Raw genomic sequence first — 121,896 nt, 5'->3', positions numbered from 1 at the left:
ACACATGCTCCACTGTGTTCATAACAGCCTTATTTATAATAGCCAGAAGTTGGAAAGAACCCAGATATCCCTCAATGGAGGAATGGATACAGAAAATTTGGTATATAAACACAATGGAGTACTATTCAGCAATTAAAAACAATGAATTCATGAATTTTTTAAGCAAATGGTTGGAACTGGAAAATATCCTAAGCAAGGTAACGCAATCACAAAAGAATACACATGGAATGCAATCATTGATAAGTGGATATTAATTAGCCCTGAAGCTCTGAATACTGAAGATACAATTAGCATATCAAATGATTCCCATGAAGAAGGAAGAAGAGGGCCCTAATCCTGGAAAGGCTTGATCCAGCATTGTAGGGGAGTACCAGGACAGAGAAAAGGGAGGGGGAAAGATAGGAGAATGGATGGAGAGAAGAGGACTTAAGGGACATATTGGGGTGGAGGGGGGAACTGGGAAAGGGGAAAGCTTTTGGAATGTAAACAAAGAATATAGAAAATAAAAAGGCAGAAGGAGGCTGGTCTCTGAGAGGCCAACTTGTTCAAAGAGTGAATTGTAGGACAGCCCAAGACTACTTAGAAAAAATGTGACACAGAGACACCAGGTGGCGCTAGCTACATGACTGGGTTTTCTAGTTGGTTGGTTTAGTTTTAAGACCGGTAAGCCCAGCATACAGATGGCTCTCACCTCCCATTTTCCTACCACCCCTGCCTACTCCCTTCACAAATCTAATTCATTTCTTGTTTAGAGACCCACCATGTATGTCTCCATGGGTGTAAAGCTGCCTTTTGGAGCCTATTCTGCTCTATACAACTTGTACAACTAAAGACATTCAACTAAAGTGATTCTCACTCCTAGAGTCTGCATCAGCAATAGCTCTGAGGTGAAAGGAAGGTCCTATGAGCCCCACCCACCTCCCTGGCTGTTTGTTCACAGGCTGGTCTCTTGTGGCCAGCACAGATAACCACAGTTGTTCCGAGCTGTGATGTTGCCGTGTGAAATCCATATCGCTCATTCTGTGCATGCTGTGAGGGGAGGCTTCTCTGCCTACAGGTATAAGCGTGGGTGTTTAGAAGGCAGTCTATTGCTGTGTCCGTTTAGTTAACCATCAGAAATTGGATCCCTGCATGGGCCTACTATCTCCCCAGCCCGAGATTTTTCAGCCAAGCTTAGAGTACCAAGCATTGGTCCCTTGTCCACTAAAAAGTGGACCTTGAATCCATTCAGAGGTTACAGTAGCTAGAAAATGGAGACAGCCTACATGCCCAACAGCTGGTGGGTGGGTAACAAAGATGTAGTGCATATACATCCTTGTACTTTGGCTGGACAGAATTGGGAACAGTTATTCAAAGTGAGGTAAGGATGTAGCTCAGTGGCAGAGAGTTTGTATGGCATAACCAAAGCCCTGGATTTAATCCTCAATACCACCAATAAAGAGTGAAGTAACCCAGGCCCAAAGACAAATAGCACATAGCTTTAAGTTTTCAATATGCTCTATCAAAAATGGAGTACCACAGTGAGCCAGAAGATGAGGGCAGGGAACTTAGGAGAGGAGGGATAGCAGAATGTAAAATACTGTAGGTGGATGGGGTGAACCAACACAAAGAGTGTAAAGAAAGCAGCTGAAGAGAGATGTGAGGTGAGTGTGGGAGCACATGCTTTTAGCTCCAGCACTCGAAAGAAAGGCAGAAGTAGGTGCATCTCAATCTGAGGCCAGCCTGGACAACACAGAGAAACCCTGTTTTGGAAAAAGAAATATGCCCACCTGTGTAATAGCATGTCTGCTCTGTGAGTAGTGTCCAGCCAATGCAACCTGGCGGGAGGGGGGTGCAGAAGATGCTCTGGAGTTACAAGCAACTGAGAGTAGCCCAGTGTGCATGCTGGCAACCGAGCCCGTCCTCTGCAAGAGCAGTGATCACCTTTTGTTTTGTTTGGTTGGTTGGTTTGGGTTTTTTGTATTTTGTTTTTTTCAAGACAGGATTTCTCTGTATAGCCCTGGCTGTCCTGGAACTCAGTCTGTAGACCAGGCTGACCTCAAACTCAGAAATCTGCCTGCCTCTGCCTCCCAGAGTGCTGGGATTACAGGCATGCGCCACCACTGCCTGGCTTGTTTTGTTTTAAAATAAGGTCTCACTATATATCCCTGGCTAGCCTAGAACTCACTATGTAGACCAGGCTGAACAAGAAATAATGGAGATGGACCTGCCTCTGCCTCCTTAAAGGTGTATGCCACCACAATCAGCAATAATCCCGTAACCACTAAACTAGCTCTCTCTCATTTCAAACTAGATTAATGTGTCTTCTTTATGGCTTGTGCTTCTATGTAAGCATTTTCCTAGTCCTCATTCATGGCCACCTTTCATATATGATACTCAGAGCCCATGTGTGTAGTGTGGTGCAAAGTATATCTGCAGCTCACATTGGCTCTCACGTTTACTAAAAAGCCACTTTCTTCCCACCACACATCAATTATCTTTGCTGTTAAGTCAAGAATCAAAATGACTATGTACATTTATCGTTGGGGCTCTAAGTCTGCTGTGACTGTCTGGATCTTTCTTTACTCTCAGAACCACTCTGCCTCCACATACTGTGGCTGTGTTGTGTGGAATCCCCATGTGGCTGGAGAAGGCCTGCCTCTCACCCTACACTAATGCACAGGACCAGACTGGGGTCCATCCATATTACAGTCTTCCCATGCATAACTCTGTATTCCTTTATTTTTCTTTTTATTGGTTCTTTTTCTTCCTCTTTCTTTGTTCCAAATAGGCCAGCCTTGGGTTTATCACCCTTGTGCATCAGCTCCCCACCCCACAAATGGAAGACAATGTCTTTTTTTCTGTGTCTAGTTCATGGCCTTATTCTTCATGCGAAGGTTTTAATTTTATTTTTAAGTGTGTGGATGCTTTTGCCTGTAGGAATATCTGTGCACTAATGTGTGTCTGATGCCTTTAGATGCCAGAAACAGGCACTGGGTCCTTTACAGACAGTTGTAAGCCACCTTGAGAGTGCTGGAATTGAACCCAAGTTCTCTTCAAAAGTAACAAGTATTCTTAACTTCTGAATCATTTCTCCAACCTTCATGTAGACGTTGTGTAAGAGTTTGTTCCATGCCTTCACTTTGAAAAGTAGCTTATGTTTTCAGTGTTTAATTACTTAGTCTTGACAAATAGAAAACGAAATGGATCTTAAATATTGATATAGCATCTGACAGCCTTGCTCTTCTAACAATACTCGTTTAGACATGTGTCTACCTTCTTGTTATATCTACTTTGTGGTATATATAGTATAATGCTTAGAAATGATAGGGCCAGGCAGGCATGGTGGTATATGCCTTTAATCCGAGAACTCCAGAGATGAAGCTACCAGAACTCCAGGCCAACCAGGCCAGAAGGAAAGAAAAGGAGGAAAGGAGAGGGGGAGGAAAATCAATACAAAATCTACATTTGCCAAAGGGGTGTGTGTGTGTGTGTCTGTGTATGCACATGTATGTATATGTTTTATGTATATATACACATGCACATATATACATATTTTTTCCTCAGGAAGGCCCTTCTGTTTGCAGCTTTTTTAAGATTTTATTTTATGTATATGAGTACACTGCTACTGTCCTCAGACACCAGAAGAGGGCATCGGATACCATCACAGATGGTTGTGAGTCACCATGTGGTTGGGGAATTTGAACTCAGGACCTTGGGAAGGGCAGTCAGTGCTCTTAGCCATCCCTCCAGCCCTGCAGCTTTCTTTCTACACTGGCTTTCTGTACTAGTTGCTGAGCTGTCAGTGCTTTCCCTTTGTCTATTGAGATAACTGGATTTCTCCTGTGGTCTGTTGTAATACCTAGATAATACTACTCTAACAAATCAGCACAAAGTGTGGTGGCATAGGCTACATTGCTACACTTCTCTGTGGGTCTGAAATCCAGAGACCGGAGCTGTGTGTGTCTGCTGCTCTGTGGCTGAGGCCTTAACTGAAGACCACATAGCTGGAGACTCCAGACATCCCCAGGGTAGAGTGCTGCAAGTCTGCAGCTGTTTCTAGGCACAGGCCTCACCCCTGACCCAGCTGGGCTGTCACGCTTTCCCTGTCACGGAGGCCCAGTTTCAGGGACAGAAACCTGAAGGTGAGCCTGGCAAGCTGTATGGCTACAGGTTGGCTACAGCTGGGGTTGCAAGCTTGCCAGATCCTGTGGGACAAACTTCCATGGTTCCTAGTGTTGGGCTGGTGGCTATGCTGTGCCAGAATCACCCGCTTCTGACCATCTAGAAGTGGAAGTGAAGCAGGAGAAACTTGATATAATAAAGTTGACGTGCTGAAGCAATGGTTCTCAACGTCCCTAACACCGCAACTCTTTAATTCAGTTTCTTGTATTGTGACACCTAACCATAAAATTATTTCATTGCAATTTCATAACTAATTTAGCTACTCTAATGAATCATAAGTATCAGATATGCAGGACATTTGATATGTGACACACACCCCCCCAATGGGAGGTTTACTCTTAAGAAACAAATACCTAGCCTAGTGTGGCGGCACACGCCTTTAATCCCAGCACTTGGGAGGCAGAGGTGGGTGGATCTCTGAGTTCTAGGCCAGCCTGTTTTACATACTGAGTTCCAGGACGACCAAGGCTATATAGAGAAACTCTGCCTTGAAAAATAAAAATAAAAATAAAAATAAAACTTGCTTTGGAAATAAATAGTAAGTTACACAAAGTAGAACTTAGTGTGCTATTAGGATCTCTAAGTCACCACACAAACCACTTAGACATTGATCTCAGTCAAATAAGAATAGTTTATTGAATGCCACACCCCAAGACTGATCAGGGCCACATGTCAGACTTTGGAACTGACTGATGTGTCAAGATCCTATAGGGCTTTTTAAAACATCTGTGCTAAGTTATTCACCAGTCAGGATTTAGGGGTAGGGATTTCCTTAGGAACATGTCTTTTTTGGACACTTAGCCTGCTCCCATTGGTTGGGGTATTCAACTATGGCAGGGGACTTGTCTTGTCATTCATGTCTTAATGTCTCAACCAGGATGGGACTTGTCTAACATTTATGTCTTAATTTGTCAACCAGGATGTCAGTTACCCACAAACATGTCTTTCTCTGCCAAGTACCATACCAGTTCCTAGAAAATCTTAGAAATTTAAACTTTACTTGATCCCTACTCAAAATGGAAGTCTTACTCCAAATAGTTCCTTATATTGGTGCAGGTGTCTCTTTTATGTTGGGGTCCATCCCAGGGGCAGCTTATAAAAAGCAAATACCATAAAAAAAAACTCATACATGGGTATAGGAGGTGCTGCTGGGTGGTTGGTTCAGGTTCAAGCTTATTGTGGCTAATTATACAAAGCAGTTCTGACTTCTGTTATGATTGGTTTCCAAGAACAGCAAAGCACAGAACATCCTAGTAACTGCATATGAGAAAATTTCCTTATGACATAACACAAAATGGCAGGCTAGCCAGGTAACAGTTACCTAGGCCTTAACTCTAACCATGCTTTTTAGAAACTATAGAAAATTTGTACCACAACTGAGGTTTGGGGTTGCTGAGGAAGTTTCAGTTCATGTTTGTTCACTAAAATTGACTTCCAGTTGGGCTTCATTCCCACAACAGGGGCAACCCTGACTTACAGCCACCCATTAGGCCCATCCCCACAGCAAATAACATGGCTGTAAGGGGCAGTGCTATGTCACAACAGTCATTAAATCTTGACCTGGCATTTTGCCCCTGTGCTATTATCAGGAAAAGCATAATTCTCCCTGGTGGGGAGATGAACTTGAGTAACAACTATTCAACAAGAACAGCACTGGTGTACTTAAAATAATTCTGGCAATAGCTTTGCTGAATAGACCTCCATCTGTCCAAGTGTCCAATTTGTAGCCTCCAGTCTCTGTTTATATTCAAAGTGGGGCTGAAAGGAGGAGAGCAGATGTGGAGTGAATAAACCTGAAGACTACACAGCTGGCAAACACTTCTGTTCAAAGCCGGTCCCACTTTGTATCTTAGCTAGAATCCACTGTGTACTATTGTCAAAGAGATTCCCTTTCATTAACCTGAGTGTGTGGAGTGTTCGTCACTGGGAAGACGGTTTATTTCTATAGCATGTGAAGGCCCCAGCAAGATGTCCCTACACCCTGGATCCTAGTGCTGCTGGAAACAATGTTCAGCTGCATGGAAAAGAGGATCCCCAGGAAGTTGAAAACTGACAGACTCTCCAGGATACTGATCACTACTCCAGATTCTTTCAGAGATAAGGAAAAACTCAAAAGGGAAGTTGTAGGATAAGGTAAGGTGGTGAGACTGGATCCCAGGTCTCGACCCTACAGGGTCTAAGAGGGCCCTGATTAAGCCCTAAGGAAGCTTTCTAGTGAAGCTAACAGATGGGGTAGGGATGTGTGTCTCCAGAGATCCTTCCTAAGAGGGCTGACAGTCAAGTTTCCCATAGGAATGTCGCAAGTTTTGAGTGAATGTGTGAGTGAATATTCTGCCTGTATGCATGTTGCAGGGACCCCTTTTTCCAGGGTGATTAGGAAGAACTTTCTCTGAGGAAATTAGCCACCTGTTCAGTTGGATTAAGCTGGATAAGCTAGAGGCAAGCTCATGTTCACCCCTAAAGTCTGTTCCACATGTTCCCTGGAGCTGAGCTGCTGTCCTATAGGGTTTTTTTGTTTGCTTGTTTTGTTTTTGTTTTGTTTTGTTTTTGACACAAAAAGACCAACTGAAACAAGGGACTTGTTCCACAGGAGGAAGGAGTTTTGGATCCTTCTCAGAACATGAAACTGGCTCTGGTATCACTAACAGCAAAGGGCTCCTCTATCTGGTTATGAACAGACATTATAGTCTCCACCACTGAGCTCTGCAAACTTGGCTGGGGCAGAATGGCCTGAACTACTGTGTTGGCAGGAGTGGAACGGCCCCTCCCCTCCCCCACCTCTGCCAAGACCCCAAGCATTCTGGAAGCCATTCCTGCCAAGTGGATCCTGGGCCCTACCTCAGAGCAACCCCTGGGGTACATGGCCAGTTTTGCTATGGGAAGTCCTTTAGCTGTGCACTCTGGGGAGAAAGACTTGGGGTAGATGTTTACTGTATCCTAGTGCCTGCTGTTTAGACTGGGTCTCCAAGCCAGTTCCTCTGAGACAATATGTCCTTACTGTTACTGGGACTCTCTACCTTTGTCTCTGCCCTTCCACACCTGGAAATACTTCATTTTATTTTTACTTTTCATAGACAGTCTAAGGAAGGGAAAAAAAAAAAAAAAACAACCTGATGCCACAGCTTTTAAGACCCTTAGATATAAGTTTTTTATGGCTGCTTAGTAGCACCAGGGTTACAGATACTTTTAAGTTTGAAAAGAACAAAAAGAAAAAAATGTTAGCTGTTTGACAGGCAAAGTTATTATGCTTAGTATAATAATTATATTATCCTGCAACTCGATGACTTCATAAGAAAGTGAATACTTAGTAAGCTTTTCTTGTTGTCTGCCTCCATCTGCAGAGTAGTCATGGGTATTTAGATCGCTGGGTTCATTCCTATAGAGGAAACATGTCTTTTGGATATGGATCATGTTAATTTGTCACGTGCTCTATGTTAGATCTCGTTAGTCTCACCAGAACCCAGGCAGTGAGCAGCGAGCAGAACAATGTCCCCCAGCCTCTCTCCCCTCCCAGCTTTGTTCAGCAGCCCCGCCCTTCTGCTACTGGTAAGGGGGCGATGCTGTAATCTCCTGAAATCGGAGCTATGTTATCAGGTCCCAGGAAAGCTAGAAAGTTCAAGGTTACAGAACCTCTAAAGCTACTGCTGAGATGTGAACTCTTTTAGGACCAAATGAGCCCATAGGAATGTTATAAATGATATAAATCTGAAATCTTATCTCTAATAAAGGGGTTAAATTATTCTAGATAGGATAAAATTATATAAGCAAACCATCAAAACTTGAAGCCAAGTCACAAAAGGTCTGAATGTTACACAGGACTGGAGGAGAAGGAGCCTTAAAGACAATATATTTAATGGTTAAAGTTGGTCCCCAGTGCTCCAGCCCAGTCTAAGAAGGCTGATGAAGGTTCCACCAGAGGCCTGATGGGGAAGCAGCACTGGGAGCTCAGCTTCCTCTCAGCTCTTCCGGCCCACCCTGGCAGCCTGAATCTAAAACTGCTTGTGAGCTTCTCCGAATACATCCCCAGCTGTGGTGCTTTCAGATGAAGCAGGCCCCTGGGGTGGCCCATGGAGCTTGGGAGGAGTCCCAGACAAGCCCCCGCAGCCAGCAGGGGCTGGCTTTGTCTTTCCTGGCAAGTCCTGAGCATGTGTGTGAAAGGGAGAGGGGTTATGGGCACCCTCCTCTTAGGCTTCTTCTTGTCAGGTGTTTGGTCACAGCAACAAGGTAGGTAACTAAGGTGATGATAAGATGATAGACAGCAGAGCCTGGTGGCCTGGCTGCAAGCTAGCAACCTAATGAGACCCTGGGTCACAATGAACATCAGAAAGGAGCCTCTGACAGCCCAGTGGCAGAGCAGGCACCTCCTTCTGCAAGGTCCTGGGTTCAATCTCTAATGCAGGGGGGAGGGACGGGGAATTAAAGTTTTTCTCAGCTCCTTAACATGATGGAACTCCAGGGCTGAAGTTGACAAGCTCCTTTGAAGGCAAAGGTCAATGACTATGAATTTTTGCAGTCAGTGTCTGTCTATCCAGTGCTCACCAGCAGTTTCAGCTCCCGTCCCTGGGTCTGGTGAGTGGCTAGAAACAGGATGCCGGGAAGGAGTGCCAGGAGGCAGGTGTATTTGCTGTGAGCAAACTGAAGAAGGGGAGGTTCAGCCGCCACTGGAGCCGCCTGTGTTGGTGCCCATGGTCTCACCTGTCAGTCTTTCTTGGGTGTTCATTAGGACTGGGGTGGGAGGAAATGTAAACACTGTAGTAAAGTACAATGACATAAAAATTACCTTCTTTTTTTTTTTTTTTTTGGTTTTGTTTTTTTGGATTTGATTTTTTTCGAGACAGGGTTTCTCTGTGTAGCCCTGGCTGACCTGGAACTCACTCTATAGATAGACCAGGCTGGCCTCGAACTCAGAAATCTGCCTGCCTCTGCCTCCCAGAGTGAAAAATTACCTTCTTAATTAAGTATGCTTGTGTGCATTTCGGTGGCATTAGAAGCTCTGACTTTTCTAACTAATCTCCATATTTCCGTATCTCAGAACTAAATCCGCGAACACTCCTTTCCCATCTCTGAGCCCCAGGCGACCACAATTTTGTTCCTTCAGCTGTTCCTTTTGACTATTTGACGATTTACTTGTCCAGTCCTTCAGGTTGAGCAAAAGTTAGCAACTATGGGCTCTTGTGGCGGTTTGAATGAGAACGGCTCCTACAGTTTATCTTTTCAAATGCTTAATCATCAGGTAGTGGCACTATTTGAAAAGGATTATCTTGTTGGAGGAAGTGTGGGATGGGCCCTCACTAGGCCTAGTTCTCTCTCTCTCTCCCTCTCCCTCCCTCCCTCCCTCCAGATCAGGATGTAAAACTCTGTTACTATGCCTGCTGTGTGTGCAGCCATGATAATGGGCTAGTAAGACTGAACTGTAAACAAGCTGGTAAATGCTTTCTAAGAGCTACCTTAGTCATGGCGTCTCCTCTCAGCAATTGAACACTAAGGGCACATCCGTCCTTGAGGCTAATTTCACTGCATGTTCATGCTGCCTTTCCCACTCAGCTACTGCAGAACACATGGGCCACATCTGCTTCAGCAGGAAGGAATGACACTATGCACACAGAGTGTCCACACCCTTTCTCGACCACACTCCAAATCTTTTGGCTACATACCAAGGAGTGAGACTGGTGGACTATATACTGTGTTTAAATTGGTGGGGAAGAGTCAACTTGTATTTTTGTTTTAAGAATAGCCCTAGCCGGGTGGTGGTGACACACACCTTTAATTCCAGCACTCTGGGAGGCAGAGGCAGGCAGATTTCTGAGTTCGAGGCTAGCCTGGTCTACAGAATGAATTCCAGGACAGCCAGGGCTATACAGAGAAACCCTTTCTCGAAAAAAACCAAATCCAAAAAAAAAAAAAAAATAGTCCTGAATTTCCAGTTCTCCTTCCTCAACCTCCTTTTCTGGGATTTCAAGTGAGTTGCCATGTCTAGTTTATACTATTTTTAAGATGTATTTTTAATTAGGTGTATTTGCATGTGTGAGCAGATACCTGCAGAGGCCAGAAGGCAGAACATAAATTTAACTTTTATTTACCTAATATAATTGTCTGCAAACCTAGACTAAGTCTTGGAAGCTTCTAGCCTCCATACAATCTAATCTAGGCTTAGAATGTTTTCAGTTTGAGACTTCCTGCTGAATAAGCTCATCCTTTCTCGTTCTGAGCTCTGGCTGTCCTGGTTCAAACTCCTCTCCCATGACTGATTCAATCCAGCTTCTCTCAGCTTCTCCTGAGTTGCTCTGCTTGGCCTCAAACTATGGCAATATGTTCTAATCTTCTGGCTCCTTATCATTTTCTAGCTTGTTCTGTCTTCATCTATGGCTAGCTTTTTCTTTCTCTGCAACCTGTCTCTATACAACCGTCACAATAAAATTGTGTGATGGTTTGTATATGCTAGGCCCAGGGAGTGGCACTACTTGGAGGTGTGGCCTTGGAGTAGGTGTGGCACTGTGGGCATGGGCTTTAAGACTCTCATCCTAGCTGTCTGTAAGTCTCCCACTAGCAACCTTTAGATGAAGATGTTGAACCCTCAGCTCTGCCTGCACCATGCCCGCCTGGATGCTGCCATGCTCCCACCTTGATGATACTGGGCTGACCCTCTGAACACAATTAAATGTTGTCTTTATAAGAGTTGCATTTACCAAGGTATCTGTTCACAGCAGTAAAACACTAAGACAAACTGCTTCCTCTTTTTTCTGTGCTGTAGTTCTCTCTTAGGTAGCTTCCCTCTCTCTTCTCATGCGAGTTGGGCGTTGCCTATTCTGTCAAGCCTTTCTCTGATTTGTTACTTTGCCTGCTACTCAGACATCACTTTCAAACATGGGCATTTCCTTCTACAAACTAACTTTACCTTTACTGTTTGGAATTAAAGGTGTGTGCTAAGGGCTGAGCACACAACTAAAAAGAGGATTTTTGTGATCAAATATCCTGCAACAGTGATCACACAAAGGGTCCTGTGACCCACTGTACATGAGTGCTGAGTCATTTACAAGAGCGTGAGTGCTCATGACCACCAAGGGTTCTGTTCAGCACTGCTGTACTTTTTAGTGTGATGATCTTTCACCACTACCTTGAGTGGGATTCCCCACTACCCAGTTTGTTTTAAACTACTGTGAATCGGACACTTCCTATTTTTCTTGATATATAGAAAAGTAACTGACCTTTATATCAAATCTGTTTTCAAAAGTAGTCTTAATTGTAAGATCTGATCTTTTGCAAATAGAGGTAATTTTACTTATTTCCTATTTGTAATCCTTTCCCTAATGACCAAAGAGTAGACCCTTTGATACAGGCTGTATATAGACCAGGATGACCTTGAACTCACAAGAGATCCTCCTGCCTCTGCCTTCTGGGTGCTATTTAAAGGTGTGGACCACCATATCCAGCTTTATCATATTTTTACCCACCTAACATTTATCTAATTTTGCTCACAAATATTTCACTTGTGGGCAATCTTTATTCCTTTTTTGAGATTGTGTGTCAGAGGACATTCTGTAGGAGTTGATTCTCCATGTCTACTATCTAGATCCCTGGGTTCACTCAGGCCATTGGCTTCATTCACCCTCTGAGCCATTCTGTCACTAAAAAGAACTTCATTTTAAGTCATCTTCCTCTCAGTGCCTTTGGACATACAGGGCAAGCTATCAAAGCCTATTGGCAAATCTTCTGGCTTGTCTGTTTATACGATTCCATGTGGCAGTTCTAAATCCAACTGACCCACCCTTGGCTCCTGCCTCTCTGGGGCTCTTGTGAGTGAAGTAATGCAAACTGATCTTTATTCTTCTATATCAGAGGTTAAAGTGATACCATAGGCCCGTGCTTTGTGTCCGAGTATTTGGCCAGCTTGCTAGGTGACACCAGATTGGCTGTCACCCTTCCTGAAGCCATGAAGTCAAGCATCCCATAGGGAGTAATCAGCTGAATGTGATTCCATTCCGACAGGATACTTTAAAGACAATGTATTGGAAACACGTCTAGGCCAAGGTGGCAGAGGTGCCGGTGGTCAAGCCTGGCGCCTGAGCTCCATCCTGAGTCCAGGTAATGGTTATCCTCCAACTTCTACCCACATGTTCTGGTTGGCAATAAGCAACAAACTGTCATTCTCAGAAGCTGAGGCAGGAAGATCTGCTGGTGTAGGAGTTTGGTGAGGCCAATCTGGTCTGTACAGTAGGTTCCAGCAAGATCCTAAAGCAGGGAGGGCAAGGGAAGGGAGAAAGGATGACAATTCCAGAATTTTAACTCTCTTTTGGAACAGTCTTTTCTCTAAGACAGGGTTTCTCTATGTAGCCCTCCCTGGCTGTCCTGGAACTCACTCTGAATACAGGCTGGCCTCAAACTCAGAAATCCACCTGCCTCTGCATCCCGAGTGCCGAGATTAAAGGTGTACACCACCAAACCCAGCATGACACATGAATACACAATCCTCCTGCTGTAACCTCTCAGACTGTAGGCCTGTACCACTTCTCCCAGTTTACATTTAAAAATACTTTTAAACAAGAGTGATGAATTGTCTGCACCCATGGGCTAGAGAATGCTAGAAGATTCTCTACGTAAATTCTGGTGAGTGAAATTTTATTAAAAGAGAAGAAAAATCCAAACAAAGACTAAAAGAAAACATTTATTGAATCAAAATCAATACTTTCTTTTTTTTAATATCTACAAGCCAACAGTGAGCTCACTTTATTCAAGAATGAACACAATGTACAAAAAAAGTATGCTTAGATTATAAAAATACGTCCATCTTGTCTTCTGGTGCTGAGCACCAGTCACTGAGCAGATCAGGCAGCTGCTCTACACCAACAGCTCCATTTAATGACAAAGGGAAGCTAATGGACAAACTCTCCAGGCCCACTGGAGAAGCTGCGCCCAGCACACTGCTGCAATCTGCTGTTTCTCTTGCTTACTAGTTGTTACCATGTATTTCAGAGAAGTATTAACAATATAATAAATTCTGGGTACAAAATCCTATTAGCTCCAATTTAAAAATGAGATGTGTGACTAGGGGGAACAAATGAGTCCCCAAGGTTTACAATCCCATGTAGGGAGGTGGGAAGTGTCTCCCTGCACCTTTGCCGGAATCCCCAGGCCTCCATAAACATCCTGTACCAGGCAGGTTACTCTGGCCATTCTCTTGACCTTACTGGAACCCTCCAGGGCACCGGGCGGTGCACTGTGTACAGTGTCTCACTGTGCTGAGAGGTCAGAGGCTGCCAGGACCATCAGTGGCTTCAGGAGCCTTTGGCTTATTAATAACTGGCCTTGGAGCAGCAAACAGTGATGGGGAGGGGACAGTGGCTCCCTGTGCTGTCCCATCCATCAGTGCCGATGATGCCAAGAAATCCCTGTCTGTTATACAGAAAGAGTCTGCACACAGCAGTGCCCTAGCAGGAACCTCACCCTGGCTGAGCAGAATGACAGACTCTAGAGTGCAGTGTCCATACGGTGAATGAAAGACAACAATGAAGAAAATGTTTCTCCTCGACAGAAATTCTCTGTGCTCAGGACTGACAGCTAAGAACGGTTAGAATTGCAAAATCAAAGAATCAGGTCATCCAGTGTTCCACCCTACTGCTAAGTTATGTTCAGAAGAAATACAGGAGAAATGCTTTCAGCTTTGCCTGCATCAACCTAGTGGCTCTTTAGTCAGCATTCTCGGGACAGGCGAAGGCAGAAAAGATCACAGCTTCTCTAGACAAGGACCTATGTGCCTTCAACGCTCTGATCTCAGTTAAGACCCATCTTCTGCACAAATGCTTATCAATCAAAGGCAGTTAGATAGTAAGTAATGTGGATTGCAGGGCCCAGCTACCGACACTTAGCAGGGAAGAGGAACAGAACAGGACCAAGCAAGGGCCTCTGACTGTCACTGTGAGGGCTGATCACTGGGAACCAGCCAGGCAGCGGGTTGCTGTTGGAAGCTGCCACAGCCTCCACAGTAAGTGGAACCCTGGAAGGCCAAGGACTCTGAAGTCACAGCTGGTAGCAGAGGCCAGAATTTCAACACACAGCTAGTGGACACAATCTGACACCAAAAGACTACAAAGAAAACAGCGACAGGTACACAAAGAGCTAACAGGACAAAGATGCTGAGAACGTGAATGGGCTTCACAACACTCAGATACAGACTGTATCTGCTCACAATCACAGGTCCTTACTCTCAAATAAATACACTGAACATTTACAGCCAAGCAACTGCCTCTGGACGCAGGCTTCCCTGTCACTGCTCTAGTGGGACCAGAACCCACTGGGAATATCTGTAAAGCGCCTCCACTGAGAGAGGCGCATCCTCAGGCTGCAGCAGCTCAGGATGGGTGTCTGCACCCCATGGGGTCCCCTCTGAGCAGCACCATGGAGTGTGCAGACGTGCTCCGCTCAAGTTTCCAACAGATGAAAGGACTATTGTGCTTGTGGGTCTACCTTCAACATATACATAAATGGTGGCAGTAATTACAGGTCTTTGTTTACCAGTTAAATCATAAGGCAGAGGGGCTGGAGGTGCAATGAAAAGGTGTAAAATGGAAAAATTACAATACAGTGCTAGCAGTCACAAAAAAGACCATGCTAAGATCCGATCCATGTCAATTAAACATTGAAAATTCAGCTACAATCCAAAGAACTCTGTCAGAGTCCCAGGCATGCATGCCGCCGGCGGCAAGGCAGGTCGGCCTGACGCTGCCGTCCGTGGAGCAGGAACGTCTTTGCTGGAGATCACAGGGGTGAACAGATTGCCGCCACTTTTTTTTTATAATTAAAATAAAAGAAATCCAATCACAAGACAAAAATTTATAGAACTGTGGACAGAGAAAATACAGGAATTCACAATGACCTACAAAACCAAAAGAAGAATTCAAATTATTATTTTTTTTAGGGTTTTTTTTTTTTTTTTTTTTTTTGCTTTATTTTATAAACAAGCTCTGTTTACACAAGTCCTGGCTGTCCTGGAACTCTCTATACAGACCAGGCTGGCCTTGAGCTCACAGAGATCTGCCTGCCTCTGCCTCCCAAATGCTGGGCTTAAAGGCATGTGTCGCCACACCCAGCCAAAAAATTTCAAGTTATTTTTACACTCTTAGGTAAATCTTTCCTTTTAAGTAGTCATTTTATTTTTCATTTGATAATCTTATAATGAAATATTTATAAATTACCTCACTACTCAGTATACAGTACTGTCCCTCTTGGTAAGAGGACAAAGTAGCATTTTGTCACTAGAATCACAGGCCAAAGCCTTTTCCCTAAAGTCTTATGAGGAGACAACCTGACATTTAAATCTAAAATCAAGAATATGCCAAGACCAAAGAAAGATAATTTGACTAACTTTTTTAACCTCAAGACTAAGACTCTTGGCTAACCGAGGGCCCCCCTCCCAGCTCTGAGGTACTCACGGCGAGGCGACCAGGGCTATCCTGCCTTTGTGTCCACCAGCTGCATCTGCACATTGGCAGGCATCCCGCCTCCATAGCCTCCCTTGGACTGCATTTGATTCTGAATGGAGCTGACCTAAAACAAACAGAAACAGAGCACATGCACAGCAGGAACATTTCCCCTCCATCTTCAGGACACAGGAAATCTGGAGATGATGCCCAGTGACAGTCAGCCACAGTCTACGGGGAGGCCAGGGGATGCCACGTTCATTTACTGAGTACCACTGAGCATTTACTGGGACACATTCATTTTTAAAACACTTTAATTTTTCCTGGTTATAGTGCAAATGGTAAGGTCAGTACTGAATGATCTGTGTTTTGGTTTGGTTTCCCCCACCCCCAGCAAGTGTATCCCAGGGTGGCCTTGAACTTGTAGTCAGACTACCTAAGCCCTCTGAAATTGCCACTTCCTTCTGCAATGCAGTCAACAGGCTGATGAAGTGAAGGTGTCCACACCTGTCACCGAGTGAATGCAGCCTCAGCCTGACAGGCTCTGCTCTGTGGTAAGACCAGAGAATGTGGTGATGGACTGCAAGGCGCTGGAGCGAATACACACACCTTCGTTCAGGTTATCACCATCACCCCAACCCAGGTCCTGTGAATCAGAGACATTCAGGAAGCAGAGTAAGCCAGGCCACACTGCTAGGAGGAGGAGCCCATGCAGGAAGTCTGCAGTCTGGGAAGCCAGAGCTGAGACCTGAGGGGAAGACAGGGTGCTGAAACCATGCTCATCAACCTGTTTACTGAGTGCTACTGAGCATTTACTGGGACTCACAGATCTGTCCACCATGGCTTCTCTTCCTCGCCCTCTCTCCCTTTTCTAGTCTCCTCTTCCTCTCTACCTGCGTCCCACTCTTGAATCTCCAGACCCACCTTTTCCCTCCACTGCCCAGGCACAGAGGCTTGCTTAAGTTATTTTGGGAATAACAGGTTTAAATTCGTTAGAAGAGAACATATGGGTGCCAAGTTTATTCAGCTCTAAACAGCTTAAGGACTCTGCCTTACAGGATCCACTGCCCTTACTCAGAGACACTGACTCTCAAAGCTCTGACCCCAACGGCATTGCACACACTAAAACTAAACACCTGTCTCAGGGCTGACGGCTGCTTCAGGTAAGTCTTTAAGCCCTGGGGCAAGACCACATCCACATTCCTTTGTAATGCAATGTGACTTTAGCTCAGATATCAGTCTTTATCAGTCTATACCCAACACACACACACACACACACACACACACACACACACACACACACACACACAGCCTCTGCAGATGTTCCAGGACCACTTGGTCAAGACCTTTGGACTCATAAAGCCACACAAGTCATAAGTTGAAGAAAAAGGTGTTTCCTCAAAAAAAAAAAAAAAAATCTGCAATGTCAAACTGAAGGGTCAGGCAGTGACCTATCCATCTGAGAGCAGGCACATGACTGGGTGTGCAGTGAAAACTACTAAAGGCTCCCAGAGTTCCTGCTGGCAAGAAGCTAGCATTAAAAAGTAAGCTCGCAGGTGTGGCAGTCTACACCTGTAAACAGCACCAACAGTGGCATCCAGCCCCTCGAAAATCAGTCCATGGACGCCTTGTGTTCAGAGGTGTCTATGATGTGGTGCAGGCCAGGCGGGCGCCTTCACATGTGAGCCTGTTCCTAAAGATAGTTGCTCCTGTCTCAGGACGGAGATGGGTGGGGCACCTCCTTGGACAAATAGCATTTCCATTCATGGTTTTGTCTTGTCACTGTTCTTACACAGGAAAACACAATTTCTCTCACAGTCATGTTATGCAAATGAAAACTATCAATTTCCACAACGTCCCTGACTGACCTCACTGTCCGCAAGAACTCAGCACTGAGGGGGGAATGCTGCAGAGAGTAGGCTCATGCAATGAAATCACTACCCAAGAGGACATACTGGTTCTGCAGAATAGATGTCAGTCCCAGAGAAGATGCCCGTGGCCTGAAGGAGCCTCCGCCTCAGCTATAGTAGGCAGCAGATCTCCTGAAGCTTACTAACTCATGGTAAGATGAAAGCACAAATTTTAAAGAAATTTCTGAACTGTGCACAACAAGACAAGAGTGTTTCCAAGCACCATGAGCTAGATTTAATCTTAGCAGGTAATGTCCCAGCATCCATCAGCGTGACGCAGCAGCTCAGCCTCCATCGTTAGATTAAATCTGGCCTCCGCACACGTGAGACATGTACAGCAACACATAAATAAAAACTAAACCTTAAAGTATGTGAAAAGCAGTTCACAACAAGAGGATAAGTATTAATTCATATTTATTTATTTGTTTGGGTTTTTTTAAGGCAAAGTCTCTAGCCTTGGCTGTCTTAGAATTCACTATGTAAACCAGGCTGGCCTCGAACTCAGAGATCTTCCTCCTGTCTTGACCTTCTGAGTGCTGGAATTAAAAGCACACACCACCATGCCTGATAAAAATATTAAAAGCCGGCCTTTGTGTCCCCATGGTGGCAGCATAAGAATCAATCATAACTAACATGTTTCAATTCCAAGTCTAAAAGAAAAATGGTCTCAAGTGTGACTGTTCCTGCATGAAGTGGTCTGCCTTTTACATCACATCACATCTTCCCATGAAGATTAAGTCTTCTGTGTTGTATACAGCAGTATATTTAACAGAGTGTCAGTAATGTACAGATAACTGCTAGATAATATTGCTCAGGGACTGGCAAATGGGAAAATTGTATGAAGACACAAAATTTCTTTTCAAATTATTTTCAACCCATGACTGGCACAGTCTAGTTGCAGAACTCATTTGACATGATGTTATTAAAAGGGACCCATACAACAAGTCAAGGCAATCATTTTGAAGGTGTGATTCTGTCATGCAGGTCCCACTGGGCCTTGTCCCACAGTCTCAAGTGCCTGTCCCACAATCAAACTTACTGAGTTCATCCCACTAAATAGGTCTCCGGATCCTACATGAGCTGTGTGCACGAAGTTGGTTGGCTCTCCAATCATACTTCGATCGATCCGTCGTCGCCGCTTCTAAAATATGAGAAATAGTGTGTTGAGAAACAGCCGTATCCTTCCACGGTGGTCTGGAAGCCCAATTCTCATGCTTTTCATGTCTCTTTGAAACAATGAGACATCGGAACTCTAGAACGTGAGCAGTCAAGACCACTAGGCTGGTAGGAAAGGCTACCATGCACATCCCAAAACCCAGCTTCTGTCCATGGAATCCTAAAGGTCGCCCTTACACACACACACACACACACACACACACACCCATGATGTTGTGGAGAGTGCAGCCACACAATCAGAGGGGCATCTGGAAGTTTTTAGCATAAACATTAAGTAGTAAGCTAGCTGGTGACACACACACCTGTATCTCCAGCACTGGGCCTGGTTTGAAGCCAGCCAGGCTACATTATGAATACCTTCTCAAAACATGAAACAAAGAAACAGTACTTAAAAAAAAAAAAAAAAAAAGACAGAATCTCATGTGGCCTAGGTGGGCCTTGAACCTCTGACTATCTTGCTTCTATTTCCCCAATGTTGAAAACAGAGCACTCACTGCCATGCCTAGGTAAAATAATAAATGTCTAAGGAACTCGTTAATCTGACTAAAACATTATACATAAAAACACTGAACTTTATATAATGCCAGTGATACATACTTTTATGTCAAAAATAAGACAAGTGTAAAATTACCTCATCATTAGCCAAGAATATGAGGAATTTGACCTCAGTGCTCTTGATTTTAAGCACAACTTTCTAGCTCTTGATAACAAGTTGATTATATTCTGATGTCATTTACTTGGGCTGTCTCCAACTGCCCTCTCCACATTGGAATGACTCTGTCATGCAGGTGGCCTGGGGGAGGGGCAAGACTTAGCACTGGTCTGTTCACTGCACTGACTGATGCCGTCAACCCAGCAAGGCTGGGGCTTGCTTCCTAATTTTTGACAGCTGCGTTTTAGTTTTATGATAGGATAGCATCACTGTAGCTCAGGCTCACCTAGAACTCACCCTCCTGCCTCAGCTCCTGAGTGCTGAGATTACAGGTGTGGTCACCTACCCAGCTGGAACGCCAGCCAGTTTCCCAGTGAGCAGCCAAGCTGGCATGCTGGCTTCCCACCAGTACACCCACCTCCTGCCTCTCGACTTCGCTTCCCTGCTCATCTGAGGTTTGCACAGATCCCTCAGATATGACTCAAGAACAGCCACCTGTGTAGCTGAGTCACTGTCCTCACAGCAGGCTTCCCTTGTGACAGTACACAGCTCCCAAGTTTGCAGGGAACTATGAACTGTAGTAAAGGAAGATCAGCACACAACACCCCGGGTCCATAAAACTGCAATGCTGCTGCCTCTAGTACGTCCTAAACCTGACAGTGCTCATGTCAGAACATGGCTTTCTATAAACACAGACAAGTGGGGAGAGAGTTCACATGTACAAGGCAGAAGCTAACTTACAGTTTGTGTTTTTTTTAATTGTCAAAACCCAAAACAGCTGGATTCTTTTCTTTAGAAATACTCGATTTCCCTGGCCCAGCAATGGCATGTGCCTTCTGGGAGTTGCATGGGGTTCATTCCTGGTAACTCTGCATGGAACACAGTGCCTCTTAACCATGTGTTCTTGCTCACTGTGTGTGTGTGTGTGTGTGTGTGTGTGTGTGTGTGTGTGTGTGTGTGAGAGAGAGAGAGAGAGAGAGAGAGAGAGAGAGAGAGACAGAGACAGAGACAGAGACAGAGACAGAGACAGAGGGGGGGAGGCTCAGTTTGTTTTCATCCATTATTTAAAATGTCTCTTCATAACGTGTTATAGGAAAATAACTTGCTTTCTTCAGGAGTTGACAAAGGCTAGAGTGTAAAGTCTTCAAGTCACAGTCCAGTCAGCTCGGACTCACCTCTGTAGCGGGGTGAAACACAAGGACAATAAAGCAAACCTCGCCCGGCCAGGTATGTTGTCAGCCCAGCCCATGTGAGGCCAGTGGTCCCACTGTCGTCCTTACTTTTTAAAAAGTTTCTTTAAACTTTTGTTTGTTCTTGTTTCTTCTTTGAGAATCTCATATGTTGTAGAGTTTGACCCCACTCCCTCTCATCACCCACTTGGATCCTCCTCCATTGCCCCTGGACCCCTTTCCTCCAACAGCCCGACCCTCACACTTGCTTTCATGACCTTTTGAATTTCTTCCCAGCACCACATCTTATTGGTGGGCATGGTAGCTCTTCCATCTTCAGGGCCAGGATGATAGAAACTAAGGATGCCTGGAAGCTGTGACTCCCTAACCCTAACCCTAACCAACCCTAACCCTAACCCTAACCCTAACCCTAACCAACCCTAACCCTAACCCTAACCCTAACCAACCCTAACCCTAACCCTAACCCTAACCAACCCTAACCCTAACCCTAACCATTAACGCGGCCTTCGGAAGCCAGTCGTCCTAGTTCACCTACCTGTACATACTCTAAATCATGATCAGTTTCCAGCATCTCACGTGAGACAGCTTTGTAGACCTTCTGCCCTTTATAGTACCAACAGGGGGTAGAGACGGACACTTCACCATGAGGAGAAAAGGACAGCAGCTGTACACCCTGGGCAGAGATCTGCAGGGCGGGGCCATCTCCCAAGGTCTCCCGGAACCTGATTTGTAGGAACGCCTTCCAGGCATCCCTAGTGTCTATCATCCTGGCCCTGAGGACTGAAGAGTTACCACGCCCACCAATAAGATGTGATGCTGGGAAGAAATTACACACGGCCCACACCCCTACACCAAGTGACTCATTTCAACTCCTGGGTGAGGCTCAGAGAACAGCTACCACAGTGAGCTCAGTACACCCTGCATACTGAGTCCTGAGGGACAGTGTGCAAACACATTCCAAGGGGCACTCTCACACATAAGGGCAAAGGTGAGAAGCCTCCAGCTCACCCCATGTTTGTCAACATGTCTTGAGATGGTGGAGGAAGGAAGAGATGAAACAGAAAGGAAGGGGTGGTGATCAAACACATTAGCCCACAGTCAACACAGTGAGCACACCCATCCCGTCTCCACAGAGGTGCTTGCTGATCTACTGTCCACATGTCTGTCAGCACAGACCCTACTGCTGTGCGGTCCTTCGCTGGGGCAGTTACTCTGAGGGTGGTCGCTGCTGCTCCAGGAGTCACTCCTTGTTAATCACAGAACTCTGAGACAGGTTAAACACAACAAACCCAAATCATCTCTTCTCAGTCAGCTGGGTTTCCCTGGGACCATAAACACACTATGACAGCACACAGAGCAAGCACATGAAGGCACAGCTCACAAGATGGCAAGATCTGCTGTGCCAACTCCCAATCACTGGGTAATGCCACTCCATCTGATGTAGTGATGCAGAAATTCCATAGAAAGAAACTTTTGCCAAACCACATCTCTCTAGCACAACTGTTCACATTTGTGCCCCTGATCCTGACCTTATACAGAATGAAAAGCATTTTAAGTATGACCTGGATTATTTGCATGGCCAGCAGCTAAGCAAGTGTCCTTTAAGAGTGAAGTGTTCCAGGAAACACAGTGACTCTACCCAAGTCCACACAGCAGGGCTGTGAGCGCCCTCTCAAGCTTCCTGTTTTGCTTTGCTGAGGCCCAACTGTGGAATTCCCCTAGCTGCTGACAACTGCATCTGTGTTTGTCTTGAAATTTTAATGCCATGTACTTGAAAAAGTATGCTGTTCAAAAAAAAAAAAAAGGCACCTTATGCTTGAAAAATACTGTGTGTTTAGTGGTTGATTGGGGGCAGTGAAATCATGCTGTGTAGCCATGGCTGGCCTGGAATTTGCAATCCCCCTGCCTCAGCCTCCTCCAGACACCTGCCTTGGTAGTTAGGACATTTACACTTAGCCCTGGGTGCTGTGGGCTCCCCCCTCCCTCACATCTCTAGAGCTGTATAGCACAGCATATCTCCCCCCTGTCAGGATGTCCCTGATCACTTTAATTAGATCCTTTCTGACTGAAGCTGAGCATGATGGAGTCTCCTCTCCTAAGTACTGAAACAGCCAGTCTGTCCTTTCTCCTGTGAAGAAGAGAGCTGTGGAGTCCTATCATAAATATTTAGTTAACTATGCAAACTAGTAACTATACAAACCAGGCTGGCCTTGAACCTGGACCCCTTCCTACTCCTACCTTACCTACTAGGAGCAGGAGAATGTTCTTATTTTGTGTTAACATTACACACTGTGAATGCATGTATGTACAAATGCATATGCACAGAAACAGAGGAGAGAGGATTCAAGACCCCTTGGAACTGAGGGGTCTTAGCCACTCTTAGCCAAATCAATGTGTTATTAATTCTGGATAATTAATCCCTAACATATCCTTAGCTACAGAAAATGTGTACCATAAGCATCTCATTCTGAACTTTTATATCAGTCTATTACTGGTTTAAAAGGAACAAAGTGGAAGTTTCTGAGGTACTTGTGTATCAGTAGTGTGAGAGACAGAGCCCGACCACAATAACCTCAAGCAAAGGCCTCATTCTCCATTCTTGCGGGTTCATAAAAATAAGCCCATGCTACTGGTGTCAGAGAAGCAACTTCACCATGGCCCTTTAAGAATTCATGACCAAGAAAGGCATAGACTTTTGGGCTACCACACAACAGGACCTGAAACTGCACACTGTATTTTCTAAATAAATATAACAATCTCCCAGATGTGGTCAGATGACTTACAACAATAGTGTCTTTTAGGCAGTATTTTAGAACTCATAAAAGCTGCCAGTTAATGGGAACTCTTCATATGGCCCACACACAGAAGACTACGTGATCCCGTGTGAAGATACTGGGGTAACTACAGGAAAAGAAAGCTAGTTTTTTGGGTTTTTTTTGTTTGTTTGTTTGTTTTTTGTTTTTTCGAGTCAGGGTTTCTCTGTATATCCCTGATTGTCCTGGAACTCACTCGGTAGACCAGGCTGGCCTTGAACTCAGAAATCCGCCTGCCTCTGCCTCCCAAGTGCTGGGATTAAAGGCGTGTGCCACTACCGCCTGGCTAGAAATTTTTTTAAAGTTATTTGAAAACAACAGTTGTCTTTCTTCTCATCATCAAAAGGCGTTTCTGACTTTCTTTCCGAGGATTTTGTTTGTGGCAATAGACAGTACAGTGAAGGAGCACACGGCTGTAATAGCAGTGCTTGCTAAAGCAGGAAGGTTCCAGGATAGTCTAAGCTGTGCTTTAGCCAGCCCTGACTTGCTCCTGAGCTGCGCACCCAAGTCTACAGCACCCAAGTCTACAGCATAAAACACACCTGTGTGGGACTAAAATGTCTCTGATGAGACATGGGAGGAAAACACAACTACTGTTTTTATTTTTCATTATTTCATTATTAAGATTTCAGTCCTACAAATACTTACTATATAGGGTGCTATGAGGCTACAGAGTGTATTGTTTCTACACGTTATTAAAAACAATAAACAGAAAGTACTGAGTTATATTAATACTTAACCACACTTGAATGTAAATCTACCAATGAAAGATGCACAGCAGAGCTTCACAGGATATATTCCTCCTACAGACATGTGCCTTTCAAAATGCTAGTGACTGAGTGTGGTGATCTGGAGAGAATGGCACCAGCAGACTCACCTCAGAACACTCAGCCATCAGGGAGTGGCAGTATGTAAGAAGGATGTGAGGTTGTGTGAGGCCTATGGGAGGGAAGTGTACCATGGAGGAGCCACTGAGAGTCTGAGATTCCAAAAGCCCAAGCTAAACCTGTTCTCCTGCCCCTTGCCCCTCATCTCTAGGAGGTTCTCTTGGCCTACAGATCAGGATGTGGCTCTCAGCTACTGCTGCAGTGCCATGCTCCCTGCAGGGATGAGAATGGACCAAGTCTGAGGGGTAAGCCAGCCCCGCCCAGTTAAATGCTGATCTTTATAAAAGTATCCTAGCTCATGCTGTCTCTTCACAGCAACACATCAGTGACAGAGACACTGATACCCATGGGTGGAAGAACCGAATTGGGGGATTTTATTTCAAGAAACTTCTAATTTGTGTATCACCCTGATTCATAACCAAATACTCAAATGAACCAGTATTATGCACACTAAAATCAGATAGCACAAGATTAAAATTCAACCTAAGATGCTAATTTTGATTCAGTAAGAGCCTGAGTCTCTTGTGAACACTCATCTGAGTGGCTAAGTTAAAAGACACTTACGTAGCATGTATGCCACAGCACACTATAACAGATCTCATACCAGGGACAAAGGACATTGGGTAAAAAGTAGTAAATAAGAGTGGTAGGGCAAAGTCACCACATGGAGGAATAAGCACAATTAGATTCTCTCTTCTAAAGCCAATTCCAAGGCCAGCATGGTGGTGCATACCTCAAACCTCTACACCCAGAAGGCTGGGACAAGAGAAACTTAAGTTCAAGTTCAGCCCAGGCCACACAAGCAAGATAAACAACACACATTAATTCACTTCAGGCTTTTATTATATATGGCAACTGATTCTACTTTTACAAGACAGTCTAGGTAAGTGTTTTTATAATTCAAGAGTAAGAAATTTTTGTTAAACAAGACACAAAACCCTAACCCAAGACAACTATTTATTAATTTTCTGTCTTTCTGTTTGCATTACTGGAGACTGAACCTGTATCCTCGTGCATACTACACGAGCTCTACATTTGAGCTTCCACCGCAGCTATTAACTCTGTACACTATTACGAGGGGGATGCATTCATGTACTTGCCGTGCAAGCAGGAGGACCAGAGGTCAGATCCCTAGCACGCAACATAAAAACCTGTGCCTCTAACCCTATAGTTGGGGAAGCAAAGACAGGAGCAGTCTGGTGCTCTTTAGCCAGCTAGTGTTGCTGAGTCAGAGAGCTAAGTTAACTGAGGAGGAGAGAAGGGCATGGGGAGGCACCTGTCATTAGTCTCTGGCTTTCTTGAGCATGTACACATTCCCATGTGGATACACAGTATCCACAATAGTTGTCAAAGAGCCTTAAGTGCCGGTGTGGTGGCGCACACCTGTAATCCCAGAACTTGGGAGGCAGAGGCAGGCGGATTTCTGAGTTCGAGGCCAGCCTGGTCTACAGAGTGAGTTCCAGGACAGCCAGGGCTACACAGAGAAACCCTGTCTCGAAAAAAACCAAATCCAAAAAACCAAAAAACCAAAAAACCAAAAAAAAAAAAAAAAAAAAGAGCCTAAAGCCAGCCAAGCAAGTGCAGAGTGACAGGACAGCTGTGAAGCCGTGAAGCTGGGAGCAGGGAGACCCTGGGGAGGGAGACCAGAGAGGGGAAACAGCCAATGGTTTGTATTCAGATATTAAGAATACGCCTATGGATATGAAATACAGAAAATCACGCTGATCAGTAAGCACCAAGAGACGCTAAGCTTTGCTGCATATGCAGCTCAGCTGGCAGAGCGCTTGCTAGCATGCACAAATTATCAAGTGTGTTTGAGACCCATAATCCAAGAATTTGGAAAGTGGAGAAAAGACAATCAAGAACACAAGGTCAGTGCTAGGCCTGGTAATGCACACCTTTAATCCCAGCACTCCAGAGGCAGTAGGATCTCTGTGAGTTCTAGGACAGCCAGAGCTCTGTAGAGAGACCTTGTCTCAAAACAAACAAACAAAAAACCCACAAGGTCTGTGGATATATGGTAACTCTGAAGCTAGCCTGGGATACATGAGACCACATTTCAAAAATAAAGAGGTTAGCTAGATAGCTCAATAGGTAAAGACACTTGCTGCCAAATCTAAGGATTTGTGTTCAATTCCTTAGGATCCATACACTAGAGTAAGAGAGCTGATTGCCACGGTTGTCCTCTGACCTCCACCCGTGTGTTGTGGCACACATGTGTCTCCCTAAATAATGAAATAATATTTTTAAAAATTAAGAAAGAAAAAAAGGAAGGGTGAAAGTGTGTGGGGGAGGGCTGTGGTGGTTTGTACATGCTCAGTCCAGGAAGTGGCACTATTAGGTTTGGCCCTGTTGGAGTAGGTGTGTCACTGTGGGTGTAGGCTTTAAGACTCTCACCCTAGCTGCCTGGAAGCCAGTATTCTGCCAGCCACCTTCAGATGAAGATGTGGAACTCTCAGCTCCTCCTGCACCATTTCTGCCTGGATGCTGCCATGTTCCTGCCTTGATGATAATGGACTGAACCTCTGAACCTATAAGCCAGCCCCGATTAAATGTTGCCCTTTATAAGACTTGCTTTGCCTTGGTTATGGTGTCTGTTCACAGCAGTAAAACCCTAACTAAGAGAGGGGCTTAACCTCATTAATAGTCATGAGGAACCAAAAGGAGAAAACAGAAAAATCAGAGAATTTCACTTTACCCATTAGACTATTAAAAACTAAGATAAAAACATCATTAATGAAGATCCTATGACAGCCAAAGCAGCCAACATTGCCACAGGAACCATGGGCACAAGTGTCAGTTGTCACTGTCTTTTGAGACTGACTGACTTTTCATGACCCACAGCTCAAGTTCCCAATGTACTGAAGAACAAGGACAGCAGACAGGACGGGAGTCAGGTCCAACCAAGGGACAGTGTAAGGCACTCTGTCCTCAAACAAGACACCCATCCCCACTGGTCATCCTGGCACCGGTGAGCATCACTGTGATGATGACTCTGGCATAAATTGTGAATTCTACAGATTCACAAATCAAAGAGGATTTTATTTTGCCTTTAAATACTAATGCACTGGCTTGTTGTTTAGCTGTAATCTTGAGGTGCCTATAAATTACAACTGCAAGCTGTTCAATAGCTAGGTATAAGGATACAGGAGAGGGGATGATGGAGGGATGGAGAGAGGGAGGGAGGGATGGAGGAAGGGAAGAGGGAGTAGAGAGAGGGAGGAAGGGAGAGGGGGAAGAAGGAGAGATCCCCAATCTACACTGAATCAAGATCAATTCAAGAAAAGTACTAAAAGATGGCATAGTAGCTTTTATTTATAAGCCAAATAAATATTCAGAAAATGGAAGCCAGGGTCTATTTAAGTTCCAGGTGAGTCACACAACACTGCAGGCTAGCTACGTCCACACTGAGGGGTTATCTTTTTTTGGTTTTTTGAGACAGGGTTTCTCTGTGTAGTCCTGGCTGTCCTGGAACTCACTCTGTAGACCAGGCTGGCCTCGAACTCAGAAATCCGCCTGCCTCTGCCTCCCAAGTGCTGGGATTATAGGCGTGCGCCACCACACCAAGCGAGGGGTTATCTTTTAAATAAATAAAAAGCTTTCCACTGTCTCTGACTCAACTCCCATCTTGTAACCAAGCTCTCCAACAGCTCCTAACTGGTCAGGAACATAAATAGCAGAGCTGGATCATCAAAGCCTTCCTAATTTCTCAAGGACCTCTAAATGAAGACGATGTCATACTTTGTATTTACAATTATAGTACTTGAACAAGAAAGACAACATACAGGAAACATATGTGTTAGACAGCTCTCTGTTTCTATCACAAAATACCCAGATCATAGGCTTATAAAGAGGAAATGTCTGCTGTGGCTCTGCCTTGGCGGCTTTGGGGCATGGCTAGCTGCCCCATCACATCTAGACAATATGTCACAGGAGGAGCACAAAGCACAGAAGCTGTGCACTCACGAGGAACAGACTGATGGCAGGCATCGTGCAGACACCGAATGCAGCCCCAGTGAAGTGAGACCTCTTACTGGCCCTACCGCCACCAGAGCTGAGCACAGCCCTGACAGCAGATCCAGTCTCGCTGATGTCACATCACAGCTACTCAGGAGGCCTAATAGTCTTGGGAATTTGGGGGCTCAACCACACAATTACATTTCAATCAGTCCCCTTCAATGACCTTCCAAAAGACAGGGTCATTTTCCCCCCTCTTAATTGATAAGGATGATTTTTTTTCTTAAATTCATGTACTTAAATGTCTTGAGACAATTATAATTATGATTTTGTAGAGATTAAATGAATTAAGAATAGGCACTTCTATTTTCAGAAAGATCAGTATGGCGCCTGAGCACCTAAGCAGCCACTCTCCTGCTTCACACTGACTGAAATCACAGGGGGCGAGCGAGGACTGCCGGCTCCAGCTCTCCTACTTCACTGAAGACGGATTTTCTACAATACCCAAGCAGTTCATCAAACCCATCTCCTCAACAACTTCCCTTGAAGATCCGCCAACTCTCCTGCTCTGATGCCGTGTGGCAGGGCTAGTAGTTATAGGCAGCCTCCCTCCCACTTTGCATTACGGATTAAAACTGTATACACATCAGAGCAACACACAGCAGAAAAAGCCAACACACTACAAACTCAGCTCCTGAAGCTGGGGAGATGCTGCTCTGTGAGAGCATGCCTGTCACTAGTTTCTTGGCTCAAACATCAAGAGTTGTTTAAGTTGTTTGTTTGTTTGTTTTCACAAAGAATAAAATCAAAGTGTTCTGTGACCTGAAAAGGCTAAAGGCTCTGGTCCCTCTCTGGTCTCCCTCCCCAGGGTCTCCCTGCTCCCAGCTTCACGGCTGCCCTGCCACTCTGCACTTACTTGCCTGGCTTTAGGCTCTTTGACAAAAATCCTCCTCCCTCATGAGAATGAGTACTTACTCCTCTCCCCTAAGTTCTTGCTTCTTGCCTGCTTCAAGGCATTCTCTGGACTCATGCACACATCCCTGTCAGTCCTACATCCCTGTCGTCATTACCAGCACTCCTTCCCCACAAAGCGGTTACCACCATAAATGTCTGTTCAATATTTGGCTCATTCAGAAATTCCAAGGTACTGTTGAAGACTCAAACACATGGAAACTCACAAACCTCATCCCTGTCATGTGGGGATATGAAAAGAAGCCATGCACTTTAAACAGAAATGAGATCCCCTAGAACCAGTGTACACTCTTTGTAATAACATGAAGCTGCCAGTATTCTACAGCACAGCAACTGAAAACAGTTGATAAAACTTCTTAAAATTCAGTTACAGGACATATGAGCTCAATTTAAAAACCTACAGCCTTAGTGCTACTTAACAGCAGCAATGACATTTTTGTACCATGGAAACACTGGGGCTCTATTATACTATGTATTGTACTGTGTTAACATGAAGGAAGACTAGAAAGAGATTCTTAGCCACTGTACAGAACTGCTTCCTATTTTCTCTCCTGCATGAGGCTCTTCCCTTTGCACCCATGGACTGTGTAAAGGCAGGATCATAACGAAGTGGGAGAGCTAGCATGTGCATTTTGTCCTAGCAAATACTTCAGAAAACTCTTAAGGGGTAACCAAGCAACTTTCAGAGAAGGCTATCTTGACACTGGCTGCAAGAACAGCAAACATCAGTTCTGTGGAACATAAATGACATATGGTTGTACGTGTGCTCTTTAAGTGTGTACTTGAGGACAATAGCAAAGCCAACTCTTCAACTATGGTAAGCACATAATCTGCTCATACTTTTTCTCAGAAAGAAGGCTAATAGCTGTATATGAATATGTGCTTCTTTATTATATGACTGACAAGCCCAATGTTACATGTTAGAGTCTTTCTAGAAAGAAAGACTCCATCTCTACTGTCCGTCTCTCATAACTCCAAGACCTAGGCTCCAGCTGCTTAAAGTCCTTGCCAGGTGTGAGTGTGCACAGCTGGAATACTCACTGCACTACACACACTCTTCCCAAACATGGCAACACGGACTGAGAGACGCTCAGCACTAAAGGGGACAACTGTATCAATGCACACCCTCCATGTGCACTCCCAAGGCTCAGAGAACATCCTAGAAAGAAGGAACAGAGAGAAGGTGAGAGCTGGTGGCTGAGGTGACGCTGCCTTCTGTAGATGAACTGCCCTCACACCATCAATTCCCTGGGTTGTTGGCCTGAGAGAAGGCTGACAGCATCAGTCAACATTCCAGAAAGCAGTACTAAGTGGGTCCCCCACAACAGAGAGGGGGAACGGAGACATGGAGTAGATGAAGGAAGTGAGAGGTCGATTAAAGATACACTGTCTACACGTACAGAACTGTCGAAGAAAGACAGAAGACTTCCTGTTTAAAATCAATTCCAAAAAGAAAATAATTAAATATCAGAAAATAAATCAGTCTGTATGTAGAAGCTGACTGGCTTAGTGGGTAGAGGGATCTGTCACCAAAGGTGAGGAGGTGAGTTTGGTCCCTGGAACCCACAAGACGGAAAGAGAGCACTGACTTCACAAGTTGTTTTCTGACCCCACTGGAGCACTATGGAATGCCACCCCTCTCACCACACAAAACAAAAGTTTTAAAAAGAAAGTACTATTCAGAGAGATTTAGTACATAAAAATGTTTCAACTAAATCACTATTAAGCTTATTACAGTGTTTCAGAAGATGCAGCTGTATTACAAAGTTAACATATACAATTGTTAGGGTCTTATAAAAAACCATTAGGAAATGTAACAGGAAAACAGTACACAAGTTTGTACAATATCTAGAGCAAATTGAACAGTAAATATACAAACATAGGTAAACAAATCCGCTTTTCAACACAATTACTCTAAAGATGCCAATCCTCACCTAACTGGAGTCTAAACTAAAGGCAATCTTAAAACACCTATGGGCTTCCTCGGCGCTGCCTACGAGGTGGCTACCATCTGCTTTGTGGCATCATGGCTGCCCTCCAGCCTCTGGTGAAGCCCAAGATCATCAAAAAGAGGACCAAGAAGTTCATTAGGCACCAGTCAGACTGATACGTGAAACTGGTGGAAACCGAGAGGCATTGACAACAGGGTGTAAAGAAGGTTCAAGGGCCAGATCCTGATGCCCAACATTGGTTACCAAAGCAACAGGAAACTCAAGCACATGCTGCCCAGTGGCTTCCGGAAGTTTCTGGTCCACAATGTCAAGGAGCTGATGTGTAACTAACAAATCTTACTGTGCTGAGATCGCTCCCAACGTGTCCTCTAAGAACCAAAAAGCCATCGTAGAAAGAGCAGCACAGCCGGCCATCAGAGTCACCAATCCCAACGCCAGGCTACACAGCGAAGAAAATGAATAGATGGCTTGTGTGCATGTTTTGTGTTTTAATAAAATCACAACAACAAAAAACTATGGAACTGAGAATGTGCACTGTGCAGTATCTTATATAAAACTATAAATAGGGCTGGGATGTAGTTTAGCATTAGAATGCTTTCACTTGGACTATGAGCAAAGCCCTGAATTTATTGCCTAGTGCAAATGAAAAGGGGGAAAAGTGTGTTTGTGTATGTGGGTGTGTACATGTAAATATATAATATATATAACATAAGGAAACATGGAACCACAATCTACCTTGAAAACCAATATTATTGACAAAGAAGAGCTATGAAAAGATTTTCCCCTTGAGACAGGGAAGTTCAGCAACTCCAGCTGTAGCAGGCACCGACCTAGGACTCGAGCCTGGGCTTGATCTCAGCCCCAGCACCAAAACAGCGAAGCAGCAGAAGCCACTGTGCCAAAATGACAGAACACTGAACCTCTCACAACTGGACTCAGGAATTTGAAAATAACAGGTGACATTTCAAATCGCTAATGAAAAGACCGACTGTTTAATGACGTCTCTTAGATAGCTAATTAGCAGGGAAAAGCACACCTAACCTGATGCCACATCAATAAAGTCACTAAGTGGGAAAGAAGACGACAGTGGGTAGCTGGTGACAGCACAAAGACCACCTTCCACAAAGCCTGAAATTATGTTTAAGAGATGACACCTGTAATCTGAAAAGCATGTCTGAAGCAGCAAAGTAGCCCAAAGACTATTAATAGGTAACTTAATGAAAAAAGAAATATAAATTTAGATATGAATACGTAAATGAAAAGATATTTGACCCTTCTAGGAACCAAGTTAAGTATACATTTACGGTATATGTACAAATATATTTTAAATTTTAATCCTCATCATCCTTTTTACAGTTATACAGTTGAATAAAATACAAATGCATTTGTCCAGCCAACCAACTAGCATGTATACACACATTCCCCAAGACAGTACTGGGTCCTGAAGACACACAGTAACATGGTCCAGCCTCTATGGAGTTCAGAAGAGGATAAGAGCACCCTATATAACTCAGCCTCCTGAGAATTGCAGGTTCTCGACCACAACCCTGGGCCACTGAACTGTATCCCCAGCCTCCCAGAGACTACTTGATGCAGGCCTCTGCAAAGATGGGCAAGTAAGTTTCCTAACTGTTAATATAGCAACTCAGGGTAAGAACTCAAGCAGGCAGGAACTGAAGCATCCAGCATCCAGGACCACCAGCTCAGGGATGGTACAGCTGTGAGGAAATGAGCAGGTGAGTGGAGAAGAGCTCATAGGGACCTGGCTGTCACACCCTCCCAGCGCCAGTCTAAGGCTGCTGTGGCCCTTGGCACATAGCCTCCTTTCTCCTGTTCCTGCATCTGTCGGTGCTATGAACCGCTGCCCCCAGCGATGCACAGTGGGGCCTACAACAGTGGGGCCCCCAGGATTACCATCTTACCATGCACCTCTAGCTGCTCTGGGGCTGGCTTCAAACTCTAAGATCTGCCTGCCTCTGCCTCCCAAGTGCTGGGATTAAGGGTGTCCACCGTACTAGGTCCTAGCACAATTCTTGACACCCAGCTTATCTTTGAAATACACTATCCTTTGTTTTGCTTTTGTTTTTTGAGACAAGATCTTGCCATATAGCACTGGCTATCCCTAAACTTTCTCTGTAGACTAGGCTGGCCTCAAACTCAAACCCCAGCTTTTGCTGCCCACGTGCTGGATTACAGGTATGTGCCACCAAGCCCAGTGTTTGGTTTTGTTTCTGTTTTTTTGTTATTGTTTTGGGTTTTTTTGATAGATGCTCAGAGTCCTAGAACTGCAGTTGTTGCCAGGGTCCCTATGTTCAGTTTGAGAGCCAATGTCCCACAGATACTTACAGGCTGAGGCTGCTCTGCAATACAGCAGTTGAAACACAACCAGAATTCACTCATGCTCTCAGTCCAAGGCCTGAGTAAGCACCACCGAAGGCTCCAAATCTTCAGACAGGAATCTCCACAACGTGCACCCTCAAAGTGAGGAATGGCTGTCAAAATAACTTTATTTCACTGTGCCTCTGTCCCTGGAGTCAAATGTCTCAAGTTGATTGAAAGGGGAGTCTGATTGTTTCTTTTCTCTGCTTCAGGTTCTACAGAGACTGCTTCCAGGTCAGTGGGAAGGAAAGAAGAGCTTTGGTCCAGAGCCGGCAGCAAGTCTAGGAAGAGGAGGAGAAAAGAGTGAGGCACTGCAGTGTCCCTGGAGTCACTCAGCCTTTGAAATCTGAAAGAAGAGTGATGTTACCTACAGGCAAATACTGCAAGTCAAAATTTCATAAATTCAATGACTTAGCAAATTATTTTTTAAGTTATGACTTGACCATGAGGGGTCAAGTTTTAATAGTGAAAAAGATCCTTGCTTTCATGGAATATTCTAAAACTATAAACTATGAATTAGTTTAAAAGCACTTTACTTCAAATCAATTAAAACATTATGTTGCCATACTCAAGTTCCACAGACATGCTGATCTTCATCGAGTCCTTTGTTTTCAGACAACCCACAGTAACGAACAGATCAATGAACTCTAAGGTAATGAGATATAAAACACCAGAAACCTTAAAACAATCACCCATCCAAGAAACAGAACCCTACACAAAAGCTAGCTTTCCTTCTGTGGATCCAGCCATTAGGACCCCTCCTTCAGCCAAAGAGCCAGCACCGAGTGGAGACACCTATCATCCCACCACAGCAAGCCAAGGTGAGTCCAGAAGTCCTTGTCAAGGTGGCAGAGAAGCAAAGGAAGGAGAGACAGGAAGTCAGTCATTCCTAAGACCAGTGTCACCTGTATACAAGTTTGCTTTGGTGAAGCCTAAAGTTACATTACACAGGCTCATACTCCTGGCAGTCTGCCATACACAGTAACTGAAGATCCCCAATACTGGAAATGTAAGCTGCAAGCCAAAGAAACCGTAGCCGTCAGCCAACCATGACTGAGCCAATGGTGAGAATCTTAGAGAAGCAGCAGCATGACTAAAAAAGATGGCTCAACAGTGGGAGGTGTCAGAGCACTACAGTCAGGTGACAGGAGCAGTTTACCAGGAGGATCCGCTAAACAGACAAGAGAGAAGAGGAACTACTCAATGCTACCAAGAGAGGATGAACAGACCACAGAAGGGAGGGGCAAGCAGTGGAGCCAACAAGTGAAGGCAACAAATGCAAGAAAAACAGAAAGCTTAAAAAGATAATGTGGTAGAGAGTGAAGAAAAAGCTGCCCTTGAAATGAAAAGATCAAACGCTAAAGGTGACTTCATTTGGTGACACAAAAAGATGGGAACATTTCTGACCCAAGTGGTAAAATACAAGTTAAGTATTTGTAAACCTCTCAAAGAAGACTTATAACTGATGACTTATAAACTTATAAACTCTGCCATCTATAAATGATTATCTCATCAGCTCATAGAACTCTGGAGACTAATCAAATTAAAACCCTACCCTTCTAAAATTATATTATGTAAAGGTAACACAAAATTCTCCTTTATTCTCACCAGTGTGACTACTTTAAAAAGTGTTATTTTATATCATAGGTTAAGTATTCTTTACGCTAACCAGATACATTTTTGAAAATTCTTCCCATTTACCTCCTCAATGCTAGGAAGACTCTATCCCTGCTGAGATGGCACTACCGTCTTCTGAAAAGACAAGGTCGCTGTGGAGATGACTGCTCAAGTCACAACCTGATTAGCTGCAGAGCAAACAATCCTAGACCTCACAGTCATGCAGGAGGCAAACAGTCAAGACTAAAGGAAGAGAAATTCAGTTTTGGTATAATTTAAATACAGACCTTGAAACAAACACTCCTTATTTTACCCAAGAAACCCTTGTCACACTGACAGAGAAACAAAGGAAGGGCAGCCTTCCAGTCATTCCCGACCAGTGATGTAAGACCAAGAAATAGAGATGTCAAAACTGAGAAATATTTTGAGATTTAATTAGATCAAAGGAATCCTTTTACTTATTTCTTCTGCCCAATCTTGGTATAAGGAATATACTAGAAAATGAGTTAAATTCACAGTATCCAATGGACAGTTTTATAAATATTAAAAACTGAATTAAAAGACCACAAATAAGGCTGACAAGACAGTGGGTAAAGGCACTGGTTACCAAACCTAAAGGCTTGACCTGGATCAAGACAGGTAGGAGACTTTATTCCTGAAACTTACCCTCTAACTTCCCCACATGAGAGCCAAAATGTCTAAGTACACACACACACACACACACAAGGTGGAGACAGAACACATACAGTCTAAGTATAAAAAACAAAGCCTAATTTATTTTACGTGTATGCACAGGTAACCCCCAACCCCAAATGCTATGAGATATATATATATATATGATATGCACTCTGTAAAGTCAAAAATACATCTATCTTCTTAAACACTGATTCTTTGTGGTAACTATTCTGAGACTTCTCTTCTAGCTTTCTGGAATGGACAGAGTATCGTTTCACTACAGTCACGTTTACTGGAACACAGTACCTGTGAGCAGGCCTAACTGCCCTTGGGTCCAAGGCGGCAGCCGGTGCCTTTGCGGAAACGCCCTCGCTGCTCACCATACTGCAGCCACAGACACGAAGCGCCTCTAGTCCTTTCACATCTGGCATTTGGATAGTCCATGCATGTCCCATGTTCTGGTTTATATATAAATAGCTAGAACCCACCTTCAAATGTCAACTTCTCGTTTCTAGCAGGTGCATTTTGCCCCTTTACTCACCTGTCTTAAATGACTACACTGCCTAAATTAACATGGAGCCAGCTATAATAACTGCCTACCAACCCACATTTCCCCAAATTCCCATTTTCTTCACATATCCAGTGGACACACTTTTAATCCCAGCACTAGGGAAGCAGAGGCAGGAGAGTCACTGTAAGTTTGAGAGTTCCAGGACAGTCAAAACTAAACAGAGAAAAACCAAAAACCAAAAACTAAAACAACAAAAAGATGTTTCTTAAGATGCCCTGGGAAATGTCAATGTGCTTGCCCTCCTCAAACTACATTTTTAGAATAATTTCAGGTGTATAAACCTAAAATATTTATATATAAACATCTTCAAAGAATACTGAATCTGTTGCTAAAAAATTCAACATTGTTATTATGTTAACAGTTACCTTTACTTCTTGAGCTGAAAGTTGCTTAAAATACTCCCATTTTCAAAACGATATACTTTTAAAGCTAAGTACTGTTACAGAAGATAAAAAGGATCAGGAGTTCAAGATCACCTTCATCTATACAGCAAGTCTGAGGCCAGCCTGGGCTACATGAGAGTTCTCAACAAAATACAAACTAAAGCAAAATCCCTACACTAAAAAAAAAAAAAAAAAAAAAAAAGACAAACTATGCACAGGGGAGTAGCATTCCAACAGCTACACAGCTCAGCACATTCCACACATAAGTCAACATCAGACTGGTCTATAGCAGCAGAGCTTTCTCCTAAAACCTAATCTTAGGAGAGGGAAGAGCTGGACACAGTTCAGAAACTGGGCACCCTCAGTCTGTACAGCACTCTACCAAAGTTCAGAATTTAGACTTTGAAATAAAGACATGTGGCCAAGTTTAGATGCTGTTACTGAGAGCGGCATTCCTCTAGCTATCCAAAGACTTTCAGAAGCTTAAGTATTCCAAATCATTTACAAGTGCTAGCTAGCATGGAGAAGCGACAAGCCCTAGAACCCATCATTTTTCTACGAAACAGTACGCCATGTTTCCATTTTCAGATCTAAAATGAAGGCTACATTAGATGCTACATGCACATACACTGCATACTGCATGTTCTTATTTGTTATCAAAAATTAAAATGGCAAACATAAAAACAAAGTAACATAACAGGTTTTTTGGTGGTGGTGGTGGTTTGGTTTTGTTTTCCCGAGATAAGATGGCACTATGTTGCCCAGATTAGTTCTGACTTCCGAGCCTCAAGGATTCCCAGGCCTCAGCCTACAAGCACACACTACCATGTCTTACTGTAATCTAAGAAACAGCTTAGAAATCTATCAAAAAGACAAATTTTAAAAAAGATTTATTTTCTGTTTTGTGGGGCATATGCACATGCATACAAGTATACGTGGAGGCCAGAAGATGGTGTCGGGCCCCCTGGTCTGCTGTTACAGGGGCAGGTGAGGTGTGTGTGGAGGGGGAGGGTGGGGGTGGGTGAGAGAGAGAGAGAGAGAGAGAGAGAGAGAGAGAGGAGCCACCCAATATGGGTGCTGGGAACAGAACTAAGGTCCTCTGCTACAACTATGCTCCCTTAACTACTGGGCCATCTCTTTAGCCCCAAGGGGGAATTTTTTTAAAAATGAAAATGGCATATTCATACAAAATAACAATGAATACCAGCTTTACAAAGCATGATTCTTGAAAAGCATTATATAAAACAACATACAGAGAACCACTGCCATTTCAAAAGCAGTTTAAACTATTTTTGTCTAGAGATACAAAAATAGGTCAAAGTAAAGTTGTAAACAGCCGGGAGAGCACTCAAGGGCAGGCGTGAGGACTCCTGGAGCACTGACAAGGTCCTGCCCTCCCCCACCCCCCACTCCCTGCTGGGCTCAAATGAAAGCCAGGCAAGCAGTCCACCAGGGGCTTTGACCCCAGCCCTGATCTCTCTCTCTAAAATCTGGGTGGTAGCTATAAAAGTATTTGTTAACCAGAACATTTTTTTGTACACCACACAAGTGTCTATATACGTATGTTTAAAATTTTATCTTTTAATTTAAAAACATCATTATATGTATTGGTTTGTTGCCTGCATGTGTGTATATGCACCAAGTCCATGGCCTGGTAGCCACAAAGTCCAGAAAAAGAAATCAACTTGGAACTAGAGTTACACATGGTTGTGAGCTGCCATGTAGGTGCTAGGAACTGAACCTGGGCCCTCTAGAAGAGCGGTGAATATTCTTAACCACTGAACCATCTCTATAATCCCTCTTCCTCTCTACTTCCTCTGTGTGTGATGTGCACAGTGCTTACAGAGGCCAGAAGAAAGTGCCAGATTCCTTGGAGTTAAAGTTACAAATGGGTGTAAGCTATTAGATAGACCCGGTGCCGGGTAGCAAACTCTCTAAGAACATCAAGCATTCCTAACACCGAGCTACCACTCCAGTCCTACGTAATTATTTTAAGTGCCCGAATGTTTAAATAAGATATAAGTAACAACAGGAAATGTAATGAACAGTTGGTCAAATGAACTGATGAGGATCAGAAATGAAAATGCAAAGAATCAAGCAAAGATGAAAACCCATAGTAGTAACATTGAAGGGTTGGGTAAAAATTAGGAGGAAAGGGCACCTAACTTACACCAAACGCCAAAGTTGTTTCCTACAGAAGTGCAAAGGTATCAGTGACAGGAATGACTTATCAATACAGCTCATTCGCAGCCAACATGAGCACAAACTAACTCTAGCTTCAAATGGTTGTGTTTTCAGGTTCTTTCTGCTGTTGTTTTTAATGTTTCACCACATATGTGTGTGGATGCTTGGCTGTGGGGATGTGCATGTAAAGGTCAGAGGTCAAGCTCAGGGGTCATTCCTCAGGAGCTATCTTCTGTGTTTGGAGGGTGTGGTGAGTGACAAGATCTCAAACTGGCCTGTCTGGACAGTAAACACCAGTACGTGGGTGCCACCGTGCCCATGGTTCTATTTTTAAGGTTTAATTCTTTCATGTACAAGTATTTTGCTTACATGTGTGTATGTGCACTGGGCATGCCTACCTGGTACCTACAGAGGCCAGGAAAAGGCACTAGATCCCCGTGGGTTGGAATCACAGGTGGCTGTGAGCTTCCATGTGGGTGCTAAGAACTGAGCTTGGGGTTCTCTAGAAAAGTAGCAAATGCTCTTAACCCAAGCCCTCTCCAGTCCCATATTTTTAATGTGGGTTCTGGAGAATCAAACTTCGGTCCTTGCCTTACCAATTAATCTATCTCCCTAGACTCCTGTTTTCCACATTACAGGAAAGGCCAAGTTACATCAGGTGTCTTCAGTCATACACCATCATATTTTTTTAAGGAACATCTTTTACAGAACCTGGAGCTTATGAACTCAACTAGATTGGTTGCCAGGGGAGCCCAAAGAATAGGATCCTTACCTCTGAGATTATAGGCAGGCACTGCTGTACCCTGTGGCTTTTACAGAAGGCTGGGGACTAAACTTGGTCTCTCATGCTTGCACAGCAAACACTTTGCTATTGGAGCCATCTCTCAAGCCCCCTGTTTTCCGCCTTTTGAGATAGGGTCTTATGTGGCCCAAGTGACCCTGAACTCTTATGATGTATTTATTTATGAGTACACTGTTGCTGTCTTCAGATACACCAGAGGAGGGCATCAGATCCCATCACAGATGGTTGTGAGCCACCATGTGGTTGCTGGGAATTGAACTTAGGACCTCTAGGAGAGCAGTCAGTGCTCTTAACTGCTGAGCCATCTCTCCAGCCCTCTGGTCCACTTCCTACATGCTAAATCTATAGGAATGGCAACCACGCCCAGCTTGAAATTGTTCTTTGAACTTGATTTGTAACATCTCTTAGAGTTTCCAACTGTACATATTAACAGGTCCACTTCTGTGTGGTTAACCAAAGACCAAAGAAGCCACTGTTACTGAACTAGTCTCAAAGAGTAGAGAGGAGTGCATGCAATTATGGAAATGGTATTTTCCTCACGCTTGAAATGACGAGGTACACACTAGTCTTCCCACTGATTCATGTAAATGGATAACAGGCTATGCTCAGTATTTAAGGGGGCTGGAGAGAGGACTCTGTGGTTAAAAATGGCTTGCAGAGTTCAACTCTCAGTACTATGTTGGGCAGTGCCTGTGCCTCCAGCTCCAGGGGACCCAACACCCCTTTCTGGCCTCTGTGGGCACTATCTACACTAAGCAAATGAATGCATGAATGGACAGACAGACAGATGAGTGTAAATTTTTAAGTTTTAAATCATGTACATATATATGCTGACAAGTGTCTGTAAAGAGTTTTTATTTTGGGGGGAAACAGAGGAGTGGAAATCCTACATCAAACTTCAAGCACAGTATGAATTTTACTTTCTAAGAAACTGTCCGCCACTTTTGCAAACTGGTTTTATCACTTACCCTTCCTACAGCCATGTGTGAGAGTCCCACTGTTTCACATCCTGCCATTCTCTATGCTCTGGTCAGCACCCCTCTTACTCATTATGGTGTCCAGTAGTGTCCCTCTGGTCTAATTTACCCTTTCCTAGTAACCAAGAATACGAATTTATTTCTTTCTTTCTTTCTTTCTTTCTTTCTTTCTTTCTTTCTTTCTTTCTTTCTTTCTGTCTGTCTGTCTGTCTGTCTTTTTTTTAAGATTTATTTATTTATTATATGTGAATACACTGTAACTGGGGCTGGAGAGATGGCTCAGCGGGTAAGAGCACTGACTTTTTTTCTTTTTTAAAGATTTACTGATTTCTTTTATGCACAGGAGTACACCACCATTGCTCTTTTCAGACACACCAGAAGAGGGCACCAGACCCCATTACAGATGATTGTGAGCCACCATGTGGTTGCTGGAAATTGAACTCAGGACCTCTGCAAGAGCAGTCTGTGCTCTTAACCACTGAGCCATCTCTCTAGCCCCTATATTTTCTTTCTTAAAAAAATCGTATTATCTTTGTATGCATCCATGTGAATAAAAAATGCTGTGTGTGTCTAAGTACCTGCAGATCCCTTGAATCTAGAGTCACAGGTGGTTACGTGCCACCAGGAACTGGACAGAAGAGAAGCAAGCACTCTTGGCTGTTAAGCCACCCTTCTAGCCCCATTAAATAGTTTCATGTTTGTTGACATTCACACACCTTGCTTGGGTCTGTATTTTCAGATCTTCTGCACATTTTAAAAGATATATTTTTGTTATTTCTAACTATGTGTATATATGTGTCCCCATGTGAGTATGTGCGTGCAGGTGCTCTGAACTGCAGGGTCCAGAAGCTCTGAGCTTCAGAAGGTTGTGAACTGCACAGAAGTGAGGACCAAATCTGAGCCACCTCTTCAGATCCCAAATGCCCATTTCTTAAATTTTAATTATGTTCTATTACTGTAATCTTAATTTCACTTTAATTAGACCAAATTCTTTATATACTCTAGAATAAGTCCCCTGCCCACTACATACATGAGTATTTTTTTCCTGATCTTTTTCTTTCATACAAATGTCTTTTGGAGAATCTAGCTTGCATGAACTCTGATGCATCAACTCTATCTTTTATTATTTGCGTTCTGCCTAAGAAAAGTCACATAGATTGTCTATTTACTCTAGAATTCCTAGGTTTCGCTTTGTGTCTGTAATCCAAGTTGTAGTCCAATCTGTGCCCCCTGAACCTCCAGCTCCACTGAGGTGAGACCTGCGGTTGGGAACAGAAGTGCCTGCTTTTACTGCTGGTTTTCAAATCCCATCCATTTCTGGGCTCCTCCTATTTCCACATACACTTTAGAATCAGTCTATCACTGCAAAGTTTGACTTTTAACTTTTTTGTGAATTAATCATGACCGGAGGCTTGTTTTTCCTGTGTGAGCCCAGGGCTCTGTAAAGAGCAATTTGCATTTACTATTGTTTAGATAACCACAAGTAAAATGCCTAAATTCAAGTATGAATGTTAACTTAATTCCTTGGCTTAGAATTAGTGTACCACATGGACAGGATACATCTATTCACACTGAGCTCTGGTATGCAGAGAAAAGGTTAGAAAGGAACATGTAATGGTGGTTTAGAATTATAACAGCTGGCCAGTGCTAGTGTTAGTGGTGGCCAGCCTGTGCTACATATCAATATGTCACAAACAAATTGGCTTACAGCTGCAGAATATTTGATCTTTGAATACTTATTTTGCTGTTCTATGAAATGGTTTCCTATCTCTTTGGTACACATAAGGATTCAGTAAGTAAATACAGACTGCCTAGAAATGTGGTTGGGACGTTACAGAGCGGTGTGGTTTAACACCTTTCCTATGTAACTGGTTTTCATTACTGTTGCTATGTTACTATTGTTGCCCTCGTTACCATTTTCCCTTTGGCCTTCTCAGTGCTACCCTGAGTAGAATGTGGTCACAGCCTTTTCTGGTCAGGCTCCCTCTCTTAGATTGAGCAACATATATTAAAAAGTGTCTATTTACATTTATTTTTAAAAGAGAAAATAAAACAAAACTGGTATCAAGGTAGGGGAAAAAATAAACCAGTTAAGTTAATACTTCTTTTCTAAAGCAATTTCCTAATATCTTCCAAAGTATTTTAAATGTATACACAATTTATATGCCACAGCATATATTAAGTGTACAACAGAAAACTCTCAGTAGATAGTTGAACTACTAAATCTAACTTGGTTACTTTATCAATTAATAAGTCTCACTAAAACAACTCTGTACTAAATTGATTTGTCACATTTTCTAATCTAAAAACAGAAGGCTCCGGATGTCTGAGGCATGAAGGTTTAGAAAGGAATGACATTCAATGTCGAGCTACTCCTAGCACATCTACCGAGCAAGAGGACATAATGGAGCAGGCCTCATAACCGAGCTGTGTGTGTAGCCCAGCCTCTTGGCCAGGCACAGAAGTCCCTATCAGTCCCTTGGGATAGGAAAGCCAGTTCAACACCAACTGCAGTGGCTTATCTGGGGTAAACAAGGCGAGGTGGAGGGCAGCTTTAACCTGCTTCAGATTACTCCCGAGAGACACAAGATCATTTGGGCCTATACCTCATTCCCATGTGCTTGGTGCCAAGTCCCTCAGACTTGTCAACTTGATATTTTCCTCCAATAAATAAGGCATTTTCAGCTGTCAAATGAGTTTTTAGATGGAAACTTTTAAAAAATAAAATAAAATAATCTGTGACAACGGAATTATACCACCCTCTGTAAAGAATTCTCTTACTTTAAACATTTTTCAAATTAAAGTGTTTTTCTATTTACTGTTTTATGTATATGAGTGTTTTGCCTAAGAGATCAGAAAAGGGCACTGGATTCTCAGGAACTGGAATGATGCAGAGTTGTAAGCTACCACATGGGTGCTAGGAATAGAACGGAGGTCCTGTGTAACCACCCAGCCCTCCTCTCCCCAGCCCCTTCACTCGGACACCATCCTCTTCCTAGTGCTACCCGTCTCCTCGTCCCTCCTTCGTTCTTTATCGTGAGGCTTCAGCTGTCTTACCTAGACTGGCCTGGACTCCTGGCCTTGAGCTATATTCCCACCTTAGTCTCCATGGTAGCAACTGTATACACACACACACACACACCACCACCACCACCACCACCACCACCACCACCACCACCACCAGGCTTAAGTTATATGTTTTTAACAAAAATCTGCATCCAATTATATTACCAAAATTAACTGCATAGTTGAAACAGGTAACTGATAGGCAGCGTCTACAGAGTGCCTACCATCTTGGCTTGTGCGATCTCTAACTCGTTTCTTAAAGAGAAGGGAAAGGACAAACAGGGAGAGGAATAGGCACTGATCTCTGAGGAAGTGTGACAGCTTATGCCTACAGTCAGAAGGGAGTGATGGCACTCCAGAGGCTAAGGCAAGCTGTGAACTTGTGAGACCCTGTCCCCCCAAAGAAAATCACTTTTAGGGGACGGGGGGGGGGGGGGGGGGCAGTTCAGAGGATAAGCGTATATGCCGTGCAAGCATGAGGACCTAAGGCAATCCCCTACGCCCATGGAAAAGGCCCACACACCTGTGACCTGTGCACTGAGCGGAGTGAAGACAAGCAAACTGATGGGGTTTGCTGACCAGCTAACCTACAAAATCAGCAAGTTCAGTGAAAGACTGCCTCAGGGGAATAAGGGGGAAATAGAGAACATTGAGCCTGATGATCCTCCTATGGCCTACGCACGCACGCACGCACGCACGCACGCACGCACGCACGCACGTACGTGACCAGACCCGTCAGGAGCCTGCAACCCCATCACGCCTGCTTTGTTCAGGCTAGTTACACTGTACGTAAAGACTAAATGGGAAACTTTTGACTTTTGAGAGATTCTTGAGGGTACTAGCCAAAAATAAAACTCATGGATTTTCAGGAGAGAAATTAAAAAGGATCAAATATAAAACCCACAGGGGAAGATGACAAATTTAAAATGTTCACTGCTTCTAATTAAAGAAATGTTTGGACACTATCTAGGGACGCCCATGGAAGGTATACTACTGTATTTCTTCACATGTCTCTCTTGATCTTTCTTAATGCTGTGCTCAAATATACATTAAAACTATTTTTTACCAGGTGATGTTGGCGTGCACCTATAATCTCACGAGTTCCAGGCCAGCCTGGTCTACCGACTGAGTTCTAGGATAGCCAGGTCCACACAGAGAAACCCTGTCTTAAAAACCAAAAACCAATCTACAACCTGCTCAAAAAAAACAAAACAAACAAACAAAAACAAAAAACAAACAAAAAAAACCCTAAAGTCCAAATGGCAACTACTGTTTCATATGTATTCTACTTTAAACAATAATTTGGGAAGGGAGCAGGGAAAATGTCTGAGGTGGCTGAGAACAGCCCCACAGGCTCACAGGCTCATGTTTGAATACTTGTCCCCCAGATGATGGATCTGTTTGGAAAGGATTAAGAGGTGTAACCTTGCTCAAGGAGGTGTCACTAGGGACAGACTTTAAGGTTTCAAAAGACTAGTGCCACTCCTAGTTTGCTCTCTGCCTCCTGTTGGGGTTCAAGTTGTGTGTCAGCTGCTGCTCCAGTCACCTGCTCCTTTCCATTCACTACCCAGTCTTAAACTCTAACCTTCTGAAGCCATGCACCCCAAACAAATGCCTCTGAAAGTTGCTTTGATGGTGGGGTCTCTTCACAGCAATAGAAAAGTAACTAAGGCACTGGCAACCACATATATGTGAATTTCAGTCCTTTTATGAAAGCAACCTGAATTTTGTAATCTATAAAGAACTCAAAAGAAAGCAAAAAAAACAAACCCACATGCATAAAAATTCTTCACTGAAATACTTCTTAAAACAGGATAACAAACAAAAACCCAAGTACAAACTAATGTCAAGTAGCCAAGTAGTTATCCTATTATGGCTTAATGACAGCTTTTACAACCATGTCAGTGTTAAAAGAACACGTTTAACAAATTGTATTACCTAAAAGCATCCTAGAAGTGCAACAATCACAGGAAATTTATATGAAAATAATCTGGCTATTTAAAACCTAACATTATTAAAAATAAACCTAAAATCTTGCTTGCGCTTTTTAAAGATATTTATTTTTATTTTATGTGTATGAATGTTTTACCTGCATATATGTCTGTGCACTATGTGTGCCTGGTATCCACAAAAACCAGAAGAAAGCATCTGATCCCTTGAAAGTTGAATTACAGAATGTTGTGTGCTGCCATGAACCAAGATCTAGTGCTCTTAAGTATTAAGCAGTTTCTTCAGCAGCAAATCTTATCTTTAAAACATCTGGTAAATCTGGTTCCATGTTTTGAAAACATCTGGACTTCACCAAAAATGGGCAGCAACAATTATGTTTTAGACATAATTCACAGAAATATTAACTTAAAGGATAGACTTTTTTATACTAAGACTATAACACTCTTGAATAAATAGCTTATGACAGCTTTTGTAGCTTTTAAATATTAAAATATATGTGGTAGCTTTTAAATATTAAAATATATGTGGAAGATTCCAATGTCTTCTATATAACACAAAGTACTAGGCTTATTCCTATGAATGCTTTATGTTTTCAACTGTTTCATTAGCACAGCTCCACAGGAGACCACTGAGGCCTGTTTCTGGAAATTTGCCCCAATTCTTCTCACCCAGGTCCTGTTGCCAGGGCTGCAGCTGCACAACCAATTCTTATTAAAATGGGGTCTTTGAAATGCTGGTCTTTGGAAAAGGATATAAAGGATTTCATTATCTCTTCTCAAAACTCACAGTGAGGATTATGCTCCACCCTTCCCTTCCCAGGGCACACAACACTCACATCCCTTTCTGCCAACTTAAACACCAAGACAAAGGCAGACGCTCAGCCTTGTGAAGTGTAAGAAGTCATGACAGAGAACATTGCTCAGCAATGAACCTTAACCTAGCAGATTATTTTTCAAATGAGTATAAAATCAGGGATGTGGCCATGAGCGACAGTCACTCTCCTGCTTGGATTTGTCATGAGAAACAGTATTCTAAAGAGTAAGCACTTGGGGGAAAAGACTCAGTGCTAACAACCAAGAGTAATTTCACAAACAGACACGGGAAACTGAAAGGATCCTCTCGCTTTGCTATGCTACTAAGGGCCCTGACAGCTGCTGGGAGGAGAATTTTATGGATGGGTTTAGTCTCCATTTTCATTAGGATTGCATGCCCTGTGCCTCTCTCAATAAAATTCTTAACAACTGCTGGCCTGGCTTATGAGATGCAATTTATGACTGAGTTTCCAAGAAACATTAATGTAAATGTATGAAGATTAGTTATTTTCAACTGAATATAAACAGATAAATACTCAACAGCAAAGTAAAAACCAAGACCAGACTTTTATTAAGCAATAGTTTCAGTTTTATTATGCAGTTGGTAAGGCACTAGAATTTTTGTAGCATGAAGAACCTTAGAATACCAATGGTTTTAAAGGCAGGAATTTAGGCTGGGAACATTCCTGGGACTCTACTGTAGTCTGTTCCCCGGCAATGCACTTACAGTATGAGAAGGCAGGAAAGGAGAGTGGGGGACGCTCTCCCCAGAGGACCTGACTACACACACGCTTCAGGTCAGAGAAAGGCTCAGTGAGACCCAGATCTAAACACACAATTACTGGCATTTTATCTGCTGTAATCAAAGCGGAACCAGTGACTCTGGTGTCTTTAACACGGTCAGATTCATGTTAAACAACTGCTTGCCCTCCGCTTTTCGATTCTTACAGCTGTCCAGCTCTTGCAAAAGAACTTTAAAATACTTGCATTTTTTTCCTTATAATCAGTATTGCCCTTAGTACATTCTATTTTTAAAAGGTTGATATAGTTGCCAGATTTAAGTTCCCCTTTATTTTAAAGAAACAGTATTTCTATTTAAAGTGCTTAGCCAAAAAAACTCTCTAAAACTCACAAGTTCCTGTTACTGCGGTGTTGACTGTATGGTGGGAAACACCCTTCCTCCCAGAGGGGGTCTGTGCTCTCTAACCTGAGCCTGTGCTGGAAGGGTCTCTTATCTCACACCTGGCCTCAGCCGTCCTCACTCTGTTATGCTCTGGATCACACAGTAGAGAGAATAACATGCTTCTATGCAGAGGAAATTTTCCAGGTCTTTTCTTCCCTTCCCCTTCCCCTTCCCCCTTTCCCTTTCCTTCCCTCCCTCCGTTCCTCCCCTTCTTTCTTGAGAAAGGGTCTCTATGTAGTCCTGGCTATCCTGGAACTCACTATATAGACAAGGCAGCCTGTGCCTCCCAAGTGCTACAATTAAAGGCATACTCCACCATACCTAGCTTCTGGTAGATATTTAATAATTAAGATCAGGCTATTAAAATGGCTTGAAGAATAGACAACTACCACTGGCTGATTAAACTGATGAAATGTGTTATGTATTGTGACTAACGAGAAGACGACCACGAGATGATAAACAACCATCGCTGAGAGTGAAGAGAAAACCACAGGCCATGGAAGGCTCCGCTTAACCTGAGGAGCAACGCCACACTCTAAATCCGCACACTAACACTGCAGGGGAGAACGCCAAGATGAACTGACTGCTGGTGAGTGCTAAGAACACAAAGTAGACTGGCTCTATGGGCATCATTTCGGTATCTAGCCATCGGTGGACAGACTTACCACTCATCAATGGGGCCACTCACTCAGCTCTCTGAATGGAGACTGCTGAAAGACACACACGGGCAACTCTGCAGACTCATTAGCAGAAGTTGTTCCTTGAAGACTTCTTCTCTTTTGGTTTTGGCGTTTCACTCAGCACTGGCCCTATCTGAAAACAAAAGCATGCAGTTAGGAGGCAAAGCTGCAGGGAGCCATTCTCCCTCTATGTAGAATTAGCTGATACAGATGAAAACTGAACTCAAACGCTAGCGCACACCTAAGCACCATGTTTAAACAAACAGCCTACTTATTAATGCCTGTAATGTGCTTATTACAGAGTCACCACCCTTTTCTCATCAAATAAACTGATTGTTGCTTCCATCCTATGCAAGGTATAACTCAGACCAATGGTTGCCCACTGCACAGAATGCAGGTGACGAGTCTTCCATGGATACACACTCCACCTTCCTACATCGACAAATCTGAAGACTTCACAAAAAAAGTCAGATTTCTAATCTCTCTTGAAAAATGAAATCAAACAACCTAAGGTCTGTTCCTACACAGAGCACTATCAGACTGACTTAACAGCCACCATTGGGCGTGGTGGTGGCTCTCCACAGATACCTCCTGCCACTCTCTCCACTGTAACTTAGTTCACAGTTACCTGTCTGGACCTGATAAGCATCTGAACTTTCAAACTCTGCTATGTATTTTTAATAGATCACAGAGAACGCTGTATTACTGTCAACGTCAAATGTGTTCTCCTTATTACATGAACCCTGAGTCAGAAAGCTGCAGATTTGAGTTCTAATTCTGAAAATAAGCAGCTGTGTGACCAAGCCTATATTAAAGCTAAGCAATTTCTTCATACACAAACATCCATATAAACACATATCGAACTAAGCAACAATGGGCCTCAGATCTAGCATGCACAAGCTCAACTTGTGACCTACCTACCCACTGCTTCCTCACTCTTGCTAGCCAGGAACACCATTAACTCACGCCATCACTATCCACCCAATGTCTTCACCCCTAAAAGCACTGCCACAAGAAGTCATTCTCTTCCAATTCCAGTCATTCAAACAGACAATTCCTCCCTAGACTCAACAGCTTTGTTGAAACAGTCTGTATGTTCAACTGTGGTAGGCGGGGGCTTGCCTTGTATGCACAAGGGCCTGGATTTAACTTTAGTACCAAAAACTACAGCAAAAGTAAAAACAGCACATTTTGCCTTCCAAATGCTGCTGGTTACAAGCTTGAAATGCATAACTAGTCTTTTTTTAATTTTGTAGTTCCTTTAAAAATATACACACAAACAGTCATACAATGCAGCCATTGCATTCCTACATATTTATCTAAAAAAGCAAAAGTGTACATCTGTAAAACTATTTACAGCAATTTATTTGTAACATGATAAAATGAATAAGAAAAAAAAAGTCAATCCTCTGAGGATTGACTATACTCTTAGTTCCTATACTACAAAATACATTAGATTGTATACAGCTTGGGTCTGGCTAATTTTGGTGAGTAATGTTTTTATTTGCAAAGTTTTTTAACAAATAAAAGTTTATAAATTTTTAAAATATTAAGGAAATGCACATAACTCACTATGTAAATGAACAGAAAACCTAACTGACTGGCAGAACAAGCAGTTCAGTCTCACCCAATAGCAAGCAGCCGGACTCCAGCCACACACAGGCTGCCAGCAGATGAGACTACACCCAATAAGGACAGAGTAGGAGATGGAACCCTACTGTACTTTCCTATTTTGTCTTAAAATACTCAATCCTCAGTCAGACAAAACTCTAGATCTTTTATGATTATAAGTATTACCTAATTCAGAAAAATCACTCTTAGCCAGATGGTGGAGGCGCACGCCTTTAATCCCAGCACTTGGGAGGCAGAGGCAGGTGGATTTCTGAGTTCAAGGCCAGTCTGGTCTACAGAGTGAGTTCCAAGACAGCCAGGGCTACACAGAGAAACCCTGTCTCAAAAAAGAAAAAAAAAGGAAAAAACACTCTTTATTTAAAGTCTCTTCCCCCGCCCCCAAACAGCAAAACCCAGGAAACAACCCCAATTGCCTGTAGATAGGTAAATGGATAAACAGGAATATACCTTCATTCAGGCATTTGCAACCATGTACCACATAAGCCTTAGGATAGCTATGAATGCAACCCAATACAGAATTGCAAAGTGACTTAACACAGTATAAGATTGTGTGTGTGTGTGTGTGTGCGTGTGCGTGTGTGTGTGTGTGTGTGTGTGTGTGTGTGTGTGTGTGTGTGTGAGCGAGCTACCAGGTTCTCAATGATGAACTTTGCAGAGGACAACAACAACAAAAAAAAAGTAGGTTGAACATGCCTGGTTGTAACAATGAATGAAGTGCTATAGGGTTATGGAGATGCTTACAGCAGGTAAAGAAAAGGGCTGCCGTACAAGAATGGAGGCCTGAGTATGGACGGCCAGCACACACAGGCTGGATGCAGCGACACACATCTCTAACCCCAGGAGTGGGGGTGCCACGACATGTGGATTCGGGGGGCTTGCCAGCCAGTCAGGATAGCCAAATGCCAAGCTCCAGGTTCTCTGAGAAACTGCCTCAAAATATACAACAAAGGGGTAGTGAGATGGCTCACTGGGTAAGGCCACTTGCTGTCACATCTAAGTTCAACCTCAGACATCCTCATAGTGAAAGGGAACCAATTCCTTCGAATTGTCCTCTGATCTCCACACATATGCATATATATACCATACGCCCATACACACACACACACACACACACAATAAATTAGTAAATGTAATTTTTAAAGATAGAGTGACAAAGAAAAATAACATACCTTTGGCCTTTATATATTAACATATGAATCACACACACACACACACAGAGAGAGAGAGAGAGAGAGAGAGAGAGAGAGAGAGAGAGAGAGAGAGAGAGAGAATGCTATAAAATCCATTTATATAAATACTAGAAAACAAAAACTAATTTCTGGTAACAAAGAGCAGATGTATCAGCATCAGCTGTCTGGCAATAGGTGTAGGGAGGCAATGAAGAAGATCACAAAGACTGAAACCATACTTTTGTACTTTTGGGGTGACAGATATTCTCATTATAGTGTGTTTTGTGGTGCTAGGGTCACACCACAGCCTTGGGCACCCAGGCAAGCTCTGGCCCACTGTTCCCAGCCTCAGATTTTCAGTAACTGAAATGAGGTATCAATTCATGGCCATATATATGGCAAAGTTTATCAAACTGAACACTTTTTAAATGTGCAATTTTTCTATTTAAAACTAATTACTCGCTGCAGATTGATAATTAGTATCAAGATTGACTTCCATGGAAAGCTGGGCCATTTCAATGCTTGACACATGATCACAATCTTTTCAGAAAAGATTTTCAGAAATGTGTATAATGCTAAGTACCAAAACCACTAATTGTTGATCACAAAAACAGCATGTGCTAAAACAGCACTGGATCCTAGTGTAATGGGGCACTCTGGAAAGAAAACTCAATAGTCTTATTTATTCAATTCTAGTCAGTATAGTTACTTACTCCATTATATTTTGTAAGAATCAAATATTTTTAATCATTTCCCTGTCAGTTAAAACTACATTTTAATGTACTCACCCAAAGAACATTCATGAACCCATTACTGGCATGCACTAGATTTTCCTTAGAACCCCTGAGGAGCCATGGTGTAAGCACCATCACACACAGCAGACACACAAGACACACAGCATATCAAAACCACACAGTCAGGCTGGAGAGATGGCTCAGCGGTTAAAAGCACTGACTGTTCTTCCAGAGGTCATGAGTTCAAAGCCTAGCAACCACATGGTGGCTCATAATCATCTGTAATAATATCTGATGCCCTCTTCTGGTGTGTCTGAAGACAGCTACAGTGTACTTATCTATAATAAACAAACAAACAAATATTTTTTAAAAAACCATACACAGTCATGAAACGGTTCCATGAAGCATGGGAGGGCATGAAGAAGAACACACTAAAATGAGCTTTTAGTTCCCTGTTAAAGCACTGTTAGAGAAATGTTTAAACTGAGTAATGATAACAACCTAGGACACGAGGCTGGAGAGACGGCTCAGCAGTTAACAGCACGTGTTCTTCCTGAGCACTCAAATTCAACTTCCAACCTCCTTGTGGTGCTCCACACCTATCTTAACTCCAGTTCCAGACGATCTGATGCAAAATCCTCATAAACATAAAATAAAACGAATCTTAGAAGCAAATACCCAATCTAGTCTGGGTAAGACTTGCTCATTCCTAGTGCACGATCTTATTTTTTTTTTTATTTGGTTTTTCGAGACAGGGTTTCTCTGTGTAGCCCTGGCTGTCCAGGAACTCACTCTGTAGACCAGGCTGGCCTCGAACTCAGAAATCTGTCTGCCTCTGCCTCCCAAGTGCTAGGATTAAAGGTGTGTGCCACCACCGCCCGGCACGATCTTATTTTTGAGACAGGATTTCTCTGTGTAGCCTTGGCTGTTCTGGAACTTGATCTGTAGACCAGACTGGCCTCACACTGAGAGATCCATCTGCCTCTGCCTCAGAGTACTGACATTAAAGGTTATGTGCCACCACCACATATAGCCTGTTGCACATTATTTTTTACATTTTTAAAATTAATTAATTTATTTATTCACTTTACATCCCAATATCAGCCCCCCTCTCCTCCAAATACCCTCTCACACAGATCCTCACCCTCCCCTTCTCCTCTGAGGAGAGCCTCCTCCCAAGTATTACTCCCCCTCACACACACACACATACACAGTATTTTTAAAAATTACTACAACTTCATTTCAGCAAGATAATAAGGATAAACTAAATTTAAAAAAAAAACATAGCAAGTAATGATGGTTGAGCAAAAAAGGCTTTGCACAAGCACGAGGAGCTGAGTTTGAATTCCTAGTACCCAAGAAAAGCCAGGAAAGGTAATATATCTCTGATCCTGTGTTCCTACAGAAATAGGAGAATCCCAAGAAAACTCACCAGCCAACCAGCCTATGAACAAAAGGCCCTGCCTCCTCTCATTCATGCTGTGACACATGCATACCCACAGACACACACAGACAGACAGACACAGACACACACACACACACACAATCCAACAGTAAGAGAAAAAAATAAAGATTATACAGTTCCATCCCTAGGCATCCTTCCACCATTCACTACAAACAGAAAACACACTATAAAAGGTTTTTACAAACACTAGCTTACTTGCAACTGAAAAACATTAGGCCTGAAATTTTTTTTATATAAACAACAAAATTAATGGTTCATATTTAGTATAACATTTCAGAACATATGCTGAAATGTTTTGAATCTTACCACCTTCAAAATACACTACATGCAAAGCCTTGTAACCAAAGCAGAAGGATACTCATGCTCCCCTAGAATACATTCCTTCCTGTACTTCAAGGGGAAAAAAAAAAAAAGGTAACAACCACCAAAAAAAATCCCCTACATTTTCCAGACTTTCCTCTTGTACTTAATTTATCTAGGATGTAAACAGAGCTGAATACGCTGCTCCTGAGAGTGGGCAGCAGAAGTTAGGCTCACATGCTTCACTGCTGAACTAAGTGGTGAGTCGGTGAGTGGGAGAATCCGCCTTCAGAAGTTACTGCCAGTAGCAGCAGTTGTGGCCCCGGATTCAGAATTCAAATAGCTATCTACCAGTTTCAACTTCCTGGCCTCTAGGACATAACTATGGGCCTATCTTCTTGAAGATATCAATTCAAAACTACTTCAATTCTAACAGACCACCCATTCCCTTTTGGGGGGAAGAGGGTATGCTGATACAGAGACCTACATGGTCCAGGAATTCCTAATCCCCCACACACATGTGATGTACCTTGAGAATGACCCTGAATCCTGATCCTTCTTATGTAGTAATTCTATCACCACCAACTGTCCTCTCTGAAACCAAGTGTTTGCTCCATAGAATGGACTCTATAAAGCTATAGTAGGTATCTTGTGTTTAAAATATGCATTGCTTTTATTTATTTATCCCTTCACCCCATTTTAGAAGTCTAATAAGGTCTCTAAGAAGAATTTGTAAGGTCTATAAGAAGAATTAAAGTTTCTCTTATACTTGGCCCAGTGACAAATACCTGAAATTTCAACATTCAAAAAACAAGACAAAAAATGTAATTTGTAATGTATAATGTAATTTTATGTATAATATATGGCAATTAGTGGATCGATATAAAATACAAACACTCCTGTGATGAATAAAAATGACTCCCACAGGTCCATAGGGAGTGGCACTACTAAGAGGTATGACCCTGAGTGGGTGTGACTATATTGGAGGAGGTGTGTGTCTTCGAGATCTCAGAAGTTCACTTCCTGCTGCCTGTGATCAAGGTGTACAATTCTCATCTCCTTCTAGCACCATGTGTACCACCTTGCTTTTCATGATGATAGGATGGACTAAACCTCTGAAACTGCAAGCCAACCCCAGTTAAATATTTTCCTTTATAAGAGTTGCCATGGTCTGCTGGGCGGTGGTAGCACACACCTGTAATCCCAGCATTCTGGGAGGCAGAAGCAGGCGGATTTCTGAGTTCGAGGCCAGCCTGGTCTACAGGGTGAGCTCCAGGACAGCCAGGACTATACAGAGAAACCCTGTCTCGAAGAAAAAAAAAAAAAACCAAATAAAATTAAAAAAAAAAAAAAAAAAAAAAAAAAGAATTGCCATGGTCATGGTATCCCTTCACAGCAATAGAAATCCTAACTAAGGCACCTCCTAAGACTGCACGATCCTGTTTTTCTAAGTTGAATACATTTCTGTTAACATAAAGATGCAACTGGTGTTGTTTTAAAAGTTTCCTTGCCAGCTTGGTGATATAACCATCTGTAAGCCCAGCATCCAGCAGACTAAAGCAGAACAATCAGGAGTTTAAAGCCAGTTTAGTGTATACTGCTGAGACCCAGTATCAGAAACCAAAAAAACAAGCCAAACGTCCTATATAAATAAAATGTTCCTTTTCCTCTCGAAAGTATAGAACTGTTTAAAAACTCAATAACTTTTTCCAGGCTACTCATTGGACAGCTGCACATGCACAATCTTAAATCATGTTACTGCATTCTGACAATCATTCTCCCTTGAATTCTCTATGAATCTAAATTACCAGTGCAATGCTGGAGATGACAAGCACATGCTTATATATTGGCGTTTTGTCTCCATGTATTTCTACATAGCAAATGAGGGCATTGGATCCCACAGGACTACAGTTATAGATGGTTGCGAGCCGTCATTTGAGTGCTTGGAACTGAATCCAGGACTTCTAGGAGAGGAACCAGTACTCTTAACAGCTGAGCCAACTCTCCAGTTCCTGGAAGGACTTTTTAAAATATAAATACTAGACCTGCAATCCCACTTCTTGCAAGAGCCTGCTTACCTGGGTAAGTGTAGTGACCACTCCTCATCAAAGAAGTCTCTCTACAGCAAGTAGAGACCATTACAGAAAACCACAAATGAATACAATCCAGAAACTATGGGTAGTCCTGCCCCAGTGAAAACATACTCATTACAGCTCCTGGATCTATGACTCAGGGAACATCATGGAAGAGGGAGTAAAAAACTGTAAGAGCCAGAATACAAGAACGGCTGCTGTGAAACAAATCTCTCTTAGAAATGGCTGCATAAACAAAATGGGAACAATGGCAATATCAATGAACATTTTAACATGAGAGGGGAAAATCTTGAAGTATTGGTTAGTCTTGAAGCCATATACATTCAAACAGCAAAACACTGTCACTACAAGAGAGAGGGAAAGAGAGTTGATAATAGCATCAACTTGACAGGAGGAGGGGATACGAGAGAGGTTTGTGGAAAGGTAGCTAGGAGGGGCTGGAGGAAGGAGAAAGAAAGAGTGATATAATTCTATTTCAATTAAAATTTTTAAAACTAGGGCTAGAGAGATGGCTTAGTGGTTAAGAATACTGACTGCTCTGCCAGAGGTCCTGAGTTCAATTCCCAGCAACCACATGATAGCTCACAACCACCTGTAATGGGATCCAATGCCCTCTTCTCATGTCTGAAGACAGTAACTGTGTAATCACACATATTAAATAAATAAATCTTGAAAAAAATAAACATTTAAAACCAGGCCAAGTATATGGGCATTTGCCTTTAATCCCAGCACTCAAGAGGCACACACACACACACACACACACACACACACACACACACACACACACACAAAAATCTCTCTGAGCTTAAGGCCAGTCTGGTATGCAGAGAAAGTTCCAGGAAAACCAGAGAAACTCTGTCAGGGAGAGGGATGTTTTACACACACACACACACACACACACACACACACACACACCCCCCAATGAAATGGCTAAATAAGTAAAGGTATTTGCTACTAGGCCTGATGACCTGACCCAAGTTCCATTCCAGGAATCTGCATGGTGAAAGTAGAACTAACTTCTTCAAGTGTACTCTGACCTCCATGTGTACAAGTGCATGCACATACACCATAAATAAATGTGTGTTTTTAAAATATACCAGGTTATTTTTGTTGTTCGGTGAGACAAGGTCTCACTGTGCAGCCCAGGTTGATATCAGCAATCTGCCCACCTTTGCTGCCAAGTACCAGGATTACAGGAAGGTGCACACAGTCTGCAGTCTCCCTCTGCAAGGTTTTCAGGAGCAACCACATGCATGCCTGCCAGTTCCTATGACAATAACGCCTTCCAGAACATTGGCTGAGGACCTGCCCGCGGCTGTTTACACACTATATGTTTTATATATGAGTAGAAAAAATATTCTAATGATGAAAACTACATATTTATATTTATATAAATATATAGTTTATGTTAGCAAGTGTTATATACCTTATATTACTGTGTATTCTGTACCTCTCTATGACCAGCAGCACAGTAATATTATACAACATCTCCACAATCAGGTGATAGAGCAGATACCATAACAAGAATCTCCATCACGATCTTATGGGACCACTTCTGTCTCATGAGCTGTTTGCCTCCATTACTCAATCACCACACTATGGTTAAATGTTCATATTCTTAACTGCATTATTCATAATGGCTGAAATGTGAAGAAAAAACTCACAATGTTCACAAACAGATAACAGAAAAATAAAATGCTGTGCATGTACACCATGGAATACTCAGCTGTAAGAGGCAGTGACAGGGGCTATGTTACTGACAAACCCTGATGAGAGGTCATAAATACAGGACTTCTTTCCAACCAAAGAGGCAAATCCCAGGGACAAACACTTCATTCTTGTGTCAGAGTGCAGAGCTGGAAGAATGTTGGTTTTCTCTGGTGATAAAATTACTATTTAGACAAAGAAGGCTGTCAACAGCACTGACTTACACATTTCAACAGACTGGATCTACTATTATGAAAATTTTCCCCATAAGCCTATTGGGGGAGGGGTCATCCCCTCCCAAAAAGAGCAGAAAAGTGCTTTTTACCCCCAAGTACATTCTTTAGTGAAAATCCTAGAATTGACAGTTTGGCCAGGCTGGAAGGGTGTTTGGTGACTAAATCCACCAGCACTCCCCGCATTGATGCACTTAGAACCACACTGTATTCAGAACCAAAACACCATTGTTTCTCAAATCTGGTAAAAGAAACTTGTAATTATTATTGAAGTTAAAAGTTGTCTCCTCCGTATTTTAGATATATTTTTTTCCCAAAAGAGTCAATTTAAGCAGGGCAGGTGCATGCCTTTAATCCCAGCACTTGGGAGGCAGAGGCAGGTGGATTTCTGAGTTCAAGGACAGCCTGGTGTACAGAGTGAGTTCCAGAACATTCAGGGCTACACAGAGAAACCCTGTCTCAAAACCAAAAAAAGAAAAAAAAAAGAGTCAATTTATTAAAATACACATCATTTTGAATAAATGTTAAGAAATATAAATGTTTCCATTTCTAAGGAAATACAGAAATAGTTACTTTCTCAGCCTTTTAGTCAGCCATAATTAACTCATCTCAAGCTAGTTTGGCTCAGCTCAACTCAGAACAGTTTAATCTCAGTTTTTTGTTTGTTTTGCTTTTTAAAGGCTTAGTCTCAAGAGTGTGAGACTGTCCCAGAACTCACTATCAGTCCAGGCTCACCCTGTACCACAGATATCCATTTGCCTGTCTCAAGTGCTAGAAGTCAAATTCAAAGACCCACCTACCCCCGTTTCCTGAGTGATGGAATTAAAGGCAACATGCAGCAATACCACCTGGCCATTCATAAAACTTTTAAAAGGCACAAAAACCACTCTCATTCTCGAACAAAGAGAGTAAACAATCACCACAAATACATATGAGTCCACCTGAATCTCACATATTTCTAGTTTCCGGACCCCAATTAACTTTCAAGAGCTACCAAGACATCTTAACACAATAGGTACAGCAGAAAGGAAATGAAACATTATTAACATCTTCCACGAGCCAAGTCATCGCCAAAATACCTTATACCCTTTCTCAACCGAGAAAACAATCGAAAACATTTACAAGGGCTTGCCATGCTACCTCCCAGCACCTCCCAAACTCATTTATGTGTGTCTAACTATAAGCCTCTCTCGCTATACCACTGGTTCTCAACCTGTGGGTCGGGACCCCTCTAGGGGTAACCCACCCTTTTAAGGGTTGTATATCAGATATTTATATTACAATTCATAACAGTAGCAAAATTACAGTTATGAAACAGTAACGAATAATGTTGTGGCTAGGGTCACCACAACATGAGGAACTGTATTAAAGGGTCATAGTATTAGGAATGTTGAGAACCACTGCCCAATACATAAAACAGGGTTTCACCAAAACAAGATTAATTCATAAAATAAATGTAAAAAAAGGACAGTGATTTCCTAAGAGCACCACACACACACACACACACACACACACACACACACACACTCACACACCTTGACCCTACTAGTTGAAAGCTCATGGAGCATGGAAGGAGGGCAGAGAGAATGTAAGGGCTGGAGGAGGGAGAAGTGCTGTGAATGTCTTCAGGACAGGATATGATGATGCTTCAGTCATGAGCTCGCTGCAGCTGTGGTTACCTCACCAGGTCAAGCTGACAAGATCAGCGAGCAACCAATGGGCAACGCTAACTGGACTCAGTGGGTTGTTAGCACAAAAGTAGAGGAAATTATAAAAGATAGGTGACATCTGGGGGTTACCTGGGAGTAGTGGAGGATAGGAATTGAGGGAACATATTATGTATTGTTCATATGTACAAATTTGTCAAAATATAAGAGATACTCTAAAAACTAACAGGCCAAATTTCATTCTGAATTTAAACTTTATAAAAAAGTATGGAATAATTCTCAACATTTTTCTTAAATAGGCAAGTTGCTTATCTGTTCACAAATACGCTGTGTTTTTAGGGACATTCTGAAGGGACGATGAGTTGACTGACAACAAATGTACTATTTCTCAGTAGAGAATAGCCACATCAACAATATTGCTTTTTATTCTTCTTACCACATTAAGAAGCAGTTTGAGCAACATCTGTATAACCAAGGAAGTGGCACTAAGATAAGAAAATGGCTATAAAGAGACAAACTTCAAGCCGGGCGGTGGTGGCGCACGCCTGTAATCCCAGCACTCTGGGAGGCAGAGGCAGGTGGATTTCTGAGTTCGAGGCCAGCCTGGTCTACAGAGTGAGTTCCAGGACAGCCAGGGCTATACAGAGAAACCCTGTCTCAAAAAAAAAAAAAAAAAAAAGAGAGAGAGAAAGACAAACTTCAGGAGCCTGTGAACATGCTGTAATGCCACACAGAAAAAGACAGCATTGGGGAGAAGAAAGCCAAAGCAAGTAGCTTTCCATTCTGGCAAAAGACTGGTCACTTACTATAACAACCTAAGGGCTCTTGGATAGCTGTGGCCACTACTTCTTGAAGGTGCAAACATCTTCAAGATGTTGATGAGATTGGGACAGTGGTTTTCTGAGAGTACACCACACACGCGCGCACGCGCACACACATACACACACACACAAAAAAAATGCTCCCATAAGTACTTTTACATGTATGAAATAAAAATCAAATCAAACTCTAATATAACAATTCTTACATGCTAAAATTTTTCCCAAGAACTCCTGACACAGAGCACAGCAATAGCTGATGGAACTGCCATCTGCAGATGACAGTTTTTATACAGACTTAGTGTAGGCCTTCAACTAAACATATCCTTGAGGCTGAAAATGGTAGAGTCCATGCCTGGCATGCACAATGGACTCTGCCAGAGTCTGATCCTAGGGGTTGGAGGTCGGTTCTTCTAAAATTACTTTTCTCACATTTATTTACTTATTTATGTATGCCACAGTGAAATGCAGAAGTTGGAGGTGATTCTCTCTGTCCACTATGTGAATCCCAGGGATCAAGCTCAGGTTTAGCAACAAGTACCTTTGCCTACTAAGCCATCTCATAGGCTCACTATATTTATTTTAACATTAAAGCAATACCAGACAAGGCAGAGAAAAACATGTGAATCTATCCTCTAGCCTTTATTTTATCCTAGGACCACGAGTAAAGTAATTCTACTGTATATGGAACTACATTTTTTGTTAGTCAATATAAAATAATCAAGTGTGACAGTAAGAATGTTAAGGAGAAAACAAAACAAAACAGTACTTAGCCAGCATGGTGGGACAGGACTGCTGTCCTAGCACTTGGTAGGTAGAGGCAGGAGAATCAGGAGTTCAAGACCAGCCACCATATAGGGAGTTCAAAGCCAGCCTCTGCCTCAAAAATAAATCAATAAAATAAAATAAGTGACCTGCCACATTCCACTGCCCATAAACACAAAAGAGGGAAGAGGAGAAAGAACATGAGACCAGTGAGACAGGGCCTCACCATGTAGCCCACACCGCGCCATACTCTTTAAAGTTCTCTTTCATTTTTACTCAGCATTACATAACATTCACATGCTACATAATGTGCTGCATAGTCTTCTAGCAGGAACCATAGCTGAGGGGTTTATCATGAGTCAGGAAAATGCTTTCTTAATGTTCTCCAAGTCCCTGGACACATAATAGAGACTGACTTGAGGGACATTCTTTTTCCCACATCTTCACAACTGAACCTATAGATACACACAGTGGCCACTCTAGGGATGACCAAGTACAAGCCCATTAATGGTGAGGCCGGGGAGACTCTTGACCCACATCTCCACACCATGAGATGCACTCTGAGCCTTCTCCAGCTCTTCACAGTGCCCTGGCTTCACCTTCTCTCCCATGCTCTGCTCCTCCCGCCTCAGACGCCTGAGTGCTAAGGTTCCAGGTGTGCACCCCACATGCAGCCCACCAATACTTCTCTTTACAACTTTACTTGCAGCTTTACCTCTGTCCAAAGTTAAATTCTCCTCTCCAACAAATCCTCTCTCACTGAATAAAAAGCAATGTTTTTACATTGGTAACATTTGCTGGAGTGAGATGAAATAGAATCTTTTGAGGATAAATCCACTGACTTCTGCAAAGACATTCATCAAAATTAACCCCCTATACTGTTGGGATAGAGATTCAAGCATTTTCCACTGGTTTACGTTTTCTGATGTTCTTTATGAAACAGTTACTTTATTTGGTGCTGTGCATTAGAGAACAATTTGAGCTAAGGGATAATAAATTAAGTAAAGTGAATGTGGCTGACCAATGCCAGCAACCCTCTCAGTCAACCAAGTTCAAGTGCTGAACAATAAATTCTCTATGACAGGACAAGCGTCTCTAGAACTAGGGTGTTGAAAACAGAAGCTGTGAACACCTGAGGGCTGACAGGAGATTGTCTACTGACTTGATAACACTGACTGGGAGACATAGGGAGTAGCAGAAAATGCCAGGAGCATTTAGATATGCTGACAGGCAAACTCCACCCAAAAAGCTGAACTAGAGTGTTTATATATACATCACAGAAGGGAGGAGGCAGGGAGCTGGGACACAGCACACTGGCTCAGCTGGACTTCTTTCACTACAGACAATCTGAATAGACTGATCAAGGAAGGATAAGTCACAAAACCAACAAACTCTCAGAGGCATCGTAAGATCTTTAGCATCTGCACTGAGATGAAGGAGCAATTAGAAATACAGTTAAAAAATTAATAATCAGGTCCACTCTGATCTCCACAGGAGTGTCAGAGCATGTGTGTACATGTATGCACACACAACGTAAATTAAAATGTGGGGGGAAAATGCATGAGTTCATGAATAAGGATCTTAATCCTAGGGCAGTATTTCACATACAAACTCAACTAGATAAATGCTGGATTCTAATAAAGATAACCTGGTCCATAAAATAAATGGATTTAAAAACTTTAACCAAAGCATTCTAGTATGCCATTCAAAATTATTTGACATGTAAAATACATATTAAAAATGTAACAGTGGAGCCAGGCGGTGGTGACGCACGCCTTTTAGTCCCAGCACTTGGGAGGCAGAGGCAGACGGATTTCTGAGTTCAAGGCCAGCCTGGTCTACAGAGTAAGTTCTAGGACAGCCAAGGCTACACAGAGAAACCCTGTCTTGAAAAAAACAAACAAACAAAAAAAGTAACAGTGGGCTGGAGAGATGGCTCAGGGGTTAAAAGCACATATTGCTCTTGTAAGCAAAGACAGGATGCCAGCACCCACGACAGGTAGCTCACACTACCTGTAGCATCAGGTCTAGGGGATCTGACACCCTCTTTGGGGCCCCGTGGGCAACTGCATTCATGCTCACACACAAACAAGCATGCTCATATGTGTGTGCACACACAATTTTAAAATAACAAATATATATTTTGTTTTGTTGAGATAAGACTCTCACACTAGGTAGTTCTGGATGTCCTGGAACTCACTATGCAGAGCCCACTGGTCTCAAACTCACTGAGTTCTACTTGTCTCTGCCTCCTAAGTGCTGGGATTAAAGGCATATGCCACCATTCTAACTTAAAAAAACATTTTTTTTTAATTATGAAAGAGAGCCAGGCCGGGGGTGGGGGGTGGGGGCGCACACCTTTAATCCTAACACTTGGGAAGCAGAGGCAGGCGGATTTCTGAGTTCAAGGCCAGACTGGTCTATAAAGTGAGTTCCAGGACAGTCAGGGCTACACAGAGAAACCCTGTCTCAAAAAAAAAAAAAAAAAAAGAGTCAGTGTGGTGTTATATACTTTATAATCTCAACACTTGGGGCTGAGGCAGGAAGATGACAAATTTGAGGCCAGACCAAGCTAAACATCAAGACCCTCTCAAACATCACAACACCACACATATAAATACATATGTAAGTCATGTTTCTTTTAATGTGAAATAAAAATTCAAAATCTGATTTTTATGGTTATTACTACTTAGGAGTTAAGATTACTAGAGGAAAGATTAAACTATGTGTACATGTTTATACAAAAGCACACACAAACCTACCTCAAGTGACCATAAAAATCAAGTTCAGATTATGTCCACACACTAGTACCACAAAACAAATCTATGAAAAGATAGATTATTACATATTAAATAAAAATGTTCAATAGAAAATAATTTTTATTTACACCATTATTCATTCAGGAATTTTTTGTTTTGTTTTGTTTTGCTTTTTGGATTAGTTTTTTTTCCGAGACAGGGTTTCTCTGTATAGCCCTGGCTATCCTGGAACTCACTCCGTAGACCAGGCTGGCCTCAAACTCAGAAATCCACCTGGCTCTGCCTCCCAGAGTGCTGGGATTACAGGCATGCGCCACCATTGCCCGGCCATTCAGGAATTTCTAAACCACCTATTTCAAAGTTTTGCCTCAAAGACTTATTAGCAGGATATGGTCCCTATAGCTCAGGGGTGGAAGGTTAAGTAAGAACTCTTCCTCACAGAACACTGAATACTTGCATGTAATTAACTTCACCGGCATTCTCCTTTCTCACTGAACTTGAGTTGCAGTTTAAAAACGGTCTTCAGAGTCGGGCTGAGGCTCAGTAGCTTGGCTGCCATTCACATGTAGGGCCACTGCTTCAACCTTCAGCAGTTACAAAAATGAAAGTACTCCTGTACAGCCCAGCATTTTCATTTAAGAACACAAATATGTACATCCATACATTAAATACTATTCAAAATAGTAATATACATTACTGTAGCTAGCTACAGTAATCAAGGAAATGCGGGGTATTTGTGAGACACACCACCACTCTGCCCTCGTGTCCCCAGCTCTGCTTTTGAGAGAGGAGTAAACAGGAAGTACAGTTAGTCTGACAGGACACGGTAGTTAGCAACTTTTGTGCCCTGAAATTCTCCCCTAAAACTGAGAACTGTTTGAGCTTTTGACAAGAAATGGCAACAATAATACAAGAAGGGACTGGTGAGGCAGTTCAGTAAAATGTTCAATATCAGAACCTGAGATCAATCCCCGGCCTCATAAAATCCATGCAGTAACAGACCCCCATAATCCCAGCACGGAGATGGTGGAAACAGGACCTCTCAGGTCTCACTGGCCAGCCAAGTTGAATCTGCAAGGCCCCAAGTCCCAGTAAGACTGTTTCAAAAAATCAGGGAGTGGGGAGAAGATCAAGGAACATCTTGAAGTTAACTCTGAGATACGTACATATATATACAAAATAATAATGCCGGGCTATATAAGTGACAGGAATTGCTTTTCTTTAAAAGTTTAACAAAAGAACGTTTTGGCTTCCAATCTCATTTCAGTGAACAGCTCTAGTAAAAAGCAAAGTATATCATAGTCAGAGCTGTGCAAGGCCATGTAAGTCACCAACACTCAGCCTTCAAGAATTGTTATCTTAAAGAGAAATATGAAGTAAAGCACCCTCAAAAAGTTCTAATGAGCCAGCTAGGCATAGTGGCTCATTTCATAGCACTTGGGAAGCAGAGGCAGGAGGATCTCTTTGTGTTTAAGGCCATCCTGGTCCACACAGTGAGTTCCAGGACATCTACAGCTGCAGAGTGTGAGACCATGTTTCAAAAAAATAAAACTCACACAAAACAAAACAAACCTAAGTGCTGCCACCTCCTCCAGACCACACTCCATCTCAACTTCCCCCTGCCCCACTTCTCATTTCTTCTTCTGCCCCTTGCCACTTCAGTGTCTCTACTTTCCATACCAAAACCAACTAATTCCAAACTTACTTCTTCCTCTTGCATTGTTTATTTCCACTAATTCTTCCACTCTAAATTTTTTTAGCTAAAAATACACATGTATTCCACCAACTCCACACACTCATTTAGCACCTTCCACAACTATCCATTGTCCAGATACTGAGACACAGTCCAGAGACTGAGGCAAGTTGTATCTGTAGGGGCAGACAACATAACTGTATATACTAGAGCAAAGGACCTTCAGAGGAAGCCTCGGACTAGCGTCCACCAAGGGAAAACTAGTACTTGAACGCAGGATGACACAAACAGCAGAGGGTCTCATATGCTCTGCAGTAACTCTCGTTTCATTTTCTATAACAGAAGCCACCTGTTGCAGTTTGCTGTTCTATAACGAAACACTGTCCAAGAGCAATTCTCTGGCTCTGACTTCCCTCAATGATGTACACATGGCCTGGAACTATAAGCCAAATAAATCCTTTCCTCCTCCCAAGTTACCTCTGATTCAAATGTTATCATACCAACAGAAAAGAGAAGGAAAAAAAGCCTAGAACACCACAGAAGGCAGAAGGCTCTGGAACCTAGAAGTGAAATAACTAAACTTCCATTTTAAAGACATGACCTGGTTGTTCTGTTGAAAACAGAACAGAGGAGGAGCAGCAAGACAACGGTTGCCTAGAGAGTGGCTGGACTTGAAGATGGCAAACTGGGTCAATTTATTTCTCAGTGCCTATGGGCCTGTTTTCTGGCATCAAACACTGAGCCTTGCACATGCTCAGCGAGCACAGCTACCAAGCTGGATATCCCTAGAGGCCCCGCCCTTATTCTTAACACAGCTTTTTAAGGTAGATGAAAACATATGTTTTCATGACACCTTATTTAAATTCAATGTGGAGTACCAAGAAGTGGAGTCTGGTGGGTTTTCAGCCACAGATGCTGACGAAGTTGACATTTAACAATATGAGGAAGACTGGAATGGGAATAATGACCAGAGGAGGAGAAGCGGGAGAATGAGTTTAGATGTGATTTTTGTTAAACAACATGAGCCTATTTGATGTCTAATTTAAAATGTTGAATAGGCAGATGATCTCAAGACTGGAGGTTAGAAAAAGATGCAGACTAAAGATAAAATTCTCAGCTTTTCTCACCAGATAGGATGAGATCACGAGAGACTAACTATAAATACATCAGAGATCTAAACATAGAACCTGGGAACACTGCCTCCTTTTTTAAAAGCTGGGGCAACAAAAAAGGAACCAGTAGAAGAAACTGAAAACACACAGTATTATCCAGAAAGCAAAAGAAAGAAAGGTTTCAAAGATGTGATTATCAATCAAGCCAAATACTGCTATCTCAACTGAAATTACTTTGGAGAACTGACTGGGGAGTCTACCCTACAACTTTTTTAGAGCAGTAACTAAGGTAAGAGATGAACACATTGAGGCTTTTTTGAAGATGGGATATTTTTTAGCATTATCTTTGTATGATTAAAGTAATCCAGGAGAAATAGGACAAAGGTATACATGCTGAATGAGATCAAGACTGAAGCAATTAATATCCTTGACCAGAGAAAAGGAACAAAGCCAAGAGCAAGGGCAGAAACAGAAGATGTGAGCAGAGATGTAGGATGGCCAGGAAATGTTTCTAGATTGCTTTCATTGTGAGTATACAAGAAACTAGTTCATCAGCTGGAAACAAAAAGGGGGGAAGGGTGTGGTACAGGAGATGCCGGACAAGGTGCAAGACAGAACTGCACCAGGGAAAAGCACTGGGATAATAGACTAAGACACGCAAAGCTCTCAAGGCCAGTGGGCACTTGAGGAGCTGGGCATGGTCCAGGTAAAAACTGCTATACAGGTTATGTATGGGTGACAGGGTGGTCAGAGGAGTGCAATGGCAAAAGGATGGAGTGTAAAGAGGCAAGAACAGTGGCCTTAGGTTCAAACATGACAAAAAAATATTTAAGATTATTTATAATATATTCAATATTATGGAGAAGGGAGCCTTAAAAGCAAATGATGCTACGAGCAGTGAGTCACACACACTCACACACACACACACACACACACACACACACGCGCGCGCGCGCACAGAAGTACCCTGAAAGTGCATTACTAAACAGGAGTTGGGAAGGATTTTGAGGCCCCAGGTAAATGCTAAAAGCTATGCTGTATGAAGTCACTTTAATGTACTATGCTTACTTCTACTAACATGCTACTCAGTAGAGTGTGGTTCCCCAGACATGGAATACCCAAGAATATCACAGTATTCCTAGGACCAGATTCATCTAATGACCTACTTGACAAAAATGGCAGATAGCATTTGGATAACCACTCAAAACCTCATCCCTCCTGCCCCCCCAATTTCTAAACAGGGAAGGATACCCTTACTGAAGAATTAGCAATACTATTTATAAAACAGAGAAACAAATGAACAGGAAAGAAAACCACCAGGTGTGACAGCACACCTGGTCTTTATAATCACACCACTCAGGAAGCAGAAGCAAGCAGATCTCTGTAAGTTCAAGGTCAGCCTGACACATATAGCAAGTTCCTTCAAAGCCAGCCAGAGAGCTACATAGTGATAACCTGTTTCAAAAGAAAAAACAAAGGGGGGGGGGGGGGAAATAACTAAAATAAGGCCAGTGTTGACAGACACCAGAAGACTTCATTATTTAAGTGACTAGAAAAGCTACAAGAGCTTTGTAAGACCTAGAGAATAACTCTCGGGGAAGGCTTGACAGCACAGTGAGAACCTTTCTTCTGCTTCAACCATATCAAGACCCATCACTGAGCAGAAGAGCTTCACAAAGACCTGCAGTTCCCCACAGCAGAGCGGGGTGACACACAGTGTTGGAGAGTCTAGGTTCATTCTGCTTTCCTATGCAAAAGGTCACAGTAGAAGATTGATGTACAGTTAGTTCAACAGTAAGCAGTTGCTTACACCTGGGGCACCCTAGGGTCCACCCCCAGCACTGAAAAGAAAAATAAAGTCAAAGTAGATGACTTGATAAACCAAGTAAAACAAACATAATGTTGTGCTTTAATATAATACACTTTCAAAAACTCTACCATGAAGATGCCATAAGAAATCATAGCATGAATTTCTGGATCAGTAAACAAAACTGGTCAGGATTCTCACAATCCCTGTAAAAAATCATGAGATTTAATGTGAATTCATGTACCATTTTCTAGGAAACAGAGTTTCTTGTTTTGTTTTGTTTTACCATAATCCATCTTTAGTTATATACATTTATAAACATTATATAAGTTTCAGATAAATTACTTATTACTGAAACTGGACATTTCAGTTCAGAAATCCCCTTTGTATGGGATAACAGACCTCTGATAGAAGGATCAGAAATTCAATGTCATCCTCAGCTACACACACAACTGTGAGCCAGCCTTAGTTCCATGAGACCTGTGTCCAAAAATAAGTGACTCAATCAATCCACAAGGAATCAAAAATACACATTTTCAATTGTTTTTAAAATCCTCCAAGAGAGCTGACCAAATGATCAGCAGTTTAGAGCACAAGTTGCTCTCTTGGTTCAATTCCCAACACCCACATGAAGATTCACAACCATCAAAAACAGCAGTTCCCGTAGATGCAGTGCCCTCTTCCAGCCTCCACAAGCACTAGACACACATGTGGTACACTTAAATTCATGGAGGCAACGCTCATACATATAAAGTAAAATAAATCTAAAAAAAAATTTTTTTTAACTCTTATAAAACCTTAAGGAGGCTGGAGAGATGGTTAAGGAGTTAAGAGCACTAGTTGCCTCTTCCAGAAGACTTGTTTTCAATTCCCAGGACCCACATTACAACTCACAACTCCAGTTACGGGGCTTCTGACATCCCCATATAGACATATATGCAGGCAAAATACCAATAAACATGAAATACAAAAAAATATTTCTAAAAATTAATAAAATATCATAGGCTCATCCTTAAGCAAATAATTAAATATTTTTATAATTAAAAAAGTCTGATACCGGGGCTGGAGAGATGGCTCAGCGGTTAAGAGCACTGACTGCTCTACTGGAGGTCCTGAGTTCAAATCCCAGCAACCACATGGTGGCTCACAGCCATCCGTAACGAGATCTGATGCCCTCTTCTGGTGTGTACTTACATATAATACAGTGTACTTACATATAATAAATAAATAAATCTTTTAAAAAAATCTGATACCTAAAAACATAAAAGCAGGTCATCCTAGAGAATGTGAAAATAAAATACCCGAGAAATGCTTGTGCTAATACTATTGTAATAAACTTTCACAATCTATACAGACAGCATACGCATAGACTCCAATATGCCATGCATTGTTCTTAATCATTTTAGGGTTTTCAACTGAGAAAAGAAATGTGTTCTAAGTCTAAAACTCATTCATACGAAAAAGGAACTGCACAACCCTTGAAAGCCTTGAAAACAGTTGTATAAAGGTTTAAAAGAGATCAACAAAACAAGAAGGGTTAAACTGAAGGGGTAAGGAGATAAGAGAGAAAATGGAGAGTGATAAATAACCTTTCCAAAAAGTGATATGGAAGCCTACCTATTACTCTGCAAGCTTACACACACACACACACACACACAGAGAGAGAGAGAGAGAGAGAGAGAGAGAGAGAGAGAGAGAGAGACTGTGTGTTAAAACAACATTATCCTAAAACAGAACAATACTCCTACTAGAAACCACAAGCTAACAAATAAAGAGCCCAGTGCTAGGAATGAACTCCTCTTTTGGAGATGTTGGCAAGTAAGGTCCCATAAGCCCCTAAACACTACAGGCTACTGCCAATGCTATTTATTGGTTACCCTCCAGAACTTGATATTAAGACCCCCTACTGCCAATGCTATGCACTTGAGTCACAGAACATGGAGATGATAAGCTGGTACTGGCTTGGAAGTTTCATCACTACTGCTAGCTTTCATAATTCCAGAGGTGCTATGTATGCTACTGAAGACATCAATCTCAGTGGCTGTGAGCCTTGCAAATACAATACCAACAGTTCTGACAAGACATGTCCACTGGTACAATAGAGACATAAACATCATGGGACTAACTAACCATTTTCTAATTGGCTGAAAATCCCACTCCATAAGATGAAACCCATACCTGGCACCATTTTGGGGCTAAGAACCTGTGGCTCACACAGGTCTTAAGGGAGAACCTATCCTTTTTTTTTCCTGCTAAACAGACAAAGTATTAAACTGACTCCTAATGACATATTGTTATACATTATACCTATACATTAATGCATCTCTCAACTCTCATCAGAGAAGCTTCTATTTGCAGTAGATGGTGATTAACACAGAAACCCACAAGTGACTAAGGTTCAGAGAATAAGAGCCTGCAAAATGCTCAGCCCTAAGTGAAGCATCTATACTTCTATACTAGAGCTCTCTGCTCCCAAGGCTCAGGGGTCACTTCAGAAGAGAGAGTAAAAAGGCTAAGAGCAAGAGGTTGTGAGTGAACACAAGGAACAGTTTCCCCCAGACAAGAGCAGGCAGCTGCACCCATGAACACACAGCAGTTATCACAGCATACATTAACCAGTGCAAACTCAAGCTAATCCCAATCCCAGCATGAAGAGGGGAGGTGAACACCAAGTCCCACCCATAGCAGAGGCACTATTGGCAAGTGACAGCTTCTGAGAAAGGGGAATCAATTTCCCCCAAGAGTGTTGTCACTGGTCAGATGACCACACTCCAGCAGGTCATACACCCAAACATACTGGCAAGCCAAATTAGACCTGATGGGTGGGAGGGAGAGAAAAAGGAGGATACAAAGTTGGGTTAACTGGGAAGGGTGGTGGCCATGGGAGTTGAGGGAAGAAGTGAATGAGGTTAAAACTCAATTCTCAAAGAACCAATTATTTATAGAAAAAAACCTCCGCCAACATTTCAGTATGTCAAATATTCCAACAGTTATAAATAAGATCATCCTGGGCTTTACTTAGTCTCATATAGTATTTTAAATATACCAAAAGTTATGAATCTTCATTTTCTTAGCAAAGTTATTTTACCATGTCTTGATACTGTTGTCAATAAGTCTTACTGTTGTCAATAAGTACTTGCAAACATTTCTACCACTTTAATTATTCACTGAGGTAAACTACATAGAAAGCATCTTAACCATTTTCAGTGCACTGGGAATTATGTCACGCAATCACACTGTGAACGTTTCACCTGCAGAACAGAAACTCTCCACTATTAAGTAACTCTCCATGAGCCACATGTATTTTTGTTTTGTTTTGTTTTGGGGGTTTTTTGTTTGGTTGGTTGGTTTTGGTTTTTTTCGAGACAGGGTTTCTCTGTATAGCCCTGGCTGTCCTGGAACTCACTCTGTTGACCAGGCTGGCCTCGAACTCAGAAATCCGCCTGCCTCTGCCTCCCAGGGGGCTGGAATGACAGGTGTGCGCTACCACCGCCCAGCTGCCACATGTATTTATAAACTTTTTTTCAGACTTACTTGCTTTTATTTTTTCCTATAAGGGCATTTTGCCCGCATGTATGTCTGTGTACTGTGTGTGTATACACTCGTGCTTGCAGTGCCTTCATAGAGAAAAAGGGGTGGAGCATCTGATCCCCTGGAACTGAAGTTACAGACAGTTGTCAGCTGCCATGTGGGCTCTGAAAATCAAACCAGGGTCCTCTGGAAGAGCAGCCAGTGCTGCTCAACTCTCTTCTCTCCAGCATCAGACACATCTGTATTTTATAACTACTTCTGCCAAGGATTCTACCTTCTGCTAATCCATTATCTTCTCCACCTCCTGTCCTTCCTCCCTGTTCTCGCACATGTACATGCACGCACCCACACGCATACACATACACAGTCACGTTCAGACAGCACAGTTCATCCTCTGACCTCATGACCCTCACTTTTTCTCTCTAACCACTGCTCACATTTACAGAAAAAATGCAAATAGCGTAAGTCATAAAGACACCTCCCATCCACAGACTGCTGTTCCAGACACAGTCATCTATCAGCTCCCGTGACTGTCCACCTGGAACTCTCAGACTGGAAGAAGCCTCAGGCTCAGAAGCATCAAGAAGATTATCTGTTGAGTAACAATCACTGGATTCAGATCTCCATAAGGGATTATTCTATAATCAAAAGAGTCTTCCTTCCATTGGCCATGGGGAACTACAGAAGGCCACACTCTAGTGGCTCTCAAGCTGGCCAAGGATGAGCAGCCATCCTTGAACAAGAAGCAGGTTGTATCAGACATCATCATCAGTTTGTCTTCAATGTTCTTTACTGGCTCTGTAATCATTTTCCCTAAGGTTTTTCATAATACTAGGCTGTCATGGTATGCTATCAAATAACTTCCTACAAGAAATAAACATTCTAAAACTATCACAACTCTCTACCACTAAAATCGGAAGATTTTTTTTTTAATATTTATTTATTTTTATGTATGTGAGTACACTGTCTTCAGACACACCAGAAGAGGGCATCAGATCACATTGCAGATGGTTGTGAGCCACCATGTGGCTGCTGGGAATTGAACTCAGGACCTCTGGAAGAGCAGTTAGTATTCTTAACTGCTGAGCCATCTCTCCAGCCCAGGGTTACTTTTTTTAAATGGTTCTAAGAACAACTACAAAACACCCAGTAAATTTAAAATCAGAAAAGTTCCTGTTTTCTGGTACTCATGACTTTCTTTGTTACTCCTAAGAATAGCCAAAAAGAAAAGGGTGGTGGTGGCGCACGACCTGTAATCCCAGCACTCTGGGAGGCAGAGGCAGGCGGATTTCTGAGTGTGAGGCCAGCCTGGTCTACAGAGAGAGTTCCAGGACAGCAAGGGCTATACAGAGAAACCCTGTCTCGAAAAAAAAAACCAAATCCAAAAAACCAAAAAAAAAAAAAAAAAAAAAAAAAAACCAAACAAACAACAACAACAACAACAAAAATAGCCATAAAAAAACAGCCAAAAAATGGTGGTACATGCTTTTAATCCCAGCACTCGGGAGGCAGACACAGGTGAGATCAGGCTGGCCTCAAACTCTATGAGTTGAGGCCAGCCTGATCTACAAAGCAAATTCTAGGACAGCCAGGGCTGATATACAGAAAAAACCTGTCTTGAAAAAAACAAAAAAAGAAAGACTAACAATGTCTAAACTTGGAAAGTCTTATTTGAATTGTCACAGTCTGCACAATGACAAACTATTTCAAGCACTGGTAAATCGCAAAGGCCAACTAAATTCAAAAGCTAACTGTAAAAACTGTGGTGATTCTTCATTACCTTGTAATGAAGCATATGGACTTTGCAGAACATTAATTTTGACTTCTGAAGCAGTCAAACTTCAATGATGGAGACATTCTGCAAAATGTATCATTAGGTGATCTACTCACCATAAGACTATTATAGAGTATACGCAAACCCAGACACTACTACATTTTACAGACTGAGACTATGTGGTGTATATTCTCATATAATCCTCCTACAAGAAATACAGCATTTAAGGAGCCGTCAGAGCTGGAGAGATGCCTCAGCAGTTGAGAGCACATACTACTTTTACAGAGGAACCAAGTTTGGTTCCTAGTACCCACATCTGGTGGCTTAAACTGCCTGTAGCTCCAAGGGATTCCAATCTCTCTTCTGGATTCTACAGACCCTTAACTGATATGTAGATACCCACACCTGGACACATAAATACACATAATTAAAAATAAAAAAAACATGCCGGGCGGTGGTGGCGCACGCCTGTAATCCCAGCACTCTGGGAGACAGAGGCAGGCGGATTTCTGAGTTCGAGGCCAGCCTGGTCTACAGAGTGAGTTCCAGGACAGCCAGGGCTATACAGAGAAACCCTGTGTTTGAAAAAACCAAATTCAAAACAATAAATAAATAAATAAATAAATAAATAAATAAATAAATAAATAAATCACAAATCCTAATGTTTTGTTTTAAGAAAAGAGAAACTGTGGACTGAGGAAATGGCTCAGTTGCTTAAAACACCAGTGGTTCTTGTGGAGAATCTGAATAAAATTCCCAGCACCTACATGATGGCTTGGCTCAAACTCCAGTTCCAGGGAATCTGACACCCACTCTGACCACCATGGGTAGGCACACAAACATGGTATACATACATACATACATACATACATACATACATACATACTTGAAGGCAGGCAAAACATTCTACCTAAAATAAAATCAAAATTAAAAAAAAAAATGTTTTAAAGAAAGTAAGAGGCTGGAGAGATGGCTCAGCAGTTAAGATCACTGACTGCTCTTCCCGAGGACCTGAGTTCAATTTCCAGCAACCACATAGTAGCTCGGAACAATCTAAAATGGGATCCAATGCCTCTGGCATACAAGAGTATATGCAAATAGAGCACACACATACATAAAAAAATTTTCAAACTTTTAAAAAGAAAAACTATCATGATTCTCTATCAATAACATGTGTGGGTGTTACTTTTATTAATTCCTAGGAAAAAACACTGAATATGGACTCTTTACACATCTAAAATCAGAACATTCTATCAAATGTACTCTTCTCTTACTACTGCTACGAACAGCCATAAAAAGTCAATGCTGTTGACTAGAAAATCATAATGTGGCATATAATTTCACTATTTGTAAGTCATAGATAAAAATATAAAAATAAAATGAAAGTGGGTTAGGGCTGCAACTGACTGAGGAGAAACACATGAGGTCCTGGCTCCATCTCACCCCAAAACAACAACAACAAAGACAACAGAAACTTCACGTTCACAGTAAATACAATACTGCTCTCCATCTCAATCCCAATCCTCCTGAGGCAAAGCTACAGTGCACCACCACGCCAGGGCATCATGCATGCTGGGAAAACACTCTGATCAACCAGGCTATCCAAGTCTCACTGTTTGGTTTGGTTTTGCTTGTTTGGGAGGTGGTAATTTTTGGGTTTTGAGGGGGCTGTTTTGTTGGTTGGTTTTGTTTTCAAACAGGGTCTCATGTAGCTCAGGCTGGACTGGAACTTGTTAAGCAACCAAGAATAATCCTTAACTTCTGATCCTCCTGCCTCTACCTCTCCAGTGCTAGGATTATAGGAAGGTACCCCAAATTTTGTGCGGTGCTGAGGCTCAAACTCAAGGCCTCATGCATGCTAAACAAATTAACAACTAAGGTATATCCTCGGCCTACATCTTTTTTTCCCCCTGCTGAGACAGGGTCTCATTCTATGGCTCTAGCTGGCTTGGAACTAGGTATGCATACCACCAGGCTGGCCTTAAACTTAGAGATCCACCTGCTCCTGCCTCCCAAATGCTGTGATTAAAGGTGCATTCCACAATGCCTAGCCCACACCCTCACTTTAATAGTTTTATCATAGTTGTACTTCCAGAAGGGAAGTCCAAACAGAACCAGATATTATTACTAATAATTCTTCTCTTGTCAACACTATTTAGTCAATATTGCAATTTTTTTATGGTAAACAAGGAGGCAAAACAAAACTGCTGGAAAGGTGATTTAAGATATTTCTTTTTTCCTACCCACCAACTCCATTCATTCTGTGGTACTGAAGATGAAACACAGAGCCTGGTATACACATGCTAGGGAGGTGTACTGCCATAGGCCACATCCCCAGCTCTGTTAAAAATGAAATTTAAAAAAAAAAATGGCTAAAATATCAAAGACAAAAGAAAGCTACTAATTTATTTTGTTGTCTTTTGGTCTCATGTAGTTCAGACTGGCCTCACGTTTGTAATATATAGGCCAAAGATGGCCTTAAACTCATGACCCTTCTGCCTCCGCCATCACAGCTGTTGGTAGTAAGGCTCCAACTATCATATCGTTTGTGGTACTGGTGATTGAACGAGGGAGTTCATATCAATTGACCCACATTCTCTGCCCATCTTTGGGGATATCTCTCTCTCTCTCTCTCTCTCTCTCTCTCTCTCTCTCTCTCTCTCTCTCTCTCTCTCTCTCTGTTTTGTAATTATGTCTGTGTGTGTGTCACCTATATTCAGGTGCTCCACGAAGACCAGAAGAGGGCATCATATCCCCATTACAGACAGTTGTGAGCCATCAGGTGTGGGTGTCAGGAACTTAACTCCAATCCTCTAGATGAGCAGCAAGTGCTGATTTAACTACAGAGCAGGGATTTTTAATATAGAAAATGTTATTACAAAGATTACCGAAAACAGATCTGGAATCACACTATCGATAAAAACAATGCATCAAAATCTAGTTCAGGGGAGAATAAAAACACCATCGTGTTGAAACCATTCTTCCTGTCCCTTCAAAACCTACACGGATTTTTTATTAAGCTGACAAATGAAACCATAACCCAATAATCTTAGCCTTAAAGAGTTACTCATTAACTTTTAAGTAGGATGCTATGAATGAACACTTCCTGAAGTTCACCAGCCATTTTTTCCAAGTGAAGTGGCCCTAGGGGTTTGAGGAGGTCCTTAGTTGCTACATGAATACCACAGAATGAACTTCATGCTCAGGCTTAAGACAGAAAATAATTCGGGGCTTTGTTCCCTTCCACAAACAGCATTCAAAAATTTCTTCACTTAATATGTGTCTAATGAGTATGCTGGTTAAACGGTGATGTTTAGCCACCAAGGCGACATTTGGTCCCCTCCCCTAAAGTTCAGAGCTCTCCCTGGCTCATAGAGATCCAAGACCATGCCACAGTCCCTCAAAGCACATACACTTCTTTACTCCTACTAAATAGAAAGCTAGGCCTCAAAATACACCCCAAACATCTTTCTCAATTATTTTCAAAGAAGAGGAGAAATCAGGCCTGCTAAGAAACAGAAATCTGGAAACCAACTTCTCTCAAAAAAATCCACACCTCAAAGGTACTGTCTGCAATGCTGGCAATAATGACTAATTATCAATAGTTTACATGGGGATGGGGGCAGAAACTTGCTAGGGATTCTTTCCAATAGTCCTTTATCTGAGTCAAGAAGCTATGTGCCTCATCTTACTAGGAGGAACAGTTTTGTATGGTGTTCTGAGATTCATTCATTATATCAGGATTTTACTGAGTAGGTCCTCTAATAGAGCATTTAATTTTCTTCTTCTTTTTGGTGGCGGGTGGGAGTACTGGAGAATTGAACTACTCTGGGCCTCCTACGTGCACGGCAAGTTCCCTACCACTGAGCTGTACTCCCAGGCCCAGAACGTTTCAGTTCTGAGCTCTGCACATCACCACCAAACTCCTCCAGGAAAGCTCAGCAGCAGCAACCACTGCTGCTAAAGCGGAATTCCCAGGGTTGCCTGAAACCAGCCGGCATGGAGCTGCTCCTCAGCTCGAAACGCGACGTCAGCGAGCCGCTACTCACCACACCCGTTAGTAATGCTCTCCACCGTGGCTCCCGGTGCAACAACCTGTAAGAGTCGCCGCAGCGACTGCGAGGCAGTGGCCCGGATTCCTCTCCCAGGGTCCCAGGCAGGCCGGGCGGGAGTCGGGGTTCGGGAGCCCAGCCGCTCCGCGCCGGTCCAGACTGGCGGGGCTGAGGACTGGGGGAGGGGTCCGTAGCGCCTCCCCCATCAGGAAGGTGCAGGCTACGGTGGAAGCTGGCCTCACGGAGAATGAAGAGAACCATACGCCGGTCCTAGCGTAAGGACCTCGCCCAGACTGGAAAATGGAGCCGCCGCAACCTCAGCCCGCAGCCCCAGTCCGCAGCGCGGAGAGGCCCGGACCGCGCTCGCCCTCAACCTTCCGAGTGGCGGCTCTATCCTTGGCGCCTCGGGCGGCGGGGCCAACGTGGGGCCTTCTCCCACACTCACCGTCGCCTTTGTCTCCGTCGCCTGTTCCAGCCGCGCGGCTCCGAGCGCCGGCTCCGAAGATCTAGGAGCTCCACACACCAGCAGCTGCGCTCCCTGCCTCGGGCTCCGCCCTCCCGCCTAGGCTCTGGCGCGCAGAGGCGGAGCCACACACGGTGTGTGCGGCTGCGCGGATACGCCCCCGCCACAAGGACACGCCCTGACCCCCCAGTAGGCGGGATGATCGCTCTGAGGCCCCGCCCAGTGAGGGAGTGGCGGGACCTAAAGGGATGCTAGGCGCTCACTGAGTGACCGATGGGTGGGCGACTGGGGAAGATGGAGGTTGTGGTCTCGCGCCACTACACCTTCCTATCCGCATCCGGCCATAGACGCGCCCGGGCGAGGGAGGGCGCTGCTAGGCAGAGCTGGCCAACACCAGATGTCTCTCAGTAGCATTCGAAAACTATTTGCCCAAACGCTCAGATCACGTTACTTTTAAGGAATCAGAATCACTGACTCATTGGAGAGCCAAGAATATCTACCTGGCATTTGAAAAGTGTCCAGTGCGTCTCTGTGACTTCTTGTGGGATCGTTTTTCTGGTTTTGCTTTGTCATTGTTTGAAAGAGGGTCTTTTTGTAGCCCAGAGTGACCTCAAACTCACGATATAGCTAAGGTTGTCCTGGATCTTGTGATTACTCCTCCTCCATCTCCCAAGTGCTGGGATTACTAGTGTGTGTCACATGCCTAAGGACTTTTGGAGTAGAACCCTGGTTGACCTGGAACTCACGGCAGTGCTCCTGCCTCAGCCACCACATTCTGTTTTATGACTACATTAGCTGCACACTTTATATACTCAGAAGCAAGAAACAAATGGACGTCTTTCTACTGAAATCTAACACATACTCAGACAGAGAGCCACATGACCATCACTATTGATAGGAAATTTCAATGCCAAAACTGGAGTACTTCTTGTTTCTACTTTGTCTCAATCTCCCATCCATTCTGCCCCATAAGGGTAACTGGTATGGTTCTACATTCAAACTAAAGCAAAATCAACACTGCTCACCTACATTGTTTCTGTCATCAGTGGTCTCAGTCATACTTCAGTGGCTTGCTTAAATGGCCTCCCTGACCACCATCAACAAACCGTGTTGTCAAAACAACAGGGAGAATATCCTCCCCCAAGGGGAGTCAGCTCATGTCTCATCTGATCAAAATCCACCAGTGTTCCAGTTACTGCAGAAGATAAGATCTTTACAATGGCTTACAAAGTCCCTGAGATTTTTTTTCCCCTATAGGTCTCAGAATTCATCTCCAACCTCACTGGTGCTTGCAAAGTCCAGACTGTACTCAGGGATTAGGACATTCTCTAATGCCTACCTTTACCCCTCAACTCCACTCAGATCTTCTTTAACAATGACACACAGCCTAAACCCACTTCTTTCGTTGCTACAGCCTCAACCCTTCCCCATCTTGCCCTTGGTCTCCCATTCCCAGAACAATCTGCACATTTTATCCCATTAATTTTGATCCTGTACGGCTGTCTTCCCCAATAGAAGCTGGGTGTTTGGGTTGCCTAGGTTTGATTTCTACAGTGCTGTGGATGAAACCCAGGGCCTTGCTCTGGCTTGGTGAGTAGTTTACCACTGAACTACACATGCAGACCTTTGAGGCTGGGGATAACTGTTCTGATGATCTTTCCCAAGTGCCTAGAGAAAATGAAAAACATGTTCAAGATGTTCAACAACAAAAATAACCAATTTTATTTTCAGTTTCTTCTTGATTCTACTTTCTGCCAGTCAACCAACCATTAGATCTTAACCTACATCAGACTATAAACACTTGGACTTCTCAGTTCTTTTGTGAACAGTAACCATTTACTTGATATTTGATGCAATTTTTGGCCAGTAACATCCTTGTATCCTGTTTCACTGAGTAAGAATAATGTAATAGGGTAGAGAATTTTTGATATAATACTTAAAGACACATTGTTTCGAAAACTTTCCTAAGGCAAAAAACAAAAAAAACTGAAACTTTCCAAGTGTCATACATTGCTTGCATTTTTCTTTGACATGTAAATATGGTCACCTTAAACAATATTTTCTATCACTTATCCATAAAAGGTAACAAATAATGCTTATGGGAATAGTTACACATTATTTCATATTTCATTTTCTATAAAAAGTGTGAGGCTGGGCAATGGTGACCTATGCCTTTAATCCTAGCACTTGAGAGACAGAAGCAGGCGGATCTCTATGAGTTCAAGGCCAGCCTGGACTACAGAGCAAGTTTCAGGACAGCCAGGGCTATACAGAGAAATCCTGTCCCCCCCCCCCAAAAAAAAATCAATAAATAGGACTGGAGAGATGACTCAGAAGTTAAGAAAGCACTGACTAATCTTCCAGGAGTCCTGAGTTCAATTCCCAGCAACTACATGGTGGCTCACAGCCATCTGTGATGAGATCCAATGCCCTCTTCTAGTGGGTATGAAGACAGAGACAGTATATTCATATACATAAAACAAATAAACCTCTTTTTAAAAAATTAAAAATAAATAAATAAATAAATGTGTGTGTATGAGAGAAAGAGAGAGAAAGGGAGAGAGAGAGAGAGAGAGAGAGAGAGAGAGAGAGAGAGAGAGACTGAACAGCATCTAATTTTGGTTGCTAGGGCCATTCATACTCTTTTTGTTAAGAACACAATTCTGTTTAATTAGATGGATATTGCTTTATTATGGCTGTTATTGTTATGGCTTCTTGTCACAGGGTCTCACTATGCATAGATTTGACTGGCCTGGCACTCACTCTGCATACTAGAGTAACCTTGAATTGTGGCAATCCATCTGCCTCTGCTTCTCAAATGTTGAGATTAAATGTGTGGACCTAGCTTAGATGATACTATTGTTTAACAGTAGATATACGTGATGGTTTGTTCAATATTATATTAGTAGTGGTCTCTTTATTTGACTTATTCTTTATGGTTTAAAACAAGACTACAAAGTATACCTTATGATTCAGATTTTTTTAAAATAGAGTTTTAGGCCAGCCATGGTAACAACATATCTTTAATCCCAACAGATGTTGTGAATTCAAGGCCAACCTGTTCTACATGGTGAGTTCTAATATAGCCAGGACTATAAATAATGAGACCCTGTTTGGGGAGGATGGGTAGAAGAAGTCAATGTTAAATTTTGCTCTTCTTCACAAAAAATCATTGACAATAGATTTTATCTTGTCAAAATATAGTTTGTAATTATGATAACACCAAAAACTGAATTTTCTACAGTCAGAGACAGGATGCGCCTTCACTGTCTTTAAGACTGTCCCACAGTACAGTCTTGCTCCCAAAGGACAGGGACAGAAAACAGACACCACAGTTCATCACTGCACAGTGGCCTGCCTCTGAAGATACTGATAAGCACCATAGTTGTTAAATTACAACAGAAGCTGTCTCCAGCACTTCCCAATCCATAACAAGTGCAGACACCAAGGACAGCAGGAAGCAACATGTTGGTCTAGCCAGCTCCTAATCTCTGCTGAGCTCACATAGCTGCCACAGTGTCCTCATTCTGCAAGCTTGCTAAACTGAATAAATCTTCTTTTGAAGATCTCAAAGCGGGGGCTGGAGAATGCTCAGTGGAAGAAAGTACTTGCAGTACAATACAGTACAGACGAACTGAGTTCCATCCCCAGCCCCCATGAAAAAAGCCTGTAATCCCAGCTCTGGGAGGCAGAGACAAGAGAACATTCCCGATTAGCCTGATTGGCAATTCCCAGACTCAGTGAGAGAGAGAGAAAAGCCTCCTTAAAATCAAGATGGAGGGGGCAGGAGAGATGGCTCAGTGGTTAAGAGCACTGACTGCTCTTCCAGAGGTTCTGAGTTCAATTCCCAGCAACCACATGGTGGCTCACAACCATCTGTAATAAGATCTGATGCCCTCTTCTGGTGTGTCTGAAAACAGCTACAGTGTACTCACATAAATAAAATAAATAAATCTTTGAAAGGAAAAAAAAAATCAAGATGGAGAATGACAAAAGATATGTGTGTTCCTGGCCTCTACATAACACACATGCACACACTGCACATGCATACTCACACATACACACTGCACACGTGTACAGACACATTCACTCACTGTGCATGCATACACACACTGACACACTGCTCATGCGTAGCCACACATGCACTCACTACATATGCATGTTCACACATTCATGCACTATACATGCACACTCACACATGCACACACTGCACATGCATAGCCACACATGCATGCATTGCACATGCATATACACTGTACATGCATACATGCACATGCAACTCAAAGCAAAGGAATGTCCTAAAAGTGTGACATTTATTATTTTTGAACTACTTTCCAGAATTTGATAGCAGCTGTATTTCCACACTTGGAAAGGAGATAGTGTATTGAATCAGAATCTAGAATTCAATCCAGACTCTGGTGCTTAATTAGCAATGTGGTTCAGATCAAAGCTCTTTCCTAACACATCTTTTCATTTAATAGGCCTAATAATGTCTACCTTGAGAACTGTTGTGGGAAATCATTGAGAGAACTCACAGGCCCAAGCTAAGTACCAACAAGAAAACATTAACTATTATCTCTCCACAAGCATCTAATTAAGCTCCTTGCCCTGGTTTATAACGTACTGAGAAAAAGTTCATAAAAGGCACTGCGTGGGACTGTTTGAGCCCCCAAAGAAAGCAGAATCAATAAAATAAACGTTGCTCTGTGTGTGTGTGTGTGTGTGTGTGTGTGTGTGTGTGCGCGCGCGCGCGCGCGCGCGCAATCCTGAGAACTTAGGGCCGTTCACAAGCTAGGGAAGCACTCTGCCACTGAGCTATATTTCCATCCCCAGAAGAGTATTTTCAGAGAGGCATGCACAGTCCCTCAAGCAGACCACACGACACAGACCCATACAATAAAGAAAGGAGAGAGTAAGACTCACATCAGCCTAGAACAGCGTCATAACTGAATGATTCAATACGCAGCTGCTAGAAGAATAATCTGTCCATGTTTCTGGATTTTTCAGGGCCATCTCTGATCCTGGCTTATTAGTTATAGTGCCTCTTTTTACTCTCAGTTGTATCCAGGTTTCAGTGACAAATTATATAGCCTCTCTCTAGAAGTATGTACACATTGTGTGGAATACAGAAAACACTCATCAGTTCTATGTAAAGCTATAGAAAGTTAAGTCGCTTTTCTTCTTTCTTCTTTTTTTGGGGGGGAGAGGGGGGTTAGGGCTGGAACACAGGACCTCGCATTTGCCGAGCCCTCTGTCACAGAGTTATACCATCAGTCAAACAACATAAAAGAGCAAATATCTTAGCCAGTTAGCTGGCAGGATAATGGGGCACATGGCTGGTGAATCACGACTTGAGAAGATGGGAAAAACTCAGAAAACATGTGGAATTCACTAAGGACAGGAAAAAATGACCACTTCAGTCATGGCCTGAAGCACTGTGACAGAAACTCACCGCAAACCTGCTTCACACCTACTTCAACTCTTATCGAACACCAGACCACAAGCAGTCACTGACTGCCCACTGTGTGCCAGATAAACTGTGTGCCCACTGTGCGTCCATGTGCTGGAGAAAGCTGGATTAAAAAGCCTGGCCTTTTTCCTCTGTGAGACGGCATGTGTCAGCATCACATAACTGGACGCCATAGCCTTAGGGAAACAGAGGAGCCACAGAGATCTGTGCAGATAAGAATTCAGGGTGAATGGGGGACAGTCAGCTGTTCAGTTAGAAGAGACAGCTTCTATACATGGAGAACACACTTGGGGTACTAGAGAAGATGGTATTAGGAAGCACACTTCCTGAGGGGGAAAGATAAAGAAGTCTGGGTTAGGATCTGTACTGCCTCAATAGCATGTGTCGTCATCATTGTTGTTGTTTTCTGTTTGTTTGGTTTGGTTCGAGACAGGGTCTCACTATGTAGCCCTAGCTAGCCTTGAACTCACTATGCAGATTGACCAGGCTAACCTTGAACTTACAGAGATCCACTTGCCTCTGTTCCAAGTGCTGGGATAAGAGGTCTATGCCACTATGCCCAGCAAAAGAGTTGGAAATTGCAATTAAAAGTGCCTTTGGGAACAGACAGTCAGAAAAGCGGGAGAGAGGGGTTTTACAATATGTCAGATCGTCAGGCCAATGATCACCAGCAACGACAAGTCTTTTTTATTTATTTTATCCTTTTTTATTTTTTAAGCAGTATTGGGGATTGAACCTAGCTAGGGGAGACTGCATTCGAGGCAAGTGATCTTCCACTGACGTACAGACCCCTCCTTTCCTTCCTGTTAACCTCTGCATATGCAAGCTACACAGATTTTCCAAGTGAGGAGCAGGAAACTTTCTTTACAGATTTATCGGAGTTAAATATGAGGGCCTGGGTGTGGTGGCATATATCTCTAATCCTAGCACTAGGGAGATAGAGATGGGTAGATGTCTTTGATTATGAGCCCAGCTGGGCTTGCATCAGTGGTTCTTAACCTGTGAGCTAAGACCCCTTTAGGGGGTCACATATCAGATATTTGCATTATGATTCATAACAGTAGCAAAATTACAGTTGTGAAGTAGCAATGAAATAATTTTATGTTGGGGCGGGGAGTCAGCACAACATGAGGAACTGTATTAAAGGGTCACAGTCCTAGGACAGCTGAGAACCACTGTCTATGTAGTGAGTTCTCCGCCAGCCACAGCTACATAGAGAGACTCTGTCTTAGAAAAAAGAAAAAGTTAAATGTGAGGTAAGTGGGAGCACCAACCCTCCCAGATACGTGTCTCTCTCATCTCTTGTCAGGGAGCTTCTTAGGAGCGTTGGCTCGATGTCTAAGAACGTTTGTTCTCGCCGAGGACCAGGGGTCGATTCCCAGCATGCACACAGAGGCTCACAACCATCTATAATTCCAGGTCCAGGGGATCTGCCACCTTCTTCTGATGGCAGTGAGTACATATATTTGCACACAAGTGAAATGCTCATACATGTAAAATAAATTTTAGGCATTAAAAAATCTCTTTGCAAGAGAAATAGGCCATTACAGAGACCCACAACTGGTTAAAATGCAGACACTAAGTGACTGGGGATGCCCAGCCTCAGCTGGCACATCTGTACTACAGTCCCACACCTCAGGAAGAGGAAGCAGAAAGATTGTAAGAGCCAGAGGACCAGGACGTCTCCTGCTAGACAGTGTCCAGAGATGAAAGGATGCTCTCCCATGAAATCTCAACAATATGGTTGCCTAAACCAGACCTACATAATGGCTTGATGGGCCTCTGTGGGTGGGGGAGAGTTCACGAGGCATCACCCCCAGATGAATGGTTATAAGCAACCAACAGTGCTGAAAGGAAAAATCAGTTTTCTCCAGGGACTTCATCTCTGATAGGTTATCCAGTCCAAAGTGGTCAAATGTGCACACATAAATGGACAACAATAGGTTGTATCTATTTATCCAACATTATTAGGGTTTTATTACTGCAAAGAGACACCACGACTGTGACAGCTCTTATAAAGGAAAACGATTAATTGGGGCCAGCTTACAGTTCAGAGGTTTATCATTATTGTCATGGCGGGTGGCTGTCTCGTAGATAGGTAGCTGAGAGTTCTACATCTGGATCTGCAGGCAGTAGGAAGTGACTGCCTCACTGGGTGTGGTGTGAGGATCTGAGACCTCAAAGCCCACCCCCAGGGACCACTTCCTCTAACAAGGCCACACCCTATGGGCCTATGGGGACCATCATCTTTCAAACCACCACACTGTGCACAGGCATATGGATAATTATGTAACAGTAATAATTACAGGAGAGGATGTGAATTTAAGAGGGGGTTAAAGGAACACAGGAAAAGTTGGAAGGCAAAGAGGGAAGGATAGACATGTTGTAAATATGGCCCTCGTGTATGAATTCTTAAGTTACATATGAGTGGGCGAGCTCAGTTGGTAAGCAAAATGAGAACCTGAGTTTGACACCCCCACCCCAGAATCCATGTGAAAAATCAAGATGTGGCACTTGTGATATCACCACTGGGGAGGCAGAGACAGGCAGATCTCTGGAGTCATCTGCCAGCCAGTCTGGCTGCCTTAATATGTTCCAGGTAAAAGGGAGAGGGATCCTGTTTCAAAACACTAGGCAAGGGGCTGGAGAGGTGGCTCAATATTTAAGGGCACTTCCTTCTCTTGGAGAGGAGGCTCAAAGCCTTCTGGAGCTCCAGTTTTATAGGATCAGATGTCCTTCATAGGATCAGAAGCACCAGGCACACATGTAGCACACAGACATACATGAGGCAAAACACTCACGCGTAAAGGTAAATAGATCGTTCCTAGCCAATGGGATGTCCCAGTGGGTAAAGGCACTGGCTGCTAGGCCTCAGGACCCAAGGTTGATTTCTGAGACCTACATGGTAGAAAGAAAGAAGCAACTCCTGCACGTCGTTTTCTGACTTTCACAAGGGCACCATGGCAAGGATGTAGGCACACAAGTAAAATATAATGATTTAAAAAACAACAACAACAACAACAACAATGTGGGTGACTCCCGAGGAAAAATACACATGCAAAAACACACAATGTCGGGCGGTGGTGACTCACACCTTTAATCCCAGCACTTGGGAGGCAGAGGCAGGTGGATTTCTGAGTTCGAGGCCAGCCTGGTCTACAAAGTGAATTCCAGGACAGCCGGGGCTACACAGAGAAACCCTGTCTTGAAAAAGCCAAAAAAAAAAAAAAAAAAAAAAAAAAAAAAAGCAAAAACACACACGAAATATGGGTCATAGCTGAGGATATAGCTCAGTTGGTAGAGGACCTATCCAGTTTGCATGAAGTTCGGGGTTCAGCCCCCAGTACTGTCTGAGTAGGAGTGAGAGCAGGGTATGCTAGAGTAGGAGCACATACTTGTATCGACAGCACTCTGAGGGAGTTTGGGATCAACTGGGCAACATGTGATCTTACATCATCATCATCATCACCACCATTCTTACAACACTTAAAAAATAGAAGTGAAACCTAACATATAAGTAATAATGGGAATAAAGAGAAAAAAAGGCAGCTTACAGGACACAAATCTTAATGAGAAGGATTCAGAAATCAGCACACTGGGAGTGTTCCCAGAGAACTAAAGGCCATCAGTTGAGCATTTAAACATGGGAAGAGATAAGTCCAAAAGTTAAGTCCAAAGGGAGTGAAGGCTATGCGGGCCATCCCACTCAGCACAGGCTGCGGTCTAGAGCGAGATGCTCCTGCCTGCACGGAGAAGGCGCCTTAGCACAGAGGAGCAGCAGGACTGACTCTATTGTTGGCAGGTAACAAGGGCCAGTGGACAGCGGGAGCCAGTGGCAGTGAGGGCTGGTGAGCCACTGGTGGAGCGGCCGTGGGATTCCTATCTGCACGTACTGGAGCTCCAGCATGAGGGCAAAGGACATTCAGTAGCCCTCGAGCACTTAAGAGGAGATTGGTATCGGTATCCTATCCGTAAGACAGAACTGCTGTCACTTCCTGCTAGCACAGAGATCTGTATCTCTGGGAAGGAAGATGGCAAGCCAGACCCTTTCCTGTCCCAGTAGTGCTCCTGAGCCAGCAGGAGCCATTGCCTCACAGAAACTCAGCTCTTGCTCTGTTCTGTCCTCCCCACAAGCTAGGCTGCATTCCTGAGAGGATTCTGGCGCTTTGCTCCCTTCTGCAACTATTCTGGTCCTTACTCACACTATCTATCACATGACCAGGACACTGGTGGGCCAACTGCTAAAGGTGCACTGACCTGTATTCCCAGCATCCCTTGCCTCAGTCCCAAGAACCTATGACTGGGAAAGGATGCCATTCTCACAATGGGTTTGATATTATGGTTGAGTTGAAAGGAGGTTATTTCAGTGAGTCTGATTTAGTGACATGAGCCCTTAAAAATGGAGGGCTTTCTCTGCCAAATGACAGGAAAAGATGCTGGAGAGATTTGGGCTTGCTGCCTGGATTGGAGGGTGGGGAACTGAACAAAAAAAAAAAAAAAAAAAAAAAAAAAACACAAACAGCCTAAGAGCAGAGACTAGTCATCACTGACTGACAGCTATCCAGGGAACAGGGACCTAAGTCCCATACCCCCAAGGAACTGACTGGATCCTGCTAATGAGCAAGAAGGAGTCCCTTCACCTGGAGCCTCCAGATGAAGACAGACAATCAAGGTGCAAACACCTTGATTTCACCCTGTGACACCAAGAGCAGGAAACCACCAGCAGAGACTCTGGCCCTGGTACAGTGAACTTCTAACATATAGAGAATATAAGCTAATAAATGGGTGTTGTTTCAGGTCACTAAACTTTCATCAATCTGTTATCCGGTTATAGAAAGCTAACACGGTCCCTGGAGTTGACTCAGCTCCTTTGCATACCTGGGAGGCAGGCTGAAACCTCAGGAGTGTGACTGAGTTCCTGTCCTAAGGTCAAGCCACAAGACTGAGTGGACCAATACTTGCACATTATCCACAGCCTGGCTTCTCTGCTTATGATGAGATGAGAGAGAGGACCTTATGGCATTTTTTCCCAATAATTTAACATATCTGGACTTATTTTCATCTAGGTAAAAGCATTATCAGCTGTAACTTTATTTTGAAGCAGCAGGCCGGTGAGTCCTCAAACCTGCCTCAAACCTGTAAGTGGTGGTAAGTTTTCTGGTAATATATGACACAGGTCTTTGAAAAGGAAAGGACAGACAGGCTCACAAGACCCAGTGCCAGCAACAGAAGCAGCTTTAAACTACGGAAGGCACGTGGGGGGAAAAAAAGTAAAAAGAACCATTTGATAGACTTCAGTAACAGTGTATCTCAGCCAGTATCCCAACACTCATCATTCAGCATGGAGTCCATATATAAAATGTACTGAAGATACTGTCAGGCCCCCAAAGAAACCCAGGACAAGTCTCACTCAGTCCCTGTGGCTCCACCCAGCACTTCTCACCCCACCCCCACCCTAAACTTCTCCAGCCCAGCAGCTGGACTTCCCCTCCACTCCCACCCACCCCACCACCCCCACCCCACCCCACCCCCAGCCCCGCCCCCTCAGCTTCTCTTTCCTATAAAATGCAGCCATTTTGACTACTCGCTCTCTTGATCCTCTTAGGTCTCCCCCCATCCCCTCTTCCTGTTGCTCTTCCCCATTCTCTCCGTTCACGGCTCAGTTCAGTCTGGACCCTTCCAGGAGCCTCTGTTTTCTCCTTCTTACCTACCATACTCAGTCACACCTAGGAGCTGCCTTGTCCTCATTTTCATTCAAATACATCTTACATTGTTAAAATAAGACTTCAAAATTCAGCATGCACTTTAAATTTTTATTTGGTGTGTGTGAGTGTGTGTGTGTGTGTGTGTGTGTGTGTGTGTGTGTATTCTAGCATTTGCTTTCTGTTTCTGCATTTTAAAAAAAATCCACTTTAGAGGAGGAAAGGGTTCATTTCAGCTTGTACTTCCGGATCACAGTCCAGTCAGGACAGGAACTCCAGGCAGTGTTTCCTTGGACCAGGAAACTCACTCACAGACTCACAGCCAAGGCAGAACAGAGGAACCAGGTGGAGGATATTTTCCTACAGGCTCACTCTCGTGGTTAGGTAGACCCGGCCAGCTCTTTAAATTAATTCTTTGAGCATTTCATAGGACATAGTTGATCCCATTCCCTCCTCACCCCTCCCAGATCCACCCCTATCTCTCCAACCCCCAACCTCTTGTCCTGTTTGTTTGTTTGTTTGTTTTAATGACCCATGAACTCAAATGTGTGCTACCCATACGAACCTGGTGTGAAGTCATCCACTGAGGTGTGATTGACCTGCCAGGAGCCACATCCTTAAAGAAGTCAATTGTTCATTCAGCTAGCTTTCTTTCATAGCCCAGGACCTGCCCATTGTGGACTGGGCCTTTCTACATCAATTAAGACGATGTCTCACAGACAAGTTCACAGACCTGTGTGGTAAAGACAATTACTCAACTGTGACTTCTTTCCCCAGGTGATTCTAGGCTCTGTCAAGTCAACAGTGAAGGATAGTCAAGACAGTTTATATGTTCATGATGCAGCAGTGTGTCAAGGTGGAGACCAAGGGACAGCTTGTGAGGATGAGTTCTGTCCTTCCAGGGACTGAACTCAGGACATGGGCTTGGTAAAAGGCTCCTTTACCTGCTGAGCCATCTCATTTGCTCCACGTGCTTTATTTTGTTTTACTGTTTACAACATATCTCAGTTAAAAGTAGTCATGCTTCAGGGGTCAATAGCAGCATGAAGCTATGGGTGTGAGATTGGCCAGTTCAGTATTAGACATTTAAAGAAATATCTTGACCAAATTTCTTCCATTCTTCATTAATTATACAATAAGCATACATAAAGGATAAGCAGATAACTACAAATATATGAGAATATATGTAAATATACATTACACTCTGATAAAGACAAACTTAAGAGTTTTTTTTTTCAAGTCATTAGTTCTTAGTTATAAAGACTCCACTTCAATCAGAGGATCGGGAAGTAAGTGATATACTGATTTCTGATGTCAAATTTCATAACGTAAAGAAATAAAAGCAAAGAAGAGTAGTACCCAGAAACCATGAAGTCTCACGGGAGAACATATACTGGTCTCTAAAATAACCACTTGTTGACTAAACATTTATGATCATCAGAGACCTTGGACTAAACTCTGAGAGCCCACATGTTTTTGTCTCAATCGGTATAACCAGTGTGCAAAGATAAGGTCTAAAAACAGTGAAACAAGTGCGCACCACAAACACACACACTCATTAGTTTGTTTGTTTGTTTGTGTGTTTGTTTGTTTGTTTGTTGAGACAGGGGGGTCTCTCTACATAGCCCTGGCTGCCCTGGAATTCGCTATGTAGACTATGCTGGCCTCAAATTCACAGAGATCTGCTTGCACCTGCCTCCTGAGTGCTGAGATTAAAGGTAAGAACCACTACTCCTGGCCACACTCATTATTTCTACATACACACACATTTCTGGGATTCACCAGATGTGGCAGCACATGGCTATTATCCTAACACTAGAGAGGGCAGAGGTAGAAGGATGAAAGGTTTAAAATCAACTTGGGCTATATATTAAGGCCTTGTCTCAAATAAACACAAACATACATACATACATACATACATACATACACACACACATCATGCACATATAAATACTCTTTGGTACTTCAGCTAAACCTAAGGCCCCAAGGAACCTTCAAAGATGAATCGAAGCAATAACCTTTCTCCCAGTGATTCAGATAGAAAAAGAAGTAGGTCACATCCACATGTGTATAACGCAAGCGAGGACAACAAAAAGGGCATGAGAGACTACCAGAAGATATAGCCTTGAACTTGTGGAGAATTACCTCACCATGCCTCCTGAATGCTGGGAAATTATGTGTGCGCCACTACACAAGCATAGTCTGTAGATCTGTGAGATGACTTGGTAGGTGATGCTGCTTGCTTCCAAACCTGACAACCTCAGCTATACCCAGGACCTGCAAGGTAGAAAGACAAAGTCATCTTCCACAAGTGGTCCTCTGACACCCGTGTATGCACTGTGGCACGAGTGCACACCAACACACACATTCATACATACAAAAGTCAGGAAGAAACAAAGGAAGGAAGAAGAGAGGGAGGGAAGATAACATCTAGAGAGATGGCCCAGTGGTTAAAAGAGTACACTGCTCTCCAAGAGGACTCAAGTTCAGTTCTCAGCGCCCACGTTAACACTTTACGACCACCTGTAACTCCAGTTCCAGGGATTCCGACATTCTCTCCTGGCCTTTACAAATACCTGCACACACACACATGTGTGTGCATGTATGCATGCCCGCACACATACACAAATAATAATAATAACAACAACAATAGTAAGAATAATTTTAAAGGATGCTCTTTAAGAGAGCTAGCAGGGTCCAATTCAATTCAATGACATTTGTTGTCTATTACATGAGAGTGGAGAAAGCTGAAGATCACCATAAGGACCAACACAGTGGCTCTGACCTCCTTACCCTACTCCTGCCCCCTCAGCTTCTGAGGGCTTCTCAGGCTCACCTCTTGTACCACAAATGCCTTGCCTCTTAATTGCTTCTGAGAGCACATTGAGAAGACAGCTCTTGGTGTTGACTGTGACTTCAAGCCAGCCTTCCCACAGATGAGTAGTCACCCTCTGCACTTGGTTCTGCAGCCTCCTCCCTCCCAATCTGTCAGGAAGCTGCTGAATCAAGATGCTGCAACCACAGCTTCCGGCTCCATAACGCTGTGTGAGGAGAAGTCACCGTGCTAAGTGTTCTCGGCAAAGTTCTGATGAACAGCATTGGACTCCAGCTGTGACAGTCCAGAAAGGATTTCTAAAGGACAGGATGCAATGTAGAGGAATTACCAAAGTGGGATGGAAGTCTTTAAGCGTGGCAGAGCCATGTGTCAACTCAGAGAGCTGTGAGAAAATGTGGTGAGAGCTAGTGACTGAGTGCACAGTGTGTGTGTGTGTGTGTGTGTGTGTGTGTGGTGTATAGACAGGAAACAAAGCTGGGGCTTCTGAGACAGAGATCAGATCAGACTAAGGTGCCTAATGTTGGCTGGAGAGGATAAGTGAGTCAGGCAGAAAGACCAACTGAGTCAATGATGTAGCTCGAAGCTTACACTTTAGCTCAGTAGGTTAAGAGTCTGCTATGCAAACACGAGGACTCAGCTCGGGTCCTCGGCACTCACATAAAAAGCTGTAGGACGTACCTGCAACCCCAGTGCCAGGAGACAGAGAGAGGTAGATCCTGGGTCGCACTGGACAGCCAGTCTAGCCAAAACAGCAAGCTTCAGTTTCACTGGCAGCCCTCTAATAATAATAACAACAACAACAACAACAACAATAATTGCTAAATAAATAAAAAAGTAGAGCACAATAGAGGACGACATACATCCAACTGTCCGTTCAGACTGACACACACACACTCAGGCACCTGCACACTCATGTGCTTAAACACACTGACAACTCATAAATCAAAGAGAGTGACATTTGTGGAGTCAGGGTTAATGTCCCATACATAACCTTTGCACTTGAATTTTGCATTGCTTCACGTATTTCCTTGATAAGTTCCACGTGGCACTCATTCATAACTGGCGGGATCTGAGAGCTCAGAAGGAGGGCTGAGGCTACGGCTGCTGCCCTGTTTCCTCAGCTCTTCTGCTTCTCGTTCATTTCTTCATCTGTTTGCAGTCACAGTAGAGATCAAACCCAAGGCCTGGTCTCAGTACAAACTGTTCTACCCTAGGGCTAAACACCCATTCCCTCTGGTTCTATTTATGTATTTATTATTAATTTTGGAGGCTTGCTTTCATGTATCCCAAGCTAGCCTCTAACTTGTTGCATAGCCAAGGATAGCCTTGAATTCCTAATCTTCCTGTGTCCACCTCCTGAGTGCTTGCATTATGGATGTGCACCTCTCTGCTCTGCTCTCTGGCTTGTTTTTTTGGCTAATCTGAACAGTTTACCATTAGTTAGAATTCTCTCTTCGTGAACAGTGATGGCACACACGAGATGCAGCCAAGACAAGGTAATTTCCATACTATATTCTGTTATTCATGTGCATGCAGTCTCCTAAACAGCTTTTACTTTCTTTTTTTAGTTTTCCCTTCCTGCAAATATTCCATTCTACTAACAGATAAGGCAAATACAGTGATACAAATGTGGGAATCTGGCTGGAGATGCCACTCATGGTTAAGAGTACGGGATGCTCTTCCAGAGGACCTGGCTTTGGGTCCCAGCACTCACACAGCAGCTCCCCACCACCTGAAACGCCAGTCCTAAGGCATCTGGTTTCTATGGGCACGGTATGCGTGTGATGCACACACATGCAAGCAAGCACTCGTGCATACAAAGATAAAAAATAAATCTTTTAAAAATACAATGGGCCAGTATTGGTTTGTTTTTGCTTTCAGTTTGGTTTGTTGTTTTTTTTTTTTCTTAGAACCTCTTAGAAAAAACTTTGAGAAAGAAAATGAGCTCATATGATCCGATGTTAACAGTTTCACAGTTTTTCAGATTCCTGGGAAATTTTTAAATGGGGAAAATACACACAAGTTTTCGTGAAATTGGTCGTCTATACTAGAAAAATCCTCTCCACAGGAATTTCCTGACTTAGAAAAAGAAGGAAGCTGCCTACAGAAGCTCCCAGCAGAGCTTCCTATGCTAGGTAAGCCCCGCCCAACATTCTTTTGCTTATCAAGAAATTATTTCAATTCTAACTCCATTTTTCATTAACTAACAAACTGTAAAGCAATAAATGAGATATATGACTAGTACGACAGGTGATGCAGTTAAGAATGGGGATGGAGCTGGGCGCGGTAGCACACGCCTGTAACTCCAGGATTCAGAATGTGGGACCAGAAGGGTCACTTAGAGGCTAGCCTTGGCTACAGGGCTAAAGAGGTGGCTCAGTAAATAAGTGTTTTGTACCTGCAGCTCTGTGGGATCTGATGCCCTCTTCTGTCCTCTATGGGCACCTGCACAATCTGTGAGTATACACATGCACACACACAAATTAAAAATTTTAAAAATCTTCAAAAGTCCAAATCCAACAAGTAGCTACATCATATTAATACTTTCTTCAACTTGTTTTGTGTGGTCCTATTGTGTCTATAAATTCTTTTAAAATACATTTTAAAGAGCCATGGATGTGGATCTGTTGGTAGAAAGCTTGCTCAATATACACAAAGTCCTTGGTGTGATTCCCATCTACCTCTAAAAGCAGACATGGTAGCTGTAGTGGTTTGGATGAGAATGGCTTGAATAGTTGGTGTCCAGCTGGTGGAACAGTTTGGGAAGAATTAGGAGGCGTGGCCTTGTCAGAAGAGGTGTGGCCTTGTCAGAAGAGGTGTGGCCTTGTCAGAAGAGATATGTCACTGGGGGTGGGCTTTGAAGTTTCAAAAGACTTGCAACCTTCCCAGTGTACCTCTCTACCTCCTGCTGGAGGACTACAATATGAACTCCTGGCTGTTGCCCCAGCCACCGTGTCTAATGCTTGCTGCTACAATTCCCCACCACGATGGACTGTAACCCTCTGAAACCATAATACTAAGCCAATGCTTTCTTTTATAAGTTTTTATAAGTTGCCTTGGTCATGGTCTCTTGTCACAGCAACAGAAGAGAAAATAATACAGTAGTGTATGCCTACAATCCCAGCACTCAAGATCTGGAGCCAGGGGGATTGGAAGTTGAAGATCACACTGGGCTACATGAGACCCTGCTTTAAAAAAAAATGCACAAAGCATGGTGGTACATGCCTTTAGTTCCATTGGTGGTGTAGCCCTGGCTATCTAAGAACTCATTCTTTAGACCAGGCTGGCCTCAAACTCAGAAATCTGCCTGCCTCTGCCACCGGAATGCTGGGATTAAAGATATGTGCCACCAAGCCGGCTCTTTAATCCCTTTTCATATATTTACCTTTGGGTTGTTTTATTTTGTTTTGAGACAAGGCCTCACTATATAGATTAAACTGGAAGATCTCTGGCCTGGAACTCAGAGATCTTCCTGCCTCTGCCTCTGGAGTGCTAGGATTAAAGGCATGTGCAATCACACCCAGTTTATTTTTATATTTTTAAGACTTTTTTTTAATTATGTGTACGTGCCTATGTGCACATGCATATGGTGCCTTGGGAAGCCAAAAGAAGTTGTTAGAAGCTTGCCTCATCAGGAGTTACCAGCAGCTGTCGGTTGCCTGACGTGGGTGCTGGGAACAGAACTTGGGTCCTCTGGGGGAGCAGATTATGCTCTGAAGCACCCTAGCCTGCTCTCCGGCGCCGTTTGTTCTTCCCCTTTGTTACCACCGGCATTACTCCAGTATACTTTTTTGTATTCGATTAACATATACACATGTTTTGGTTTTATTTGTTGTCGTGTTGTGAGACAAGGCACGTCATTGCTCACAGAGTCCTGTGTCTCAGCAGGCCCCATGGGAGAACACGTGTGGCAGCCTGCCCAGCACACGCTATTGTTAGTTGCAGCTCATAATTTAAGTTACTCTCTTTGTTGAACATTTTGGGGTTTTTTTTTTTTGACAACTGTTTTGACACCCCACGACACACCCACCCACTACAGTCTCATCCAGAAGAGATTCGCAGCTCAAAAATTCCCTATGCTCTGCATACCGGTCCCTGTCCCTCACCCTCCCCGCGGACTCTGGAAAGCACTGGCCTTCCTGTGTCCTCAGCTTTGCCTTTTTCCAGATTGTCATGGAGCCAGAGTCACACAGTTTGATTTCCTGGTTTGCTTGTTTCACTTAGCAACACATACTCAAACCTCCTGCATGTCTTTCCACAGCCTTTAAAAAGATGATTTTATTAGGTATATTTTCATCATTTTGTGGGGTTTTTTTTTGTTTTTTTGCTTTGTTTTTGTTTTTTGGAGGGAAAGGCACGTGTCATGGTGTGCTTTTGAAGGTAAAAGAAAAAGAAAAAGAAAGAAAAGGAAAAACTACTCAAAGGTTTTTTTTTTTCTTTCACCATTTGAGTCCCAAGGATCAAACTCAGATAGTGAGGTAGACTGACAACCATCTTTACCGGCTGAGCCATCCCCCCAGCCCTCTCCTTTCACTCCCAGGAAACTGAACCCAGGGCCTTGCAAGTGTTTCACCACCGAGTCCCAGTCCCAGTCTAGCTGGCTTAGCTTTAAAGCGTTGTTTTCATCTCTATAAGAAATTTGAGACTCCATTCCCCTCATTCCAGATCTCAGGAAAATGACTCAAGGCCTTCCTTAGCTACGTAGCAAGGTTGAGGACATCCTGAGTCACTTGAGACTTTGTCTCAAAACAAAAAGAGTGAATTCTAATAATACCAGTGAATGTAACGTGCAGTTTAAGAAATGTTTATTATGAAGCATTTTTTACTGTTTTGTTTTTGAAGCCAGGCTTGGTGGTAATTGCCTGTAATCCCAGTGCTAAAGAGACACAGTCAGGTGGATCTCTGAGTTCCAGGCCATCCAGGGACACATAAGTAAGAACCTATTTCATTTCATTTTTGACAATAAGCCACCAAATCAAATGGAATGACTTTGTAATGTAACATAAAGTATAGGAGTCCAACTACCCACTTCTTTCTTTCCCTTTCTTTCTTCCTTCCTTTTGTGTGTGCATGTATATATACATGTCTGTTTGTGTATGTGGGTATGGCTGTCCATGTAAGTATGAATGCATGTATAATCCAATGGTCAACTCTGAGTGTTTTCCTCAAACATTTTCCACTTTTTTTGTTTGTTTTGTTTTGTTTTGTTTTGTTTTGTTTTGTTTTGTTTTGTTTTCGAGACAGGGTTTCTCTGCTTAGCCCTTGCTATCCTGGAACTCACTCTGTAGACCAGGCTGGCATCAAACTCAGAAATCGGCATGCCTCTACCTCCTGAGTGCTGGGATTAAAGGCATGTACCACCACCACCACCACCACCCAGCGGGCAATGTGTAATCCAAACTGGCCTCGAACTCCACATCCTCCTGCCTCTGCCTCCTTCAGTAAATCCTACCAGACTGTGCCACCAGAACCGGCTCCACTTTATTTTTTAAAACAGGGTCTTTTTGATTGGGGTTTCTGAGACAGGGTTTCTCTGTGTGGCCCTGGCTGTCCTGGAACTCACTCTGGAGATCAGGCTGGCCTCCAACTTCGAGAGCCACCTGTCTCTGCCCCGAGGAGGCTAGGATTAGAGGCATCCTAGTACCACCACCACCTGGCCTGAGACAGGGTCTTGAACTAAACCTGGAATGGTGTGTGTGTCTGTGTGTCTGTGTAGTGTTGGTGTTGTAAGTATGCTTTCAGAGGCCAGAGGAGATGTCACATGTCTTGCTCTCCACTCTTTACCTCATGCTCTTGAGGCAGGGTCTCTCATTGAACTTGGAGCTAGCCTGGCAGCCAGCCAGCCCCAGAGGTCCTCCTGCTCTGACACCCATGGCTCTGGGGCTACAGGCATGCATAGCCACACCAGTTGTTTTATGTAGGTGCTAGGGCTCAAACTCAGGTCTTCATGTTTGCACACAAGTGCTCTTACCCATGGAGACATCTCCTCAGTCCTTGTTCTAGTTCTGGGCCTGACTTGGGTTCTTCCTACGATGCTGTTCAGTTAGAGTCATTCATCAGATGATATGCTTTTATGCTTTCAGGAGTGGAGAGAACAGGGTCTCATGTAGACAACAGTTGCCTTGAATTCACTATGTGGGCTAATGCTAGTCTAGGCATTGGCCTGGGCCTCCTGCCTTTGCCTGCTAAATGCTGGGATTACAGGTGTGTGCCACCAGGCCAGGCTTTAGGCTTATCTAAAACATACTTTGACAGCTTTAAGGGTCCATCAGGAAACAGCACTGAGCTCGTACAAAGTAGTTACAGTCACACTAACTTCAGACGAAAAGAGTTATGGCAGCGAGCACTGATCATGGCGATGTGGGGCACTTTTCACCTAGGACAGTGGCTGCAGAAGGGACAGACGAAGGGACAGACACAGAGGAGAATATCAGGTAGCCTGGCACACGGCCTCACTGCAGTCTTCATTACGTAAGCAATCACAAGCGGCCCCCACGGCCCTGTCCACCCCCAGATGAGTTAGAGTAAAAGAGGAGCCATCATAGCATCTATCTATATAAAATATTCCTGGGGAGGGGGAGGGAATAACTACCTAATTAATACAGAAAAGGGGGCCGGCAACATGGCTCAGCAGAGTGCTTGATGTCTTGTTGTTGTGCCTGATGACCTGAGTTTGATTCCCAGACCCAAATGGTGTAAGAGAGATCCAACTTCTGCAAGTTGTCTTCCAACCTCTACACATGCAAAACCCTCACACACACACACACACACACACACACACACACACAGTGATTAGAAAAAAAGAAATTTTGTTTGTCCTGGTAAAAGCTTAAGTCATGCTAATTGTACCTTAAATTTCTCCACGGCCCTGAGTAGACAGTAAATAAAGCAATCTTCCGGGATTCACAGTCCTCAGGGAAAGAGGTTGTGGACAAACCATTTTATGTTGACTTAAATTGTTTTTTTTTTTTTTCAGGTGGCAGGAGAATATGAAAGCAATAGAATTTTAGTTCTGAATGTAGAACAATTCAGAAAATATACTCTCTATAAGATATGTTTCGATATTTTCTTTATTTTTATTTTTTTATTTTCTTTTATTCTATGTGTGACCAGGGAGCAGGTACCATGGAGCCACGAGGAATGCAGAGGGCAACTCTGTGGAGTTGGCTCTCTCTTCCCTTCAGCTCCCACGTGAGTCCCGTAGCTGACTGAGCTGTGTCTCATGGCTTTCCCTCCCTCCCTCCTGTCCCTTGGCTCTGGCTATACAACCCATGTGAACTCAAACAGCCATCCTCCTCCCTCTGCCTTCCAAGTGATGGAGTCATAGGCAAAGACTGTCACTTCCAGCTCTATTAATTCCTTCTTGGATTTTTTTGGTTTGGTTTTTCAAGATAGGGTTTCTCTGTGTAGCCCTGGCTATCCTGGAACTTGCTCTGTAGACCAGGCTGGCCTCAAACTCAGAGATCCATCTGCCTCTGCCACCCACCACCACCCAGCCTCCTTCTTGGTTTCTTTTATTCTATTTTATTTTTCTTCTTTTCTTTTTTGAAACAGGATCTCATTTAGCCCAGGCTAGCCTTAAACTTGATCTATAGTTAAAGAAAAAAATGAACTGTCTTCATCATTCAGTGTTAAAATGATAGTCAAGCACCAACATACCCCATTTGCATGGTACTGGGGATGAACCCAGTTTTTGGTATGTAAGACAAGAAATCTACCAGATGAGCCACATCCCTGGCCCCATGAGTTCTTCTTGAATGAACTATTTTAGGGTGTATGTATTATCAACCAACTGGGAAATAAACGATGAAGCAATTACGACAAAAGGACAAAATATCAACCCCAAATTCATTGAGTCGGGAAGAGACTAAAAAAGAGATTATAAGTGATTTTGGTTAAAGAAAAATGTAAATGTCATAAATTCTGATAGTAAAGGAATGTTACTCTTAACCAAAAATGGGGGAGAGGGCCAGGCGGTGGTGGCACACGCCTGTAATCCCAGCACTCTGGGAGGCAGAGGCAGGCGGATTTCTGAGTTCGAGGCCAGCCTGGTCTACAGAGTGAGTTCCAGGACAGCCAGGGCTATACAGAGAAACACTGTCTCAAAAAAAACCAAATCCAAAAAACAAAACAAAAAGATGGGTGAGGGGAAAAAGTAAAGGCCAAATTAATATATTTAAGAATATCTGCCAGGCAGAATGGTACACTGTCAGCCTAGCATCTGGCCTTTATGGAGGCAGGAGGAATCAGGAGTTCAAGGCCAGCCTGTACTACCCAAGACCCTGTCTCAGACACTAAAAAAAAAAAAAAAAAAACCAAAAAAAAAACAAAAACAAACAAACAAACAAAAAACCCCTCAGTTTAAAAAAGAAAGACAATCCATCTGACATTGGGATTGTCTCAGCAGATAGCTGGGTGATTCTACACGGGAACCAGCGCATCGCGGGAAGATCCGTGTAAACTCTCAGCGGGTCACCGTGAGCAGGCCGCCTCCCCTAAGCAGCTCCTGCCGAGACTGTTAGACCGGAAGAGCATGTGATGGCCCACATCCATCACCTGGTATGAAAAAAGGAAGTGCTTTTGCCTTCTTGGTCTAACATCTTACTTCAATGCACAGCCTCGCAAGCAGCAGCTCTTCCTGTGAACCTGGCCAGTTGTCATAGAAATCACCAGCGCTCCGCCAGTGAACGGATCCTGCTAATGCTTCCCATGTCAGAACATCCTATCAATGGCTGCAACTGGCAACAGAACACTGTTCTAATTTGCTTCTCTGTTGCTGTGGTAAAGACACTGACCAAAAGCCAATTGAGGGAGGAAAGTTTGTTTGGCTTACAGGTTACTGTCTATCATCAAGGGAACTCAAGGTAGAACAGGAGCGCTCTTCTGAAGCAGAAACCACAGAGGAGCACTCGCTTCTGGGCTTGCTGCTCAGCTACTTTTCTAGTACAGCCCAGACCCTCCCGCCTAGGAATGGTGCTGACCATCCCGGGCTGGATCCTCCATCATCAACACCCAATTGAGATAATACCTCACAGGCATGGCCACGGGTCAATCTGGTCTAGGCAATTCCTCTGTGGAGATTTCCCTCTTCTCATATGTCTCTAGGTTTGTGTCAAGCTGAAACTTGTGACAAACACTTAAGAACCACAAAGGCATCAACATGTCTTTTATCCCAGCACTCAGGAGGCAGAGGCAGGCAGATCTCCAAACTCGAAGCCAGCCTGGTCTGTACAGTGAGTTCCAGGACAGCCAGGGTTATACAGAGAAAAAAACCCACATAGACCACAAATAATAAGGTAAGAAAGAAATGAAGAAAGTGAGGGAGGGAGGAATGGAGGGAGGGAGGGAAGAAAAAGAAAGGAAGGAAGGAAGGAAGGAAGGAAGGAAGGAAGGAAGGAAGGAAGGAAGGAAGGAAGGAAGGAAGGAAGAAAAAAAAGACCAGACAAGAAGGTATAGCTGAGGTAACGAGCTCTTGTTTCAACACTGGGGAGGTCCTGGGTGGATACCCAAAATATGCAAGATAAATGGAAACAAGACAAAAAGGTACATCAGGGAAACCTGTGACAGTGGCTGGAGAGATGGGTCAGCACTTAAGAGGATCTAAATTCAATTCCCAACACACGCATCAGGTGGACACATCAGGTGGCACACAACTACCTTTAACTCCAGCATCATGGGATCTTCTGCCCTTTTATGGCCTTCTCAGGTATTTGCACATATGTGTACATATACACACAGAGTTACACTCACATACACATACATGAAAATAAAATAAATCTTTAAAACGTACACCTAAGCTTATAACTCTTCTGTAAGCTCTGGCGTGAAGCAAATTTGAAGACATTCAGGACCCCTCTTTGGGAGAAATAGTTGGGTACCAGCTCCCAGACAGTGTCTGTCTCCTTTCTCGGCTCTTGTAGCTTCTGAAATCTGATGCATTTGTCCATCCATTCCCAGCCCATTAGCTTGTTGCTCTGTTCCCCTAAAGCTGACATACATAGTTATATCCCTAAACCTGCTCTGTAAACTTTAGGAACAGTACTTGCTGTCACTTCTGGTGGTTTCCCTGAGTCCCCTTGCTTGTTGATTTGTAGTGAAGCCACCTCCTTCAAAGAGTTCTGAGTATTTTGTTTAAAGGGTGAGCAGACCTCATTGCTATAACTGAAACCAAAAGAGTGTGGAACAAATCCCTCTACAGCCTCTTTTGCTCTTGGAATCCTGGCACTTTCTGGTCAACCCACTGGCTTCTGGGCTAGTCAACCCCTCCTTGGCCTTCTGCTCCACCTAGAATTTGAATACTTGACCAAGCTCATTTCTGATTTTTTTTAAAAGATTTATGTATTTATTATATGTAAGTACACTGTAGCTGTCTTCAGACACCAGACGAGGGCATCAGATTCCATTATAGATGGTTGTGAGCCACCATGTGGATGCTGGGATCTGAACTCAGGACCTTTGGAAGAACAGTCAGTGCTCTTAACCGCTGAGCCATCCCTCCAGCCCTCATTTCTGATTTTTGAGTAAGTTCTTCATGAGTGTGATGTGCATATGCTTTTACCAGTGGGAGGTACAGTGTTCTTCATGTGTCCACTAATCCAAGTTTGCCAATCATTTTGTGTAAAGCCAGACCCAGGGCACACACATGCAGTTCCAGTCAGTCTGGATTTATCATTTGTGTTCGTTTGTGTGTCTATGTGAACATATCATGTGCATGTGTGGTGGTCAGAGGACAACCTTGTGGAATCAGTTCAGTCCTTCCACCTTTTCCTGGTTCTCCGGGGATGGAGCGGGTTGTCCGTCAAGCACTTTTACACCTCACTGGCCTTCTCTAACTTACTCTCTGAAACAGGGTCTGTTTCTGAACCAGAACCTCATGATTTGGCTAAACTGACTGACCAAAGAGGAGCCCCCGCCCCCACTTCTGCCCCACCTCTAGCACGGCATTACATATGTGTCACATATGTGTCACCATGTCCAGTTTTTATTGTTTAAGGATTTCGTGTGTGTGTGTGTGTGTGTGTGTGTGTGTGTGTGTTGTGTGTGTGTGTATGTGTGCAGATGCCCACGGAAACCAGATCCCTTGGAGCTGGAGTTGCAGGCATTTGTGAGCAACTTGATGTAGGTGTTGGGATCTGATCTCATGTCCTCTGATAGTTCAGTGAGTTCTCTCTTCCATTTCCCTGTTGAGCTTGCTTTCCCATGGTCCCAGGGAATCTGAACTCAGATGCCCCTGCATGCGAGAACAGAGGCATCTCTTCTGCCCTCTTTTCTGATATTTTGAGCTTGCTCATCCTGTCCACACTGAGAGGTAGATTAACATCACCTGCCCTGACTCGGGTCACAGTTTGTCTGATTGTACTTGTGGCTTTGTCAATTTTTGCTTTTCATTCAGATAATTCTCTTCCCTGAGGCTCTGTTTTGCATTTTCTGCATTTTATACATTGAAGCCAAGTTAAGTCCACACAAAATCTGAGTTGTTATAGTGTCCTTGGTAAACAAGACCTGGATATTTTATTCTCATGGGTTACTGACCCTGTAACTTCCCGCGCTAGAGCCTGATTATTAAGCTGTGTCAGCTTTCTTACAGTTAGAATGTACACTGTCTGATTTTATTTTTTTTATCTGCTTGCTTTCAATTTCAGATCTTCCCTGGGAGAAATGAGAGTTCACTGATTTCTAAGTTCACAGCTCCTTCCTTCTAGTGTATCACTGTGTCTGGCCTCCATTGTTGTCGGGATCTAACTGGAATTTTTAGGGTGAAAGCCTGGACCCTGGCTTAGCCATCTGTCCCCAATACTCCATGAGGCAAATGCCAGTGAAAAGCAGAGAAAGAGAGTCCCTCAGTGTGCCCCATATTGGGAAGAGAAGTAAATGGGGGGGAGGTCAGTGACCTCTGGGTTCAACTGTGGGGTACTGACATGAGACTTAGGTTTAAAGCTAAAAGTCCTGGTCGAGATGTGACCTGCCCAGCATCGCTCACTAAGCTGCAGTCTCTCCCACAAGGTAGACTGTGAGTCATCAGAATTCTTCCTGCGATGTAAAATCCCCCCCTCTAGCTGGCACTGGGTTCAGCCTGGGACTCCTGGGTAACAGGAATTCCCTGGAGTCCACTGTTTCAGTAGCCCCCTGTCCAATGATAGTTACACAACTACAGGCCCTTTAAAGGTATAAAGTACAGGTGTAATCCAGGAGCAGGAGCTGCACACAAAGAGCAACTGTCTCCACATCAAAGTCCACTTGTCAGGACAGATTACAAGGCTCCAGGGCGACACTAGGACACAGCTCAACTTACGAGGGACTTTCCTGACCACACAACGTATCCATTCTCATGAAAATGCCCTCCAGCCGGGCAGTGGTGGCCCATGCCTGTAATCCTAGCACTCTGGGAGGCAAAGGCAGGCGGATTTCTGAGTTGGAGGCCAACCTGGTCTACAGAGTGAGTTCCAGGACAGTCAGAGCTACACAGAGAAACCTTGTGAAAAAGAAAAAAAGAAAAGAAAAGAAAAGAAAAGAAAAGAAAATGCCCTCCAGACTTGCCTACAGGCCACTCTTTTGGAGACTTTTTCTAGATTAAGATTGCCTCTTCCCAGAGGACCATACCTTAAATTGATGTAAAAACTAGCCAGCAGGGCGAGTTTGAGGTCAGCCTGGGCTACAAGAGATTCTTTCAAAAGGGAAAAAAATTAAAAAATGGATGAGCTTTTTGCAACATATGGGGAGTTTTTGGTTTCTGTTTTTCCTAGAGAGAATGCATAAGTGTGAGTTCTTAGCTGCTGGTTTCAGAAGACAGCATCCCCTGACTCTAATAAGTGGGCAGGAGTGTCAAAGCAACAAAAGGACTGTCTGGTGCTCCCTTACTATGTCATCACTGCCCACACAAAGGCGTTGCTAAGGCACGAAGGGAAAGAATCCAGAACTCAATTCCCCTTTCTGAACAGTCTCCCACAGCTGGGGCCCAGCCTTCAGATTTCACTATGGACACACAATTCTTTCAATGTGACAGTGTTCACCAGTGAGTGAATGTTAGCTGTGTGGCAAAAGACTAGAAAGCAGAGATTCATTTCCACACTGACCTGAGCTTCGTAGCACACTCCTGTACTCCCAAGCTACTCCTAAGCCTGAGGCTGGAGCATTATTTAGACTCAGGAGCCTGAGACCTGCCTGGGGAGCAGACTGAGAACTCCAGTTCACGGAATATCAGTGGCTGATAATGTTTAGATATCTAACAAAGCACTAGGCTTTCATTGCATTGTGCAAGTGTGAACTGATATCCTGATTCGTTCATCTAACAAATGTTTAATCACGTGGTGCATCCTGTCATCTCAGCACTCAATGGGGGTAAGGAGGGAATATGTGTATCTGAGATTGGTGTGAAGGGTAAAAGAGACAGACCTAGGGTTGATGAGATGGTTCAGGAGATATGGATGCTTGGTGCCAACTCCAACAACCTGAGCTTGATCCTGGGAATCTACACAGTAGAAGGAGAAAACCCGGTCCCACAAGTTGACCTCTGACCTCCACGTGTGCACTGTGGTACTTATGCCTCACACCCCGCCCCCATCCACACATAAATAAATTAACAGGGAGAAGCAGGTCTAAGGAGTGGAAAGTTGTTGAAATTTTAATTTCATGTGTGTCCTGTCTGAGTTTACATGTACCTCGTGTGTGCAGGAGCCTGAGGAGACCAGAAGAGAATGTCAGACACCCTGGCTCTGGAATTACAGGCAGTTGTGAGCTGCCACAATGGGCTCTGGGAACTGAACCCTAGAGTTCTGCAAATGCAGCAAGTGCTCTCTCTCAACCACTGAGCCATCACTCCAGCCCCAGGTTGAACGTTTACTGTTTATTCTTATCATCATTATTATTTTGTCATTTGTCTGAGACAAGGATCTCATCCTGGCCCATGCAAGCACCCCAAGCATGGGCCTACAGGCATGAGACTTCATATCCCACTGAGGTTAAAAATGTACAGTCAGCCTCACCAAGCACATGATGTTTAAGGTCATGCTTGAAGAAACAGTAGGAATTCTGAGTTTTGAGTCTGCTTGGGAAGAGAAAACTGAAGAAAAGAAAGAGGCAATGAATGGCAAAGAAAGTGCGGAGGTGAGATAGGTGAACTGAGAGGCACAGGCAGAGGCTGGCTGGCTCTGTGGCAGAAAATGGCCAGTCCTGACTGAGGTCAAAGATCACTGTAGAGGGCTTGGGTATCACGTCTGCAACCTTGAGTTTGATCTCCCAAGCATCTCATAAACTCTGTGGCACATGTCTCTAATGCCAGAACCTGGGAGGAAGAGGCAGGAGGATCAGAAGTTCAAGGTCATGCTAAGCTACTCAGAGTTTGAGGTTAGTCTGGGCTATATGAGACCCTATCAGAAAAACAAAACATAACCCCGAGGGAGGGCTAAGACAAAGCGTGAGAGCTAAAAATCTTATTTAAAACTATGAACTGGAGCTGGGGGATTAGCTCAGTGGTAGAGTATCAGAACACACAGAAATGCAGTCACATAAGAGCAATTTGAGTGCTTGTGAGAAAACACCTTTGGTGATCTCAGTTTCTTCAAAAACAGAATTGTTCTTGGAATGTGTTTTCATGCTCCTCCCAGGTATAGCAGATCAGAGTGTGTTTACTTCAGCTGCTGCTATTCAGCTGTATGCCTGTATCAGGGAAAACGTTTCTGCCACATGGGTCTTGTCCTTGTGACTGAAACACTCTGGTGACTCTGCTTAACCCTCAGAGTATAAATTGTCTGATGCTCTGAATAAAGCTGGCTATTGCATGAGACTTTAGTCTACCTCTGTTTTCAGGCCCCCATCTCCCAGGTTCATGCCACCAACAAGAACGGTAAACAGTAGAGCCCTTACCTAACGTGTGCAGGGCCCTGGGCTCACTCTCCAGTGACACAAAAAAGAAAATATCCCTGCGAGGACAGATTCAAATTTGATGGATTATTAATATGGCAACTTAGAAAGGAGGCACTTTGCAGAATAACCCCGTGATTTTATAATGCTGTGAAACAAAAACAGAAACCCAAAGTATCTGAAGGCAATCCAGCAAATTCCAGCCTCCTGCCTGTGCCTCATATCCCAGTGACATTGGAAGGACTGATGAGGCAGGCGAAACGGGGCTGCCCTGACTGATTAGTGGGTAAAGGCACTTGCTGCCAAGCCCAGTGGATGGAGAAGGAGAAGCTGCCCTCTGACCCCTACCATGTACTGAAGGGGAGGCCTCCTAACAGGCCTGAGCACAGCATACACGGAGCTGGCAGGTCTTGCCCTCTCCCCTTCCCTTTCCCTTGCTAAACCATTAGGTTGCATTCCTCAGGCTAGCCCCCAAGGTCCATTCCCTTATTTGGCAACCAATTATTCCTCTCACGGATCAGCAAGGTTCCATCAATGAAAACGCTGAAGTCCAGCAATCAACATTCATTCTATGGCTACTCTGGCTATCCTGTCCAACTGGGACTTACCAACTCAGCCTCGCACAGACTTCCCCTTTTTCTCCTTAAAACTCCACTCCTGCAAGAACACCGGCTGCTTGCTCTCTGCCTTTGCCCAGTACAGAGACACCCCTGGCTGCTTGTTTGTCCCTACAGGGTAATAAATCTCCTCTGTGCTGATAATTTTGTGTCTGGGTATGTTCTGACCTGGCTCTGAGGCGCCCCCCATTACACATACACAGACACACACAGACACACACACACACACACACATGAATAAACATAAAACATTCAAAGTAGAAATAAATTAAACTACCTGGCATTATGTTAGTATTTCATTTTCTGACCTAAGCATGTTTACAAAATCACTAATATGTCCAAACGATATGTCCAAACCTAATCTTTAGGACACATTTACTGCAGACTCTTTTAGAGGGAATTAGGTAACAAAGAGGAAATAATTTACTTTACTTTTATCGAAAAGAATTGCTATTTGCAATTTTATAAAGCAGAGGGCTTTGTAAAACATCAAGCAGAGAAAATAGACAGCTGTCCATGATGCTCACGCAGTGGGGGAGTCTAGGCACTAACTGGAGTCCACACGGCGGGAGGGGTGTGGAGAGTCACACCTCGGTCCTCAGATGCACATGTCCAGGGCCTCTCTAGAGATTCTAGGAATGAATGGAGAGAGAGAGAGAGAGAGAGAGAGAGAGAGAGAGAGAGAGAGAGAGAGAGAGAGAAGCAGTGCTGATGCTGAGCTAAAACAAGGCATAATAAAAATGCGTAAGATTAATTTTCATCTCAGAAATAATAAAACAAAGAAATGCTTAAAATCTGTAACTGGACTCATTTTTTTTTTTTTTTGGATCTTTCTAGGAAGAAAAAAAATGATATCTCACTCCTGAGGGCAGGAAATACATTAGCTACTATGAAGGCAAATTACCGGATACAAATGTTGACCCTGACAGCTGGGGCTGTGCTCCTCAGTTCTAGGAGAAGATAACAGACAGCCTTGGCCCTTTGGATCTCGGAATGAAACTAATAAGTTTCTCTGAAAAACAATGACCTAAAGGATGGGTTCCCTCTCACAGGAGAACCGCAAAACTGCCAAAACAGAAGAGCCAGGGAAGTTGGCTCTGAGTGGGACTCTAGGATGCAGACACACTGCTCCTCAAATTGGTGACGGAGCCCATGAAACACTTAGAGTGCCCTGCAAAGCCACTCAATGTGTCGTTGGGGGAGCTCTTCCAGAAACATCACGGACACACACAGGATGAACAATACAAGGAGACAAACTCTCAAAAGACACAAAACAAAAGGACAACCTGAAAAGGTATGAGATTTGATTATGGTTCACAAAAACACAGAACAGATAGATGGACAAGCAACATGAATGACAGAAATACTTCTGTAGAATAATCTTTCAAATTCTTCAAAAGTTTTTTTTAAAGAAAAACCTTTTTTTAAAGGTTTTATTTAAAGAAATATTTAAATATTTATTTAAAGGTTTTATTTAAAGAAATAAAATGGGCAGAGGATGTAGCTATGGAGGCAGAGAGTTGCCAAGCAAGCTGGACAGCCTGAGTCCAATCTCCAGCACCCACATCTGAAAGAACCAACAAAAAACAAAAGAAGAGGCAGACAGAAAAGTCCCTTGGGCCTGCTGGCCAGCCAGTCACATGAGCTCCAGGAAGTGGGAGACTAATCTCAAAAATAAAAAATTAAAAATAAAAGGAGAAAACAGTTAAGATGGGGGGAAATGACACATCAGCCTCTGACATGTACAGCACTTGCACACATGTGAATGCATGCCTGCACACACATGAGCACGCATGGACACATACAAAGACATGTACCACACACATACACAGAGAGGAGGGAGGGAGGAAGGATTATAAAGATCAATAGAACGGGTAAATGGGTGTAAAGGCCCTGAACAAAGGGATGTTCATACACCTTGATACAAGCATAGCAGAAGACATCAAGTCATATTTAACCAGAAGAAAACATCATTCATCATTCTCACCAAGAGACTAAAAAGAAAGGCCGCAGCACCATCTTCAAGATGCAGAAGAAGCAAACAGTGTAAAATGATGGCTGCTGTGTAGCAGAATCTGACTCCCTCCCCTAGATTAAAACCTTCCACCTTGGAGGAAAGCCCCTTAAAGCACTGATGCTGAAGGGAGGAAACAGCAGGATGTACCAAGTGTGCAGGGAAGCTCGTTTTGTTTCCTAAACAACTCAAAGGCTTCAGGAAGTCCCCAAAACTGACAAGATTCACTAGGATCTTCCTTCCTCAGATTACATTAGTAAGCACTACTGAGAGACACTCTCAACAAGACAAGGTACCTGAAGAGACTCAGACCAACCAAACTAACAGAAGAGACCAGCGGAGCCACCAGGATAGGTCCAACCTGTTGACCTGCCTGGAGGCTGTATGATGTACTCCAAGTTTCCAGTTTTCTTGAGCCCCAAACAACCCTTTGGTTCAACAAGTTAGAGCTTGGTGGTATCTCTACGTTGTCATCAGTGCCTATCTGGAGTGAGAAGATAATTGCTCACATCTCCTCAGGAATAGTGTCACACAGAAACAGCTCAGTTAATAAATTACTTAATGCACAAGCATGAGGACTTGAGTTTGGATCCCCAGAATCCATGTAAATATTGAGTGTGGCAGCATGTGTCTGTAGCCCCAGTTCTAGGGCTGAGATGTCAGCAGTAAGACATGAGGATACCATAGGTTCACTGGCCAGCCACTCTAGCCAAAAGAGTGAATTGCAGGTTCAGTAAGACCCTATTTCAAAATGACAAAGATGAAGAAGGAGGAGGAGGAGGAAGAGGAGGAAGAGGAGGAGGAAGAAGAGGAGGAAAAGGAGAAGGAGGAGGAGGGGAAGGGGAAGAGAAAGAAAAGGAGAAGGAGGAGGAGAAGGAGGAGGAGGAGAGGAGGAGGAAAGGAGGAGGAGGAAGAGGAAGAGGAGGAAGAGGAAGAGGAGGAAGAGGAGAAGAAGAAGAAGAAGAAGAAGAAGAAGAAGAAGAAGAAGAAGAAGAAGAAGAAGAAGAAGAAGAAGAAGAAGAAGAAGAAGAAGAAGAAGAAGAGAAGGCTATAAAGACGACGATTATGACAATAATAACAAGAGAATGAGGAGGAGATCCCAACTTCAACCTCTGGCTTCCATACGTATTTACACACATTCATATACCCACCTGCCCCTGCCACAGACTCTCCAGTGACCAGGAATGCACGGAATCTCCTCTGACCTGAAACTGCTAGCCTCTTTCCTTCAATTGCACTTTCTCCTCTCAATCACATGGGCTAGAAGCCTGATGACTGTGCTTCCGGTGCTCCCTTGTTTGTTCAGTTAGACATTGCCATGGGCGGAGGTGGGGTAGGGGACAGCTGTGGACATGTAGAAGGCCATTTGATTTCTTCTGGTGCTCCTGACAGCTGTATCCAGCTTCTCGGAGTATGTGTCCCTGAGCTCTGAGCAATGGCACGTGCATCTTTTGCTCTTTGCCTTTTCAATAAATAATTTCGTAATTAGCTAAGTCCCCGTTTGAAACATCTAAAGCAGCTTCAATGTTTCTAACTAGTTACTGGGTGAACAGGTGGTGAGACCTTAGAAAGGTTTCCTGTGGAATCAGACTTAGAACCAAGATAGCTTCCCTTGGTGCTTTCCTGGAGCCTTAGGCTGGCCAATGGGGAAAGTCCAGAGATCAGTTACACAGAGTTTTTAAAAAGGCAATAGAGTTGTAAAGAGAGCAAAAAGAATCCATGGGAACGTCACATTAGGGTGCTGGATGATGCTTATAAATAGGCACATCTAGGTAGGTCTTATTCCTTAAAGAAGAGGCCACGGAAATGGCTCCATAGGTGACGTGCAAGTGTGAGGACTGGGCTATTGCTCTCCACGACTTGAGTCCAAGAGCTGAGCTTGGTGCTCACCTGTAGTCCTGGTGCTCTGGGGGCAGAGATGGTATCTCTGGGGAGAGCAGGGTAGCCAGACTAGCCGTAACTAATTCTGTGTTCGGTGAGAGACTGGCTCAACAAAAGAGGTGGAAAGTGATCAAGGAAGACTCCCAGCATCAACCTCTGGCATCCACACACATGCACCCACACACAAATATGCATGTACACACACACACACACACACACACACGCCATAAATTAGAAAAATAGTCAAAGTCTGTGACTTTATCTGGGAGTGAATGTCAGAACAAGAACGACCACTCTTGGCAAATTCAAGAACCAAAGGAGCTTGCTGTGAAGTGGACCAAAGCCAAAGCCAGTCAAGCACCTGACCTTTGAAAATCCTTATGTGGTGGCAGGGCATGCATTCCTTTGGGAATTGTGCCAATTCCACAACATGGCCAATCCATCTCCCAAAGCCTATCACCCTGGTGAATAACTGCAATTCCCTTTGGAAGAGATTAGGAGGGAGATTTACAATATAAAACTTTGGCTGTGTGCCAGGGATCTTCTGCTGGGAACCTCTCTCTCCTTTAGCCAGCTGGCTCTTGATGTGCAAAGGCTTACTTAAGCCTAAGACTTGGTTAAGAGGATAAGATTCTGTTGCATAACTGAAGTCAGATTCTGCTGATCAAGCCTTGAGCTTTGAGCTTCCTCATGTCATGCTAAATACAAATGATAATGAATGACTGCCTGGAAGTGGGATTTCAGTCAACTGCCCATCTAACTCAGATATGTGGACACCATAATCCAGCACCAACCATTCCATGGACAACTGTAGAGGGCCTGAGCTCACAGTACTGGGGAAACCAGACTGTTAAACACACATGCTTTTTTTCTTCAACATAAGAAATTGATACCTGTATTCTCCCAGAAGGTTGGGAATGGACATGTTAATACCTACTAAATCTTTGCTATTCTGGAAAGCCAGGCCTCACCAAATCTCCCAGAATCCCAGCCTTTAATCCCAGCCCTTGGGAGGCAGAGGCAGGCAGATTTCTGAGTTCAAGACCAACCTGGTCTACAAAGTGAGTTCCAGGACAGCCAGGGCTACGCAGAGAAACCCTGTCTCTGGAAACCAAAAAAAAAAAAAAGCCAACCAAACAAAAAAACACCAAGAACCCACTCCCATGGCAGAGGTCACAGGTCCTTTGCTAAAGAGAGAGAGGCACTTTGCAAGGGAGTTTGGTGCAGCTGTACCTAAGGCTTTGTTATGATAATTGTCACTAGGAAACTTTCTCAAGTTTTACTGTTTGAATATGTAAAATAAATAAATAAATAAATAAATAAACCATTTGGCATCAGACTCCAGAAGTTTTGGCCCAGTACTGACTAGTTAAATTCAGCTGAGCCAGAATTTCCTTCTTCTCTCACCTGGATCATTTCCCCGCCAGCCACAATGCTTTAGGGACTCCCACAGGTGACCCTTTCTATTTCACAGCTTCAGCATTGCCGTCTACCATGATAGCCTCGTCTTTGACCCAACCGCTACAGGTGTGTTTCTTTCAACCCACATCCTTCAATCACAAGGTTCAGTGAAAGTCAAGCAAACTATTAAAGTTACTCCACTTCTTTAGATAACACATCATTGTATGACTTTTTCTAGGGAAACATGAATAAATGCCTATTTTCCCCAGACAGGACACTGACATAAACCGGAGTCTAGCTTAGTGAACTGATGAGTTTGTTGGAGTTATTCAGAGGAATATGAATGGGAAGATACTCACAGAAAGCATGGGTAACTCAAAAGTAGCCACACCCCTGAAAAGCCCATCACTGGAGCTTGCTTCCAAACTAGCAGGCAGCTAGACAGGTTGCATAGCCAACCTGCCTTAGCTAGCAGTCCTTAGTGCTTCTATAAACTAAGAAAGGGAAGATCTGTATAAAGCTAGTTTCAGGGACTTCCCGAGACTTCTCAGTTGTTTACTTCCTGATCTCGCCCAACCCCACACTGGGTTTCTCTGTATACCCCTGACTGTTCTGGGACTTACTCTGAAAACCAGGCTGGCCTTAAACTCACAGATCCATCTGCCTCTCCCCGCCTCCCCACACTCCTTGTCCCCAAGTGCTGGGGTTAAAGGCATGGGTCATCATACCTGGCTACTTCCTGGTCTTAAGAGCTACCTGTTAAAACCATGCATGGTTCTTTAACCTTCTTAATTCTGTATGTGACCCTTTACTACATGTTGTGGTGACCCCCCCAACCACAAACTTATTTTCATTGCTACTTCACAACTGTAATTTTGCTACTGTTGTGAACTGTAATATAAACGATGTGCAGTATATCTGATATGCGACCCCTGTAAAAGGGGTTGCACCCCACAGGTTGAGTTCCATTGCTTTAGAATTTTCTGAGTCTTGATGAGCTTCTTTCTAGGATGCAATGTTTCATTCGGTTCAGCAGGGATTACTACACAGCAAGATCCCTTAGAGATCAAGGCTTGCCCATTTGTAGCTTTCTCTGGACAGAGAGCTCTTGATAAGCGAGCCCCTTGTGTCCTTGCAGCCTCTCCCCCTCCCTCCTGCTTGCAATTGCAAGCCAAGGCTGCCACCTCCCATACCAGGCCCAAGACAACCTTGAATTATAACTTTACTTTTTATCTAGTGCCTTCCTGCCTTGTGACTTCTTGTAACCCCTCCAGCCCCAGAAACCCGTAGAAACAAGAAACTCCCTTTGTTCTCAGGAACTGAAGGTTCTTTTACTCCAGGACCTCTAATGTGGCTCTTATTTGGAACTAAAGGGAGCTGCAGGATCTGTCTCTCCCTCATCGCTGTCCATGGCCTTGATGCCGCCTCAGCTCTTCCAATAAGACTCCCCTTAAAAGTAATTACTTCAGTTCCATTACTATAAATCTGTCATCTTTTATTTCTAACGGTTCTCAGACAGGAATGGCAGATAGATGGCATTCTCTGCTGCTAGACACCTCCTACCAGTTTTCAAAGACCCACTTCTTCCCAATTGATGCTTTATTTGAATAAGAGGGACTCTCTGCATTTGTAGAGTCCCATTGTTTTATAATTCAATCAGCCACAAAATTAGCTCCTGTGTTTGGCTTTCAGAAACCTGAGCTGAGCCATTGCAGGAAGTGGAACTTTCTTAAAGGATGGTCAGAAGCAAGGTGTGATTATGGATGTCCCCAAAATACCCTGACGTGGGTAAAAGCACCTTAATGTTGGAGGGAGGAGCTGACAGTCAAAGCCTTACATACTAGGCAAGCAGCGTGCCTCTGAGCTGTATCCCTGGCTGTGTTCTGGGACAGGGTCTTTCCCCTCAGCCAGACTGGCCCTGAGCTTTCAATTCTGCCCTACCCTCCTGAGTGCTGGCCTTACAGGCCCGGCTTCCTTTCAGTTGGAGAACTCCTAGCACCAGTTTAAAGGCCTGAGGCTTTCTGGAGAGTCACACTCAGGTTTGTGGAGGTTGTCACAGAGTGTCGCGCATCAGACAAAGCCAATGTGTGTGACATTCTTCTTTGTTCTGGGGTGCCCTTGGCTCTGGCCACTTCTGGGAATCCAGTTGGCACTGCAGCACTTCTGAGTTGCCCTGGAGGAAGGCCACCTGGGAACACGGCTGCTCTACCTGGATCCCCAGTCTGGCCCTCAGGCTGTTTCTTATGCTCCTGCTGCCCTGTGTGTACCTATATGGCCCTTCCAACAGGCCTGCTATAGCACAGTGGTGTTCCCTCCCCCATCCTTGACTGCTTTTTTTTTTTTTCTTACCAGCTGCCAGCCTTTGGCTGGGGCTTCTGCTGAGGTCACACTATCCTCTGGTTCCAGTGGGTCTCCTTCTCTGTCACCATCTTCTGACCTCCTCTTTTTTTTTTTTTTTTTTTTTCTAAAACAGACAGGATACAGCTTCCTCTTCCCCTTGCTCCAACGGGGGAAGTAGCAGCTTGGGGCCAGGATGTCACTACAGTGTCACTTGTTCTCCTTATACTGGTCCATGATGTCTAGAGAAGGCCTCAGAGGCTGAGGGGGGCTGGGGAGATTGGTTCCAAGGTATTACACTGCACATCAAATGCGTCCAGAAATCTCATCACTAAATTGGTTTGCCAGGCAGTTTTCTGCTGTTGAGATCATGTTGGGTTTCTCCCAGGAGCTTCGGAGTCCACTTGTCCTTTAGGAAGGTGTCCCTGAGCGACATTCCTATTGTGAACAGAGCATGGATCCTTGTCTTGGAAGATGTCTTAACTATGGCTATCCCTGAGGAAAGGCCCAGATGTTGGTACAGGCCTCACTCCACTCTGAAGGCATACTTCACTGCAGAGTCCTTTCGTTTTCCTTTTTATATTCTCAGAGGGAAATGGCTGTGGTGTTTGTATGTGTATACATCCATGTATACATACACATAAGCCTGCATACATGCACACATACATGTTGCTAACAGCTAGGGAGGCAGAAAGAAACCCAAGCAGGCACTCTATTCTATAAACAAAGGGCAGAAGGGACACAGGAGAGGGAAATGCCATTGGTCAGGAAAGATGAGGACTGGGAACTGACCACAGACGTGATTGACAGGGAAGCCACTATAGCCCTGACAGGAACAGTTCGCTGGAATGGTATGGGCAAAACTCAGTTGGTATAGGTTTAGGGGAGAGAAGAGAGAAGAAACATGAAGATGATCTATAGGTTATTAGGAAGTTTAGCTATAAAGAAGCCGGGCAGCAGGTAGATGTGCTGTGTAGTCGTTAAGGATGAGCTGAGTCCAATGGCACACTGAACAATCCTAACACATAAGAGAATGATAGTGCTTCAGGAGGACAGGGACCCAAAGCAAGTCTCAGCCACATAGCGAGCTCCAAGGAAAACCTACGCTACAGGAAACCCTACCTCAAACAATACAACGAAACAATAAAATAAGATCAAAATGATCAAAATAATACCCTTGGGCTGGGGGTGAATGTAGGTCAACTGGCAGGGTGCTTGTCTGGCATGCATGGAGTTCCGAGCCTCATCCCAGCAGGACAGGAACCAAATGGGGGTAAAGCACACCTCTAATGCCTCTCAGGAAGAGGAGGCAAGAGGAGCAATTCAAGCTTATTCTCAGCTATATATGGAGTTCAAAGCTAGCCATGAGACTTTTATTTCACAAACAATAACAGTAATAATAAAGTATCATTGTTGGCTGATGAAGCTAGCTCAGCAGACAATGAGAAATTAATAGTCTGCTGCAGAGACAAATGCCATGGTATCCTTTCTCAAGATGGGGTGGGGTGGGGGGATCCAGGTGGAAGAACAGTTCATCTTCAGGGGCAAGCCATTGGGGAGAACTTTGTTTTATTTAGAAAGTTGTATATTTAGGCTAAGCAAGGTGGCTCACGGTTGTAATTCCAACACTTGGGAGGCTGAAACAGGAGGATTGTCACATATTCTAAGCCAAACTGAACTACATAATGTGTTCCAGGCCAACTTGAACTACAGGGTGAGACCATGTATCAAAATAACAAAGAGACAAAGACACACAGACACACATCAGAGAGGGGGGGGAGGGAGGGAGGGAGGGAGAGAGAGAGAGAGGGAGAGGGAGAAGGGATGAGGAGAAGGAGAGAGAGAGGGAGAGGGAAAAGGAGAGAGAGAGGAAGAGAGAGAGAAGGGGAGAGAGAGAGGGAGAGGAAGAGAGAAAGAGGAATAGGGAGAGGGAGAAGGGGAGAGAGAGGGAGAAGGAGAGAGAGAGAGAGAGAGAGAGAGAGAGAGAGAGAGAAGAGTTAAGCTGGAGTTTTTAGGGTCTTCTGTATCCCAAGTTGGCCTCAAATTCTCTATGCAGCTAAAGACAACCTGGAACCCCTGATGCCCCACCCCATCCCCACCCTCTCCCCGACCCCATGGCTGGGGTTACAGGCATGAATCACCATGCCTGTTTATTATACAGTGCTGGGGGCTGAAATGAAGGCTTCATGCACTCCGGGCAAGTTCGTCATTTTAGCTGGACCGCCTGGCTATCGAGCCCCTGGGATCTACTCATATCTGTCCCCTTTGCCCCAGCATGGGGGCAAAAGACATATGTAGCCACCCCGATGCCCTAGCATTTGCTTGTGCAGCAAGTACTTTACCAACTGAGCCATCTCCCAGCCCTGAAATCACATGTCCAATCTGATTTATAATATTGATCGTCAGAATGCAAATGCATTGCCAGCCCCAGGAAGTTAGTTTCAGAGACTGCAGCTGGGCCCCCAGGACCATCTTCCTGGAGAAGCACATCTCTCAGGAGAGGAAGTGGAGGCAAAGGATTAACCACACGCCCAGGTATACTTAAGGGTAACCGGAGAAGGGGGACTTTCTCAAGGTCACTGGTGGTCCAGATTACATTGGGAAATCAGGTGAGACTAGAGGAGAGAAAGCAATTTTGAGCTCCATTTAGAACTGGAAAGGAGAGAGAGAGAGAGAGAGAGAGAGAGAGAGAGAGAGAGAGAGAGAGAGAGAGAGAGAGAGAGTCTTCTATTTTAAGTAAATGGATGGGGCGAGGATGAGCCGGTTAAATTAGCTAAGAAACAGTGCTGGGAAGGAGGAGGAGAGAAAATAGGCTATTTTAAGAAAGTGGATGTGGTGCTGATGATTTCATCACATTAGCTCAGAAACCAGTCAGCGTTCATTATGGCTTTCAGGGCAGAGGGCCAGGGACTCTAACCTGCGGCAGTTGGAGACTTGGGCAGCAAGGAGCAGTCAGAAGCAAAGACGGGTGTGTGGCAAGACAGAGGTAAAAAATGATACATCCTTTAGTGGGGCTGCAGTTCAGTCAGTACACTTCGCGCGTGCACACACACACGCACACACACAAAATCTTCCTCTCTCTCACACACACATATACACATTCACACACATATTAAAGATTAATAAATCTCTCTTTAAAATGTTCCTAATCAACTAAGTTTGGAGCACTATGTACACAAGAGTGGAAATGCCTTCAGGGGCCAGAAGAGGGCAGTGTATCCCTAGGAGATGGTGTTACAGGCTGGTGCTGGGAACCAAACTTGGATCCTCTGCAAGGACTGTACACACCCTTAACCACTGGCCCATCTCTCTAGGCTCAGCAGTTCAGGAGGCACGCCATTCTCCTTTGACTGATGCAGGGCAGGGGAAGGGACAGGTGCCTTGCAGAAGCTGTGAGGTGGCCCAGCAGCCTAACTTTATAGCCTGTACTTCTGACGGCCAAAAACTCCCTCTCTAGAAACATGGTGAATCTGCTGTATCTTTACACAGTGAGAGTCCTCCTCTAATTAGCTGAGATTTTCCTCTCATCACAGAACCGTATAGTAGAAAAATCTACCTTCGTTGCTATTGTTTGGAGAAAGATTCTTACTATGCACCCCAGAGCATGCCCACCTTACGCTTTTTCCCTGTGTGAGCTGAGTTGGAGCTGTGGTGGTCTGGGAAGCGAGAGTGTCTTCACTGTCTTGCTGAGATGATCACAGCAATGCACTGCAAATACTCTTTACCCTGTCTTTTTACACAGTTTATAAATCTGTGTATATGGATGGGAATCAACAGAAAGATAACTTGTCAGGTTCTGTTCAGGGCCAGCATTAACAATAGAAATCTCATCACTAAATTGGTTTGCCAGGCAGTTTTCTGCTGTTGAGATCATGTTGGGTTTCTCCCAGGAGCTTCGGAGTCCACTTGTCCTTTAGGAAAGTGTCCCTGAGCTACATTCCTATTGTGAACAGAGCATGGATCCTTGTCTTGGAAGATGTCTTAACTACGGCTATCCCTGAGGAAAGGCCCAGATGTTGGTACAGTCACATGGTTACCTAAGGAAAGGGGTGGATGGGAAATGGAGAGAGGGGAGAGCCATGTGGCTGGGGACAGCAGCACATGCGTGGAGGCAGGAGGATTACAAGTCCCGAGCTAGCCTCAACTATGTAGAAAGACGGTTTCTACAAAAACAAATGCGTAAATAAATAAGCATACTTTCATCTCTGTGTTTATATTTTGTAGCATGTCTGTGAGTGTATGTGTGTGTATGAGTGTGTGAGTGTGAATGGCTGTATGTTTGTGTGTGAGTATATCTTGTGAGTGTGTGTGAATGAGTATATTGTGTGAGTGTGAGTGTGTGAGTGTGGATAAGTGTATGTGGGGGGTATATGTAAGTATGAATGGTGTATGTGTGTGAGTGAATGAATATGCGTGTGAGTATGTGAGTGTATGTGTGTGAGTGTATGTGTGTGAATGTGAGTGAATATATGTGTGTGAGTGTGAGTGCATGAGTATGAGAGTGTGGATGTGTTTGAGTGTGTAAGTGTATGTGAGTAGTGTGAGTGTATGAGTGTGAATGAATGTATGTGTGTATGTGTGAGTATATGTGAATGTGAATGAGTATATGTGAATGTATATGAGTGTATGTAAGTGTGAATGTGTGTGTGTGTGTGTGTGAGTGTGAGTGTAAGAGAAGGAGTGTGAATGAATGTGTATCACATGGAGGGAAGACTCTGAGTGTCTTCTATCACTGTCTGCCTTACTCCTTTTGTTTCATTTTATTTGAAATGGGTCTCACTGTGTAGACCTGTCTGAACTCAGAGATCTTCTTGCCTCTGCCTCCTGAATGCTGGGATTAAAAGCATGTGCTACCACCACCCTGCTAGGACAGGATCTCTTAATGAACCTCCGGTCCACCATTTTTGCTACGCTGGCCAGTGGGTCTGAGGAATCTCTGCGTCTGCTCCAGCCCTACCCACTGTGCCATCTCCCCCAGGGCCTAATCCCTGCCTCTCAGTTGGGTATGTCTAGTCTAGCAAATAAAAGCCACTGTTTGACATTGTAGGGTGTGTGTAAATGTTTCCTTCTGCCACAGCTGCTATTGTGCAGCCTTCAATGGGCTGGTTTCATCATTTTGCTCTAGGAAATAGCTTTACGGTATATATCCTACAGTCGGAACACATGTATGTATTTTAAGATACATTGGACAGGGGCTGGAAAGATGGTTCAGTGGTTAAGAGCACGTCTACTTCCAGAGGACTTGAGTGTGGTTCTGAGTACACACATCAGGTGGCTCACAACTGCCTCAAAACTGTCACTCTAACTCCCTCTCTGGCCTCTGTGGGTACTTCACACTTACAGGACACATACATACATACAGGCAAATCACATAAAATAAAAATAAAATAAAAAATAGAAGCTTTGTGTGGGGAGGGATAGATGTTTTTATGCTAAGTAGGAAGCATCACCCGCTGTTTGGGGATTGACATTGTGAGTGGATACGCCATCCCTTGGAACAGGTGAGAAGGTATTTCGGGCTTCTCCCTCACCTCTCGGTTATACACTCACACGGTGAGCTCTGAGGTGGACTTGCGTCTCCGATTGGGCACAGCATCCACAGCTGCACTGGGTACAGGCAGGCATTCAGTGTGACAGAGTAGATGAGAAGAACACGTTGAGTCTCCAGTGAGAGTCTCTGAAGATCTTTCTGCCTTGCAGACTGCAAGCCAGTGTGCATGTATGGACTGCAGTCAAATCGACACAGGCAATAATAGCGGAAGGAGGCTGAAGAAATGACCTCATTTCTCACCGTTCTCCAAACACCGTGTGGCAACTGCCTCATTTTGAGCAAAATTCCAGTAATAGCCATGCCCCAATTCTCCCTGAGAGCTTAAATAATGCATCTCCACCATCCTATCTCTCACCTCATCTATCACAACGCCCGAGTCACACCAGCTGAACGTCCTCACAGTTGCAAAGACGTGTTATTTGTTGCTTGCTTGAAAATATTTTCTGAGAAAAGGGTCAAAGAATCTTCTGAAGCAGGGTATTCCTGAGTGTCATGGTTAGATAAGCAAATGACCAGGACATTATGAACTCACAACTTCCATTTATAGAAATTCAATACTCATAAGAAACTCCTGTAGCAACTGATATTTAGCCAAACCAACAGAGAAGAATTAAATGATCCTACACAGATACAGTCAAGCACATTACCATCGCTGTGGCAACACTAGTCCCTCAGCCACGTGCGCATCAAAGGCCCGGCACCTTGTCTTTGTGACATGACAGCCGCCCAGGCTCTGAGCACAGTGGTTAATGACCCATCTCACTGATCTTTATTTCCGTTCGCTTGCTCACCATCGTGAAGGGAAGTAACACAGCACAGTTCCTGGAAAGGAAAGTCAGGTTTTATTTTTAGTTTATCTGAAAAAGACATTGAGGTATGTTCAAAATAAGCAATAAAGATGGCCTTATATCTAACCTGCTACCAGAGAGCAGCCTATGCCAGACTGTGTTAAATGGTGGTGGTGGTGGTGGTGGTGGTGGTGGTGGTGGTAATGGTAGTAATAGTAATGGTGGTGGCAGAGGTGGTAATGATGATGATGGTGGTGGTGATAATGAAGGTGATTCCTACAGGGCTGGAGATGGAACTCA

The 121,896-nt window shown here is 43.6% G+C and overlaps 1 protein-coding gene and 1 pseudogene across 2 annotated transcripts; one reads left to right on the top strand and one right to left on the bottom strand.

Moving 5' to 3' along the window:
• Positions 1-12,813: 12,813 nt before the first annotated feature.
• Positions 12,814-78,253, bottom strand: Cdc42se2 (CDC42 small effector 2). Of its 2 annotated transcripts, XM_052197827.1 has the most exons (6): positions 78,123-78,253; positions 48,352-48,499; positions 33,434-33,747; positions 18,528-18,629; positions 15,591-15,705; positions 12,814-15,034 (listed from the first exon to the last, which is right to left on the bottom strand). In XM_052197827.1, exons 3-5 carry the CDS (start codon positions 33,485-33,487, stop codon positions 15,607-15,609), a joined length of 255 nt encoding a protein of 84 aa, XP_052053787.1. In that variant the 5' UTR covers positions 33,488-33,747; positions 48,352-48,499; positions 78,123-78,253; the 3' UTR covers positions 12,814-15,034; positions 15,591-15,606. The 2 variants fall into 2 exon arrangements, with proteins under 2 accessions (XP_052053787.1, XP_052053788.1); XM_052197828.1 differs by lacking the exon at positions 48,352-48,499.
• LOC127695570 (60S ribosomal protein L32-like) lies at positions 31,162-31,588 on the top strand (annotated as a pseudogene).
• Positions 78,254-121,896: the final 43,643 nt, after the last annotated feature.

This window comes from Apodemus sylvaticus, chromosome 10 (assembly GCF_947179515.1).
Source record: "Apodemus sylvaticus chromosome 10, mApoSyl1.1, whole genome shotgun sequence".
Lineage (NCBI taxonomy): Eukaryota > Metazoa > Chordata > Mammalia > Rodentia > Muridae > Apodemus > Apodemus sylvaticus.
This window is presented reverse-complemented; position numbering and strand designations above follow the sequence as displayed.

Bases quoted from the DNA above. Each gene is read 5' to 3' on its own strand.
- Cdc42se2 (XM_052197827.1), bottom strand. From the start codon at position 33,487: ATGAGTGAATTCTGGTTGTGTTTCAACTGCTGTATTGCAGAGCAGCCT. The intron at 18,630-33,433 runs GTAAGTATCTGT...CTCATATTTTAG, and splicing joins TTGCAGAGCAGCCTCAGCCT to AAGCGGCGACGACGGATCGA. The intron at 15,706-18,527 runs GTAAGTTTGATT...TGTTTGTTTTAG, and splicing joins TATTTAGTGGGATGAACTCA to GTCAGCTCCATTCAGAATCA.